Source organism: Rana temporaria, chromosome 3 (assembly GCF_905171775.1).
Source record: "Rana temporaria chromosome 3, aRanTem1.1, whole genome shotgun sequence".
NCBI lineage: Eukaryota > Metazoa > Chordata > Amphibia > Anura > Ranidae > Rana > Rana temporaria.
Window position 1 is genome coordinate 238,390,163 of NC_053491.1, and position 144,179 is coordinate 238,534,341.

The following is a 144,179-nucleotide window of genomic DNA, read 5'->3' on the forward strand; positions in this document are numbered from 1 at the left end:
CACAATATTTTATATAAAACAAAACCTGACAGGACTTTTAACTATCCCCTCCTCTATCTAAATGGAAAACAAAAGTGCTGGCTTCAGATATGCTTTAACATTAAACACTATGGCCCGGATTCACAGACACTGGCGCATATTTATGCCGCCGTAGCGTATCTCCTTTACGCTACGCCGACGTAGCGCAGAGAGGCAAGCACTGGATTCACAAAGCATTTCCTCCCAAATCTGCGCTGGGTGATGATGGGCCGAGCGCCAGACATATACGTATCGCCAACTGCGCATGCGCCGTCCCGTGGGCGCATCTCAGTGCGCATGCTCACAATCACGTCGGAACAACTGCCTAAGATACGACGGATCACTGCCTACGGCGTGAACGTAACCTACGCCCAGCCATATTCACGTCCAACGTAAACGACGTAAAATACGACGGCTTGAGTTCCCTGGTGCAGACCTTTGCATGTCTGCTGCTGAGTTACACCTCCTTTATGGGGAATAAATTTATGCCGGACGTATGACTTACGCAAACCGCATATAGCATGCGCCGGGCGCACGTATGTTCGTGAATCGGTGTATCTCCCTCATTTCCATATTTGAATAGAAAATCAATGGGAGCGCCAAATACGTCCAGCGTAAATATGCGCCCACTCTACCCCGGTGTAGGCTGATGAAGCCTATTTTCAGGCGTATCTAGTTTTGTGGGCACGGCGCACATATACGACGGCACATATTTGCACTTACACGGCGTATCTCGAGATAAGCCGCGTAAGTGCAAATATGCGCCGTCGTAGCTGTGCACCGTGCCCACAAAAACTAGATACGCCTGAAAATAGGCTTCATCCGACTGGATTCACTTGCTGCCTCCTTTTCTGGCCTTTGGCCTGGTTCCTGGATCTTCTTATCATCTCTGCCAGCTTCAGCTTTACCAGTCCTCCTGCTCTTCTTTTGTATCCACTTGCACGGCTTACTCGCAATACTTTGAGCAACGTAAACCTAGATATCTCAATTTAACTGTGCATCAGACTTTTGCAGTTCCTGTACAAAAATAACTCAGAAAGGAGATGGCAAAGCAGCACAAGATGTCAATCAGTTGTTCCAGAATGCAGGAGCATGCTGATAGGAGGAAAGAGCAGTGTTTTGCCAGGATGGGCAGGCAAAGAAAAAACTATTTGGGAGGTAATCTGGTATGAAGGAATATCTGGATGGCTGCACTCCAATAAAATAACCTTTTATTGAGTCAAAAACATATGAAACTCAATACAGAAAATGAGGGAAGGGGATACAGCATACAATACAGCTTACGCGTTTCACACCATACTCAGTGCTTAATCATAGCTAAAATTATAATCGAACCCACAGCTATATATACATGCATACATACAAGATCTCTCGTATATTTACTTTCATCTGGGTATTTAGCTGTTTGCCTAGAATTTAGCTTTAGGCTGCATTCACACCTAGGCGTTTTTACGCCCGACGCTATTGCAGCCTGCAATACGCTGGAGGGGTGATTTAACATTGTCGACTTTGGAGATGGTTCACATCTCCACCCTGAACGCAGAAACGCCGTACGCCTGAAGCTCAAAACAAGTCCCGGACCCTTTTTTTCAGGTGGCTTTCGGCGTTCGGCATAGCCGACAATGTTAATCACCCCTCCGGCGTATGTTAGGCTTAAAAAACGCCGTAAAATACGCCGCGTTCAGGTGTGAATGAAGCCTAAAACTGAAATATCAGTGTTTTATTTGTATTTCATATAGAACAGGGTTATGACTAAAAATACATTGCTGAAGTTCAGCACAGTTGACTTCAGCAGCTGTTGCTTGCTGTGCTTTATAGGAAGGTGATGGATACCAAGTCAGTACTATTTATTTTGCCTTTTCTTCAATAAAACTGTGGGCAGACTAGTCCTGGGAGAATCGAGATAGAGTGATAAATGTACAGGAGCAATGCACTTCGTTCTGATCCTGACATGACTTTCTGACATTCCAAATGATGCTGAATGGTTACAGAGGCGACACTGAATACATTTGTCTGCACTTCAACAACAAAAATAAATCAATGCACAGAAATTGAGTATTTGACTCCTGCGCTCCCAGTTGGGAATTTCTGGGTCTAAAACAACAGAAATCATGACACCAGAATAGAAAAACCAAAGACTTGTAATATGCTAGCTACATTCATTTTTGTATGTGCAGCCATTCATGCATCTTCAAATACGTTACAAGAATATCTAACATAGGAAAGAGAAAGGGTGTTCATGTAAGCAAACATTGTAATTCATCATTTTATGTGTATAAATTATTTCTGACAGGTCTGTTAATAGAATAAAGTCAAATGTGATCAATTTACTAACTTAGTTAATAAAGAGTCAGCTGCTAGAGTTGTCTAACAATGCAAGAACAGAGTGTGTAGAGTTCTAACTAATTAATGCTGGCTTGAACCGTAAAGTTAGCCTAAAATGCTAATTTAAAGTAACCACAGTTTACAGCTGTAGATGATAGAAGGAACATTTAAGATCTCCCTGCATATATTCGAGGTTCACACGTTATGTTAACTCAAGCACTTATATTATATTATTAATATGTTATTCAAATATTCTGTATTTTTCCCTCTTATTCTTATGATCTGAGTTTGACTTGGAATGTGTTTACTTGCTAGAAATGTTTAGGCTAAGAGCCGGTTCACACTCCCACGACACGACATCGGGGGCAACTCTGCAAGTCGTCCTGAGGACAACTTGAGAGGCGACCAGCAAAACGACTTCTGTATAGCAGTCAATGCAGGTCGCCCCGAGCCACCCCCAAAGTCATGTAGGAACCTTTTTCTAAGTCGGAGCGACTTGCGTCGCTCCTATTAGAACGGTTCCATTGCATTGAATGGGAAGCGACTCGTCAGGCGGCTGAGCGAGTCGCCCCAGTGTGAACCGGTGATGTGAAATTTCCTCAAACCTGTGAAAAAATCGGACCCGCGTCACTTCCGGTGCTCGTACGTCAGAGCACAGCTGATCGCGGGTCCACGGCGCATGCGCAGCGCATGCGCAGATGGGTTTTTTGAGTCTGAAAATATCCTTGACTGGGGTAGGCGGGCAGAGGCGGATCAAGCTCAATTCAGAGACTCGGGTGGGCGGGGCGGAGGCGGTGCAAGAGTTTTAATGACATTATCGGCAGCACCGCCTCCAGCCCCGTCCCTAAGCAGAGCTTCTTGAGGTCCGTGAAAAATATAGATTTGGGTGGGCGGGGCGGAGGCGGAGCAACATTCTCAATTACATTGCAGCCAGCACCGCCTCCAGCCCCGTCCCTTTACACACAGTAGCCTGCTTGTTCCCATACTATTTTGGTCCGAGAATTTCACAGACTCGGGTAGGCGGGACGGAGGCGGAGCAACAGTTTAATGCCCAATATTAAAGTCTGTCAAGAAAATGTCTATTTAGGTGAAGATCTTCTGAATACCCGACCAACAAACACATTTCCAATTTATTACTCATTTCAATGGGACAGTTTAAAGTGCCAAAAAGTAAAGTTCCGCTCTTCTGTATTTTTTTAGGCTCCATGTACACGGGACCATCCTCCCCACCGGCTGCAGGGATCAACCCCCCCCCCAACATCCTCCCAGCTGTACGAATCACCCCCCCCCCACCGCCATCCTCCCAGCTGTACGAATCACCCCCCCCACCGCCATCCTCCCAGCTGTACGAATCACCCCCCCCCCCGCCATCCTCCCAGCTATACGAATCCCCCCCCCCCACCGCCATCCTCCCAGCTGTACGAATCACCCCCCCCACCGCCATCCTCCCGGCTGTACGAATCACCCCCCCCCCCCCACCGCCATCCTCCCAGCTGTACGAATCACCCCCCCCCACCGCCATCCTCCCAGCTGTACGAATCACCCCCCCCCCACCGCCATCCTCCCAGCTGTACGAATCACCCCCCCCCCACCGCCATCCTCCCAGCTGTACGAATCACCCCCCCCCCACCGCCATCCTCCCGGCTGTACGAATCACCCCCCCCCCCACCGCCATCCTCCCAGCTGTACGAATCACCCCCCCCCCCACCGCCATCCTCCCAGCTGTACGAATCACCCCCCCTCCCCACCGCCATCCTCCCAGCTGTACGAATCACCCCCCCCCCCCACCGCCATCCTCCCAGCTGTACGAATCACCCCCCCCCACCGCCATCCGCCCAGCTGTACGAATCACCCCCCCTCCCCACCGCCATCCTCCCAGCTGTACGAATCACCCCCCCTCCCCACCACCATCCTCCCAGCTGTACGAATCACCCCCCCCCCCCCCCACCGCCATCCTCCCAGCTGTACGAATCACCCCCCCCCCCACCGCCATCCTCCCAGCTGTACGAATCACCCCCCCCCCACCGCCATCCTCCCAGCTGCAGGGATCAACCCCCCCCCCCAACATCCTCCCGGCTGTACGAATCACCCCCCCCACCGCCATCCTCCCAGCTGCAGGGATCAACCCCCCCCCAACATCCTCCCGGCTGTACGAATCACCCCCCCCCCACCGCCATCCTCCCAGCTGTACAAATCACCCCCCCCCCACCGCCATCCTCCCAGCTGTACGAATCACCCCCCCACCGCCATCCTCCCAGCTGTACGAATCACCCCCACCGCCATCCTCCCAGCTGTACGAATCACCCCCTCCCCACCGCCATCCTCCCAGCTGTACGAATCACCCCCCCCCCCCACCGCCATCCTCCCAGCTGTACGAATCACCCCCCCCACCGCCATCCTCCCAGCTGTATGAATCACCCCCCCCCCACCGCCACCCTCCCAGCTGTTCGAATCACCCCCCCCCCACCGCCATCCTCCCAGCTGTACGAATCACCCCCCCCCCAACATCCTCCCGGCTGCAGGGATCAACCCCCCCCCCCAACATCCTCCCGGCTGCAGGGATCACCCCCCCCCCAGCTGTAGGGATCACCCCCCCCACCATCCTCCGAGCTGCAGGGATCACCCCCCCCCCAGCTGTAGGGATCACCCCCCCACCATCATCCGAGCTGCAGGGATCACCCCCCCCCCAGCTGTAGGGATCACCCCACCCCACCGCCATCCGCCCAGCTGTACGAATAACCCCCCCCACCACCGCCATCCTCCCAGCTGTACGAATCATGCCCCCCCCCCACCGCCATCCTCCCAGCTGTACGAATCACCACCCCCCCCACCGCCATCCTCCCAGCTGTACGAATCACCCCCCCCCCCCACCACCATCCTCGGACCTGTGAAAAAATCGGACCGCGTCACTTCCGGTGCTCGTACGTCAGGAGCACAGCTGATCGCTGGTCCAAGGCGCATGCGCAGATGCTTTTTTTTGGTCCGTGAATATCCTAGACTGGGGTAGGTCACTTGTGCCCGTCATACGCAGCCAGTGTGCCCACTATTTGCAGCCACTTGTGCCCGTCATACGCGGCACTTCCTTCTTATTCTGTAGTGGCGGCTGTGGCTCCTGTGTCTGCTTTGCTCCTCAGGCTTCCTCCGTCATGTCTCCTTTTCCGCCAAAGCGTTAGGCATCCGATAGGATCGCCTAAAGCTTTGGCCAATCGGGAGACAGGTTTTACTGACCTGCCTGCTGATTGGCAAGGAGGAACTTTGGTGTGAAAATAGCTTCTGGCTCTTATCACGTGCTTAAAGATACACACCCCGCCTATCCCCGCCATAGTATTTCATGCATCCGGCATCCTGAAAGGGGCCACGCACATGAATAGGGAGGGCGGCAGAGGTGACGGGGGCGGTGCCCATGCGGGGACACCATTCTCTCCCCCGGAGGACGAGGACACCATTCTCTCCCCTGGAGGACGGGGACACCATTCTCTCCCCCAGAGGACGGGGACACCATTCTCTCCCCCGAAGGACGAGGACACCATTCTCTCCCCTGGAGGACGGGGACACCATTCTCTCCCCCAGAGGACGGGGACACCATTCTCTCCCCCAGAGGACGAGGACACCATTCTCTCCCCCGAGGACGAGTACACCCTTCTCTCCCCAGAGGTAGGGAACACCATTCTCTCCCCCGGAGGACGAGGACACCCTTCTCTCCCCCGGAGGACGAGGACACCCTTCTCTCCCCCGGAGGACGAGGACACCCTTCTCTCCCCCGGAGGACGGGAACACCCTTCTCTCCCCTGGAGGACGAGGACACCATTCTCTCCCCCCGGAGGACACCATTCTCTCCCCCGAGGACGAGGACACCCTTCTCTCCCCAGAGATAGGGGACACCCTTCTCTCCCCCGGAGGACGGGGACACCATTCTCTCCCTCGAGGACGGGGACACCCTTCTCTCCCCCGGAGGACGGGGACACCCTTCTCTCCCCCGGAGGACGGGGACACCTTTCTCTCCCCCGGAGGACGGGGACACCCTTCTCTCCCCCGGAGGACGGGGACACCCTTCTCTGCCCCGGAGGACAGGGACACCAGGGCTGGACTGGGACAAAAATATTGCCCTGGACTTCATACACTTTGACAAGTCTCTCCCATGGCGGCCGGCCCCCATGCGCCTCTGTCCCCCTCTCTGCTCCTCTGGTTCTCCCCCTGCTTCTCTGTTCCCCCACATGCTTCTCTATCCCCCCCCCCCCATGCTCCTCTTACCCTCATGCTTCTCTGGTCCCCCCTGTGCTCCACTGATACCCCCCCCTGCTTCTCTGTTCCCACACATGCTTCTCTGTTCCTCTCCTACTCCTCTATACCCCCCCCCGCCCATGATGCTCTGGTCCCCCATGTGCCTCTATCCCCTGTCCCTCATGATGCTCTGGTTCCCCACAGCGCTCACCTCCTCTCCCTGTCCAGCCCTGGTGTCCTCATTCTCCGGGGGAGAGAATGGTGTGCTCGTCCTCCAGGGGAGAGAATGGTGTCCTCGTCCTCCAGGGGAGAGAATGGTGTCCCCTACATCTGGGGAGAGAAGGGTGTCCTCGTCCTCCGGGGAGAGAATGGTGTCCTCAGGGGAGAGAATGGTGTCCCAGTCCTCTGGGGGAGAGAATGGTGTCCTCCTCCTCCGGGGAGAGAATGGTGTCCTTGGGGGAGAGAATGGTGTCCCAGTCCTCTGGGGGAGAGAATGGTGTCCCCGTCCTCTGGGGGAGAGAATGGTGTCCCCGTCCTCCGAGGGAGAGAATGGTGTCCCCGTCCTCCGGGGGAGAGAATGGTGTCCTCATCCTCCGGGGGAGAGAATGGTGTCCCCTACCTCTGGGGAGAGAAGGGTGTCCCCGTCCTCGGGGGAGAGAATGGTGTCCCCTACCTCTGGGGAGAGAAGGGTGTCCCCGTCCTCGGGGGAGAGAATGGTGTCTCCGTCATCCGGGGGAGAGAATGGTGTCCCTGTCCTCCAGGGGAGAGAATGGTGTCCCCTACCTCTCGGGAGAGAAGGATGTCTGTCCCCGTCCTAAGGGGAGAAGGGTGGCACCCTCTCCTCCTCCAACCACCCAAGGATCAGCTCTTCCAGTTTGGCCCACACTGTGGCCCATCTCCTTCTCCTTCAAACAGCCAGGGGCCCACTCCTTCTCTGCCAACCACCCAGGGGCCTTCTCCCCTTCTCCCCCAGGCCACCCAGGGGCCCTCTTCTTCACTAAATGGCCACCAAGGGGCCCTCTCCTCCTCCAAACACCCAGGTGCCCTCTCCTTCTCCCACGGATACCCAGGGGCCCTCTCCTCCTCCAAACACCCAGGTGCCATCTCCTTCTCCCTAAGCCACCAGTGACCCCAAAGCGGGACACACATGCGCTCTGCCTTCCCGTGACCTGATACCCACCGTCCTGGGATGCCATGATGATGGTGTGCAAGTCTCCAGTGTGAGGGCTATAGGTAAACTCGCACTCAGCTTCTTTGGCCCGATTGGAGGAAAAGCAGCGGCGGTGATCCAGACCCCAGCACTTGACAGAGATCAAAGACCAGTGGTGGCCCCTGCATGGTGGGCCCACAATGCATGGGCACCGCCCCTGTCACCTCTGCCGCCCTCCCTATTCATGTGCGTGGCCCCTTTCAGGATGCCGGATGCATGAAATACTATGGCGGGGATAGGCGGGGTGTGTATTTTGAAGCACGTGATAAGAGCCAGAAGCTATTTTCACACTAAAGTTCCTCCTTGCCAATCAGCAGGCAGGTTAGTAAAACCTGTCTCCCGATTGGCCAAAGCTTTAGGCGATCCTATTGGATGCCTAACGCTTTGGCGGAAAAGGAGACATGACGGAGGAAGCCTGAGGAGCCAAGCGGACACAGGAGCCACAGCCGCCGCTACAGAAGAAGAAGAAGAAAAAGGAAGTGCCGCGTATGACGGGTACAAGTGACTGCATATGGAGGGCACAACTGCTGCGTATGACGGGCACAAGTGGCTGCAAATAGTGGGCACACTGGCTGCGTATGACGGGCACAAGTGACCTACCCCAGTCTAGGATATTCACGGACCAAAAAAAAAGCATCTGCGCATGCGCCTTGGACCCGCGATCAGCTGTGCTCCTGACGTACGAGCACCGGAAGTGACGCGGTCCGATTTTTTCACAGGTCCGAGGATGGTGGTGGGGGGGGGGGTGATTCGTACAGCTGGGAGGATGGGGGTGGGGGGGGGTGGGGGCTGATTCGTACACCTGGGAGGATGGCGGTGGGGGGGGGGGTGATTCGTACAGCTGGGAGGATGGCGGTGGGGGGGGTGATTCGTACAGCTGGGAGGATGGCGTGGGGGGGTGATTCGTACAGCTGGGAGGATGGCGGTGGGGGGGGTGATTCATACAGCTGGGAGGATGGCGGTGGGGGGGGGTGATTCGTACAGCTGGGAGGGTGGCGGTGGGGGGGGGGTGATTCGTACAGCTGGGAGGATGGTGGTGGGGAGGGGGGGTGATTCGTACAGCTGGGAGGATGGCGGTGGGGAGGGGGGGTGATTCGTACAGCTGGGCGGATGGCGGTGGGGGGGGGTGATTCGTACAGCTGGGGGGATGGCGGTGGGGGGGGGGGTGATTCGTACAGCTGGGAGGATGGCGGTGGGGAGGGGGGGTGATTCGTACAGCTGGGAGGATGGCGGTGGGGGGGGGGGTGATTCGTACAGCTGGGAGGATGGCGGTGGGGGGGGGGGTGATTCGTACAGCCGGGAGGATGGCGGTGGGGGGGGGGGGGATTCGTACAGCTGGGAGGATGGCGGTGGGGGGGGGGGTGATTCGTACAGCTGGGAGGATGGCGGTGGGGGGGGGGTGATTCGTACAGCTGGGAGGATGGCGGTGGGGGGGGGTGATTCGTACAGCTGGGAGGATGGCGGTGGGGGGGGGGGGGGTGATTCGCACAGCCGGGAGGATGGCGGGGGGGGGGGTGATTCGTACAGCTGGGAGGATGGCGGTGGGGGGGGGGGATTCGTATAGCTGGGAGGATGGCGGTGGGGGGGGTGATTCGTACAGCTGGGAGGATGGCGGTGGGGGGGGTGATTCGTACAGCTGGGAGGATGGCGGTGGGGGGGGGGGTGATTCGTACAGCTGGGAGGATGTTGGGGGGGGGGTTGATCCCTGCAGCCGGTGGGGAGGATGGTCCCGTGTACATGGAGCCTAAAAAAATACAGAAGAGCGGAACTTTACTTTTTGGCACTTTAAACTGTCCCATTGAAATGAGTAATAAATTGGAAATGTGTTTGTTGGTCGGGTATTCAGAAGATCTTCACCTAAATAGACATTTTCTTGACAGACTTTAATATTGGGCATTAAACTGTTGCTCCGCCTCCGTCCCGCCTACCCGAGTCTGTGAAATTCTCGGACCAAAATAGTATGGGAACAAGCAGGCTACTGTGTGTAAAGGGACGGGGCTGGAGGCGGTGCTGGCTGCAATGTAATTGAGAATGTTGCTCCGCCTCCGCCCCGCCCACCCAAATCTATATTTTTCACGGACCTCAAGAAGCTCTGCTTAGGGACGGGGCTGGAGGCGGTGCTGCCGATAATGTCATTAAAACTCTTGCACCGCCTCCGCCCCGCCCACCCGAGTCTCTGAATTGAGCTTGATCCGCCTCTGCCCGCCTACCCCAGTCAAGGATATTTTCAGACTCAAAAAACCCATCTGCGCATGCGCTGCGCATGCGCCGTGGACCCGCGATCAGCTGTGCTCTGACGTACGAGCACCGGAAGTGACGCGGGTCCGATTTTTTCACAGGTTTGAGGAAATTTCACATCACCGGCTCTAATAGATTAATGTGGCTGTTTTATTATGGGAAACATTCTGACCCGTATCTTTTACCAAAAATATTATGAGACTACACATCTTATGGAGGTAAACAAATTTTCTTAGAATTGCCATCCTTTTTCTCTGTAACCAAACCCTAATGTATTGAAATCCATCCTACCTTTTATTTTGTATAAAGCCAAGGGACATTATCCTTAATAAACAAACATATGTTTGACCTCATCTTGTTTGTGGAATCGTTATTTGTTCCCGGGGCCCTGAATGGGGGCTAGCCAGCTGTCCGGTTCAAGTCCCCATGTAAGCTTGTTATACTCACCGTTAATCCTCCAAAATGTGTAAAAAAAGGCTTTTTGATTCTGTCTTCTCTGTCTTCTCCGATCCTCCCCTTCTTTTACTGCCCCAATCAATCTCCTGATAGAACAGAGCCTTGGGGGCACTCTGCACATATTCTTTGGCAGGTTGCATGTTATCAGCACAGGGCCAATCAGCACTGCCTAGACAGAAGGTCAGGAGTTATCCAGCCTCATAGGACAGTCAGAGGAGAATGAAAACTCCTCCTACAAGCTTTAACCAGTGCTCAGCAGGACACTGATAGAAGTCACAAGATTGCTATATACTGCTGACGAGAAAAAGTATTTAGCAGTTTATATTTACAAAAATAATTGCATTTCCATGTTCTGTGTACTGTGGGAGACCAGATACAGCGAATTCATGGTCATGGTCATAACACTTTAAGCATTGTTAAGCAATGAGCGTTAAAAGAAGCCCTCACTAACCTCTGTGGCTGCAGGCACTGAGGAATAATTCATTCCTAAAATCACAAACTAGGTTGCAGTCCATTTCTGAACAGCATACAGCACCTACTGCTAGAGAAAATAAAGGGATAGGGGAGCTGCCATTTGAGCACTTCTGTTGGAATTTTTTTTAGGATAAATCACTCCACAGTGACTGCAGAAATAGAGAATGATAGTGAGGGCTTTTGAGGGATATATGCACATTTTATAGTCATTAGTGTTATATCCTCTGTGTTGTGAGGGAGACAAGACTCTGGTCTGGTACAATGGATGTTTATTCAGTACAGGAGGTACACTGCAACATGCATCTCAGGACATTACATATCTCTGCTTCCTACATGTGGTCTCTCTAAGATGGCTACTATGCCCCTTGACCCTTGTCATCACTGCTGGGTGGAGCCAGCCTTAAAGTGCCAGTACATGTGGAACCCTTCAGGTATAACACCTTCCATCCATCCCTAAAAAAAAACAAAAAAAAACAAAACAAAACAATAACAGGCACAAAACATTAACTGATAACTGTCCAATAACAGTCCTCCAAACACAGGAGAATTACGGAACTTCAAGCTTGCGGGGTTAATATGTCATCGGATCACTTCCGTCGGCCCCGTCGAAAGTCTCGTAACCGCTCTTGCAACTGAAACCGGTCAGGAGGGCGACAGTGTCGTTGAGGCCGGGCATCCAGCGATTCGGGACCGGAGGATACAGGGCTGGCCGGAATGGGTACCGGCGGGGCCAAGAAGGGATCCCCCAGCTCAGAGGGTAAACAGACCTCCGGACCAGAGCTGGAGGGCTCTGTTGGAGCTGAGTTCAAAAGTTCAGAGTCCCGACAATCATCAGTCTCTGTGCATCCTGATTCGCTGGGAGCAGATCCTTGAGACACTGGTGGTTCAGCCGGCATCAGGGATTCGGGCAGTTGAGAACGAGGACGCAGTTGGTCCGCATGACGTCTGCAAATGGAACCATCTTCCAGGCGGACCTTGTACATCTTGGGTCCCAGGGTCTCTGCAATGACAGCAGGAAGCCAACGGGTGTTGGAAGCCCCATAAGATCGGGCCCATACCTTTTGTTGGGCTGTGAATCGGGGGAGCTCATTGTGTTTGACCATCTTGTCTTGGGACTGTAGTACATGTTCCTGGACTGTTTGAGGGCGGAGCATATCCAAAACAGTCCATGGCTGCCGCCCCAGAAGAAGTTCTGCTGGAGTTTTCCCAGTGGTTGCATGTGGTGTGTTTCTGTAAGCAGAAAGGAAGGAGTCCAGCTGCTGGGGTGACAGGGACTGTTGTTTACTTGCAGCCACTGTAGCTTTGAAGTAGCGTTTAAAAGTCTGCACAAACCGCTCTGCTTGACCATTTGTAGCCGGGTGGTAAGGTGCGGTCAACTTGTGCTTGATGTTGTGGGCAGTCAGGAAACGCTGACTGGTGAATTGTGCACCGTTGTCTGTGACGATTTCTCTGGGGTATCCAAACGTAGCAGCGAGATGTAACAGTATGGAAACCGTTGCCTTAGTCGTTGGCTGAGTAACAGGAATGACCTCAGGCCACTTTGAATGGGCGTCCACTATGATCAAGAAGGTGTGTCCTCTGATCGGGCCTGCAAAGTCCAAGTGTAGGCGAAACCAAGGAACCGTGGGCCAAGTCCAGGGCTGGACGCACCCTCGAGGAGGGTCTCTTGCCGTTTGTGCACATCCAGCACAAGCATTCACATATGTTGTGATATCTGAGTCTAGGTTTGGCCACCACACATAGCCTCTGGCCTTTTGTTTCATACGTGTGCTCCCGGGATGACCAGTATGTAGCAAGTCCAGAATGTGTCTCCGGAGGGTCTGTGGAATGATCACTCGGTCTCCCCATAAAACACAGTTGCCAGCCACAGTTAATTCCATACGCCTACGGAAAAAAGGTTCATACTCCTGTGTGACAGTTGCAGGCCAACCGGACCGTACCCAGGAGAGTATGGTTTTCAGAAAGGTATCCTTGTTTGTATGGGCTGCTATCTCCCCAGAAGACAAGAAGGACAGGCTGGTGTAACGACAACTCTTGACCGGTGGAGAAGAGTCCATGGACCTCCCTGTCAGTCGGGACATAGCGTCCGCATTAGCATTGGCATCATGACCACGATACTGAATTTTGTAGCTGTATGCCCCCAAGAATAGGGCATAGCGTTGGAGGCGGGCCGCAGTAGTCTGGGAGATGCCTTTGTCAGGGCTAAAGATCTGAAGGAGTGGTTTATGGTCCGTCAGTATGGTGAATTCCCTACCATACAGGTAAAGATGAAACTTCTTAATTGCCCATATCAGCGCAAGAGCCTCTTTGTCAATGTGTGAGTAATTGCTTTCTGCTTTTGTCAAAGACCTGGAGGCAAATGCCACTGGTTTTTCTGACCCATCTGGTAAGATGTGGGATAGTACCGCCCCCAGACCATAGGGTGAGGCATCACAAGCCAAGGTGAGAGGCTTCTGGAGGTCATAGTGCACGAGCATGCGTGACGCCAACAGCTTCCGCTTAGAAACTTCAAAAGCACGTTGGCATGCAGCCGACCAGTCCCATCTGGAGTGTTTCTCCAAAAGCTTGTTCAACGGAAACAAGGTGTGTGCCAGATCTGGCAGGAATTTGTGGTAATAGTTCAGCAAGCCAAGGTATGATCGCAGCTGCTGGACGTTGGTTGGGGCTGGAGCTTTGACTAAAGCATCAACCTTGGCTTCCGTGGTGTGTATACCTTCTGCATCCACAAGGTGGCCACAAAACTCCAATTTAGGCACCATGAATTGGCATTTTGCTAAGTTCACTTTCAGACCCTGTTCTTGGAGTCTCGCCAACACAAGCTCCACATTCTGCTTGTGTTCCTGGTCGGTCCGTCCTGTAATGAGCATGTCATCTAGCAGGCACTGAGTGAAAGGAATGTCCGCCAAAATCTCGTCCATTTTTCGTTGCCAAATGGCTGGGGCAGAGGCTACCCCAAACACCATCCGATTATATTGATACAGTCCCTTGTGGGTGTTGATGGTCAGAAACTTGCGGGAAGAAGGATGGACCTCAAACTGTAAATATGCTTGTTTGAGATCAAGCTTGGTGAACTTTTGACCTCCTGCAAGAGAGGCAAAAATGTCATCTACTCTGGGTAGGGGATACTGGTCTATTTCCAGTTGAGAGTTCAGTGCCATGCGGAAATCGCCACAAATGCGCAAGTCCCCATTCGATTTCTTTACCGGTACAACTGGTGATGCCCACTCGCTGTGCTCTACCTTTGAGATGACACCTTGTTCCTCCAGCCGACATAGTTCTGCTTCCACACCTGCTCGGAGTGCGAAAGGTACTGTCCGAGCTTTGAAGAACTTAGGCTGAGCGTTGGGTTTCAGCTTGAGTCTCACACAGTCATGCTTTATTTTTCCCAACTGGTCATCAAAAATCTTTGGGAACCGCTGCTTCAGGGACACCACCCATCCCTCATTATCTCCTAATGGAATGGTAACGGTGTTACAGGGACTTATGGCGATGTCTGGCATCCCAAAGTGAGCAATCCAGTCTCTCCCAAAGAGAGGGGGTCCCCCATTTTCTAGGATATATAATGGCAGTCTCTTTGTCTGACCCTTGTACAATACCTGTACTTTTGCGTAACCCAGTGGGTGGAGTATCTGCTTTGAGTATGTCTGCAGTTTGATTGGTGTTGGGCGGACAGTTTTTCGGGTCTGAAGTTGTCTCCATTGTTTCTGGGTGATAACTGAAACTGCTGCTCCTGTGTCTACATCCATCCTGAGTTTCTTTCCCTCAATGGTTACATCTACAGTCATTGCGGAGGGTGCTGAATGCATATGATGTATGTCTAACCTGTGGAGCACAGCCTCATCCTCTGACTCAGATGATGATGTATATCTTCCCACCATATATGTCTTTGTCTTGGGGTTCAGAGGTTGTTTATCTCGCACCCTTTTGCTACGGCAAACTCGTTTCAGATGGCCGGTCCTACCGCAATTATGACAGGTCTGATCCTTAAACCGGCAGACTTTGTAATCATGGTCTGTATTCCCACAACGGTGGCAAGCTGACTCCCGGCTTGGCGGGGGTCTGTATTTCCAGTTTGCAGCAGTTGGTTTGACTGCTGTTCTGAAAACTTCCTGCTTCACCTCTTCCCTTCTGCTCTGGGGGTTCAATTCCTCTGTATCTTTCACAGCCATTTCCATCACTGAAGCTATCTCAATTGCCTTTGTAAGAGTAAGGTCTTTCTCTGATAACAGTCTGTTTTGTGTTGACTCACAATTCAGTCCCATGACAAACTTATCTCTCAGTGCAGTAGGTAGGTAGTCCCCAAAAGAACAGGTCGAGGCTAGTCTGCGAAGGGCGAGCACATAAACTTTAATCTCTTCACCTGTCTGTTGCTGTCTCTGATAGAAGCGAAATCTTTCTGCAATTTCTAATGGTTTAGGCTGGAAGTGACCCTCTAGCAGTGTCAGCAGCTCTGCCAATGTCTTAGCTGCTGGTTTTACAGGGGAAAGCAGATCCCTCAGAGTGTCATATGTCTTGGCCCCAACCACTGTCAGAAACACTGCTACTTGCCTGTTGTCTGGGATGGCATTTGCACTGAAATACTGTTCCAGTCTCTCAACCCAGGAACTCCAGGATGTCTGTTCTCCAAACTCACTTAATGTCCCGATTAATGACATTTTCCTGCTGGGATCTGTGATTGCTTTTATCCAGGTGACAATCCACAATGTCTTTGTCTCTATCTCAGACTGATAGACACTTTGTAAATCCCATCCTCGTCGCCACTGTTATATCCTCTGTGTTGTGAGGGAGACAAGACTCTGGTCTGGTACAATGGATGTTTATTCAGTACAGGAGGTACACTGCAACATGCATCTCAGGACATTACATATCTCTGCTTCCTACATGTGGTCTCTCTAAGATGGCTACTATGCCCCTTGACCCTTGTCATCACTGCTGGGTGGAGCCAGCCTTAAAGTGCCAGTACATGTGGAACCCTTCAGGTATAACAATTAGCCTGGCCACACTCAAATCATTTATCATGGTACTCAAAGTGGAATTCAAACTGGTCTGGTTATGTGACTCTTCAGGTCTAGCTCCACTGTGTCAGTGAGCATTGACTGCAGAGAAGAGGAGGTAGTACCAACAACAGCTGGGTCATGCCAGCCTATGGGTGACATCCCAGTTCTCAGAATTCCCAGATGCTGTTGAGCATTACATGACATATTTAGTTAGTGCTAGACTTGAATTCCACTTTAAGCTGAAAAATTGTTATCCTAATGTAGTGATTACCCCCCAAAGAAGTCACGTTTTTTTTCAGGTCCCCTGTTCCCATGATTGTAAGCAGCACCACAGTCTCCAACACACCCGGACTGATGAGGGGATGTTTAGTGCAATAATATATTTGATACTACAATAACTAAAGAAAGGGAAATGCCAATAGCACTTTAAACGAATAAGTAAAACAAAAGCAAAATAAGATACGGTATATATCATTGATATAAGGCCAATGGTCCTGAGTATGACCCCTGATGTTTTATAATAGGGATGGACTTGCCTAAGAGGCAATGCTAATATTACAACTTGCTAGTCTGTATTATCCCCTTTCCCTGCTAGTCAGTATATGATGCATAGGCTCAGTCTGCTCTGGGACTACATCTCTCACAAGTCTCAGTTCTTCCCAGTAGGTTCTTGTCACTACCAAGATGCAAAATAGTCCATAACCCCTTCCTCTGTGCCCTCCTTTGGCCAATCACAATCCATCCAGCTTGCATATTTACTCATCCAAAATGGCAAACCCCAGGGTTGAAGACACTCCATAGCTGAGCATGGTTCATAGTCTTCTCCAAAAATGGTCACTGCAGCTCAGCACTGAAAGCAATTCATTTAGCCCTTATTGTGTCACAGGTTGGGAAGGAAGTTTCAAACAGGGAATATTTTTTTAACCACTAGCCAACCAAATTAAGACGTAAACAGTCCTTACAGTTCCAAATAGTTCCCTTTCAAGAACAGAAAGACCTAAAATTCTGCTGCTTTAAATGTGTGGATTGCAGAACTCAACTACTGCTAGTAGAAATACAAATGAATGATAACAGTCACAAATGCTTGTACTCTGAACTGAGCTGTCTGGCTAACAAATGTCTGGTATCATAACTGATCACATGTACAACACCATGCCAATTGCAAATAAATCCCATCGTTCTGGGAAATGTTGTTCTTTCTAACATCTCAATTTTTAGTATTTTTTTAGATTAAGCTGAAGCTATTTTTTTTTTGTTGCTTTTCAATACTGTGGCATCTTCCATCTATTCTGTAATCGATTTGGTCCTACTTTGAAACCTATGAAAATTGTTTCACCTGCTCTATAATCTGCTGTATTTTGAGACTTCTTTCAGGATATCTGAGCTGCCATAATTTTATCATTCTGAAGGAGGAAAACTAGAAAAGGATCTTTTATTTCACTGCTATAATCACCCTTTCCTGACTTGCTCCATGGCAGCATACGTGTGGGTTGGCCCCGCCTCCATAACTACCTAATAGGACCCCTCCCTATAAATTTCAGCTGTGGGCTCTCAGCTGTGTTCCTTTTTTGTCCTCCTCCGTAGGACCATGCATTTTTGGTTCTCCTACCTGATGACGATTGTTCCTACAATTAAGATCGGCCGATGATATGGTGTCTCATCCCTCCGATAAGCCTTGACCGTTAAGCAGGGTATGGAGTGTATTGCAGAGTAGCGCTGAAGAGCTGGATTATGTCTTCCACTGGAGAGACGAGCGCCCACAGGCCTGAATACCTAGAAATGTGCAGGTGGCCATTTTCTGCTGAAAGCCTGGTATGTGTATGGATGCGGTGTCCCTGGCCGAATCGATCGTAGGTGGTGGTAAGCGGTATCGCCTTCATGGCAGCAGTGTTTATGTTTGTTGTATTGTTTTTTCTCTGTTTTCCATGCCCAGTGAGCGGCTGGTTCCCTGTGCGTTCCAGCCGCCGCTCCCTCTTACTTCCGGGTTTCCGTCTGTGTTCTACGAACGGACGGTTCTGGGAATGAATGCGAGACTTGGTTCGCGCATGCGCGTGAGGATCGCTTTCTGGCACAGTCGCGTCGTCACGCACGCCAGTTTTAAAAAGCTGGGGGAAATCTGTGAAGTTCGGGATCGATCGTTCGAAACAACGGGTTCCCGGTGCATTCGCAGAGACGTCCCCAGGTAAGTGCTCGTTCAGAACGGTCGGATTTTAGCATGTGTTTAGTCGTTGAGATCTGATGTTTGACTCTCCCACCTACAGTGTGTCTGTTCTATGATGGATGCTTCACTGCCTCTAAGGCCGGGTACTCACGACCAAACATGTATGGTGAAAGCGGTCCGTCGGACCGTTTTCACCATACATGTCTGCCAGAGGGCTTCTGTACGATGGTTGTACACACCATCGTACAGAAGTCCGTGCGTAAACAATACGCGGGGCGTGTCCGCGGTGTCGCCGCGTCGATGACGCGGTGTCGCCGCGACAATGACGCGGCGACGTGGGCGGCCCGCCTTTAAAATGCTTCCACGCATGCGTCGAAGTCATTCGACGCATGCGAGGGACGGCGGGCGCCTGGACATGTACGGTAGGTCTGTACTGACGACCGTACATGTCCGAGCGGGCAGAATTCCAGCGGACTGTTTTAAAACAAGTCCAGGAATATTTGTCTGCTGGGAAAAGGCCCGGCGGGCAAATGTTTGCTGGAATTCGGCCCGCTCGCGCCCACACACGACCAAACATGTCTGCTGAAACTGGCCTGCGGGCCAGTTTCAGCAGACATGTTTGCTCGTGAGTATGGGGCCTTAGTGGCCAGCCCTCTATCAGCAGGTAAGTTTGAAAAACTATGTTTTTCTTTGCCTGTTGGGGGGGATGAGAGTGGAGTATAGGGCATTGTCTTGACTATGCTTGTCTCTCTCTATTTTTCTTTCTCAGCCCTTCTAGGTCTGACCAACGTCACAACGAGTCCCGCGGTCACAGCGGGTCCTCTAAATCACACCACCGGCACTCACCTTCCAGACATTATAGTTCTTCTAAATATGGACGTTCCAGTAGAGACACTCCTCACCCCCCCTCATCTCACAGTGAGAGGTCAGAGAGATTTTGTTGGGGGTGCAAGGCTCCGGTTCCTGCTAGCAAGTCCCTTTGCGACCGTTGTTTCTCAAAGGCAGCCAATGAAAGGGAAGGTGCAGATAAACACCTAGAAGCATTGGTTAAGCGGGTCGTGGACATTTCGCTACAGGAGAGAGATGCTAGAGTGCAGCATGATTCTCCTCCAGACCCAATGATTCCCTTGTTGGATCAGGGACAAATGCATGAGACTTTTGAAGTCGCTCAAACCAGCCATCCCTCAGCTCCCCCCTCAGAGAGTGGTTCAGAAGTGGATGATACAGGGATAGGCTTTGATTATGCCTTAGTTCCTGCTTTAGTGAAAGCAGTCAAGGAAGTTTTGAATTTGGAAGATCCAATTATCTCTCCTCCCAAACAAAGGAAACTCTTTAAACAGCTCAATAAGGAGCGACATTATTTTCCGTTTGTCACAGAAATAGGTGCCATTATCTCAGAAGAATGGGGTAAACCTGATAAAAAAAGCTCTATGCAGTCAAAAATTGCAAAATGATATCCTTTTAACCACTTCCATACCGGGCACATATACCCCCCTCCTGACCAGGTGAAATTTCAGCTTCCGGCACTGCGTCGCTTTAACTGACAATTGCGCGGTCGTGCGACGTGGCTCCCAAACAAAATTGGCGTCCTTTTTTCCCCACAAATAGAGCTTTCTTTTGGTGGTATTTGATCACCTCTGCGTTTTTTTTTTTTTTTGCGCTATAAAACAAAAAAAGCAACAATGTTGAAAAAAAATTCAATATTTTTTACTTGTTGCTATAATAAATAGCCCAAATTTTTTTTTCCAACAATTTTTTTCTCAGTTTAGGTCGATACGTATTCTTCTACATATTTTTGGTAAAAAAAAAAAAATAATAAAAAAAAAAAAAAAATCGCAATAAGCGCTTACAAAATATGGGACAGAATTATTATTATTTTTTTTATTTTTATTTTTTTTACTAGTAATGGCGGCGATCTGCGATTTTTTTATTGGGACTGCGACGTTATGGCGGACACATCGGACACTTTTGACACATTTTTGGCGCCATTCACATTTATACTGCGATCAGTGCTATAAATATGCACTAATTACTGTATAAATGTGACTGGCATTGAAGGGGTTAACACTAGGGGGTGAGGCAGGGGTTAAATGTGTAGCCTTGGTGTGTTCTAACTGTGGGGGAAGGGGGGTGACTGGGGGAGGTGACCGATCTGTGTCCCTATGTACACAGATCGGTCTCCTCTGTCCCCTGACAGGACGTGGAGCTCTGTGTTTACACACAGAGCTCCACGTCACTGCTCTGTCACTGCTGATCGTGGGTGCCTGGCGGACATCGCGACCGCCAGGCACGCGCATCGGCATCTCGGGGACGCGCCGGGCGCACGCGCGCCCCCCAGTGGCCGGAGGAATCCAGGACGCCAATTGACGTCCTGTTGAGTTTCCAGAGCCACTGTGAAGCCGTCATTTTACATGCGGCTGGTATTCAAGTGGTTAAAGAGGAAGACGTGAAACATCTTGACTCTGCTACATTGGTTGATGCAGCTTTGATGCATTTGGTGAGATATGTAACCCTTCCCTTGGAAGATACAGTTTCTTTCAAAGATCCTCTAGAGAGACGGATTGATTCAGACCTGAAGAGAATCTACCTGACAACAGGATCAGTCTGTAAACCAATTCTGGCTTTAGCAGCTGTCTCAAAAGCCTTAGAGGCATGGTCAGACAATATGAATGATTCCCTCAGAAGTATCTCTAAAGAAATGGCCAAGAGCTCTCCTATTCAGGAAATCAGGCTAGCATCGGCCTTTCTGGGGGAGGCCTCTATTGATGTTATTCGCCTAGAGGCTCGAGTAATGTTGTCAGTGGTTACTGCCCTCCGTGCTCTATGGCTCCGTCCCTGGTCGGCGGATCCAGCTTCAAAGCAAGCGTGGTGCCGCATTCCCTTTGAGGGTTCTTCTCTCTTTGGCAATAAACTTGATAGTGCCATTTCACGGGCCACAGGTGGTAAGCCGGGGTTCCTCCCTCAGGACAGGCATTTACAAAATCAGAAACGCACTTTTTTCAGAGCACAGAATACAGACCGTGCAAGGGAAGCACGCAGCTACAGGCCTGGTCGTGAATTTTCAAGGTCCTGGAAATCCAGACAGTCTTCTTTCAAGAAGCAAACTAAGAGTACTCCTTCTTCTAGCAATCAGGAGTCTACCAAGTCTTTTTGAAATTGGGCCCGCCCAAGCGTATCATGTGGGGGCTCACCTCCTCCACTTTTGGCATGTTTGGGCGGCCTCAATTCGACATTTTTGGACCATCAAGACGGTCTCTTCAGGCCACACCTGGGTCTTCAACAGCAACCCCAGGCTCAGATTCATGCCTACAAATCTTCCACGTACAGAAGAGAAGAAACAAATCCTTTTAGCTTACGTAAGCTCTTTATTAACCCAAGGCGCAGCTATTACTGTTCCAGAGGGCGAACGAGGTGAAGGCATGTACTCCCCTTTGTTCATGGTACAGAAAAAGAACGGTACCTGGAGACCAGTAATAGACCTGACTTATCTCAACCGATTCATTTGGAAAGAAAAATTCAAAATGGAGTCACTATTGACAATCCAGCAGTCAGTCCATCCAGGAGATTGGTTAGTGTCAATAGACCTGAAAGATGCATACTTCCACGTTCCAGTGGCGGCAGACTATCAAAAGTACCTCCGATTTGCGGTAAGCAATCAACACTTACAGTTCACCTGTCTACCATTTGGTCTCACAACGTCACCTCGGGTGTTCTCCAAGGTTCTGTTAGCCATTGTGGCTCTCCTTCGGGTGAAAGGAGTTCGTCTTCATCACTACCTAGACAATCTTACTTCTAGCTCAAGACAGAAGCCAACTCCTGGAACACAGAGACCTAGTAATTGCCACTCTCCAAGAATTCAGGTGGCTATTGAATTTAGAGAAGAGTCATCTTGTTCCAACACAATCTCTGGTGTTTCTAGGTGCCCTCTTCAACACAATAGAAGGCACCATTTCATTGCCCGAAGAGAAGATTACTACAGTCCGGGATAGGATCTGCAAAACACTCGCTGCTTCTCACCTATCTGCTCTTCAATGTTTGAAGATAATCGTCACCATGGCAGCCACCATTCCGATGGTGAAGTGGGCTCAGTGGCACACTCGCCCATTCCAAAAAGGGTTTCTCCAGCAATGGGACTCCCCCAGCAATAGTCAACGCATCATGCTCACTCAACCCATGAGAGAATCTCTTCTGTGGTGGCTTCAGGGGAGGAATCTCCGCAACTGTCATTCGATCCATCCAATCACTTGGGTTACAATAACCTCAGATGCCAGCAATCAGGGCTGGGGCACTCATTGCCTGACAGAAATAGCCCAAAGCAGGTGGAGCACACCTTCTCAAGGAACTGTATCCAACATACTGGAGCTGCGAGCTGCCTTTCAGGCGCTCAAATCCTTCCGCCATCTATTAACAGACTCCTCTGTGATGCTCAGGCTAGACAACACAACCGCTGTTGCTTACATAAGGAAGCAGGGTGGGACCCGCAGCTGGTCCTTACTCCGAGAGGTGGAGCCAATTATGAATTGGGCCCAGAAGAACCTAGCCAACATCTCGGCAGTGTACATTCCGGGGGTCCAGAATGTTCAAGCGGACTTTCTATCACAAGTCCAATTGAACAACAACAAATGGTCTCTGCACATAGAAGTGTTCAATTGGCTTCTAACTCTGGGAGTGTCCCCAGAAGTGGATCTGTTTGCGTCCCCATGCAACCACAAGTTGACGAAGTATTATGCGAGGTTCCGGGATCCCCAAGCCTATGGGATAGACGCTCTCACAGATCGATGGAAATTCAGCAAAGCATATGCCTTTCCATCAGTACCTGTGATCTTTCAATTTCTTCGCCGTCTCAGATCAGAGGATGTAGAAATCTTGGCAGTGATTCCATTTTGGCCCAACAGGCCATGGTTTTCCCTCCTAACGCTTCTCAGTAACCAGGACTCGATCCCTCTTTCTCTCAGACTGGATCTCCTCTCTCAGGGCACAACGTTGCACCCATGTCCATCTCATCTGCACCTCAGGGTGTGGTTCTTGAGAGGGGAAGGCTTGAAGCATTAGGATGTCCAGAAGAAGCCATTTCAGCTCTTCTTAACGCTAGCAGAAATAGTACTAACAAAGTTTATGAGCGTATCTGGTCAAAATTTACAGATCACATGTCTTTCAGAACTAACCCCTGCAGTTCCCCAGAGGTCCAAGATATACTCAGTTTTTCACAAACAGGTTTGGACTTACCTTTAGCAGTCAGTTCACTCCGAGTGCAAATCTCAGCCATCTCTGCATTTACTGGAATCTCTTGGGCCAATCATCCTTTGGTTCGCCAGTTCTTCAAGGGTGCCATCCGGCTTAGACCCCAGAGAAAACCGAGGTTCCCCAAATGGGATCTGCCTCCTGTTCTGGACTATCTTACCATGATCAGCTCTGATCCGGATAAACCACTATCAGCTAAGGATCTTACTCTCAAAATCGTCTTTCTAGTAGCGGTCACTTCAGCTAAAAGAGTCTCTGACATCAGAAATCTGGGTTCAAAAGAACCATTCTTGACCTTCTTTTCAGATAGAGCAGTATTAATTCCTATGCTGGGCTCAAATCCTAAAGTTACATCCATTTTTCATGAAAATCAGGAAATTGTACTGCCCACTTTTGGATTATCTGAAGATCAAAGTGTTCATCCCCTTGATGTGGGTCACACATTAAGTTTATATCTGGAAATTACAGAATCTTTCAGACAAACAGATTTTCTTTTCATTCTTCTTCATGGAAAGAAAAAAGGAAAACGGGCTTCAGTCAGATCCATTGCAGCTTGGATAGTTCAGACCATCCAGAGGGCATACAAAGCCAAGGGCTTGGCTCCTCCAGAGGCAGTAACTGCACACTCAACCCAGAGCATTTCGACTTCTTGGGCAGCCTCACGTCATGTGTCGCACCTAAAGTTATATGCAGAGCGTTTTCGTTCCAACCCACACGTATGCTGCCATGGAGCCTATCAGGAAAGGAGAATTACGGTAAGTATTTGATAATAAATTTTCCTTTTTCTGCCAATGTTACCGAATTGTCACCTATTGTTCCTTTTTTTTCTTTTTTATTATTTTTTGCCTCTTTTATGCCATTCTTTGCCATTTGATATACTGTACTTTTCTTGCAGAATTTTCTGTTTCAGGCTCTAACTAAAGGCGGCAGTTTACTCAAAAAAAACAAAAATGTCACAGGTAGCATACACAGTAAGCATTTTAATCACTTAAGGACTGGACCTGGCCACTTTTTGCGATTCGGCACTGCGTCGATTTAACTAACAATTGCGCGGTCGTGTGACGTGTCTTCCAAACCAAATTGCCGTCCTTATTCCCACAAATAGAGCTTTCTTTTGGTGGTATTTGATCACCTCTGCATTTTTTATTTTTTTTTGCGCTATAAACAAAAATAGAGCGAATTTTGAAAACAAAATGCAATATTTTTTTTTTTTTTGCTATAATAAATATCCCCGGAATATATATATATATATAAAAAAAAAATTCCCTCAGTTTAGGTCGATATGTATTCTTCTACATATTTTTGGTAAAAAGGGAATAAGTGTTTATTGATTGGTTTGCGCAAAATTTATAGCGTCTACCAAATAGGGCATAGTTTTATTGCATTTTTATTAATATTTTTTTTTTCTAGTAATGGCAGCGATCAGTGATTTTTATCATGACTGCGACATTATGGCTGACACATCAGACACTTTTGACATTATTTTGGGAACAGTGCTATAAAAATGCACTGGTTACTGTAAAAATGACACTGGCAGTGAAGGTGTTAACCAGGAGGGGGCGCTGTAGGGCTTAAGTGTGCCCTAATGTGTGCTTCTTACTGTGGGGGGCGTGGCTTAGCGTGTGACGTCACTGATCGTCGTTCCCTATGACAGGGAACAGACGATCAGAGAAAGCCACACTAGGAAGCACGGGGAGAGGTTTGTTTCACTTACCTCTCCCCGTTCTTCCTCTCTGTGATCCGATCGCGGGACACCAGTGGCGATCAGGTACGCTGTTCCTGTGGGGACAGTCACGGAGAAGAGGACCGGGTCACGGTGTGCCGCGCGACCCACGTCTGGGCTCTTAAAGGAGACTTATATGTACGCCCTTGTGCCCAGCCGTGCCATTCTGCAGACGTATATCTGTGTGTGGTGGTCCTCAAGTGGTTAAAGAATTTAATGATTAGAGATCAACAGCATTACAATGTATTTTACTGAAATTCAAATGCAACAGTCTAATTCTTCTTACCATGCACCATCCCTGTGCAATCTAATTAAATACTGTAAATTAGGTGTTAACAGCAGACAGTTTGATAAATAGTATTAGAATACTCCAATAGATGTAAATAGTGGTAAAAAGGATGAAGATAATGTGAAAAAAACATACCACATGTTTATCGTCAGCTCCTATAAATGACTAGAGAACCAGAGTTTCAATCAACAGTATTCACCCTATTGATTCAATTAAAACAAGCATTTTCTTCTCTAGAGTAATTACATTGCATTATACAAATAGCATGAATGTGAAGACACATCTTCTGCCTACTAACAGCAGGGCCGTCTAAATAGCATCATGGGCCCCTGGGCAAAGTAATGCTCTGGGGCCCCTACAATGATGACAGTGCAGGTAAACAGACATCGAGTAGGTAGGAGGCAGACTGTCTCCCCTGTGTATCAGTGGCATCATGGGGCCCCCAATTTCAGGGCAGCGTGGGCTCAAGAACCAGCTGCTTTGGGGAAAGTGCAGGGGCCCCCCATGCAGCTGGGCCCCTGGGCAGTGCCCCTGACCGTAAAAAAAATCCTAATGCCGCATACACACGATCGGTCAAACCGATGAAGCTGACTGATAGTCAGTCGTGCCTACACACCATCGGTTAAAAAACCGATCGTGTCAGAATGCGGTAACGTAAAACACAACGACGTGCTGAAAAAAACGAAGTTCAATGCTTCCAAGCATGCGTCGACTTGATTCTGAGCATGCTTGGATTTTTAACCGATGGACGTGCCTACAAACAATCGGTTTTGTTCTATCGGTTAGGTATCCATAGGTTGAATTTAAAACAAGATTGCTTTTTTTTTAACCTATGGATAAATAACCGATGGGGCCCACACACGATCGGTTTGGTCAGATGAAAACGGTCCATCAGACCGTTCTCATCGGTTTGACCGATCACGTGTATGCGGCATTAGCCTTGGTTCCTTACATACCATCTGATCTCTGTACGACACATAATGGATTGAGTATTTTATTTAGGGTGACAGAACAGCTGAGTAGAGGTGATAGGTTTGTATGTTTTGCCTGTGTGTGGTCTGTCATTTTCCTCAAAGGAAACCAGAGATGAGCCCATAGGGGAGCTTTTGGCATATCTAAGACGCCACCATCCCTCCCATTCCTTATTGTTCAGGGTGCTCAATAAAGTAGGCCCTAGAACCTTGTCTGGAATCACATGCTTACACAATCAAGAGAGGCTCCTCTGATGCCAAAGCTTCCTGGCCTATGCTGTAGGTATCCTACTGGACACCTGAGGCCCATTAGACATGAGCGTCCAGGTTACCAGGTGCATGCACCCAAGGAAATCTTCCAATCGTGACCATGTAGGTGGATCTTCCTTAAATAGGCTATAACTAATTTCTGACAGAAACCTATTGCAATGTCCCCACTCCACAGATATTGGCTGTACTGTAAATGCATGACATGAATATCTAACCAGTCCAGCACTTACAACGGCAGCCTAAACTGTTACCTTAGTGCTGCATATTGATTCCTGCCAAGTTGAGCATGGCTTACCCATGCCATAAATATTCACCACGCACATAACAAAGGCACCATTGAGTTAAAATATTTACTGAACATCTTTGCATAGATTTACACATTTTACTTTTTGTAATATAGTGTATATTCATACATAATACATAATACAGGATACTTTATTAATCCCAAGGGAAACTGGGAATTTGTTACGACACAGACACACTTAACAAAGACAACACAAGATCACAACAATAGACTGAACAAGATGCAAAAACACAACAAAATTACCAATACCAGCCTAATGGCACAACACGCGTCACCAGATTTCCGGGAATAGCCGAGCTGCGAGTCGGCACTATACGGCGCCTGCGCAGTCAGCTCTACACGGCGGGCGCAGGCGCCGTATAGTGCCGACTCGCAGCTCGGCTATTTCCGGAAATCTGGTGACGCGCGTTGTGCGACAGGGGAACTGTTTCACAAGCCGTCAATCATCTAACCAAAGGATAGGAACGCCCAGTCCCGCAGTCATCAGAACCCTGAGGCAGGGATAGGAACGCACAGTCCCGCAGTCATCAGAACGCGGAAGCCCTGTACAAAATCAGAATATAAAGGTATGTACGGAGTAAAAAAAAATGACCTGCAGAAAGTAAATGTCCTTAGTATGCTGGCTCTAAGGTTAGAAATTAGTTTTTAGGGTGAATCCCCGCTTTAAGGAAACTTTCCAGGAATATAAGTTGTTTGTTTATTTTTTAATTGATAACTGTCTTAGGGCTTGATCACAACACAATGGGGGTTATCTACTAAAGGCAAATGCACTTTGCACAACAAGTGCACCGAAAGTGCACTTGGAAGTGCAGTCTCTGTAAATCTGAGGGGGAAGATCTGAAATGAGTAGAAGCTCTGCTGATTTTATCATCCAATCATGTGCAAGCTAAAATGCTGTTTTTTTATGTACCGTATTTATTGGGGTATAGCGCGCTCCCGCGTATAGCGCGCACCACTAGAGTTGCCCAGAAATTCCTGTGAAAAAAAGATTTTTGTACTTACAGTTTGGTGTCTTGCACAGCGTCCATCGGCGGCCTCATCGGGTCCGGCGTCCATCTGCGGCTTCGAGTGTCCTCTTTGTCGGGTCCGGCGTCCTTCTGCGCCGTCCTTCTCACTCGTTTCCCGCTTTCCCACGCCGAGTTTGAATACTGCACCGGCATATACCGAGCGCAGTACACTCGCGTATAGTCGGCAATGATTTTCAGGGCAAAATAGTGCGCGGTATACGCTGATAAATACGGTATGTTCTAATGCTCATAGTTCTGCACTGTATGTGTTGCCATACACTGCTATTCATTGTTAATTGCACCAAACCTAAACTATGCTATAGTGTTACAGTGTGTGCTGCCTTTGAAAAAATAGAGCAAGATCAATTTTTTTCTTGCATACATTCACAGCCCATTTCAAATTAATGGGTTACCTAAAGCAACTAATTTCAACTAACTTAAATACTGGGTAGATTCAGTAACATTTGAGCATTTTTTACGTAGGCGCAGGGCACCGTTTTTGCCCTGCGCCCCCGCAAATTTTCTGCGCTACCCGCGATTCACGGAGCAGTAGCTCCGTAAATTGCGTGGGCGCTCCGGCAAAATGCCCGGCGTAAGCGTGCGCAATTTAAATGATCCCGTAGGGGGCGGGAATCATTTAAATTAGGCGCGTTCCCGCGCCGAGCATAGGGCGCATGCTCCGTCAGGAAACTTTCCCAACGTGCATTGCGGCAAATGACATCGCAAGGACGTCATTTGCTTCAAAGTGAACGTGAATGGCGTCCAGCGCCATTCACGATTCACTTACACAAACAACGTAAAATTTAAACCTCGCGACGCGGGAACGACGGGTATCCTTAGCATTGGCTGCCCCTCCTTTTAGAATGTGCAGCCTTACGCGAAACCCGACGTATGTAAACTACGTAAACTGCATACGCAGGGCTCGCGTAACGTTGTGAATCGGCGTTAGTATGCAATTTGCATACTATACGCTGACCACAACGGGAACGCCACCTAGCGGCCTGCGTAAGAATGCAGCCTAAGATATGAGGGCATAAGAGCCTTATGCCACGCATATCTTAGGCTGCAGTCGGCGTAATGAGCTCTCTGAATCAGGAGAAGTCGTTACGCCTGCGCAAGTAAGCAATTGCGCTGCGTAACTATGGTTACGCAGGCGCAATTGCTTTTTGAATCTGGGCCTGTATTTGCTCTTTCCCTTACACTGTGTAAATGGGGTGAATGTGCCCTTGAGCTATGGAGTTATTTTACTAATAAAAAAAAATCTAGATATTCAAAGCAAAACACAGCTTCACTGTGTTCACTAATGCCGCGTACACACCATCACTTTATGTGATGAAAAAAAATGACATTTTTTGTAAAGTAAAAAAACGACGTTTTTGAAACACACCTACACACCATCGTTTTTTCACAATGCTCTAGCAAAGCGAGGTTACGTTCAGCACTTTTTTCCATTGAAGCTCGCTTCATAACTAGCTTCTGGGCATGCGCGGGTTTAAAAACGTTGTTTTAAACGTCGTTTTTGCTACACACGGTCAATTTTTGTGAAACAAAAAACGACGTTTTGAAAAACGACACAAAAAATTGAAGCATGCTTCAATTTTTTTTTGTCGTTTTTCACAAGACATAAAACAACGTTTTCCCCACACACGGTCATTTTAATTGACGTTTTTAAAAACGTCATTTTTTTTTCATCACATAAAGTGATGGTGTGTACGCGGCATAACACTCACTCAAAGTGAACATATATATTCTAATGTGCTACTTTGCTAGGTGAACAGTCTACTCCTAAATGGAGTAAATCAACCCCTGTTGTTTATTGGCCTGCAGTCTAAATAATTAAACTGCCTTATACATTGCCAACAGTAATTTTGTTCAGATAAACCTTTACTGCATGACTTTCATTTGTCGTCTTTTTATTGTGGTAGTCAGTGAAAATGTTATCTGACGGTAACATTATCTGGGGTACATGTGCTTTTAGTGGAGCTTGTGTGCTCTCTAGTGGTTGAAATAAGCTTTTGAAAGCCTCAGAATAATTCCATACAAAGTTTATTGGCCAACTGTCTTTTTGGTAAATATGGATAAAGAGAAGTACAGTGCTTGTAAAACATGTATCAATATTCCTGTATCGATAAAGTGTACATGTGCAGAGAAATGCAACTACATAAAATGAAATATGCATATATCAATTGATATGGCAAAACCATTTGCCATATACAGTCCTGATCAAAAGTTTAAGACCACTTGAAAAATGGCAAAAAATCATATTTTACATTGTTGGATCTTAACAAGGTTCTAAGTAGAGCTTCAACATGCAACAAGAAGAAATGAGAGTGAGACAAAACATTTTTTGAGCATTCAATTTAATGATCAATTAGCGCTTCATCATGACCTCCCTGAGCAAGGGGGGTCGCTGGAGTTCCGGTAAGCCTTTCATCTCAGTGGGGTGACGGTTCTCATGAGGTCAAGCATTTGTACCAAGTCACTTTATTTCCACAAGGATTTTTAGTCACTTGTATGGACTTTTTATCACATATGTCACTTTTTATTATTGTACTTTATTGTCGCATCTTATTATATGGCACATGGTTTTATGTACACATTAATTGATATATGCATATTTAATTTTATGTAGTTGCATTTCTCTGCACATCTGCACTTTATCGATACAGGAATAGCGATCCATGTTTTACAAGCGCTGCACTTCTCTTTATCCATTTTGACTTTTTGTCTAGTTTTCATGTTATAGTGTTCAGCTACTGCTTGATATATTTTAACCTGAGCGCGGTTATTTCACCCATCTACATTTTTGGTAAATATGTCCCTTATTTATACCCCCTGCTCCCATGAGGGCAGCTATCCTGTCAAAATACTTGCTTGTTGATTTGGCAGTAACTTTGCCATGACTTATGTAATACCAATGTGATAGGTATATATATATTTTGTTTTTATCATGCCAGCCATGAGAAAGATTGTCCCAGACATTAAGCCCATGTGCATAAACGTTCACATGTTTGTGGGTGTAGGAGCCTAAACAGGGCCAGCGCTACCACTAGGCGAAGTAGGCAGCCTACTCCCGAGAGCAGCCTAGAGCGCACTATCACCTAGGGTGCAACCACAGCCCCTGTTCTGTGTGAGCTCGGCTCTCCTCTCCTGATCGCTCGTTGTGTGCCACCACTAATCCCTCATGTGTCCCGCTGAGCGCCCCGCTGCACTGTTACATCTTCTTAGACAGGTCACACAGCGCTGCTCCGGGACTCCTTTGCTCTAGCCTGTCCCTCTGGTGCAGCGCTGTGTGTCTGTGTGTGCAGCGGAGGGGCGGGGCTCAATGGAGATGGGAGCCGGAGCATTGAGAGGAGCAGCTGACCTCCGTGGAGCGGGAGGATGGCGCTGGCCTGGTCTCGGCGGGGACACTGTGGAGCGGGAGGATGGCGCTAGCCTGGCCCCTGAGCAGAGCCCGGATAATGGTCGATGACGATGAAGCCACAAACAGCCGAGGTAGGAGGAGGACGGATCCCATCCGAACTACATTACGCTGTATGTGGAGTGCCGAGTGGGGGTGCTGTCTGTGTGGTGTGTGTGTGTGAGAGAGTCAGGTGGGCCAGTCACAGTGTATGTGTCAGGTAAGGGGGGTCAGTGTGTCAGGTAAGGGGGGTCAGTGTATGTGTCAGGTAAGGGTGGGGTCAGGTAAGGGGGGTCAGTGTATGTGTCAGGTAAGGGGGTGTCAGTGTGTCAGGTAAGGGGGGTCAGTGTGTCAGGTAAGGGGGGTCAGTGTGTCAGGTAAGGGATGTCAGTGTGTCAGGTAAGGGGGGGTCAGTGTATGTGTCAGGTAAGGGGGGTCAGTGTGTCAGGTAAGGGGGGTCAGTGTGTCAGGTAAGGGGGGGTCAGTGTGTCAGGTAAGGGGTGTCAGTGTGTCAGGTAAGGGGGGGTCAGTGTATGTGTCAGGTAAGGGGGGTCAGTGTGTCAGGTAAGGGGAGTCAGTGTGTCAGGTAAGGGGGGTCAGTGTGTCAGGTAAGGGGTGTCGGTAAGGGGGGTCAGTGTATGTGTCAGCTAAGGGGGGGTCAGTGTATGTGTCAGGTAAGGGGGTGTCAGTGTGTCAGGTAAGGGGGGGTCAGTGTGTCAGGTAAGGGGTGTCAGTGTGTCAGGTAAGGGGGGGTCAGTGTATGTGTCAGGTAAGGGGGGTCAGTGTGTCAGGTAAGGGGAGTCAGTGTGTCAGGTAAGGGGGGGTCAGTGTGTCAGGTAAGGGGTGTCGGTAAGGGGGGTCAGTGTATGTGTCAGCTAAGGGGGGGTCAGTGTATGTGTCAGGTAAGGGGTGTCAGGTAAGGGGGGTCAGTGTATGTGTCAGGTAAGGGGGTGTCAGTGTGTCAGGTAAGGGGGGTCAGTGTGTCAGGTAAGGGGGGTCAGTGTGTCAGGTAAGGGGGGGGTCAGTGTGTCAGATAAGGGGTGTCAGGTAAGGGGGGTCAGTGTATGTGTCAGGTAAGGGGTGTCAGTGTGTCAGGTAAGGGGGGGTCAGTGTATGTGTCAGGTAAGGGGTGTCAGTGTGTCAGGTAAGGGGTGTCAGGTAAGGGGGGTCAGTGTATGAGTCAGGTAAGGGGGGTCAGTGTATGTGTCAGATAAGGGGGGTCAGTGTGTCAGGTAAGGGGGGTCAGTGCATGTGTCAGATAAGGGGGGTGTCAGATAGGTCACATGTGTTGCAAGGGCAGAGTAAAGTGATGTCAGGGGCGCAGCGGGGAGGGGGCGCAAAATTAGGATTCGCCTAGGGTGTCAAAGATCCTTGCACCAGCCCTGAGCCTAAATGACCTTACAACATAGTTTAAGCACATCCATCATAGATACTGGTTCCTAGCGGACTATGTAAACATATATTCTGTTTTGCATAGGACCATTGCTGAATGGTTTATCACTCGGAGTTACTTCAGTTCCTGATCCTGAACCTGATCTTGACCTTTTCGTTGACCCAGCTTTTTTCTAATATGCTTCTGGATTATCCTTGTCTGCGTTTGCTGCTCATCTCTGTTAATGACCTCAGCCTGGACTCCTGACTAAGATTTTGCCTAACGACTCATTGTACCTCACTGCCTGCCAACTTCTGCTTGTTCCAGATCTTGATTCTGCCTATGATTTTGTACCTTGCTGCTTGACTGTTACAGAACTCAGCTAGTGACCCAACTTTGCTCATATCTGAACTTGAACTCATAACTGAACTTGGCATATTCTGGGTGCCCTGACCACTGCACTTCTGCTTGTCTGATACCAGTGCTTCTAAGGCCTCGTACACATGACCGAGAAACTCGACGGGCGAAACACATCGTTTTGCTCGTCGAGTTCCTTGTGAAGCCGTTGAGAAACTCGACAAGCCAATTTTCTCCATTCCCGTCAAGTAAATAGAGAACATGCTTTATTTTTGGCTCGTCGAGTTTCTCGACAGTTTCCTTGACGAAAATGTACACGCGACCGGCTTCCTCGGCAAAAAAATATCCCCCAGCATGAAACGAGGCCTTAGTTTCAGTCTTCAGTTCCAGCTCCATGGAACTTGTGTTCTTTCATCAGCCTTGCAGACCCTGCCTCAAATTCCAGGGGGGCTTAGGCTGGATTCACACCTATGCATTTTTAGTGCTTTTGCATTTTGCACGTTTGCACTACAATCCATTTAACATGGTTTTCTTTGGAACATGTTCTGTACAGCAAATCTGCAAAATGAAAAAAGCACTAAAAATGCATAGGTGTGAATCCAGCCTTAGACAGGAATTTTGAGGTCACCCTTGTCATCACAAGCTCATACAGGTATGTGACGGGACAAACAAAAGATGCCATACCAAATGATTTTGGTGGTATTTAATCACAACTGGGTTTTTTACTTTTTGATAAAAAAAAACTGAGAATTTAAAAAAAAAATGTCTTAGTTTCTGTCAGAAAAATGTGTAAATAAGTAATTTTTGCACTAATGAGGCTGCACTGATGGGCACTGACTATCTTTACAAGTCTCCCCTGTTAAGAAATGCCTGTCAACGCCTCACACTCTTTCAGTGTGAGGCGAGGAGAGACGATAACCGGCATTTCCTTGTTTAATCTCGTTATCAGCTGTAATTGGACACAGATGATCACATGGTTAAAGAGCCGCGTCATCGGCTTTTTATTGAGATTGGGGTCACGCCATGCCCCAGTGACACAGGGCGCCCATGATCGCCCCACAGAGCACCCCGCCCACCATCATTTGTCTATATGGCGGGTGGAAGGTAGTTAGTATGTCTGGGAATCCATCAATATAGCAGGTTTGGTTGTAATTTTATAGGCTTTAAAATGAGTTGCTTATGGCAAGAAACTGACAAATGATTTTTCAGAATTCCCATACAAACGTTTTTTTCCTTAAGCTGATCATACATGGTTCTATTTGTTTGTAGATGAATAGTAAAGCTGAAATGTATACAGTCTAACTTTTGGACTTCTATTTGTATATATTGTATATGACTGGTTGGGACAGCCTAGTTGTAATGCACCAGTGATCTTGTTTACTTTTTGTTCCCCTTTCTGCTTTATTTTATCATCTTTGGTTTGATATTTTACATGTTGCTGGTAATCACCCAGAAATATATCGCTATAGCTGTGATCTGCTGCTGTAGAGAGAAGCTGGACAGAGCTGCAACAGTGTCTGTTTGCTGAAGTATCCTGTTTGCATTGGCTTCTACATCACTCTCCTATGGAGCAATTTGTAGAAGTATAGGAAGGGCTGATTGTTTCAGCTTCAGGGCATAGTTGTAGACCGCAGCTAGTGCCGTGGAAGGGAAGGGCACCATTTTAAAAAGGTGCCGGGAAAAAAAAAACATTATCCCAGCGCCAAATTCAAAATTACTCTCAGATCTCAAGTGTTTAAGGATACCAGTGTTAGAGACCTTGATGAAATGCGCATGTAGAGGTGTACCCTCACAGCCATAGGCCTCACCATCAAACACAAGAGGCCTCATGTTATACATGTGTAGCAGCCTGCTACATTTTAGCCGGTGCTGCTTTAAATTTAGAAGGTAGTCTGAGAGTTAGTTGACTCAGACTGTATGATTTTTCACTAAATTTGGGCCTCTGTTCCAGCCATAGCTGTACTGTGAGTGACCACTATTGTTGTCTGGGGTGCCGTTACCACTGCAGGCCAAGGGTGGCAGCAGTCAGGTCAAGGTGTTTTGGGTGTTCCCTTCGGCAACCGATAAGTGGGAGTTGATCGTCCTTCTGTGCATGCTGGGGAGGAGTGTTATCAGGAAGCCATTTGGGACTGCCTTAAAGTGCCAAAGCCCTCCCTTAATGTTGACTTTTCATTCATAATGGTGTCTCATCGGTTTGAAGGTTGACGGCAGTCCTGGAGCTTTGGCCGGCACATCTAAGACGATCGGTTGGTTATTCAATGGCCTGGAAAGGATGACCAGATGTACTTGTTTACCACCCTAACTAGGGAAAAACCCTTACCTTGCCTGATCCCAGGTTCTATTCGTGAGGAGAACCGGCAAAACTTGCTCGCACGCACGCTTTTTATAGAATATTTGTATTCACATATATAGCTATCAATTGAAGTCAGGGGGGTAACTCACCTATATATATGTTTATTTTTTACACTTACGTTCATGGGTGTACGTTTTGAGTGAGAGTATATATTTCTTAGGTTACCTCTTTGTGCACAGGTGATAACCTCTATTGATTCACTTATGGGAGTTCCTTTTATTAATTGGTTCTCACCTGTAGGTGGTCAGTATTGGTCACATGCCTCTTGTAGGAATCACATATATTTGAAGTGTGTTTTATTTGCATGTTAGCCATGACTAAGCACTGATCTATAATGTGAAACGCGTAGGCTACTATCCCCATTTTTTTTGCTGTATTTTGTAGTGCATTTTTTCATCCGTTTTACAATAAAGACAACCAGAAGGTTTTTTGGAGTGCAGCTGTCCATTTTCAAGGTGTTTTGGGTGTTCCCTTCGGCAACCAATAAGTAGGAGTTGATCGTCCTGTTGTGCATGCTGGGGAGGAGTACTTAAGGGACAGACGCTATTGGTCTGGGGGCGTTGATCCTGAGTCTGTCGTCCCACCACCCTCCGTGTGTAGCCCTCCTGGTGGGGGGGTGCATGTTCAAGTGTTCCTGGCTCCGAGACCATGTTGGTCCAGAGTTGTGATCTAATAAGTAGGCCCTATAGTTCGACTGGTGTTGAGAGGATTTTGGACCGAACTTATGTCCATTTTGAGAAGGTCTGTGGCAGAGACTTTACCAAAGTTTCTGCGCGTCATCTCGGCTGCTAGGCTAGTGAGAGAGGCCTATCTGGGTGTGCAATACCCACTCTGGCTAGAGTGGCGATGAAAGCTGTGTTGCTGGGAGCAGGAGTGTTTCCGGACAAAAGTTGTACACCTGAACCTATTACCTATTACCCTTCCACCTCTTCAACTACTTATTTTATTCTTTTGCCAAGTTCAGCAAATAAATCAAAGAAAAATAAGTATAAGTGTGGACATTGAACTTGTTCTCAGCTCTCATCTGATAACCTAGACGGCCAGGAGGTAACATGCCACCCAAAACAATCCAGCAGCTTGTCCGGTGGTAGTGCTACACATGTGTCTGTGAAGATTTGGAATGTACAGGGTGATTTTGTCACTTTAAGTTTCCCCTTTCAGGTAAAAAAAAATAATAAAAAATTTAAATAATGAGGCATTATCGTACAAAATTGCACCCTACAAAAAAAAAAAAAAAAAACCTTCCCATTGACTCCAATGCATCTCACTAAAACAGCAGAACAACAATGTTTCAGAACTATTAGCACTTTCTGTTTCAGTTATTCCTAGTGATAAGCATTTGATGATATACAGTATGTATGAATATCTTTTCATTATTAAACTATATGAATTTCAGTATATCTGTTACTAAACTGTCAGTACATTTTCTTAATGTCTGCAGCAGTAAAAAAGGTATAGTGAAAAAAAATGAAAATAAAGAGTACTACATAAAAAGACAGCATAAATACAATCTTTATTGTATAAATAAAGGTTTAAAAATATTCAAAAGAGAAATAGAAAAAAGCTAATTCCATATTGTCTATATTGCATAATGTCTGCAGCAGTAATACAAGGTATAGTTAAAGTGGGAGTTCACCCATAAAACTGTTTTTTTCAAACAATCCCCTTAGCTTCATGCTCATTTTGTCTAGGGGAATTGGCTAGTTGTTTTAAAATATGAGCTGTACTTACCGTTTTCGAGATGCATCTTCTCCGTCTGGGTCTTCGGGAGCGGGCGTTCCTTCTTGATTGACAGTCTTCCGAGAGGCTTCCGACGGTCGCATCCATATCGTCAGTAGTAGCCGAAAGAAGCCGAACGTCGGTGCGGCTCTATACTGCGCCTGCGCACCGACGTTCGGCTTCTTTCGGAAAATCGTGACGCGATGGATGCGACCGTCGGAAGCCTCTCGGAAGACTGTCAATCAAAATAGGAACGCCCAGTCCCGCAGCCCATACCCGGAAGCGGCGGAGAAGATGCATCTCGTAAACGGTAAGTACAGCTCATATTTTAAAACAACTAGCCGATTCCCCTAGACAAAACGAGCATGAAGCTAAGGGTAAAAAGTGTCATGTGCGGGTGAACCCCCGCTTTAAAAGAAAGAAAAGAAAGAGTAACACATAAAATGCCAACATAAATACAATCTTTAGAGCCCATTCACACAGGGACGACTTTGGATCCGACTTCAAGTCGCCCCAAGTCGCCCCTAGTCGCCTCAAGTCACGCTGCATGAGAAAATCAATGTAAGTGAATGGAGCCGTCTTAATGTACGCTACTGCAGTTGCTCCGACTTTAAACAAGGTTCCTGTACTACTTCAATCCTACTTCTAGGCGACTTGTACCCATTGATTTCAATGGGAGTCGCCTCAGAAGTCGGATCACTGTCTTAACTGAAGCAACAATACAGGAAGAGAACATACATTTCTCAGACAAACCCCTCCCTCCAGCAGAGCTGATTGTTGTTTGATTGGCCACTGGAAAGCCTCCTGTCCTGGAGGCAACTTCAAGTTGCCTTGTACTGTCCTGGAGGCAACTTGAAGTTGCCTTGTAAGTTGCCTGATGATTCATACTCAAGTCGTGTCCAAGTTGCCTCCCACAGTCGTGCTGGAGGTCGTGTTGCCCCTGTGTGAATGGGCTATTATTGTATACATAAAGGTTTAAAAATATTCAAAAAATAAAAAAGAAAAATCCCATATTGTCTGTCCATACTGCATTTCCAACCCTTTATTAATTTGGAGAAATTTAACAGAAGGGTTTTATCCTCATGCTTATCTAAACAAGCCTGTCAAAATACAGATATAATGAACTGCTATCACAAAACATGACTTAAGGCACCTTGGTACTAATGTATGACATTAAATATGCTAATAAACATTATCAATACTGTTTTTTGTTCTGCATGGAATGTGTTTCTTAAGTACCACCATCTTAATTTAAATGTATTATTTCAATTAGTACAAGGTCGGTTTACTCGTTAGTCTGGTGCTAAACCTTCATCTCCATCTCTAGCTGGTTCCCTTAGGCCTCGTACACACGACCGAGGAACTCGACAGGCGAAACACATCGTTTTGCTCGTCAAGTTCCTTGTTAGGCTGTCGAGGAACTCGACAAGCCAATTTTCTCCATTCCCGTCAAGGAAATAGAGAACATGCTCTCTTTTTGGCTCGACGAGTTCCTCGACAGTTTCCACGTCGAAAAATGTACACACGACCGTTTCCTCGGCAAAAAAAAAAAAAAAAACATCAAGTTTCTTGCTGGTTTTTGCAGAGAAACTTGTGTTGTGTGTAGGAGGCCTATGTCATTCTTGAGATCCAGTAAACTCTCTAATTGCCTTATCTTCTCCAAGAACACACAGGCAAATTATTTGTAATATTTTCCAACCAAGCTGAGCAGAAAGGGGGGATTCGGACAAAAACGAATGCACATGTCTAATATATATCAGTGAGGTCACCCATCGCCTTAAAGCATTTGTTACCCCGACACTTCATATTCCATATTTGCTGTATCATGTACTTGTATGAGAAAGTATCATGTTCTCTTTGTATTGCTTCCTTTATGCAAAATCCCTGGTGTTCCTGCCAGTTTCCTATTAAAAACTGAACACACTAAGCAGGAGAACACACTGTGGCCAGCTCTCTAACTATGCTGGGAACTCAATGTGCACTCCTCCAATGATCAGAGTCGTCCTGACACCCCCCCCCCCCATTCACTGGGAAGCTCAGTGTGCTGCTGCTTCACCTCTTATGCACTTATGCAGCTGAGAACAGAGGGAATGTGATCACTTAAAAAAAGGGACAACAAGCATTTATAATGTATTTTTATATCTATACAAAAAATGTTGACTTTCATTTCTATTTTAAATTGAATGGGTTGTTTTACAATGAGATTGTTTACAATACCTTTCAAGCACCAATAGGGAGGCTCAGGAAAGCAACTTTATTAACAAAGTTGTTATTGCATTACATCATCTGATTCTGAGACTGGGAGGGAAGATGCACTTTTTTCATGACTTAACTTCATCTTTCTTCTAAACTTTCTTTCAGCAAATGTGACGGCATCATGCACACTATAGAATACATGCAAACCATCATTGCTTTTGCAGCTACCAAAAAAGTTTCCATTATGGATTAAATAGCGTACTGATGGATTACAGTTGGCAAGAAATACCCACACGCCGATCTCTTCATAATCATTGTAAACCTCTTTCAGAACACTGAAACCCACTGAATCTATAAACTGCATGGCACCACAATCAATTATTAGCGAGTGCATAGTGATTGTTGGAGTGGCAGTATCATGAGACCTCTGGGGATTACAAAGTGTTTTTATTGCATTTAGCTTTGAGAAAAACTTAAACTTGCTTTCTGCTTGTGAAACCTCTTTTTTGGCTTTTCTTTGTAATGCCAACACAAATGATGGGTTAACTCCAGTTTTGTTAAATAGGGCTGATTTGAAATAATCCTTGTTTGCATAGTACAGACAGCTATCAAATTTATAAATTTTTATATTAGGTACATTGTCAAGCTCTTTATATTTGAATTGATCTTCATAAATCTCTGTGCCACTGACATGACCTAGAAGTGTGGCCCTCGGCCTTTGGGTACGGAATATCACACAGAGCATCGAGAAACAAACACCCACCAGCAAACCAATCTCTGTTGAAATTACTGCAGAAGCCAGCATACTGACCCACCAGACCAATGTGTCTATCCTGTTAACCCGCCACATCTGGGGTGTATCTTGAAATTTCATAACAGCGCCTTTAAGGCTAACTATTGTAATAACACCTAAAATGCAGGTTTGTAGAGCATAAAAAAGGGGGGCAATAGCAAGCAATACTAGTAACAACACTATGGAGGAAACAATTCCATTTAGCTGTGTATTGGCACCTGTGGATTCCTTAAGCATGGTTTTGGCAAGAGCAGCACAACTTGCAAAACAATAGAAGAAAGATGGAATCAGATTACACATGCCAATAGCTATCATTTCCTGATTGGTGCTGACTGTGTACCCATGTTTTTTGGCAAATATTTCAGCAAGGGAAACAGTCATGGCAAATCCTATGATTGCAATTGGTATTGCATCTATTGCAATACGTGGAATCAGACTCCACTCTGGTGCTCTTGGTGGTTTAAATCCAGTAGGAATCATGCCACAGATTGATGACGCATATTTGTCATTGAAATTAAAGTAATAGGAAACCAATGTAGCCACAACGATAACAAATAATTCTATTGGAATTGGGACTTTCATCTTAGTCTTGTACAAATCATTAATACTTTTCACTGGCACCAAGACAGCAATCGCTACAATGCTGGTCAGTAAATCGCATATATTAGTATGCTGCAAGTCCTTAAATATGTCAATCCAGGTGAGTATCAAAGATCCAACACCATCACGACGAGGAATCTTCAAACCTAGAAGATACTTCATTTGGGATGTTATTATAGTAAGTGACGATCCAGTGACAAAGCCACTTAGCAAGGGCTCGGATAAGTACATAGATATAAATCCCAAGCGGAATAGTCCCATAAGGATCTGCAAAACAGAAAAAAAAATTGTAGGCTTTTTAAAAAACACACATTTGTATTTAAACTTTAAAATGTTAATTGAAGGATTTGTACAGTCATGACTTAAATTTACCACCACTCTTTCCTCTCCCCCTCTCAAGTACATCACTGCATTCATTTTTATTTTCTATATTTTGCTTGAAGCGAGAAAAACCCTGTATCGCCAGGCTCTATAAATTATTGCAGGGGAAGGTGCTGGATGGCCAGCTCCTAATGATGTAAACATGCCACACCTCCCTCCAGAACTACATCTCTCAAGATCTCTTTTACTAAACACAGCATGCAATAAGATAAGGCAGCAAAGATTTTCTTAATAAAAAAATAATAATAGATGCAGGTGGAGAGCGACAGAGGGGGTTGAGGAAAATGATGAGTTCTGTAGACCAGAAAAGGAGAAATCAGGCAGAGCTGACAACACGGTTTGGCATTTCAATGAGTCAGCATTGCCAACCAATAGCAGAATGTTATGAGGGCACTGGATTTGTTGCTGGATCACCATGTAAGTTTTGTTCTTGCAGCATTTTTAAATGAATAATGCTTAGGGAAATATACGTAAATTGCAGAGATGTTCTGCATACGTTTATTTTTATGTTTCCCCAAAATGAATATAAAGACTTATTTTTGTGTGAGTGTAAAAAAAATTCACAAAGCTAACAGCAGTATAAGGACCATTACTTTTTAGAAATATATACTAAGTAAGGGAGCTATTTATATTGCAGGGGAAAGGACCCTGGCTACCTTACTTGATCTAAAAACAAGACAATGAGGGCAATGATTTGGGGAAGGGATATGCAATTAGCGGACCTCCAGCTGTTGCAAAACTACAAGTCCCATCATGCCTCCGCCTCTGGGTGTCATTCTTGTGGCTGTCAGAGTCTTGCTATGCCTCATGGCACTTGTAGTTCTGCAACAGCTGGAGGTTCACTAATTGCATATCCCTGGTTTAGGGAATAGAGCGGCAGTAATAGATGGAAGCAGCTTTTTCGTTGTTTCAATTTACGTCAGATAAAACTAATGGCAGCAAAAAACGGAGTCACTTCTTTTAGTAAACTTTGACTTTTAAGGAAGTCTACCATAAAATGGATTACCTCTGTGATGGAGGTTGCTATGATATGGTTCAAAACTGCATGCTTATTACTTGGCAGTTAAGTGACTGTTCAGCATCATCCTAAATGGGGTCACTACTTTGAATCTGGTTTGTGGTTTTACCCTTTAAATTTCCAAGGATGTAAGGCTTACATGAGAAGAGGAAGGCTTCCAGCTGGCTAGCTCAGTAAGCCTATTATCCTCTACCTTTTCTTCTGCTATAAAATCATTGCTGCTTCAGTGTCTATGAAGTTATAACAATTGTCCAGACCAGTGGCGGTTCGTCCATAGAGGGCGCTGGAGCGCCGCCCCCTCTGGCTCTCACCGCCACTGAGTCTAATAACATAGATTCATGCATTGCACGAATCTATGTTTTTGTCCCGCTGCCACCCACTATTCAGCTGGCCGGATGTTGAGCGCCAGCCAGCTGAATAACGGCAGCTGGTTGGCTGTACGGAAGTGCCTATCAGAGCCAGCGGCTCTGATAGGCTTTCCGAGTACAGCCCGCGGGTCCCCGGAATCTTATCCTCGGATATGTGCGCTCCTTGGATAAGACTGACAGGCGTCTTAGCCAATCAGGTTGGCCGGTTCTGGCTACCGGTAACCTGATTGGCTGAAGCGTCATCGAGGGTGGGAGAAGACATCGAGGCGAGGGTCGAGGACGTGGATGGCTGACTCCAGTAAAGGTAAGTGCCGGGTGGGGGGGGGTCTGATGACAATAGGCACAGTGGGGACAATGGGCACAGTGGCGACAATTAATGGCACAGCGGCATGAATGGGCACAGTGGTGACAATTAAAGGGCACAGCGACATCAATGGGCACAGTGGCGACAATTAAAGGGCACAGTGGTGACAATTGGCACAGTGGCGACAATTAATGGCACAGTGGCTGTGTTTGATGGCATGGCACAGTGGCTGCGCTTGATGGCATGGCACAGTGGCTGCGTTTAATGGCATGGCACAGTGGTGACAATTGATGGCACAGTGGCTGCGTTTGATGGCATGGCATAGTGACTGCATTTGATGGCATGGAACAGTGGTGACAATTCATGGCACAGTGGCTGTGTTTGATGGCATGGCATAGTGACTGCATTTGATGGCATGGAACAGTGGTGACAATTCATGGCACAGTGGCTGCGTTCGATGGCATGGCATAGTGACTGCATTTGATGGTATGGCACAGTGGTGCGAATTGATGGCACAGTGGCTGCATTTGATGGCATGGAACAGTGGTGACAATTGATGGCACAGTGGCTGCGTTTGATGGCATGGTAGAGTGGTGACAATTGATGGCACAGTGGCTGCATTTGATGGGCACAGTGAGGCTGCAATTTTTTTTCCGTTTGCACCCCCCCAAAAATTTTGAGCACCAGCCGCCACTGGTCCAGACTCTTCTTATTAAATGAATAGCTGTGATTGCAGCCATTTATTCAAAATATATCACGTGCTTACCGTTCCTTTTGTGAATGAACACAGAAGCAATCTGTACTGAGAATTTTGTTACAGCAGTGTGGGGCTGCAAAGAAAAACGGAGATTGAGGACTCTCTGCCCTCAATATCTCTCTCTATCTCATAACATAATTATCCGGGACTGTTTAGATCGCTGATATTTCTAAAAAGTCCGCATACAGTACTTAAAAATATTAAAGAATATAAAATATAATACAAAACACCCCCACACATTGTGGGAATACATGTTGTAGATTTTGGTGTACCAACACACTAAAGGACACTTTACTCCAAATCCCGAAAACAAGATACAAGTCCAAAGGAGAAAGGAGATTTGCGGTCCAAGGCCCTCGACTTTGGAACACTTTACCAACCTCTATTCGGTTGGAGGAGAATCACTTGGCCTTTAGGAGAAAGATCAAAACCCATCTCTTCTGAGATCAATGGAGAAATGGTCAAACAAGCGCCCAGAGGCGATTCAGTTCGCATGTGCAGCGCTATATAAGTTTATCACTCACTCACTCACTTCCTGGTGTGTACTACGAACATGCAATAAAGTGCTTGATTTTGTTTTGTTTTTTCAAATTTCATTTATTCAACAACTGTATATGTGCAGCAGCACTTTCCTCCACATTGCAACACTCTGTGTTAAAATAATGTGTATGTCCACATAATTTTATCACAAAGCACACCATCAGAATGCACAATGTATATTATCCAAATGCATGAGTGTAAGCCCAACCTCCAGATTTTTGGTGTAAGTCATTTATTTACAGTTTTGCTTATCTCCAGCTTTCACTGTTTCGCATTAACGCACAATTTAAAATGTACAAATATTTGTTATTTATTAGCTTGATACAGTTGTATGCTTTACATTTAGAAGGGATTTTGTAAGGTATGTTGTGTTTGTGTGTATGTGAATAATGATTTTAGTGTTTTTTTTATCAAAAATATTGTTTAAAAAACCATCAATATAACTAAAATGCAACTATTACTAAACCTAAAAAATCAATAGCACCATCTTTTTATTATATCGGTACGGTGCTTTCAGAAAATGTATGGCTAGGAGGGTCTTTTACAAACTCAGAATACTTTTACTGAAAAATTAGTAAGTAAAAAATTGGAAAAAATTACCTGGACACCTGAAGTTAAAAGTGGAGAGGAAAGCTTGGCTTTGAAAAGTATAAGGCCCCGTACACACGAGAGGATATCCGCTGGAAACGGTCCGCCGGACCGTTTCCAGCGGATAAATCCTCTGGCGGATTTGGATCTGATGGCTGTACACACCATCAGATCGAAATCCGCGCGGAATACATCCGCGGTGACGTGTTGCGCCGTCGCCGCGACCATGATGCAGCGACGTGCGCGACGCTGGAAGGTAAATACTTCCACGCATGCGTCTAATCATTATGACGCATGCAAGGGAGGGGAGTGGACGGACTGATCCGGTGAGTCTGTACAGACGACCGGATCAGTCCGCTGGACTGGATTCCAGCGGATAGATTTTGTAGCATGCTACAAAATTTTTATCCGCTGGGAATCCGTCGGCTGGATTTTTATCCGCCGGGAAATGTCCGCTCGGACGTACAGACAACCGGATCTATCTGCTGGAACTGATCCACGGATCAATCCCAGCGGATAGATCCGGTCGTCTGTACGAGGCCTAACAGTCAGAAAGTAGAAGCACCCAGTAGAAAGGTGTCAAGCAGGTTCTTTATAATATTTTACATAATTGATATGCAACATAACATTACCTGGTAAATTCCAGCCATAAAGGTTAAAGATGTGGCCACCATAATGGCATAGCAGCCTCTTCCACATACAGTTCCATCAGTCATTGTTAAGTTAAATCTGGTATCTTCTTCTGTGAAACCTGCAGCTTTCAAATGCTTGTTCACAGACTCTCCTACCATAAGACACAGCACCCCAAATGTTCCAACACAGTTATGGCGAGAGGATGCCATGAAGAAGTAGATTATGCAGCAGAAGAAGTTGGTGTAAAGGCCATAGATAGGATCCTGGCTTGCTAAGAGTGAATAAGCTATTGCCTGAGGAATAGTCACAATGCCAACTATGATTCCAGACATAAGGTCTCCCAGCAGATATTCTCTAACTTTGTAGCGAGGAAGCCATGTTAGTACTGGGAATAGTTCAAAACAAGACCTGCCCAAATTTCTTGGACAACTTCTACAACATTCTTTGGTTGTCTCACAAATGACATCTTTTAGTTTGAATGGTGGCTTGATTTGTTCTTCAAGTTCCACAGAAATGTAGGGTAGAGAAGGTGAGTGCTCTCTCCGGTTTGAGAACTCATTCTTTATAGAATCTTCAGAATCCACACACTGCTGATTAAACAAGTTAAGAAAATATGAAAACATGTTAGTGGACAGTAACTTAAAGTATCTAAACCTTAATTGGATGATACTTACCTTTGTAAAGTACATAATAAACAATTGAATGCTTTTTTGAATAAAAAATTCAGTTTTTATCTTATCTTTTATCTTATTTTACTCCCATTGTCCATCTCAGTGCTGCTGATATTCTCCAGCCTCTTTCAGCCATGTCTTGCCTGTCTTACATTCCCTCACTCTTGTATCAGTTGTACATCATTTCTCAGGATTGACTTCATTATAGTAACAGTAAACAAGGCCCATGCAATGTGTGATGGCTTGGTCGTTTGTAACGTCCACCAAGGGACATGTGAAAGTGGCAACATAGGAGTACAACAGGGAAATAGGCATGACCCTCAACAGAAAATGGTTAAATAAAGACCTTCATAATAGAATCATCAATTATTGTTTTAATAAGGTTAGATTACAGAGATAAAAAAAAAAAGTATATCTGAAACTAGTCTGAATTTAGTGACACCCACAAGACTTTTGTTATTTCTTCTCCAAATCATCACTGACTATGCAAACTTCACACTGGGACTCATGCAATTTGGAATCTGTGCTTCTCCACTCTACCTCCAGATTCTGAGACCTTGATTTACAAATAAAATGCAATATTTTCCACAGTCCATGATTATTTGGGGAGCCATGTCATCTGCTGGTGTTGGTCTGCTGTGTTTTATCAAGTCCAAAGTCAGTGCAGCCCTCAACCAGGAAATTCTAGAGAACTTTATGCTTCCCTCTGCTGATCAGCTTTATGAAGAAGCGGATTTTATTTTCCAGCAAGACTTGCCACCTGCCCACACTGCCAAAAGTACCAATACCTGGTTTATTAATAATCATGGTATCACTGTGCTTGATTGGCCAGCAAACTTGCCTGACCCAAACCCCATAGAGAATCTGTGAGGTATTGTCAAGAAGAAAATGAGACACAAGACCCAACAATGCAGATGAGCTGAAAGCCACTATCAAAGAAACCTGGGCTTACTAAATTACTAAAATAAATAAACTTTTTGATGATATTCAAATTTTATGAGATGCATTCGTGTGTGTGTATATATATATATATATATATATATATATATATATATATGTAGCGCCCCCCTTACTTTCAGTGCGGGCGCTACACTAAAGTTAGTAGGGAATGGAAGGGGAGTATTTCTGGGGCAGTCGCTTTTGGCGGGTTGTGCTATTCGGGGCCCGAGTTCCAGGTGCGGTACCCACCTTCAGGGTACACGCATCCATGTGCCCGCCATCGTGGCCTGCTTCGCTGAGGTTGTGCACCATGCAGAGCCTTATCCTGACATTGAGAGGGGCCCCAGCAACTTGCTGGGTCCCAACCTTCTGTTGAGAGGATCCTAAGCTGGAGGCTGTGCGATGGGGGATCGGCTCGGGGGAACCTAGAACTAGAGGTTGTCCAGGAGGCCAAGACGAACCATCGGGGATCCGGTCACCACACCATATGACAGGTATGTTCAAGCTGTCAGTGGGTGACACTGATTGAACAAACTGGGAGGATTTGCTCAAATTGATCTCACAAATCCCAAATTGTCCAGCCTGTGGCAGAGTCCCTGAGTCAGGCCTGTGGCAGAGGTCTGTATCCTCCCAGTGATCCGCAAGTGACGCTCCGGCTGCCAGGCCTGAGATAACCGCTTGTCCGGGGGCACTTTACCCACCCTGATTGGGGTGGCGACGAATTGAGCTATATCATTGCTGAGAGCAGGCTTGCTCTCTCTTCATATCCAAGGCCTGATACTAAAGTTTCCCTACGCTCATCAACCTTTTTCTGTCGTGTGCCATGTTGATGTTGGCCGTGTTGGGCCTTGGAATAAAGCATTGAAAACTGAATTGATGTCTGGACACTTGCTCTTTATTCACACTCACAGAAATCACCCCTAGACCAAGTCAAGAAGGTAACTCAGTAAGCCGATTCAAACTAATCAGCGGCTCCTTCGGGGGGTGAGCGCTACATATATATATATATATATATATATATATATATAAAAATATATACTGTCCTATATGGGCCAATTGAAGGAATAAAGTGTATCTGTTACTCAGGCTGTGGGGGTTTTTGAACTTGTGCCCTAGGAGTGTTATGATGAACGATCTATGCATGAGTCACGGCTCCAATGTAAAGAGCTTCTTAATCCTGCAATGTAGCAGGGTTCACCATCACCACATCTGGGGCTTAATCATGAAAATAATCCTATGACAATAGGCATACTGAACTTTATACATGTCATGAGTGCACAGCTTGATTCTTTGGATTCATGTATGAAAATATTCAGCTTTTTTTTTTGGTCGCTGGAGCCTATTCAGTAAGAGTGAAGAGGGGCTCCTTAGTCACCACTCCAGGCTGGATTTTTTTGGTGGGGATGGAAAATCCACAAGCAGCTTTAAGGAACAAATAGAGTGAGTGTCCCTGGTTGCTGGAAGAGTTTGCTTTTTGTTCTATGTGTTTGGTATACATACCCCTGCAAAGGTAGAGCCTTATTTGTGTTACTCCTAGTAGCTGAATAAAAGTAGGCTGAAAAGGGCCACACTGTATAGCTACATATATACCGTAGCTTGGAAACTTGGTTCATCTGTACTGTGTCACCTTTTAACCATATTATCGCTACAAAATGTTTTATTCCTATCTCCTCTTCAAGAAGAAACATGGTATAAACTGATGTTTCCCTTCAAAGGCTGTCCCACTGTGGAGGTCTGTGTCTTCCTAAATGGCTAACATTGCAGAATACGTATTCCTTTTATTGCAATTAATATACTGTATGTGCAATTAACTCTGTACTGTATTTATAAGGTAAAACTATCCCTAATTAATACCAAATATATATTTTTTACCCATGTATTCATAGTACTAGACATCAAAGAATGTCCATGTTATTTTACTTAATTATAAGTTGTTTCTTGTTACTGTATAATATATACTTGTGGTGAAGCTTGAATACACTAGCAAAAAGGCTCAAGGCTGGGCGTCCCTCTTTGTTCTCACTGAAGAAGAGTGTGTATGTAGCATTACCCCCGTAGGACCTGCTGGTTAGTTTTGGGCCTTGCATGTTACCTCGTTCCTCGTCATCTAGGGGTTGAGAGTCAGCAAAAAAGTTCAATGTCCACAAGTTATAGTTATTTTTCTCTTGCTTTTATTTTCAAACAACTTGTAGAAGTAGAGGGGTAAAGGATCAGGGGAAAGTTCAGGCGCACAAAGCAGATCACTGGGGAATTGCTAAACTTCAAAGTCACACTCACCACTTTCTCTTAAGTGGGTATTGCTCACCCGGATAGGCCCCTCTCACCTGGCCTAGCAGCCGGGATGACGCACGGACAAGAATAATCTCAGTCTCTGCCACAGACTGGTTGCAAGTTCAGATGAGGGATTTCGGAATCCTCTGCCACAGGATTTGATACCCGGAGATCCAGCCTTACAGTTCTAGAGCCTTTAAGCCAACCCGGCACACTGTAAGGTATTGTAGGCTACGGTGCATCCTTCAATAGGTTACCAGGCCTCTTCCAAAGTACCAGCCTTCCGCTCGGTCCTTTCCGGGACAGGTCCTCCCCTGGCTTTCTCCATTGAGTGGCTTCCTCCTGCAGGACAGACAGCACAGGATCTCCTCCATGGCGTAGGCCCCATTCAGGGTAACTTGGCCTACTAGGCCAAAATGAAGCCTCGGGCCAGTATGGTCCCGAGGCTAAAAAATCACACGACACATACCTCGCGCCAGGAGGGCCACGAGGCGAAGAGCCATGATAAATGGCGTCTGCCCCTCAAGTATCCTTCCCCAGCATGCCCAGTGGGGAGACCACTCCAACTGGGCTGTTCCCGAGGAAAGACACCCAATACACCATGACCTGCCTTAGTTCCAACAGTGGCCTGTGGTGGTACCGCCACCTACAGGCAAACAAAGGGAAATCCCTCCAGGCACAGGCATAGCCGGAACAGAGGCTGTTTTAACAAAGTTTGAGCTAAACTACCAGCTCAGACACCCTCTACATTTGACATAGCGCCTGGTCATTGGGAGCAGGGTACTACATGTATAATTAGTATTAATTTTAGTTTGTTTTAATTTGGGTTTATTGAATCTGCCAGGATCCCTCTACCAAGAGACAATTTGGAACCTACTGCTTGTGAGCAGCCACAACCCCAGTCACTAGGGTACTCCAGGTGACTGAAGAAGACTTTTTCATCCACCCCTAATTTGTTTTTGTTGTATACTTTTCCTGCACCATATCATTGAATATTTCCTACATGTGTCATAGTAAAAGCTGTACCACATTTGAACTAATTAAAGGCATTTTGCACTTTCAAATGTTTTTGTTGTTTTAACTAGGTATTACGTTAGTTATATTCCCCGTGTTGTTTGTTTCCTTTAACTTTTAATGATGGGCTCACATATTGAAGCTGCAGTTTATAGTGTCAAACAAAACTTATAAAGTAGGCACTATTTTTTGTTTGATTTCTTAGTGTGATTCACACTTAAAGGGGCAGCTGTCACACGCATCTACAAAGGGCCGTATTTAATATGGTTTAGGCCCTGGGCAAACATTTTTTTGCCCCCCCCCCTCAGCTTATTTTGGGCCTGGCTGGTTCACATGTATTTTTTTTGGTGGCCCTCATTTGCGCCGGAATAGCAGCCCATTCATTTGAATGGCCATGCCATGCCTTCGTTTCCTGCAGAAAAAAAGGTGCATGCAGCATTTTAAAAATGCAGTTGCCTTGAAATCCATTCTGCTTTTGCACCATGCAACTAACCTGCAGTTCCTGCACACACAAACGCGCACTATGTTTTTAAAAGCGTGACCTAAACATCTAAAAATGCAGCAAGTTTGCCGGTGCAGGAACTGCAGATAAACAGCTTGCTTCCTCACAACAGTTAAAGGTATATAGACAGGCTAGGGTGGTATATAGACAGGCTAGGGTGGTATATAGACAGGCCAGGGTGGTATATAGACAGGGTGGTATATAGACAGGGTGATATATACACAGGCCAGGGTGGTATATAGACAGGGTGGTGTATACGCAGGCCAAGGTGGTATATGGGCAGGCCAAGGTTGTATGTGGACAGGCCGGGGTGGTATATGGACAGGCCAGGGTTGGTATATGGACAGGCCGGGGTGGTATATGGACAGGCCAGGGTAGTATATGGACAGGCCAGGGTAGTATATGGACAGGCCAGTGTGGTATATGGGCAGGCCAGGGTGGTATATGGACAGGCCAGGGTAGTATATGGACAGGCCAAGGTGGTATATGGACAGGCCAGGGTGGTATATGGACAGGCCAGGGTGGTATAAGGAAAGGCCAGGGTGGTATATGGACAGGCTAGGGTGGTATATGGACAGGCCAGGGTAGTATATGGACAGGCCAGGGTGGTATAGGGAAAGGCCAGGGTGGTATATGGACAGGCTAGGGTGGTATATGGACAGGCCAGGGTGGTATATGGGCAGGCCAGGGTGGTATAGGGAAAGGCCATGGTGGTATATGGACAGGCTAGGGTGGTATATGGACAGGCTAGGTCCTAGACTAGTTTGGGAGAGGCGGAGAGAATGAGGGGAGAGAGAAGAGTGGGAACAGAGAGGGGAGTTGTTCTGGGGATGGAAGTCACACTCACCAATTATGTCTCCCCCTTTTAGTCTGGTGTCCCTCAGGGCTGTAGCTGCTATTGTTTGAAAAGTGTCACAGAACTCCTCTTGCAGCACAAAGAAAGTGCATGGTATGCATGTGGATGGAGTGTGGGTGGGGGTTGGGCCGGCAAAAAATGGGAGGCGGAGTATCAGATTGGAGAAGCAGCAGCGTGAGAGTGGGGTTAGGAGGACAGTGTAGACAGGACACAGCCCGACTCCTGTGTAAGCTGGCTTTCCCCCTGTGTTGCTGAGACAGGACGCCAGAGGCTGTGGAGCGCCGGAGATAGAGCGGTATAGCTGCTCACGATCTCCACACTACAAGTCATGGTGCCTGGGGGAGAAGACGCTCCTCCCACAACTGCCCACACAGACTCCGCCCCCCCTCCCCCACTCTTGTTTATCCTTATCCCCGCCCGGCTCATCCTCTGGAGCTCTATTGCGGGATGTGGGGTGAAAAGCCAATCTGCTCAATGGATTTTCAGCACCGATTTGTGAGCAGCATGCACGCTTAACGGACGGCTCTGCTTTGGGCCCCTAACAATGACAGGGCCCTGGGCAGCTTCCCCGTTTGCCCTGCGGTAAAGATGGCCCTGCATCTACATAGGGTTGGCACCTTTTATATTTTGAAAGAAGCAGTTTATAGTGTGTTGGCTGATCGATTTCCCCTATGTCCATGTACTCATTTACCTATCTTATCCCTTTTCGCTAAAGGGACAGGCAACTTCTTATAGAATAACTGAATACAATACCCAAACTGTACTGCTGGTGATCCTATCCAAGGCTGAAAACCGGTGCTAGTAGCTGGGCTGTTAGCCCCTTAGTACTTTTAACGTTGATAGATATAAACCAGAAACTCACTGGACTCAATTATATAGCAATGCTATGAGTAAGGCCACAAGTGCCAAAATGTGTTAGCATTGTTTTACTGGATGTTCTTGTGTAGCCAATAAAGATTTTCAATGTTTGAATCCACCAAATTGCTGGCTTATATCTATCAGCAGGCAACTTTTGGGTTACACAATGCCCAGTCAAAGCCTTACCATTTCCTCTCTAGTGCACCACAAATGTGGGAGTGCTAATATGTTGAAAACATATCTCTGTCAGCATGGTGGTCTCCCAGTGAAAGCCCTGCTTGCCGAGGCAGGTCTAATTACTGCACCTGCAGGGCACTAGAGTGAGAGACCAAGGGATTGTATGAAATATAGCTTCTTCACATGAAGTGTCAGTTTTCAGACTACAGACCAAGGTCATTCCTTAACATGTGCAGTGCCATCCCACATGCCGATTGAAAATTCTTACCTCGAAAGATTTAAGCTACTATAGACTCTACAGGCCAACAAGTGACCCAATGAAACAACATGATCAACGCACATATTATGCAGGTGAAAAACACAGCGTGCAGGTAGAAAGGTTTATAATGGCTTTAAAGAGGCTTTCCCCACACAGAAATAAATCACTGCTGAATGGTTTGCCATGGTGGAGGATTTGCCTCTACTAAAGCAAGAGGTGATGTTTTCAGGGAGATCTGCTTATTACATCTAGGTCAGTGTGACAAGGTAGACAGACCATTCTCCTGTTATTCTGCCTGGACATTTAAATTCTCAGATAGGTATCTATCGTTTAACTTAACCGCTTCAATACAGGGCATTTTCACCCCCTTCCTGCCCAAATGCAGGAAGGGGGTGTACCCGAATGAAATCTTTATGTTTTTTTCCCCACAAATAGAGTTTTCGTTTGGTATTTGCTCACCACTGCGGTTTTTATTTTTTATGTTATAAACAAAAGAAGAGCAACAATTTTAAAAAAAACACAATATTTTTTACTTTTTGATTTAATAAATATCACAATTAAAAAAAAAAAACGTTTCTTTTCCTCAGTTTATACCAATACGTATTCTACATGTTTTTGGTAAAAAAAATCGCAATAAGCGTTTATTGATTGGTTTGCGCAAATGTTATAGCATCTACAAAATAAGGGATAGATTTATGGCATTTTTTTTTTATTTTTTTTACTAGTAATGGTGGCGATCTGCAATTTTTATTGTGACCGTGACATTGCGACAGACACATCGAACACTTTTGACACGTTTTTTTTCGACCATTTACATTTATACAGCGATTAGTGCTATAAAACTGCACTGTTTACTGTGTAAATGTGACTGGCAGGGAAGGGGTTAACACTAGGGGGCGATCAAGGGGTTAATATGTTCACTAGTGAGTAATTCTAACTGTAGGGGAAGAGGACTCACAAGGGGAGGAGACCGATTTGTGTGTTCCTCTGTACTGGGAACGCACATCGGTCTCCTCTCCTCTGACAGGACATGGATCGGTATATTTACACACACAGATCCATGGTCCTGCCGTGATCATGGGCAATCGCGGGTGCCCGGCAGACATCGCAGCCGCTGGGCATGCGCACCGGGTCCCGAGAGATGCGCTGGCGGCGCGCACGCCCCCTAGCCACCCGGGAAGCCCAGGATGTCATATGACATCCACCCGGAGGGAGGGTTCCCGCCGACGTAATTTTACAAAGACTCAGTAGGGAAAGGGTTAAAGACATTATACTGTTTCAAAAAGATAGTTCTCCAAGACTGCATTGACTCATTCCTATTATTATTATTATTATTATTATGGGTTTATTGGAGCTTTTTACAGTACTAAAGGGTAAATTGGCCAGGAAACAAACAATAGACACACTATTACAACCTGATGCCCCACCAAACCTGAATACTGAAATGACTGATCGCAGAGAGAGAATAATATATATTGAGTAATAGCAATAGAAGTAGAAAACCTACCAGACAAAAATTGTCAGTCATAGTAGCTAGAAAGCTGAGTACACTGTGATCTGTGTTATCTAAACCTGCTACTTTTAAATTAGAAAATGTTTCTTGGGTAGATAACCAGTGGCTGGTATCTCATGAAAACTTAGAGTATTTTTAAATATAGTGAAAGGTTAACCTCTTACTAAGGAAATGGTAACAAATAAGTGCATATATTGTTGGCACTGAATTTGTGTTCTTTTGGAACTACTATGGGGTGTTTAGAAGATTTCCCCTTAGACCAAGTTGGGAAGTAAAGGAAAGGCAGAATGTTTAAAGATTAAAAAAAGAAATGTAGATGGATATAGAGAGGTGCTCACTATTACTAGAGTGTGTCTAAAGCCCCATACACACTATGGGCTAGATTCATCAAGCCTGCCGTAAGTTTGTGCGGGCGTAGCGTATCCTATTTACGCTACGCCTCCGCAACTTAGACAGGCAAGTGCAGTATTCACAAAGCACTTGCTCCGTAAGTTGCGGCGGCGTAGTGTAAATCTGCCGGTGTAAGCGCGCCAAATTCAAATTCTGAAGAGGTGGGTGTGTTTTATGTAAATAAAATATGACCCCACGTACATGACGTCTTTAACAAACGGCGCATGCGCCGTTCCTGAAAGAATCCCAGTGCGCATGCTCGAATTTCCGCCGCAAATCGTCAATGCTTTGGACGTGGACGTAATTTACGCAAAGCCCTATTCGCGAACGACTTACGCAAACGACGTAAACAACGCAAAATTTGACGCTGGCCCGACGTCCATACTTAACATTGGTTGCTCCTCATATAGCAGGAGCAACGTTACGCCGGAAAAAGCCTTACGCAAACGACAAAAAAAATTCCGCCGGGCGCACGTACGTTTCTGAATCGGCGTAGCCAGCTCATTTGCATATTCGACGCTGAAATCGACGGAAGCGACACCTAGCGGCCAGCGTAAATATGCAACTAAGATACGACGGCGTAAGAGACTTACGCCAGTCGGATCTTAGGCAAATTTTGGTGTATCTTGCTTTCTGAATACAGAAAGAAGATACGCTGGCGCAGATTTGCATTTACGCGGCGTATCAATAGATACGCCGGAAAAATTCTCTCTGAATCTAGCCCTATCAGTTTTCCTTCAGGTTTTTCTCTTCAGATTTACCAAAACCATGTAGTGCAAGGGCCTGCCTGATTGCATACAAATTGAAACTCTAAGGTTTGACCTCATATTAGAACCCGAAGAGAAAAACCTGCAGGAAAACTGATAGTGTGTATGGGGCTTAAGGCATGGGTCTTCAAACTACGGCCTTCCAGTTGTTCAGGAACTACAATTCCCATCATGCCTGTGAATGCCAGTGTGTTACAATGCCTCATGGGATGTGTAGTTCTACAACAGCTGGAGGGCCTTGGTTTGAGGATCCCTGGCTTAAGGTACCTGGGCTCCTCTCACTTGAGAAGGTAATAAAACACCAGACACCCAAGAAAGTTGAAGACCCTTGCCATGATGAGGTGAATCTGGATTTGTCTTATATCAAGTCTTATTTTTGGTTAGTATTTTTTTTAAAGGTCAATTAGAACCCATGAAAGATTTGAAGCTACAGAAGACCACCAGGTAGCTGGTTGGTGAGCAAGAACCCCAGTCTATGAGCTGATGGGTTCAACAGAAAAATAAATTCTGGAGTCCTTCCAGACAATCAATGCAAGAAAGTACTTGAACTTGACTCAGTCCTTCCAATGGTGCAATTTGTCACCCTTGCCAAGGAAGCCCAGCTCATAAGAAAAGTAATGTTTGACAGCTTAAAAGGTGCAATGAAAAATGTAATTCTGCTTTATAGGTTGGTGTTAAAATGTTTATGTTTGCTTCCTCAAAGAAACAATGAATGATTGTGAAGTAAATCCCTTCTTTTTCTCTCCTATTACTGCCTCTCATCTCTGTCCCTGCTAGATACCTGTTTTGTAGACATTCCCATTGTAAAGCCCAGGCAAATCTCATATGCTTCTTTCCTCTTTTCTGTGAGCACATCTGAGGATGTTTTCCAGGCAGTCAATCTGAAACGCCCCCCTCTGCATGTGCTGTGGAGGCACCTGGTGTCAGGGACAAGTACTATCCGATATCCCCAAATAGTTATTTATTACTATCTGATTGCCTGAGAAAGTCTAATGTAATGCACAGGGCGGAGTGAAGGTGATATTGTTACACCAACAGTAAATAGGATATACAATACTTTCTACTATAAAACACAGCCATTAAAAAAAAGGTAAAAAAATAATAATAATATTTCTTCATTAATTTAGGCCAATATGTTTTCTGCTACATGTTTTTGGTTAAAAATTCCAATAAGCATATATTGATTGATTTGCGCAAACGTTATAGCATCCACAAAATATGCGGTATTTTCATGGAATTTTTTAATTTTTCATTAGTAATGATGTCGATCAGCAACTTACAGCAGAACTGCAACGTTGTGGTAGACAAAATAAACACTGAGTGACACTTTTGATACTTTTTATGGGGACCATTGACACCAATACAGTGATCAGTGCTAAAAAATATGCACTGTCACTGTACTAATGACACTGGCAGGGAAGGTGTTAACACCAGGGGTGATCAAAGGAGTAAATGTGTTCATAGGGAGTGCTTGCTTACTGTGTAGGGGGTGCTTTAACTATTGGGAAAACAGAGATCCATGTTCCTGCTTAGCAGAAACTCGTGATCTCTGTCTTCCCTACTAACAGCACAGTGATCTGCCTTGTTCACATAGGCAGATCGCCGTTCTGCCTCTGTCGGGTCACGGCAGACATTGTGTCCAATCACAGCAGAAGCGGGTTGCGGCGTAGCACGTTTGTGCTGCAGACCCGGAAGTGAAGAATCACGTTCCTGTACCTGTACGTGATTCTGTGCAGAGGAGCCACTGGCCCGCAGTAAATGTATGTAGGGCGGTCGGCAACAGGTTAAACCTCATAGCTACCTAAAAAAGCTAACCAAATAATTAAGCTTTCTATCTCTAGGTTTATGAAGGGCTTAATGCCCTATACACATGATCAGAAAATCGGACTGCAGATCTTTTTTTGCATACTAGTCATATATTGAACCTGAAGAGATTACCAAAGTTACGAAAATTCTCGTACAACAGAATAAAAAGTGATGTCATGTGTTGTAGTGTATTTGTATTGTATTTTCGGACAACAACTGTACTGATTAAATGAAAATCGTACGATCTGGTATCGTGCATGTCTGATAAAATAATATTGGATGAACTGTCATGATCGGCTTTCGAAAGCTCTGTATTAACGATCCGATTATCGTATGATCGCGTCGAAAGCAGTATTTTTCATCCGATTTTCGGATTGTGTGTACGGGCCATTAACCACTTAAGCCCTGGACCATTTCTCTGGCCATTTTTTGCGATTCGGCATTGCGTCGCTTTAACTGACAATCGCTCGGTTGTGCGACGTGGCTCCCAAACAAAATTGACGTCCTTTTTTTTTCACAAATAGAGCTTTCTTTTGGTTGTATTTGATCACCTCTGCGGTTTTTATTTTTTGTGCTATAAACAAAAATATAACGACAATTTTGAAAAAAAAAACAATATTTTTTACTATGTGCAATAATAAATAGCCCCCAAAAATATATAAAAAAATAATAATTTTCCTCAGTTTAGGCCGATACGTATTCTTCTACATATTTTTGGTAAAAAAAATCGCAAATAGCGTTTATTGATTGGTTTCCACAAAAGTTATAGCGTGTACAAAATGAGGGATAGTTTTTTTTACTAGTAATGGCGGTGATCAGTGATTTTTATCGTGACTGCGACTTTATGGCGGACACATCGGACACTTTTGACACCATTTTGGTCAGGGCTACTCTGTGCAAACCCATTGCAGGAGCATGTAAGTATAACATGTTTGTTATTAAACATAAATAAAAAAAGGTTTAGAATCAGTTTCAAATTACCTGGATAAATAATACAGCTATCTCTGTAAACAGAAAACCAAGTGTCTTTGCCTCATTCTCCCATCTCTTAGACAAAAGCTTTGGAGATAGGAGACTGGATTTATTACTAGTGTTGAGCAGAATACGCCATATTCGATTTCGCGATATATCTCGAATATATAGTCGAATATTCGAGATATATTCGCTAAATTCGAATATTCGTGATATTTTATCGAAATGAAATGATTGCGAATTTTCGCTATTGCGAATGCGAAAATAATTGCGAATTTTCGATAACTGCGGTAGGAGCACTCTGATTGGCTCAGAATATTCTTGATATTTTTTCGAAATTTCGCAAAATGCGAATGCGATATTTACTGCGCAATTTCGACAAATGCTGTAGGAGCACTCTGATTGGCTCAGAATATTCGTGATATTTTACAATACAAAATAATTGCGAATATTCGGCAAATGCGGAAGGAGCACTCTGATTGGCTCAGAATATTCTTGATATTTTACAATACAAAATAATTGCGAATATTCGGCAAATGCGGAAGGAGCACTCTGATTGGCTCAGAATATTCTTGATATTTTACAATACAAAATAATTGCGAATATTCGGCAAATGCGAAAGGAGCACTCTGATTGGCTCAGAATATTCGTGATATTTTACAATAGAAAATAAAGAGTGTTTTGCATTGGTGGTGATTCTTTACTCTATCCATCTGTCACAGCCGTTTGTCAATCAAACACCTTGAAGATTGAACACGTTCATGCTGCATGCTTTGGACTTTTTTTCACTTCACATATCAAAGACATTTTTATGAAAGATTATTTTTCTATTATTGGGACTATATTTCTTTATATATTTGTTTCACTGTGTATTTCACAAGTTATTTGCGCTTGCTTATTTTATAATTTGCCCACATGTCTTGTCACTAGACATATTTTTTATTCTTGTAGAGCGACTCCATTTCTGTCTTGTATTAATTTATGTTGTATAACATTTTTGAGTTGCTGCAGTATTCTCCCCTTTTTTTAAGGTATGCGCAATTTTTTCCTTCTTACAAAAAAAAATAATATCAAACATACAAATATTCATAACAGAAACATACACAAAGCCCCCCCCCCTTTTGCATCAGAGACAATCAGAGTTCTCCTACCACAGTTATCGAAAATTCGCAATCATTTTTGCATTTGCATTAGCGAAAATTCGCAATTTTTTTTTTTTTTAATTCGGCAACATAAAAGGATCGCCTCAGCTTAGCTACTCGGCCCAGGGTCTCTAATCATACCAGCAATGCTTTTAGACGTCGATAGGATGTGATCTGTTTTAAAAATAAAATTGAAAAAATGCGAATATTCGGAATTGCGAATATTCACCGCGAAATTCGAAATATATTGCGAATACTCGAATATGCCATATTCGAGCCGAATATTCGCAATACGAATATTCGTGAGCAACACTATTTATTACCGTTTTATGTTATTATGTAAAGAGTTGCAGACATCTGCGCTCCATTGACCCATCATAAGGGCAAGTTAAATAATAAAAATTCACCATCTGAGGTTAAGCTGTTTACCCCATTTCTCTCTTATAAGATGCTATGTCCTTGAAGTTGTAATAAAAAATGGGTCCATAAAAACATTGGGGCAGATCCACAAAAGAATTACGCCGGCGTATCTATTGATCGTATCTTTGTTTTGTATCTACAAAACAAGATACGACTGCATCTGGGATCGATCCGACAGGTGTACGTCTTAGTACGCCGTCGGATCTTAGGTGCATTTTTCTGCCGGCCGCTAGGTGGCGTTTCCGTTGAATTCCGCGTTGAGTATGCGTTGCGTTGCGTTGAGTATGCAGCTAGTTACGGCGATCCACAAACGTACGTCCGGCCGGCGAATTTTTTTACTTTGTTTGCGTTCGGCTTTTTCCGGCGTATAGTTACCCCTGCTATTATGAGGCGTACTCAATGTTAAGTATGGTCATCGTTTCCACGTCGAATTTTGAATTTTTTACTTAGTTTGCGTAAGTCGTTCGTGAATAGGGATTTGCATAGAATGACGTCACCGTTGTAAACATTGGCTTGTTCTGGTTTAATTTCGAGCATGCGCACTGGGATACCCCCACGGACGGCGCATGCGCCGTTAAAAAAAACGTTGTCGGGTCACGACGTATTTACATAAAACACGCCCCCATCACATCCATTTGAATTACGCGCCATTACGCCGCCAAAGATACACTACGCCGACGTAACTTACGGCGCAAATTCTTTGAGGATTAAAAAAAAAAAAAAGTTACGGTGGCGTAGTGTATCTTAGATACGCTACGCCCGACGCAAAAATGCGCCGATGTACGTGGATCTGCCCCATTCTGTCTTGTGCAGACGTCAAACTCAAATTAATATTATATTGGGGAAAAGACAATAACGCTTCTAAGCCACTTTTCTGGCGTTAATTCCTTTTGTTAATGTATAGCACCAAATTCATGAAGCATCTGAGACACTTTTGGTTCTGACAGGGACTTGTGCACCAAATTCAGGTAGTACTAAAATGTGCCACTTTTATGTTGTGGTGCAATGAATGTGCCAAATTCAAAATAAAATACAGACAGTTCATATGTTATGAAAGTGGAACTAATTAAGACTAACTCTCTTTTGGCTTGTACACAAAAAAAATAGCGCATACAGATTTTGCAAAAGTGTATCAGAACACTTGTCTCCCTATCTGCTTGCTACAGTTAGAAAGTTTGACAACTTCATCTTCAACAGCAGATATCCCCCTAGACCGAATTTCACTTACGGTGTCACCTTTAAAGTGAGGTGAGAACATATAGCAATACAACAACCCAACATGTTTCTCAATATACTGTTTTAGTAAAAGTTTAAATAACAAGCAACAGATAATAGCTGATCTATTCAATTTGAAAGAAGCTTCAATTGAAGCTTTAGGTCCTCACATGGAAAGGATCATAATCCTTCATTTTGATGAAAACAAAATCAGTAAGGTCCCAAATTTTCAACCAGAAAAATAGAAAAATATACTTAAAAAATTTAAAATGCATGAAATCATTGAAATCGCTGTTAACATTTACATTGTTGGTAATTATTGTGGATACACATAAAATAAAACATTGATTTTCAAACCTGAGTCATGGTTGTTGAAGTCTTCTCAGCTTCTGAAAATAAAGATTAATGAAGCGGTAGCAGTTTTAACAAATATATATATACTAAGATGATGTCATGAGCATAAAATAAACTACAATTCACCTGACATCATATAATCTTTGCCAGGTTTCCAAAACACAATAGGCAGCATGCATTATAATTAGAATAATCATTTTTGCAAGACAATATTGCCAGTAGATAGTTTTTCAAAACAAAAAAGGGGCATGCAATATGATTGGAATAATACTTTTTGCAATACATTATATTGCCAAAAGATAATTTAATCATAACAAAGGGGAAGGATGCAGTATAATAGGAGTGGGATAAATCAAAACTTAGTTTTTCTATAAACCTTGTTGCCCCAATACAGGGGGTAGAATATCTTTTATTTTATTTGAATACATAGTAATTACTACACATGGGCAATCAGAGCAGTAATTGATGAATACTGTACACAACTCCTTGTATTACATCACATCAGGGATAACTGGCTTGGCCGCCACAAGCCAGTTATCCCTGTGGTAACTCTTTTGACATCTCCTGCTTAAAACCCAAAAAGTCAGGAGTCGGATTGCCGCCAAAGACATGGCGGTCAGCTTGGGTTAGTCTGCGGTGGGTCCTGGGTGCCGTCTGTAGCCGGATTGCCCCCAAAGACCTCGCCGGCCAGCTTGGACCAAAGAAGATTTTCACCGCTCCAGGTGAGCCCTATAGACAATCAGGGACGGTTGGATTACCAAGGTGCTGGCAATGCACGTAGCAGTAGCAATAGGAGGAAGGAGATGGACAGCCGCACTCCGAAATAACTTTTCAAAAAAGTTGTCTTTTATTTTCAAGCAGGAACATGCATAATCACCACAACCATAAACCAGGACAGCCGACTAGTTTCGCACTCTTGCTAGTGCTTAATCATGGCTCAGCCGGCCAGCTTTTGTCTTATGACATAAATGAATTATTTTGTATTATTTTGTTGATGAAATAGTTAATGACATTTACTGCAATACAACAAAAACTTGGAATGTTTAAGAATTTACTCATAATTACATTGTTTTAAACAAAGCCTGCAAAATACACTGTAATGGAAAGTTTTATTATAGTGCTGTAAGTGTTTGCAAACACTGGTAAGGAAAGAAGACTGCACTGACCTGGTTTTCTCCCATCTATGCACTCCATGCAACCTCTCCAACTATCCTTTCCCTCTCTCTGATCACTACCTTATAACTTTCACTCTCTCCCTCTCCTCCACCTCCTCTCCCTCCAACTGCCTAACAGTTATCTGTAGAAACCTTCACCATCTCAAGAGAAGAGAACTTCTCTACTCTGCTACTGACCACTTCTATCACAAATCTCACCCCTGTCCTGCCCCAACCTTGCTACTTCTGTCTACAACGCTTCCCTGTCATCCTCCCTGGACACACTGGCCTCCCTCACTACACACAGAATCAGGCCGCAACCCCTACAACCTTGGCAAACAGATGACACCAGAAGTCTGAAAAAACATAGCTGTGCTCTTGAGCACCTTTGGCATAAGTCTCAGAAAGATTTCAACGAATATAAATCTGCCCTCTAAAAACACAATTTCTCCCTCCCCACTGCCAAGCAGACCTTTTTTAACACTCTCATCTCTCATTAACAATTTATAATCCCATCCCCATCAATTCGTCTCTACCTTTTACTCTCTACTTCGTCCTCCACTGCCTCCACCCACTAACTCACTCACTGCCCAGGAGATCACCAATCGCTTCAAACATAAGATACAATTGGTGGGGAGATATCCACTGTACAGATACCTTCTTCACTTAACACTCCATGCCCACAGGCACAATCATTACTTCCCTCGTTCAACCCCACTACTATAGACGAGAATGCTAAACTTCTTGCTAACGTCCAGCCAACCACCTGCCCTCTGGATTCTGTTGCCTTGCAAATGTTACGTTCACCCTCTGGCTCTATTCTACACTCTCTAACTCACATCTTCAATCTCTCCCTCTCTTCTGGCATCTTCCATAGCTTAAACATGCACTAGTCACCCTATAAGCATTTATTGGATTCCAACAATCTTAACAAATTAAGCCCCATCTAGGTGCTTCCATTTTTATCCAAACTTCTTAAATGTCTGGTCTACAAATGACTGAGCAACCAACTGATTGAGATCAACCTTCTTGATCCCCTGCAGTCTTCATTTCACACTCAACACTCCACAGAAACTGCCCTCCAAAACTAACAAATGATCTACTAACTGCCAAAACCAATGGACACTATTCTGTACTCCTACTTCTGGACCATTTTGCTGCCTTTGATACAGATATGTGATTGTACTCTTCCCTGGTTCTCTTCCTACTTATTCAACTGCACCTTTAGCATTACTTACAATTCTACTTCCTCCTCCCTTCCTGCTTTCTCTGTTGGGGACCCCGAAGGTTCTGTTCTTGGATCTCCTATTCTCGATCTAGACCTCCCCGTTAGGTCAGCCTCCCATGGCTTCCAATACCATCTCTATGCCAACAACACCCAGATTTCTCTCTCTATCCCCTCAGCTCACTCCCTTAGTTTTTCCTCACGTATCACATATTTACTAACAGACATATCACACCACTTCCTCAAAGTCAATCTATCCCAAACCAAGCTCATAATTTTTTATCCCCCACGTGCCCCTTCCCCTGATTTCTCTGTCAAAGGTTCTAGGTGTTATACTGGACGCTGATTTATCCTTTAGGCCACATGTTCAATCACTGTCCACATCTTGTCGCCTCGACCACTGAAATAACCATCTCTTTGTGTACTTTTTAAACAAACAATTAGATATACAACCACTTTCGCATTCCACATCCATTGGCCATTTCATTCAATCTCCATTTAGAAATGTTTCCCTAGTGCATAGGATTACACAACCTTAAAGCGGTGGTTCACCCTCATTACCAACATTTTAGCATTAAATTAGGCATAGTAGCGCGAGCTACAGTATGCCTGTATTTATTTTTTTAGCCCCGTACTCACTGTGCAATCGTATAGATAAGATTCCGACTCCCCGCGGGGAATGGGCGTTCCTATCCAGAGGGAGCATGATTGACGGCCGGCTATGGCACGTCACACTCCTCGAAGATAGCCGGAGTAGGTCTCGGCTCTTCACGGCGCTTGCGCACAGACTATGCGCAGGCGCCGTGAAGCGCCAAGTCCTATTTCGGCTATTTCCGGAGAAGCGTGACGCGCCATAGCCGGCCGTCAATCATGCTCCCTCTGGATAGGACTGCCCATTCCCCGTGGGGAGTCGGAATCTTATCTATACGATTGCACAGTGAGTACGGGGCTAAAAAAATAAATACAGGCATACTGTAGCTCGCGCTACTATGCCTAATTTAATGCTATAAAAAAAAATTGTTTTATTAGGGTGAACCCCCTCTTTAAGTTACTCCCGTTTTCTTTCTTAACCACAATTCCTCTGGCGTAGCCTCTGAAATACATAACTTCCTCTTATTTATTTTCATAGCGTGGATTTCAACTACTTCTTAATTATAATATTCTTAAACTTGTATTAATGAAAAAGGATAAAAATCAAACATTAGAAATCCCCAATCATAGTTACACAGCTTAAACATAATTAAAACCATTTTCACAAATAACCATTCCCTTGTTTTATAACAGGCAATGTCCTTATACTGTATAATGCAAAGTTCCCACTTCAACATCAACAAATGTGCCCATCGGCCCAACTACCCCTCAAACATACAATCTATTTTTTTCCTACATTAAACAACACTCTGGGTTCTTCTATAACACTATAATACCATTTATAGAACACCTCAAAGCAATTATATCAATTTGAAATATAGCACATTAGTTGATACCGAAAAAATACCTTTTAACTTCAGTAATGTAAGGATAGGCAATTACACAATTGAAACAGTCCTTAAAGTCAGACTCTAACGGAAATAATCAAAATATCCCATATATAAATTGAAATGTTACTCTTAAAAATTAGCATCTTGCAATTATTTTAAACCTTTTTTAACCTAAGTATCTAGGATCAGATTCCTAAAAAAAAACATCTGGTACCAGCGCATACATATAATTTAATATTGATGTGTCACATTCCCCTTTTAATGTTTCCAATTAACTATGCATTGGGCATGGGCTTAATATGTGCCCAACACATTTCATGAATAGACTGACAATAGCTGCAACATTTTAACAATAAACATGTAATAACATATTTTAAATCTGTATAGATAACTTTTCTGAATTAAAGCCTTCTTAACATTCACTCTTTAGTCCAGCAAGTCTCTTGGACTTGCTGAATATGGAATGCAACTAGAAAATGCATTTCCTGAGGAAAATGCGAGTGGGAATGCTGAATAGCTGAGCCCGCACCAAAGCCATTCACCATAACCACTAAACTATCTTTAGGACACACAGCTCCTTTCTCTATCTGCAAAGTAGAGAGTATGCTGACTTCCTGGTCGCCCCTCCCCCCTCAAGAGGTTTCCCCTCCCCCCAGGTCAGTGAGGAGGAATATTGCCCTGAGGTAAGGAAAGCTATTTATGGAAAGAAATTCCATTACAAACGCCTTTTAATTCACAGACCAATACATGAATTACGCCTTCAAACAAAACGTAATAAATCCACAACTGTACATGCGATCGATACAGCGACTTCACCGTTTGAAAGACACGGCCCTTGTGAACGCATTGATATGAAATTTATGTTGATAAACTTAAAAATGTGGCCATGTCAGCGATTTAGAAAAGAGCGTCTTTGTGTGTTTTGCAGGAATTTTTTTTAGACTTTTTAACATGACGGTCAATGGGAGGGCGTTTGAGGCACTTGTCCTTTAGAAGCTCCTGGAACTAAAAGTCAAATGCCTATCGCAAAACTGATCACATTGCCTGAAACCAGACAAGCATACCTACGTTTTGATATATAAATTGTGTATGACAAGTAGATCTTGTGGGCGTGAGAGCAATTTGTTCGCCCTTTTTTTAAAGATAATTTTTGTTTTCAAAGATCTCCACTCTAAAGGTCACATGACACACTCTAAACCTGCTCCATAGGATTACATTATAACCGATAAAAAAATCACTAAACGTAAATTGCGTTTTCACAAAAACCGTAAAAGATATCAATCTAAAAAGTCATGTTTGGATAGCTGAATATTTTGTGACCGCTTTAAAGTTTGTTTGGTGTCTGTAAGTGAAAGTATGAAGGAGCTGAAACTTTTGGCAGAACGTGTGTTTTGAAGCAGGAAAAAGGATGTTCTCATTGACTTCAATGTTAAAAAAAAGTGTCTAAAAGCTTAATATTTTAAAAAGTATAAATAGTACAAAAAAACTTGAAGAAGTCCCATCGTTAGCTGAATGAGATGAACATTTTAAAAGTTAAATGGTCTCAATAGCTGAAAGTATGCAGAAGTTACGCAGAGCCAAAAAACGTACGGAATAAAATTAAAATTAAGAACTAGACAATGCATTTCCTGAGGAAAATGCGAGTGGGAATGCTGAATAGCTGAATTGCTGAGCCCGCACAAAAGCCATTCACCATAACCACTACACTATCTTTAGGACATACAAGCAGTGTTCCTTCAGTACTTATAAAGCCTAATATCACACAGCTCCTTTCTCTATCTGCAATATAGAGAGTGTCCTGACTTGACTGGTCGCCCCTCCCCCCTCAAGAGGCTTTCTCCACATGAGGTGGGGGAGGAGGACTGCACTGAGGTAAAGAAAGCTATTTAGGGAATCAAAATACCATTAGAAACGCTTTCATCCACACACAAAATCAGTTATCGAAGCCTTCAAACAAAACGTAATAAATCCACAACCGTACATGCGATCGATACAGCGACTTCACCGTTTGAAAGACACGGCCCTTGTGAACGCATCGATATGAAATTTATGTTGATAAACTTAAAAATGTGGCCATGTCAGCGATTTAGAAAAGAGCGTCTTTGTGTGTTTTGCAGAAACATTTTTTAGACTTTTTAACATGACTCTTGTCCTTTAGAAGCTCCTGGAACTAAAACTAAAATACGTATCACAAAACTGATCACATTGCCTGAAACCAGACAAGCATACCTACGTTTTGATATATAAATTGTGTATGACAAGTAGATCTTGTGGGCGTGAGAGCAATTTGTTCCCCCTTTTTTTAAAGATAATATTTTTTGTGGATGATCTCCACTCTAAAGGTCACATGACACACTCTAAACCTGCTCCATAGGATTACATTATAACCGATAAAAAAATCACTAAACGTAAATTGCGTTTTCACAAAAACCGTAAAAGATATCAATCTAAAAAGTCATGTTTGGATAGCTGAATATTTTGTGACCGCTTTAAAGTTTGTTTGGTGTCTGTAAGTGAAAGTATGAAGGAGCTGAAACTTTTGGCAGAACGTGTGTTTTGAAGCAGGAAAAAGGATGTTCTCATTGACTTCAATGTTAAAAAAAAGTGTCTAAAAGCTTAATATTTTAAAAAGTATAAATAGTACAAAAAAACTTGAAGAAGTCCCATCGTTAGCTGAACGAGACGAACATTTTAAAAGTTGAATGGTCTCAATAGCTGAAAGTATGCAGAAGTTACGCAGAGCCAAAAAACGTACGGAATAAAATTAAAATTAAAACTAGACAATGCATTTCCTGAGGAAAATGCGAGTGGGAATGCTGAATTGCTGAGCCCGCACCAAAGCCATTCACCATAACCACTACACTATCTTTAGGACATACAAGCAGTGTTCCTTCAGTACTTATAAAGCCTAATATCACACAGCTCCTTTCTCTATCTGCAATATAGAGAGTGTCCTGACTTGACTGGTCGCCCCTCCCCCCTCAAGAGGCTTTCTCCACATGAGGTGGGGGAGGAGGACTGCACTGAGGTAAGGAAAGCTATTTAGGGAATCAAAATACCATTAGAAACGCTTTCATCCACACACAAAATCAGTTATCGAAGCCTTCAAACAAAACGTAATAAATCCACAACCGTACATGCGATCGATACAGCGACTTCACCGTTTGAAAGACACGGCCCTTGTGAACGCATCGATATGAAATTTATGTTGATAAACTTAAAAATGTGGCCATGTCAGCGATTTAGAAAAGAGCGTCTTTGTGTGTTTTGCAGAAACATTTTTTAGACTTTTTAACATGACTCTTGTCCTTTAGAAGCTCCTGGAACTAAAACTAAAATACGTATCACAAAACTGATCACATTGCCTGAAACCAGACAAGCATACCTACGTTTTGATATATAAATTGTGTATGACAAGTAGATCTTGTGGGCGTGAGAGCAATTTGTTCCCCCTTTTTTTAAAGATAATATTTTTTGTGGATGATCTCCACTCTAAAGGTCACATGACACACTCTAAACCTGCTCCATAGGATTACATTATAACCGATAAAAAAATCACTAAACGTAAATTGCGTTTTCACAAAAACCGTAAAAGATATCAATCTAAAAAGTCATGTTTGGATAGCTGAATATTTTGTGACCGCTTTAAAGTTTGTTTGGTGTCTGTAAGTGAAAGTATGAAGGAGCTGAAACTTTTGGCAGAACGTGTGTTTTGAAGCAGGAAAAAGGATGTTCTCATTGACTTCAATGTTAAAAAAAAGTGTCTAAAAGCTTAATATTTTAAAAAGTATAAATAGTACAAAAAAACTTGAAGAAGTCCCATCGTTAGCTGAACGAGATGAACATTTTAATAGTTGAATGGTCTCAATAGCTCAAAGTATGCAGGAGTTACGCAGAGCCAAAAAACGTACGGAATAATAAAATTAAAATTAAAATTAAGAACTAGACAATGCATTTCCTGAGGAAAATGCGAGTGGGAATGCTGAATAGCTGAATTGCTGAGCCCGCACAAAAGCCATTCACCATAACCACTACACTATCTTTAGGACATACAAGCAGTGTTCCTTCAGTACTTATAAAGCCTAATATCACACAGCTCCTTTCTCTATCTGCAATATAGAGAGTGTCCTGACTTGACTGGTCGCCCCTCCCCCCTCAAGAGGCTTTCTCCACATGAGGTGGGGGAGGAGGACTGCACTGAGGTAAAGAAAGCTATTTAGGGAATCAAAATACCATTAGAAACGCTTTCATCCACACACAAAATCAGTTATCGAAGCCTTCAAACAAAACGTAATAAATCCACAACCGTACATGCGATCGATACAGCGACTTCACCGTTTGAAAGACACGGCCCTTGTGAACGCATCGATATGAAATTTATGTTGATAAACTTAAAAATGTGGCCATGTCAGCGATTTAGAAAAGAGCGTCTTTGTGTGTTTTGCAGAAACATTTTTTTGACTTTTTAACATGACTCTTGTCCTTTAGAAGCTCCTGGAACTAAAACTAAAATACGTATCACAAAACTGATCACATTGCCTGAAACCAGACAAGCATACCTACGTTTTAATATATAAATTGTGTATGACAAGTAGATCTTGTGGGCGTGAGAGCAATTTGTTCCCCCTTTTTTTAAAGATAATATTTTTTGTGGATGATCTGCACTCTAAAGGTCACATGACACACTCTAAACCTGCTCCATAGGATTACATTATAACCGATAAAATATCACTAAACGTAAATTGCGTTTTCACAAAAACCGTAAAAGATATCAATCTAAAAAGTCATGTTTGGATAGCTGAATATTTTGTGACCGCTTTAAAGTTTGTTTGGTGTCTGTAAGTGAAAGTATGAAGGAGCTGAAACTTTTGGCAGAACGTGTGTTTTGAAGCGGTAAAAAGCATGTTCTCATTGACTTCAATGTTAAAAAAAGTGTCTAAAAGCTTAATATTTTAAAAAGTATAAATAGTACAAAAAAACTTGAAGAAGTCCCATCGTTAGCTGAACAAGACGAACATTTTAATAGTTGAATGGTCTCAATAGCTCAAAGTATGCAGAAGTTACGCAGAGCCAAAAAACGTACGGAACTAGAAAATGCATTCCCTGAGGAAAATGCGAGTGGGAATGCTGAATTGCTGAGCCCGCACCAAAGCCATTCACCATAACCACTACACTATCTTTAGGACACACAGCTCCTTTCTCTATCTGCAAAGTAGAGAGTATGCTGACTTCCTGGTCGCCCCTCCCCCCTCAAGAGGTTTCCCCTCCCCCCAGGTCAGTGAGGAGGAATATTGCACTGAGGTAGAAAGCTATTTATGGAAAGAAATTCCATTACAAACGCCTTTTAATTCACAGACCAATACATTAATTACGCCTCCAAACAAAACGTAATAAATCCACAACCGTACATGCGATCGATACAGCGACTTCACCGTTTGAAAGACACGGCCCTTGTGAACGCATCGATATGAAATTTATGTTGATAAACTTAAAATTGTGGCCATGCCAGCGATTTAGAAAAGAGCGTCTTTGTGTGTTTTGCAGGAAAAATTTTTAAATTTTTAACATGGACTGTCAATGAGAGTGGTTTTGTCACTCTTGTCCTTTAGAAGCTCCTGGAACTAAAACTAAAATACGTATCACAAAACTGATCACATTGCCTGAAACCAGACAAGCATACCTACGTTTTGATATATAAATTGTGTATGACAAGTAGATCTTGTGGGCGTGAGAGCAATTTGTTCGCCCTTTTTTTAAAGATAATTTTTGTTTTCAAAGATCTCCACTCTAAAGGTCACATGACACACTCTAAACCTGCTCCATAGGATTACATTATAACCGATAAAAAAATCACTAAACGTAAATTGCGTTTTCACAAAAACCGTAAAAGATATCAATCTGAAAAGTCATGTTTGGATAGCTGAATATTTTGTGACCGCTTTAAAGTTTGTTTGGTGTCTGTAAGTGAAAGTATGAAGGAGCTGAAACTTTTGGCAGAACGTGTGTTTTGAAGCAGGAAAAAGGATGTTCTCATTGACTTCAATGTTAAAAAAAAGTGTCTAAAAGCTTAATATTTTAAAAAGTATAAATAGTACAAAAAAACTTGAAGAAGTCCCATCGTTAGCTGAATGAGACGAACATTTTAAAAGTTAAATGGTCTCAATAGCTCAAAGTATGCAGAAGTTACGCAGAGCCAAAAAACGTACGGAATAAAATTAAAATTAAAATTAAGAAGAACTAGAAAATGCATTCCCTGAGGAAAATGCGAGTGGGAATGCTGAATTGCTGAGCCCGCACCAAAGCCATTCACCATAACCACTACACTATCTTTAGGACACACAGCTCCTTTCTCTATCTGCAAAGTAGAGAGTATGCTGACTTCCTGGTCGCCCCTCCCCCCTCAAGAGGTTTCCCCTCCCCCCAGGTCAGTGAGGAGGAATATTGCACTGAGGTAGAAAGCTATTTATGGAAAGAAATTCCATTACAAACGCCTTTTAATTCACAGACCAATACATTAATTACGCCTCCAAACAAAACGTAATAAATCCACAACCGTACATGCGATCGATACAGCGACTTCACCGTTTGAAAGACACGGCCCTTGTGAACGCATCGATATGAAATTTATGTTGATAAACTTAAAATTGTGGCCATGCCAGCGATTTAGAAAAGAGCGTCTTTGTGTGTTTTGCAGGAAAATTTTTTAAATTTTTAACATGGACGGTCAATGAGAGTGGTTTTGTCACTCTTGTCCTTTAGAAGCTCCTGGAACGAAAACTAAAATACGTATCACAAAACTGATCACATTGCCTGAAACCAGACAAGCATACCTACGTTTTGATATATAAATTGTGTATGACAAGTAGATCTTGTGGGCGTGAGAGCAATTTGTTCGCCCTTTTTTTAAAGATAATTTTTGTTTTCAAAGATCTCCACTCTAAAGGTCACATGACACACTCTAAACCTGCTCCATAGGATTACATTATAACCGATAAAAAAATCACTAAACGTAAATTGCGTTTTCACAAAAACCGTAAAAGATATCAATCTGAAAAGTCATGTTTGGATAGCTGAATATTTTGTGACCGCTTTAAAGTTTGTTTGGTGTCTGTAAGTGAAAGTATGAAGGAGCTGAAACTTTTGGCAGAACGTGTGTTTTGAAGCAGGAAAAAGGATGTTCTCATTGACTTCAATGTTAAAAAAAAGTGTCTAAAAGCTTAATATTTTAAAAAGTATAAATAGTACAAAAAAACTTGAAGAAGTCCCATCGTTAGCTGAATGAGACGAACATTTTAAAAGTTAAATGGTCTCAATAGCTCAAAGTATGCAGAAGTTACGCAGAGCCAAAAAACGTACGGAATAAAATTAAAATTAAAACTAGAAAATGCATTCCCTGAGGAAAATGCGAGTGGGAATGCTGAATTGCTGAGCCCGCACCAAAGCCATTCACCATAACCACTACACTATCTTTAGGACACACAGCTCCTTTCTCTATCTGCAAAGTAGAGAGTATCCTGACTTCCTGGTCGCCCCTCCCCCCTCAGGAGGTTTCCCCTCCCCCCAGGTCAGTGAGGAGGAATATTGCACTGAGGTAGAAAGCTATTTATGGAAAGAAATTCCATTACAAACGCCTTTTAATTCACAGACCAATACATTAATTATGCCTCCAAACAAAACGTAATAAATCCACAACCGTACATGCGATCGATACAGCGACTTCACCGTTTGAAAGACACGGCCCTTGTGAACGCATCGATATGAAATTTATGTTGATAAACTTAAAATTGTGGCCATGCCAGCGATTTAGAAAAGAGCGTCTTTGTGTGTTTTGCAGGAAAATTTTAAATTTTTTTAACATGGACGGTCAATGAGAGTGGTTTTGTCACTCTTGTCCTTTAGAAGCTCCTGGAACTAAAACTAAAATACGTATCACAAAACTGATCACATTGCCTGAAACCAGACAAGCATACCTACGTTTTGATATATAAATTGTGTATGACAAGTAGATCTTGTGGGCGTGAGAGCAATTTGTTCGCCCTTTTTTTAAAGATAATTTTTGTTTTCAAAGATCTCCACTCTAAAGGTCACATGACACACTCTAAATCCCTTCCATAGGGTTACATTATAACCGATTCCATTTTCTGAAAAAATCGCTAAACGTAAATTGCGTTTTCACAAAAACCGTAAAAGATATCAATCTGAAAAGTCATGTTTGGATAGCTGAATATTTTGTGACCGCTTTAAAGTTTGTTTGGTGTCTGTAAGTGAAAGTATGAAGGAGCTGAAACTTTTGGCAGAACGTGTGTTTTGAAGCAGGAAAAAGGATGTTCTCATTGACTTCAATGTTAAAAAAAAGTGTCTAAAAGCTTAATATTTTAAAAAGTATAAATAGTACAAAAAAACTTGAAGAAGTCCCATCGTTAGCTGAATGAGACGAACATTTTAAAAGTTAAATGGTCTCAATAGCTGAAAGTATGCAGAAGTTACGCAGAGCCAAAAAACGTACGGAATAAAATTAAGAAGAAGAATAATAAAAAACGAATATCAATACTGGGAATGCTTATTAAAGCATTCCCACTAATTAAGAAGAACTAGAAAATGCATTCCCTGAGGAAAATGCGAGTGGGAATGCTGAATTGCTGAGCCCGCACCAAAGCCATTCACCATAACCACTACACTATCTTTAGGACACACAGCTCCTTTCTCTATCTGCAAAGTAGAGAGTATGCTGACTTCCTGGTCGCCCCTCCCCCCTCAAGAGGTTTCCCCTCCCCCCAGGTCAGTGAGGAGGAATATTGCACTGAGGTAGAAAGCTATTTATGGAAAGAAATTCCATTACAAACGCCTTTTAATTCACAGACCAATACATTAATTACGCCTCCAAACAAAACGTAATAAATCCACAACCGTACATGCGATCGATACAGCGACTTCACCGTTTGAAAGACACGGCCCTTGTGAACGCATCGATATGAAATTTATGTTGATAAACTTAAAATTGTGGCCATGCCAGCGATTTAGAAAAGAGCGTCTTTGTGTGTTTTGCAGGAAAAATTTTTAAATTTTTAACATGGACGGTCAATGAGAGTGGTTTTGTCACTCTTGTCCTTTAGAAGCTCCTGGAACGAAAACTAAAATACGTATCACAAAACTGATCACATTGCCTGAAACCAGACAAGCATACCTACGTTTTGATATATAAATTGTGTATGACAAGTAGATCTTGTGGGCGTGAGAGCAATTTGTTCGCCCTTTTTTTAAAGATAATTTTTGTTTTCAAAGATCTCCACTCTAAAGGTCACATGACACACTCTAAACCTGCTCCATAGGATTACATTATAACCGATAAAAAAATCACTAAACGTAAATTGCGTTTTCACAAAAACCGTAAAAGATATCAATCTGAAAAGTCATGTTTGGATAGCTGAATATTTTGTGACCGCTTTAAAGTTTGTTTGGTGTCTGTAAGTGAAAGTATGAAGGAGCTGAAACTTTTGGCAGAACGTGTGTTTTGAAGCAGGAAAAAGGATGTTCTCATTGACTTCAATGTTAAAAAAAAGTGTCTAAAAGCTTAATATTTTAAAAAGTATAAATAGTACAAAAAAACTTGAAGAAGTCCCATCGTTAGCTGAATGAGACGAACATTTTAAAAGTTAAATGGTCTCAATAGCTCAAAGTATGCAGAAGTTACGCAGAGCCAAAAAACGTACGGAATAAAATTAAAATTAAAATTAAGAAGAATAATAAAAAACGAATATCAATACTGGGAATGCTTATTAAAGCATTCCCACTAATAATAAAAAACGAATATCAATACTGGGAATGCTTATTAAAGCATTCCCACTAATAAAGGATAAGAATAAAAAGAATAACTAGAAAATGCATTCCCTGAGGAAAATGCAAGTGGGAATGCTGAATTGCTGAGCCCGCACCAAAGCCATTCACCATAACCACTACACTATCTTTAGGACACACAGCTCCTTTCTCTATCTGCAAAGTAGAGAGTATGCTGACTTCCTGGTCGCCCCTCCCCCCTCAAGAGGTTTCCCCTCCCCCCAGGTCAGTGAGGAGGAATATTGCACTGAGGTAGAAAGCTATTTATGGAAAGAAATTCCATTACAAACGCCTTTTAATTCACAGACCAATACATTAATTACGCCTCCAAACAAAACGTAATAAATCCACAACCGTACATGCGATCGATACAGCGACTTCACCGTTTGAAAGACACGGCCCTTGTGAACGCATCGATATGAAATTTATGTTGATAAACTTAAAATTGTGGCCATGCCAGCGATTTAGAAAAGAGCGTCTTTGTGTGTTTTGCAGGAAAATTTTTAAAATTTTTAACATGGACGGTCAATGAGAGTGGTTTTGTCACTCTTGTCCTTTAGAAGCTCCTGGAACTAAAACTAAAATACGTATCACAAAACTGATCACATTGCCTGAAACCAGACAAGCATACCTACGTTTTGATATATAAATTGTGTATGACAAGTAGATCTTGTGGGCGTGAGAGCAATTTGTTCGCCCTTTTTTTAAAGATAATTTTTGTTTTCAAAGATCTCCACTCTAAAGGTCACATGACACACTCTAAACCTGCTCCATAGGATTACATTATAACCGATAAAAAAATCACTAAACGTAAATTGCGTTTTCACAAAAACCGTATAAGATATCAATCTAAAAAGTCATGTTTGGATAGCTGAATATTTTGTGACCGCTTTAAAGTTTGTTTGGTGTCTGTAAGTGAAAGTATGAAGGAGCTGAAACTTTTGGCAGAACGTGTGTTTTGAAGCAGGAAAAAGGATGTTCTCATTGACTTCAATGTTAAAAAAAAGTGTCTAAAAGCTTAATATTTTAAAAAGTATAAATAGTACAAAAAAACTTGAAGAAGTCCCATCGTTAGCTGAACGAGATGAACATTTTAAAAGTTGAATGGTCTCAATAGCTCAAAGTATGCAGAAGTTACGCAGAGCCAAAAAACGTACGGAATAATAAAATTAAAATTAAAATTAAAACTAGAAAATGCATTCCCTGAGGAAAATGCGAGTGGGAATGCTGAATTGCTGAGCCCGCACCAAAGCCATTCACCATAACCACTACACTATCTTTAGGACACACAGCTCCTTTCTCTATCTGCAAAGTAGAGAGTATGCTGACTTCCTGGTCGCCCCTCCCCCCTCAAGAGGTTTCCCCTCCCCCCAGGTCAGTGAGGAGGAATATTGCACTGAGGTAGAAAGCCATTTATCGAAAGAAATTCCATTACAAACGCCTTTTAATTCACAGACCAATACATTAATTACGCCTCCAAACAAAACGTAATAAATCCACAACCGTACATGCGATCGATACAGCGACTTCACCGTTTGAAAGACACGGCCCTTGTGAACTCATCGATATGAAATTTATGTTGATAAACTTAAAATTGTGGCCATGCCAGCGATTTAGAAAAGAGCGTCTTTGTGTGTTTTGCAGGAAAATTTTTTACATTTTTAACATGGACGGTCAATGAGAGTGGTTTTGTCACTCTTGTCCTTTAGAAGCTCCTGGAACTAAAACTAAAATACGTATCACAAAACTGATCACATTGCCTGAAACCAGACAAGCATACCTACGTTTTGATATATAAATTGTGTATGACAAGTAGATCTTGTGGGCGTGAGAGCAATTTGTTCGCCCTTTTTTTAAAGATAATTTTTGTTTTCAAAGATCTCCACTCTAAAGGTCACATGACACACTCTAAACCTGCTCCATAGGATTACATTATAACCGATAAAAAAATCACTAAACGTAAATTGCGTTTTCACAAAAACCGTATAAGATATCAATCTAAAAAGTCATGTTTGGATAGCTGAATATTTTGTGACCGCTTTAAAGTTTGTTTGGTGTCTGTAAGTGAAAGTATGAAGGAGCTGAAACTTTTGGCAGAACGTGTGTTTTGAAGCAGGAAAAAGGATGTTCTCATTGACTTCAATGTTAAAAAAAAGTGTCTAAAAGCTTAATATTTTAAAAAGTATAAATAGTACAAAAAAACTTGAAGAAGTCCCATCGTTAGCTGAACGAGATGAACATTTTAAAAGTTGAATGGTCTCAATAGCTCAAAGTATGCAGAAGTTACGCAGAGCCAAAAAACGTACGGAATAATAAAATTAAAATTAAAATTAAAACTAGAAAATGCATTCCCTGAGGAAAATGCGAGTGGGAATGCTGAATTGCTGAGCCCGCACCAAAGCCATTCACCATAACCACTACACTATCTTTAGGACACACAGCTCCTTTCTCTATCTGCAAAGTAGAGAGTATGCTGACTTCCTGGTCGCCCCTCCCCCCTCAAGAGGTTTCCCCTCCCCCCAGGTCAGTGAGGAGGAATATTGCACTGAGGTAGAAAGCTATTTATCGAAAGAAATTCCATTACAAACGCCTTTTAATTCACAGACCAATACATTAATTACGCCTCCAAACAAAACGTAATAAATCCACAACCGTACATGCGATCGATACAGCGACTTCACCGTTTGAAAGACACGGCCCTTGTGAACTCATCGATATGAAATTTATGTTGATAAACTTAAAATTGTGGCCATGCCAGCGATTTAGAAAAGAGCGTCTTTGTGTGTTTTGCAGGAAAATTTTTTACATTTTTAACATGGACGGTCAATGAGAGTGGTTTTGTCACTCTTGTCCTTTAGAAGCTCCTGGAACTAAAACTAAAATACGTATCACAAAACTGATCACATTGCCTGAAACCAGACAAGCATACCTACGTTTTGATATATAAATTGTGTATGACAAGTAGATCTTGTGGGCGTGAGAGCAATTTGTTCGCCCTTTTTTTAAAGATAATTTTTGTTTTCAAAGATCTCCACTCTAAAGGTCACATGACACACTCTAAACCTGCTCCATAGGATTACATTATAACCGATAAAAAAATCACTAAACGTAAATTGCGTTTTCACAAAAACCGTATAAGATATCAATCTAAAAAGTCATGTTTGGATAGCTGAATATTTTGTGACCGCTTTAAAGTTTGTTTGGTGTCTGTAAGTGAAAGTATGAAGGAGCTGAAACTTTTGGCAGAACGTGTGTTTTGAAGCAGGAAAAAGGATGTTCTCATTGACTTCAATGTTAAAAAAAAGTGTCTAAAAGCTTAATATTTTAAAAAGTATAAATAGTACAAAAAAACTTGAAGAAGTCCCATCGTTAGCTGAATGAGACGAACATTTTAAAAGTTAAATGGTCTCAATAGCTGAAAGTATGCAGAAGTTACGCAGAGCCAAAAAACGTACGGAATAAAATTAAGAAGAAGAATAATAAAAAACGAATATCAATACTGGGAATGCTTATTAAAGCATTCCCACTAACTAGAAAATGCATTCCCTGAGGAAAATGCGAGTGGGAATGCTGAATTGCTGAGCCCGCACCAAAGCCATTCACCATAACCACTACACTATCTTTAGGACACACAGCTCCTTTCTCTATCTGCAAAGTAGAGAGTATGCTGACTTCCTGGTCGCCCCTCCCCCCTCAAGAGGTTTCCCCTCCCCCCAGGTCAGTGAGGAGGAATATTGCACTGAGGTAGAAAGCTATTTATGGAAAGAAATTCCATTACAAACGCCTTTTAATTCACAGACCAATACATTAATTACGCCTCCAAACAAAACGTAATAAATCCACAACCGTACATGCGATCGATACAGCGACTTCACCGTTTGAAAGACACGGCCCTTGTGAACGCATCGATATGAAATTTATGTTGATAAACTTAAAATTGTGGCCATGCCAGCGATTTAGAAAAGAGCGTCTTTGTGTGTTTTGCAGGAAAATTTTTTAAATTTTTAACATGGACTGTCAATGAGAGTGGTTTTGTCACTCTTGTCCTTTAGAAGCTCCTGGAACTAAAACTAAAATACGTATCACAAAACTGATCACATTGCCTGAAACCAGACAAGCATACCTACGTTTTGATATATAAATTGTGTATGACAAGTAGATCTTGTGGGCGTGAGAGCAATTTGTTCGCCCTTTTTTTAAAGATAATTTTTGTTTTCAAAGATCTCCACTCTAAAGGTCACATGACACACTCTAAACCTGCTCCATAGGATTACATTATAACCGATAAAAAAATCACTAAACGTAAATTGCGTTTTCACAAAAACCGTAAAAGATATCAATCTGAAAAGTCATGTTTGGATAGCTGAATATTTTGTGACCGCTTTAAAGTTTGTTTGGTGTCTGTAAGTGAAAGTATGAAGGAGCTGAAACTTTTGGCAGAACGTGTGTTTTGAAGCAGGAAAAAGGATGTTCTCATTGACTTCAATGTTAAAAAAAAGTGTCTAAAAGCTTAATATTTTAAAAAGTATAAATAGTACAAAAAAACTTGAAGAAGTCCCATCGTTAGCTGAATGAGACGAACATTTTAAAAGTTAAATGGTCTCAATAGCTGAAAGTATGCAGAAGTTACGCAGAGCCAAAAAACGTACGGAATAAAATTAAAATTAAAATTAAGAAGAACTAGAAAATGCATTCCCTGAGGAAAATGCGAGTGGGAATGCTGAATTGCTGAGCCCGCACCAAAGCCATTCACCATAACCACTACACTATCTTTAGGACACACAGCTCCTTTCTCTATCTGCAAAGTAGAGAGTATCCTGACTTCCTGGTCGCCCCTCCCCCCTCAAGAGGTTTCCCCTCCCCCCAGGTCAGTGAGGAGGAATATTGCACTGAGGTAGAAAGCTATTTATGGAAAGAAATTCCATTACAAACGCCTTTTAATTCACAGACCAATACATTAATTACGCCTCCAAACAAAACGTAATAAATCCACAACCGTACATGCGATCGATACAGCGACTTCACCGTTTGAAAGACACGGCCCTTGTGAACGCATCGATATGAAATTTATGTTGATAAACTTAAAATTGTGGCCATGCCAGCGATTTAGAAAAGAGCGTCTTTGTGTGTTTTGCAGGAAAATTTTTAAAATTTTTAACATGGACGGTCAATGAGAGTGGTTTTGTCACTCTTGTCCTTTAGAAGCTCCTGGAACTAAAACTAAAATACGTATCACAAAACTGATCACATTGCCTGAAACCAGACAAGCATACCTACGTTTTGATATATAAATTGTGTATGACAAGTAGATCTTGTGGGCGTGAGAGCAATTTGTTCGCCCTTTTTTTAAAGATAATTTTTGTTTTCAAAGATCTCCACTCTAAAGGTCACATGACACACTCTAAACCTGCTCCATAGGATTACATTATAACCGATAAAAAAATCACTAAACGTAAATTGCGTTTTCACAAAAACCGTATAAGATATCAATCTAAAAAGTCATGTTTGGATAGCTGAATATTTTGTGACCGCTTTAAAGTTTGTTTGGTGTCTGTAAGTGAAAGTATGAAGGAGCTGAAACTTTTGGCAGAACGTGTGTTTTGAAGCAGGAAAAAGGATGTTCTCATTGACTTCAATGTTAAAAAAAAGTGTCTAAAAGCTTAATATTTTAAAAAGTATAAATAGTACAAAAAAACTTGAAGAAGTCCCATCGTTAGCTGAATGAGACGAACATTTTAAAAGTTAAATGGTCTCAATAGCTCAAAGTATGCAGAAGTTACGCAGAGCCAAAAAACGTACGGAATAAAATTAAAATTAAAATTAAGAAGAACTAGAAAATGCATTCCCTGAGGAAAATGCGAGTGGGAATGCTGAATTGCTGAGCCCGCACCAAAGCCATTCAGCATAACCACTACACTATCTTTAGGACACACAGCTCCTTTCTCTATCTGCAAAGTAGAGAGTATGCTGACTTCCTGGTCGCCCCTCCCCCCTCAAGAGGTTTCCCCTCCCCCCAGGTCAGTGAGGAGGAATATTGCACTGAGGTAGAAAGCTATTTATGGAAAGAAATTCCATTACAAACGCCTTTTAATTCACAGACCAATACATTAATTACGCCTCCAAACAAAACGTAATAAATCCACAACCGTACATGCGATCGATACAGCGACTTCACCGTTTGAAAGACACGGCCCTTGTGAACGCATCGATATGAAATTTATGTTGATAAACTTAAAATTGTGGCCATGCCAGCGATTTAGAAAAGAGCGTCTTTGTGTGTTTTGCAGGAAAATTTTTAAAATTTTTAACATGGACGGTCAATGAGAGTGGTTTTGTCACTCTTGTCCTTTAGAAGCTCCTGGAACTAAAACTAAAATACGTATCACAAAACTGATCACATTGCCTGAAACCAGACAAGCATACCTACGTTTTGATATATAAATTGTGTATGACAAGTAGATCTTGTGGGCGTGAGAGCAATTTGTTCGCCCTTTTTTTAAAGATAATTTTTGTTTTCAAAGATCTCCACTCTAAAGGTCACATGACACACTCTAAACCTGCTCCATAGGATTACATTATAACCGATAAAAAAATCACTAAACGTAAATTGCGTTTTCACAAAAACCGTATAAGATATCAATCTAAAAAGTCATGTTTGGATAGCTGAATATTTTGTGACCGCTTTAAAGTTTGTTTGGTGTCTGTAAGTGAAAGTATGAAGGAGCTGAAACTTTTGGCAGAACGTGTGTTTTGAAGCAGGAAAAAGGATGTTCTCATTGACTTCAATGTTAAAAAAAAGTGTCTAAAAGCTTAATATTTTAAAAAGTATAAATAGTACAAAAAAACTTGAAGAAGTCCCATCGTTAGCTGAATGAGACGAACATTTTAAAAGTTAAATGGTCTCAATAGCTGAAAGTATGCAGAAGTTACGCAGAGCCAAAAAACGTACGGAATAAAATTAAAATTAAAATTAAGAACTAGAAAATGCATTCCCTGAGGAAAATGCGAGTGGGAATGCTGAATTGCTGAGCCCGCACCAAAGCCATTCACCATAACCACTACACTATCTTTAGGACACACAGCTCCTTTCTCTATCTGCAAAGTAGAGAGTATGCTGACTTCCTGGTCGCCCCTCCCCCCTCAAGAGGTTTCCCCTCCCCCCAGGTCAGTGAGGAGGAATATTGCACTGAGGTAGAAAGCTATTTATGGAAAGAAATTCCATTACAAACGCCTTTTAATTCACAGACCAATACATTAATTACGCCTCCAAACAAAACGTAATAAATCCACAACCGTACATGCGATCGATACAGCGACTTCACCGTTTGAAAGACACGGCCCTTGTGAACGCATCGATATGAAATTTATGTTGATAAACTTAAAATTGTGGCCATGCCAGCGATTTAGAAAAGAGCGTCTTTGTGTGTTTTGCAGGAAAATTTTTAAAATTTTTAACATGGACGGTCAATGAGAGTGGTTTTGTCACTCTTGTCCTTTAGAAGCTCCTGGAACTAAAACTAAAATACGTATCACAAAACTGATCACATTGCCTGAAACCAGACAAGCATACCTACGTTTTGATATATAAATTGTGTATGACAAGTAGATCTTGTGGGCGTGAGAGCAATTTGTTCGCCCTTTTTTTAAAGATAATTTTTGTTTTCAAAGATCTCCACTCTAAAGGTCACATGACACACTCTAAACCTGCTCCATAGGATTACATTATAACCGATAAAAAAATCACTAAACGTAAATTGCGTTTTCACAAAAACCGTATAAGATATCAATCTAAAAAGTCATGTTTGGATAGCTGAATATTTTGTGACCGCTTTAAAGTTTGTTTGGTGTCTGTAAGTGAAAGTATGAAGGAGCTGAAACTTTTGGCAGAACGTGTGTTTTGAAGCAGGAAAAAGGATGTTCTCATTGACTTCAATGTTAAAAAAAAGTGTCTAAAAGCTTAATATTTTAAAAAGTATAAATAGTACAAAAAAACTTGAAGAAGTCCCATCGTTAGCTGAATGAGACGAACATTTTAAAAGTTAAATGGTCTCAATAGCTGAAAGTATGCAGAAGTTACGCAGAGCCAAAAAACGTACGGAATAAAATTAAAATTAAAATTAAGAACTAGAAAATGCATTCCCTGAGGAAAATGCGAGTGGGAATGCTGAATTGCTGAGCCCGCACCAAAGCCATTCACCATAACCACTACACTATCTTTAGGACACACAGCTCCTTTCTCTATCTGCAAAGTAGAGAGTATCCTGACTTCCTGGTCGCCCCTCCCCCCTCAAGAGGTTTCCCCTCCCCCCAGGTCAGTGAGGAGGAATATTGCCCTGAGGTAAGGAAAGCTATTTATGGAAAGAAATTCCATTACAAACGCCTTTTAATTCACAGACCAATACATTAATTACGCCTCCAAACAAAACGTAATAAATCCACAACCGTACATGCGATCGATACAGCGACTTCACCGTTTGAAAGACACGGCCCTTGTGAACGCATCGATATGAAATTTATGTTGATAAACTTAAAATTGTGGCCATGCCAGCGATTTAGAAAAGAGCGTCTTTGTGTGTTTTGCAGGAAAATTTTTAAAATTTTTAACATGGACGGTCAATGAGAGTGGTTTTGTCACTCTTGTCCTTTAGAAGCTCCTGGAACTAAAACTAAAATACGTATCACAAAACTGATCACATTGCCTGAAACCAGACAAGCATACCTACGTTTTGATATATAAATTGTGTATGACAAGTAGATCTTGTGGGCGTGAGAGCAATTTGTTCGCCCTTTTTTTAAAGATAATTTTTGTTTTCAAAGATCTCCACTCTAAAGGTCACATGACACACTCTAAACCTGCTCCATAGGATTACATTATAACCGATAAAAAAATCACTAAACGTAAATTGCGTTTTCACAAAAACCGTATAAGATATCAATCTAAAAAGTCATGTTTGGATAGCTGAATATTTTGTGACCGCTTTAAAGTTTGTTTGGTGTCTGTAAGTGAAAGTATGAAGGAGCTGAAACTTTTGGCAGAACGTGTGTTTTGAAGCAGGAAAAAGGATGTTCTCATTGACTTCAATGTTAAAAAAAAGTGTCTAAAAGCTTAATATTTTAAAAAGTATAAATAGTACAAAAAAACTTGAAGAAGTCCCATCGTTAGCTGAATGAGACGAACATTTTAAAAGTTAAATGGTCTCAATAGCTGAAAGTATGCAGAAGTTACGCAGAGCCAAAAAACGTACGGAATAAAATTAAGAAGAAGAATAATAAAAAACGAATATCAATACTGGGAATGCTTATTAAAGCATTCCCACTAATAATAAAAAACGAATATCAATACTGGGAATGCTTATTAAAGCATTCCCACTAATAATAAAAAACGAATATCAATACTGGGAATGCTTATTAATGCATTCCCACTAATTAAAATTAAGAAGAAGAATAATAAAAAACGAATATCAATACTGGGAATGCTTATTAAAGCATTCCCACTAACTAGAAAATGCATTCCCTGAGGAAAATGCGAGTGGGAATGCTGAATTGCTGAGCCCGCACCAAAGCCATTCACCATAACCACTACACTATCTTTAGGACACACAGCTCCTTTCTCTATCTGCAAAGTAGAGAGTATGCTGACTTCCTGGTCGCCCCTCCCCCCTCAAGAGGTTTCCCCTCCCCCCCAGGTCAGTGAGGAGGAATATTGCACTGAGGTAGAAAGCTATTTATGGAAAGAAATACCATTACAAACGCCTTTTAATTCACAGACCAATACATTAATTACGCCTCCAAACAAAACGTAATAAATCCACAACCGTACATGCGATCGATACAGCGACTTCACCGTTTGAAAGACACGGCCCTTGTGAACGCATCGATATGAAATTTATGTTGATAAACTTAAAATTGTGGCCATGCCAGCGATTTAGAAAAGAGCGTCTTTGTGTGTTTTGCAGGAAAATTTTTAAAATTTTTTTTTTTTTTTTTCAATTAGGTTTTTATTGGAAAATTTTTCAGTTTACAAACATATAAACAAATGTGTCAAAAAGACATGAGACACCGGACTACAGTGAGAATAGGGACGCAATAAAGGCAAATATCACAATCATAGGAGCACATTTCCAGTACAGTACAAGCAGGAACTGTTACATCTGAGAGACATATTATGCAAATTGGGGAAGTGCTACCACTCACAGCAGTCAGCCCCGCATACTCCCTCCCCTCGAGGTCATAAAAGGGACCAATGTCAAACGACCACCCGTTGGAGGGGGAGAGGAAGGACCCAGTACCGGAATGGAATGTAGTCGAGAAAGGTGAGTATGATTATATCAATAGTAAACATAAGCATAAAAAAAAACATAACATAAAATGAACTGAGACAAAATGAAATGGGGGGAGGACAAGAACAGGGGTGAGATGGATCACAAGGTCTGGTTACGATAAGGAAAAGTAGTCGTACCAGGACGTGACAAGAGCCACCGCTCGCTTTACATTGTCATCAAGAAGGCCGTGTACCAGAGGTGAGTTCACTCACCAAACACTTCTCTCCAGATCTGCCATTTTTTGTCAAAGCTTCTCCTCTGGCCCATTCTAGAGGCTATTTGAGATTCGTATATATAGTTGTTACGAGTGAAGTTGATGACATCTGAGAGATTTGGGACTGTGGAAGACTTCCAGTTCCGGGTAATCAACGATCTCGCAGCTAGTAACAGGTGTGTCACTACTGTACGGAACTGAGGGGGGAAGGAATCAATGTTCAGTCCAAGTAGGGCCAGCGCAGGCCCTGGTCGGGTGAGAATCCCGGTAATAGATGATATGCATTTAAACAGACTCCTCCAGAAGCTTGTTAAATATTTACATTTCCAAAAGACATGTATAATATTACCCACCTCTCCACAATCTCTCCAGCACAGGGGGGAGTTGTCTTGGGAGAACTTAGACATTCTGTATGGCGTAAGGTACCACCTTAGGGCAATTTTTTGGGCAAGTTCCCAGTGGTTAGTGCATTTGGATGCTTTATACACCGAATTGAGGGCCACTCGCCATTGAAGGTCTGTGAAGACAGTGCCCAAGTCTTCCTCCCATTTCAGGAATGGGGGGGACTTGACAAAGGAGTGCCTGTGCTGGAGAAGACCGTAGAAGAGGGGAATCCCCTTGGTGGAGGGGGATGTGGATACGTAGAACTTCCATATCTGATCTGGGAGGAGTATTCTGTGTTCACTGAGAGAGCTAAGGAAATGTGATACTTGGCGAAACCTGTACAGATCTGATTGGGTAAGGTGGTATGTTGCCTGAAGGGACTGAAATGTGGAAATGCGGTTAGCACTGAAGAGGTGAGAAATCTGCGTGATACCCTTGTCTTTCCACCCTCTAAGACTAACATTGGGGATTGCGCTTTCTAAGACGTCAATAGGGACCGGAACCTCCACCAACGCGTCGCGGGGATCGGTCCTGTTCCCAAGGTCCCTCCAGGCCTCCAGTGAGGCCCGAAGAGACAAGGGCAACCTATGTAGAGGAAAAGGTTTCCACCTGTCCAGATACAGCAAGGAGACCAAGTCCTTGGTGGGACTCAAGGATCTCTCAATACTGCACCAGGGGGTCGCCTGGGGGTTTGTGAACCACACCTTGAGCTGGTTTAGAAGGGAGGCACGGTAGTAGTCTCTTATGTCCGTTAGGCCCATACCCCCGACTGACCTGTGTCTGGTTAAGAGTGTCTTAGAGCATCTGGGCTTATGTGAACCCCAGACATGGGACCTAAGGATAGAGTTTAATGAACGGAGATGGTGGGCTTTTAAGGGAATAGGGAGTGTGCGAAAAATGTACAGGATCTGGGGAAGTAGCAACATCTTAAAGGAGGCAAGACGCCCAACCCAGGAGAGTTCTATTTTGGAAAGGCGCATCGACTCCCTATTGAGTTTCGCTATTAGCGCTGGGTAGTTAGCATCTGCCAGTCCGTAGGGGTCTGCTGTGATCTGAAGACCTAGGTATGATATGCTCTTCTTGGCCCACGAGTAGGGGAAGGTTTTTTCCAGATACGCTTGGGTGGGGGTTGGTAGGTGCATAGGTAAGATAGTTGATTTGGAGGCGTTCACCTTATAGTAAGAAATATTGCTGAAGGAGTGCAAAACCTCCTGAACATGGGGGAGTGATGATGACGGAGATGTTATGGACAGGATGATATCATCAGCAAACAAATTAATTTTATGGGACATACCTTGGATAGAGAACCCAGTGATATGGGGATGGGCCCTAATTTTTTCTGCTAAAGGTTCGATTAGGAGGTTAAAAATGGAGGGAGAAAGAGGGCATCCCTGTCGCGTCCCGTTGGATATGTGGAAGGGTCTTGAGAGGCAATTGGATGTGAAAACCTGGGCTGAAGGGTGTGAGTAGAGGGCCAGAATAGCAGACATAATGGGTCCTTGGAACCCGAATTTAGTTAGGGTATGGGACATATAGTTCCAATGGACCCTGTCGAACGCCTTCTCCGCATCCAGAGAGAGGAGCAGAGAAGGCGTCCGAGAGGTCCAAGCACACTGTACAACCCCTATGATCCTGCGGGTGGCATCTGAAGCCTGTCTTCCCGCAGTAAAGCCAGACTGGTCAGGATTAACTAGGGAAGGGATGACAGTCAGAAGTCTCTGGGCTAGAATTTTGGCATATAGCTTAACGTCTGTGTTCAATAATGAAATGGGGCGGAAGTTTGAGGGAACATCGGGAGGCTTACCAGGTTTGGGGATTGTGACAATATAAGCGGAAAGCATCTCAGGAGGGAGACTAGCAGAAACCATGGCTTGTGAAAAAACTGAACACAGTGAGGGTGCCAGGATCTCACCAAACGTTCTATAGTAGTCATTAGATAGGCCATCAGGGCCAGGGGATTTACCTAGGGGCATCTTGGATATGATTTTCTGGATCTCTGCAGATGTGATGGGAGCATTAAGTGCATTGAGTTGTGTAGGTGACAGGGCGGGGAGGGATATGTCAGCTAGAAAGTTCTGTATGTCTTGATCTGAGGGTTGTGGGGTGGAGCTATCCTCTTTAATGTTATACAGGGCGGAGTAGTAGTCTGCGAAAGAGTTGGCAATATCTCTCGGGTCATACAGTTTGCTATTGTTAAGTGGGCTGTGGATGTAAGGAATTTTCGTACGAGTTCTCTGGTCCTTCAGGCGACGTGCCAGAAATTTGCCAGCCTTATTCCCAGAGGAGTAGCACGTAAGTTTCAGGGAGTTAACAAATTTGTTATGAGATTCTAGGAGTGATCGCCGAAGGTCGCACCTAAGGCCGACCAGTTTGTTTGACAGGGCTAGAGTTGGCGAGGCCCTATTTTGCACCTCCAAAGATCTGATTTCCTTCAAAAGAAGGTCTATCTTCAGATTTCTCTGGCGTTTTAGTCTAGCGCTAATTTGGAGGAGAATCCCTCTGATGAAGGCCTTGTGGGCGCACCACAAGACTGACGGGTCAGATACTGACCCCTCATTCACCTCAAAGAATTCTTTCAGTTGCTTGGTGATAGCGTTCACCTGGGCCTGAGTTTGGAATACCCCTGCGTTTGCTCTCCAGATGTAAGCAGGACTAGGGGTCATCCCCTCCGCCAGCGAAATGGAGACAGGTGCGTGGTCAGACCACGAGATGTCGTGGATGGCGGAGGAGGTGACCGCCCTGAGAAGAGTTTTGTCGACGAGGACCATGTCAATACGGGAGTAGGTATTGTGTCTGGTCGAGTGGAAGGAATAGTCCCGTTCACTAGAGTGCTGACACCTCCAAACATCGTAGTAGTCTTCTCTGAGAAGAGCAGGGTGTAGGGAGGGAAGAGGGCGTTTGGATTTAGATGTGGTGTCAACACTGTAGTCAACCGTCATATTATAGTCACCACATACAATAACATTACCTTTTTTAACATCACTTATTTTCTTAAAGACCTTGTCGACAAACCTGACCTGATTGGCATTGGGGGCGTAAAGGTTAGCAATAGTGTACATGTGGTTGTTAAACTCCCCCACAAGAATCACAAACCGGCCCGCTGGGTCGGAGACCACCTCTTCTAGTTTAAACAAAACAGAGTCCCTTATGGCCGTGACGACTCCTCTATGCTTCTTATTGGGGGCTGAGGCGCAAAACACATGGGGAAAGTTTTTGTGTTTGAGGCAAGGGGGGTTGGAGGATAAAAAGTGGGATTCCTGTATGCACAAGATGTCCGCCTGTAATTTCTGAGCCTCTTTCCACAGAGCAGTTCTTTTAGCAGGGTGGTTCAGCCCATGCACATTAAAGGATATTACGTTAAGAACCATAGCAACGTGGGGTGAAGATGTAACAGTACCTCTGGTTGAAGAAGCTGGTGTAGCAGGGATGAAAGCCAAGGTGTTGTTTTCGGAGGCGAGGATCTCGACAAGTCCTGGTCCATGGGGTGAAGTCCATCTCTAGGTAGGGGGTGGGGAAGAACAAAAAAGAAAAGAGAAAAGAAAAACAAAACAATGCCACATGGGTTAGTGGTCTTTAAACAGCAAAGAAGTTCGATCAGAACCAAGTCAAACGGTAAAAAGGGAGATTCTTTTGAGAATCTGAGAGCAGGGGGTCTGCTCATTTAACACGGGGGGGAAAATAACAAAGTTAGTAGGGAAGCATGTAGTATCAAACTGTTGAAGTAACCGAGGCACTTAAGAGAGACGTTTCTTGTTCTTCTTCTTGTGGGTCACCTTGTGCCATGAGTCCTGGGTAGAAACCTTTGAGGCAGAGGGCTGGTCTCCATCAACCTGCGCCGGCACGATATCCCAAGAGCGTAGGAGGGCCAAGCCCTCTGTGAGGTTGTTGACCACAGATGAGTGGTTGTCTCTCGTGACGGTGAGTTTGGCTGGATAGCCCCATCTGTAGACGATGTCATGGTTGCGTAGAGCTTTGGTGACCGGAAGAAGAGCCCTGCGTCTTTGCATTGTGTATTGTGAGAGGTCGGCGAACAATTGAACAGAATCATATTGGGGAAGCGGGTTTTTGTTCTTCCTGAAGGACATCATGAAGCGCTCCTTTATTTGGAAAAAATGTACCCGCATTAAGACGTCTCTGGGTATGTTCTCGGGGAGGTAGGACGGCTTAGGCAAGCGGTGTATTCTGTCAATAGCCAGATCAGCGTCTGACAGGTCGGGGACCAGCAACCTCATAAGGTCCTGTGCATACTGTTGCAGTTGGTGGGGGAGGACAGATTCAGGGACACCACGGATCTTAACATTGTTCCTCCTGGATCTGTCCTCCAGGTCCGAGACCTTTGTTTTGAGCCAAGCCAGTTCATCCTCCTGGTCGTTATGGGCATCCACCAGTGAGTTGAAAGATGAGGCAAATTCCCCCATCTTCTGTTCCACATGATCCACTCTGCCCCCCAACTCCTGCACATCAGCTTTAAAACCCCTCATGCACTCCATCATGTCCGCATGGAGGGAGCTGCGGAGGGACACCAGCATGTCTTTCAACATGGTGTCTGAGAGCGGCTTGTCAGCAGTGGGGAAAGAGTTAATGGGTGCCGCCAGCTCCCTGGTGTCATTCAATGAGTCCTGCAGTATGTCCGCCCTCCCACCGGAGCTTTCAGGGGAAAGCCGCGGCTTGGATTTCGCTGGGCTGCGCACCAGGGGTGAGGAGATCTCGGGGGACCTATGTGCCCCACCTGGAAGTGGGTTAGGACTCGTTGGGGCCGAACCGGAGCCGCTGGAGGAGGACGGCGAGGCGCCGCCGGCGCCATCTTGGACTAGGCCGCGGGACGCCGGGGAGAAGAAGTGGGACAGCTTCTGTACCTGCGGAGCTGTTTTCCTCTTGCGAGCCATCCCGGGATGCTGGGCGATCTGGTGGAGCGATCTGGAGGGGATAGAGCCGTAGACGGAGCCTCGGTAAGTTGATTTCCCTACGATTGGCGCGGAGCTCTCTGCCTACACGTCCATGCAGAAAGCCCGGTAGCCACGCCCCACCAATTTTTAAAATTTTTAACATGGACGGTCAATGAGAGTGGTTTTGTCGCTCTTGTCCTTTAGAAGCTCCTGGAACTAAAACTAAAATACGTATCACAAAACTGATCACATTGCCTGAAACCAGACAAGCATACCTACGTTTTGATATATAAATTGTGTATGACAAGTAGATCTTGTGGGCGTGAGAGCAATTTGTTCGCCCTTTTTTTAAAGATAATTTTTGTTTTCAAAGATCTCCACTCTAAAGGTCACATGACACACTCTAAACCTGCTCCATAGGATTACATTATAACCGATAAAAAAATCACTAAACGTAAATTGCGTTTTCACAAAAACCGTATAAGATATCAATCTAAAAAGTCATGTTTGGATAGCTGAATATTTTGTGACCGCTTTAAAGTTTGTTTGGTGTCTGTAAGTGAAAGTATGAAGGAGCTGAAACTTTTGGCAGAACGTGTGTTTTGAAGCAGGAAAAAGGATGTTCTCATTGACTTCAATGTTAAAAAAAAGTGTCTAAAAGCTTAATATTTTAAAAAGTATAAATAGTACAAAAAAACTTGAAGAAGTCCCATCGTTAGCTGAACGAGATGAACATTTTAAAAGTTGAATGGTCTCAATAGCTCAAAGTATGCAGAAGTTACGCAGAGCCAAAAAACGTACGGAATAATAAAATTAAAATTAAAATTAAAACTAGAAAATGCATTCCCTGAGGAAAATGCGAGTGGGAATGCTGAATTGCTGAGCCCGCACCAAAGCCATTCACCATAACCACTACACTATCTTTAGGACACACAGCTCCTTTCTCTATCTGCAAAGTAGAGAGTATGCTGACTTCCTGGTCGCCCCTCCCCCCTCAAGAGGTTTCCCCTCCCCCCAGGTCAGTGAGGAGGAATATTGCACTGAGGTAGAAAGCTATTTATGGAAAGAAATTCCATTACAAACGCCTTTTAATTCACAGACCAATACATTAATTACGCCTCCAAACAAAACGTAATAAATCCACAACCGTACATGCGATCGATACAGCGACTTCACCGTTTGAAAGACACGGCCCTTGTGAACGCATCGATATGAAATTTATGTTGATAAACTTAAAATTGTGGCCATGCCAGCGATTTAGAAAAGAGCGTCTTTGTGTGTTTTGCAGGAAAATTTTTTAAATTTTTAACATGGACTGTCAATGAGAGTGGTTTTGTCACTCTTGTCCTTTAGAAGCTCCTGGAACTAAAACTAAAATACGTATCACAAAACTGATCACATTGCCTGAAACCAGACAAGCATACCTACGTTTTGATATATAAATTGTGTATGACAAGTAGATCTTGTGGGCGTGAGAGCAATTTGTTCGCCCTTTTTTTAAAGATAATTTTTGTTTTCAAAGATCTCCACTCTAAAGGTCACATGACACACTCTAAACCTGCTCCATAGGATTACATTATAACCGATAAAAAAATCACTAAACGTAAATTGCGTTTTCACAAAAACCGTAAAAGATATCAATCTGAAAAGTCATGTTTGGATAGCTGAATATTTTGTGACCGCTTTAAAGTTTGTTTGGTGTCTGTAAGTGAAAGTATGAAGGAGCTGAAACTTTTGGCAGAACGTGTGTTTTGAAGCAGGAAAAAGGATGTTCTCATTGACTTCAATGTTAAAAAAAAGTGTCTAAAAGCTTAATATTTTAAAAAGTATAAATAGTACAAAAAAACTTGAAGAAGTCCCATCGTTAGCTGAATGAGACGAACATTTTAAAAGTTAAATGGTCTCAATAGCTCAAAGTATGCAGAAGTTACGCAGAGCCAAAAAACGTACGGAATAAAATTAAAATTAAAATTAAGAAGAACTAGAAAATGCATTCCCTGAGGAAAATGCGAGTGGGAATGCTGAATTGCTGAGCCCGCACCAAAGCCATTCACCATAACCACTACACTATCTTTAGGACACACAGCTCCTTTCTCTATCTGCAAAGTAGAGAGTATGCTGACTTCCTGGTCGCCCCTCCCCCCTCAAGAGGTTTCCCCTCCCCCCAGGTCAGTGAGGAGGAATATTGCACTGAGGTAGAAAGCTATTTATGGAAAGAAATTCCATTACAAACGCCTTTTAATTCACAGACCAATACATTAATTACGCCTCCAAACAAAACGTAATAAATCCACAACCGTACATGCGATCGATACAGCGACTTCACCGTTTGAAAGACACGGCCCTTGTGAACGCATCGATATGAAATTTATGTTGATAAACTTAAAATTGTGGCCATGCCAGCGATTTAGAAAAGAGCGTCTTTGTGTGTTTTGCAGGAAAATTTTTAAAATTTTTAACATGGACGGTCAATGAGAGTGGTTTTGTCACTCTTGTCCTTTAGAAGCTCCTGGAACTAAAACTAAAATACGTATCACAAAACTGATCACATTGCCTGAAACCAGACAAGCATACCTACGTTTTGATATATAAATTGTGTATGACAAGTAGATCTTGTGGGCGTGAGAGCAATTTGTTCGCCCTTTTTTTAAAGATAATTTTTGTTTTCAAAGATCTCCACTCTAAAGGTCACATGACACACTCTAAACCTGCTCCATAGGATTACATTATAACCGATAAAAAAATCACTAAACGTAAATTGCGTTTTCACAAAAACCGTATAAGATATCAATCTAAAAAGTCATGTTTGGATAGCTGAATATTTTGTGACCGCTTTAAAGTTTGTTTGGTGTCTGTAAGTGAAAGTATGAAGGAGCTGAAACTTTTGGCAGAACGTGTGTTTTGAAGCAGGAAAAAGGATGTTCTCATTGACTTCAATGTTAAAAAAAAGTGTCTAAAAGCTTAATATTTTAAAAAGTATAAATAGTACAAAAAAACTTGAAGAAGTCCCATCGTTAGCTGAATGAGACGAACATTTTAAAAGTTAAATGGTCTCAATAGCTCAAAGTATGCAGAAGTTACGCAGAGCCAAAAAACGTACGGAATAAAATTAAAATTAAAACTAGAAAATGCATTCCCTGAGGAAAATGCGAGTGGGAATGCTGAATTGCTGAGCCCGCACCAAAGCCATTCACCATAACCACTACACTATCTTTAGGACACACAGCTCCTTTCTCTATCTGCAAAGTAGAGAGTATCCTGACTTCCTGGTCGCCCCTCCCCCTCAAGAGGTTTCCCCTCCCCCAGGTCAGTGAGGAGGAATATTGCACTGAGGTAGAAAGCTATTTATGGAAAGAAATTCCATTACAAACGCCTTTTAATTCACAGACCAATACATTAATTATGCCTCCAAACAAAACGTAATAAATCCACAACCGTACATGCGATCGATACAGCGACTTCACCGTTTGAAAGACACGGCCCTTGTGAACGCATCGATATGAAATTTATGTTGATAAACTTAAAATTGTGGCCATGCCAGCGATTTAGAAAAGAGCGTCTTTGTGTGTTTTGCAGGAAAATTTTAAATTTTTTTAACATGGACGGTCAATGAGAGTGGTTTTGTCGCTCTTGTCCTTTAGAAGCTCCTGGAACTAAAACTAAAATACGTATCACAAAACTGATCACATTGCCTGAAACCAGACAAGCATACCTACGTTTTGATATATAAATTGTGTATGACAAGTAGATCTTGTGGGCGTGAGAGCAATTTGTTCGCCCTTTTTTTAAAGATAATTTTTGTTTTCAAAGATCTCCACTCTAAAGGTCACATGACACACTCTAAATCCCTTCCATAGGGTTACATTATAACCGATTCCATTTTCTGAAAAAATCGCTAAACGTAAATTGCGTTTTCACAAAAACCGTAAAAGATATCAATCTGAAAAGTCATGTTTGGATAGCTGAATATTTTGTGACCGCTTTAAAGTTTGTTTGGTGTCTGTAAGTGAAAGTATGAAGGAGCTGAAACTTTTGGCAGAACGTGTGTTTTGAAGCAGGAAAAAGGATGTTCTCATTGACTTCAATGTTAAAAAAAAGTGTCTAAAAGCTTAATATTTTAAAAAGTATAAATAGTACAAAAAAACTTGAAGAAGTCCCATCGTTAGCTGAATGAGACGAACATTTTAAAAGTTAAATGGTCTCAATAGCTGAAAGTATGCAGAAGTTACGCAGAGCCAAAAAACGTACGGAATAAAATTAAAATTAAAATTAAGAATAACTAGAAAATGCATTCCCTGAGGAAAATGCGAGTGGGAATGCTGAATTGCTGAGCCCGCACCAAAGCCATTCACCATAACCACTACACTATCTTTAGGACACACAGCTCCTTTCTCTATCTGCAAAGTAGAGAGTATCCTGACTTCCTGGTCGCCCCTCCCCCCTCAAGAGGTTTCCCCTCCCCCCAGGTCAGTGAGGAGGAATATTGCCCTGAGGTAAGGAAAGCTATTTATGGAAAGAAATTCCATTACAAACGCCTTTTAATTCACAGACCAATACATTAATTACGCCTCCAAACAAAACGTAATAAATCCACAACCGTACATGCGATCGATACAGCGACTTCACCGTTTGAAAGACACGGCCCTTGTGAACGCATCGATATGAAATTTATGTTGATAAACTTAAAATTGTGGCCATGCCAGCGATTTAGAAAAGAGCGTCTTTGTGTGTTTTGCAGGAAAATTTTTAAAATTTTTAACATGGACGGTCAATGAGAGTGGTTTTGTCACTCTTGTCCTTTAGAAGCTCCTGGAACTAAAACTAAAATACGTATCACAAAACTGATCACATTGCCTGAAACCAGACAAGCATACCTACGTTTTGATATATAAATTGTGTATGACAAGTAGATCTTGTGGGCGTGAGAGCAATTTGTTCGCCCTTTTTTTAAAGATAATTTTTGTTTTCAAAGATCTCCACTCTAAAGGTCACATGACACACTCTAAACCTGCTCCATAGGATTACATTATAACCGATAAAAAAATCACTAAACGTAAATTGCGTTTTCACAAAAACCGTATAAGATATCAATCTAAAAAGTCATGTTTGGATAGCTGAATATTTTGTGACCGCTTTAAAGTTTGTTTGGTGTCTGTAAGTGAAAGTATGAAGGAGCTGAAACTTTTGGCAGAACGTGTGTTTTGAAGCAGGAAAAAGGATGTTCTCATTGACTTCAATGTTAAAAAAAAGTGTCTAAAAGCTTAATATTTTAAAAAGTATAAATAGTACAAAAAAACTTGAAGAAGTCCCATCGTTAGCTGAATGAGACGAACATTTTAAAAGTTAAATGGTCTCAATAGCTGAAAGTATGCAGAAGTTACGCAGAGCCAAAAAACGTACGGAATAAAATTAAGAAGAAGAATAATAAAAAACGAATATCAATACTGGGAATGCTTATTAAAGCATTCCCACTAATAAAAAACGAATATCAATACTGGGAATGCTTATTAAAGCATTCCCACTAATAATAAAAAACGAATATCAATACTGGGAATGCTTATTAAAGCATTCCCACTAATTAAAATTAAGAAGAAGAATAATAAAAAACGAATATCAATACTGGGAATGCTTATTAAAGCATTCCCACTAACTAGAAAATGCATTCCCTGAGGAAAATGCGAGTGGGAATGCTGAATTGCTGAGCCCGCACCAAAGCCATTCACCATAACCACTACACTATCTTTAGGACACACAGCTCCTTTCTCTATCTGCAAAGTAGAGAGTATGCTGACTTCCTGGTCGCCCCTCCCCCCTCAAGAGGTTTCCCCTCCCCCCCAGGTCAGTGAGGAGGAATATTGCACTGAGGTAGAAAGCTATTTATGGAAAGAAATACCATTACAAACGCCTTTTAATTCACAGACCAATACATTAATTACGCCTCCAAACAAAACGTAATAAATCCACAACCGTACATGCGATCGATACAGCGACTTCACCGTTTGAAAGACACGGCCCTTGTGAACGCATCGATATGAAATTTATGTTGATAAACTTAAAATTGTGGCCATGCCAGCGATTTAGAAAAGAGCGTCTTTGTGTGTTTTGCAGGAAAATTTTTAAAATTTTTTTTTTTTTTTTCAATTAGGTTTTTTTTGGAAAATTTTTCAGTTTACAAACATATAAACAAATGTGTCAAAAAGACATGAGACACCGGACTACAGTGAGAATAGGGACGCAATAAAGGCAAATATCACAATCATAGGAGCACATTTCCAGTACAGTACAAGCAGGAACTGTTACATCTGAGAGACATATTATGCAAATTGGGGAAGTGCTACCACTCACAGCAGTCAGCCCCGCATACTCCCTCCCCTCGAGGTCATAAAAGGGACCAATGTCAAACGACCACCCGTTGGAGGGGGAGAGGAAGGACCCAGTACCGGAATGGAATGTAGTCGAGAAAGGTGAGTATGATTATATCAATAGTAAACATAAGCATAAAAAAAAACATAACATAAAATGAACTGAGACAAAATGAAATGGGGGGAGGACAAGAACAGGGGTGAGATGGATCACAAGGTCTGGTTACGATAAGGAAAAGTAGTCGTACCAGGACGTGACAAGAGCCACCGCTCGCTTTACATTGTCATCAAGAAGGCCGTGTACCAGAGGTGAGTTCACTCACCAAACACTTCTCTCCAGATCTGCCATTTTTTGTCAAAGCTTCTCCTCTGGCCCATTCTAGAGGCTATTTGAGATTCGTATATATAGTTGTTACGAGTGAAGTTGATGACATCTGAGAGATTTGGGACTGTGGAAGACTTCCAGTTCCGGGTAATCAACGATCTCGCAGCTAGTAACAGGTGTGTCACTACTGTACGGAACTGAGGGGGGAAGGAATCAATGTTCAGTCCAAGTAGGGCCAGCGCAGGCCCTGGTCGGGTGAGAATCCCGGTAATAGATGATATGCATTTAAACAGACTCCTCCAGAAGCTTGTTAAATATTTACATTTCCAAAAGACATGTATAATATTACCCACCTCTCCACAATCTCTCCAGCACAGGGGGGAGTTGTCTTGGGAGAACTTAGACATTCTGTATGGCGTAAGGTACCACCTTAGGGCAATTTTTTGGGCAAGTTCCCAGTGGTTAGTGCATTTGGATGCTTTATACACCGAATTGAGGGCCACTCGCCATTGAAGGTCTGTGAAGACAGTGCCCAAGTCTTCCTCCCATTTCAGGAATGGGGGGGACTTGACAAAGGAGTGCCTGTGCTGGAGAAGACCGTAGAAGAGGGGAATCCCCTTGGTGGAGGGGGATGTGGATACGTAGAACTTCCATATCTGATCTGGGAGGAGTATTCTGTGTTCACTGAGAGAGCTAAGGAAATGTGATACTTGGCGAAACCTGTACAGATCTGATTGGGTAAGGTGGTATGTTGCCTGAAGGGACTGAAATGTGGAAATGCGGTTAGCACTGAAGAGGTGAGAAATCTGCGTGATACCCTTGTCTTTCCACCCTCTAAGACTAACATTGGGGATTGCGCTTTCTAAGACGTCAATAGGGACCGGAACCTCCACCAACGCGTCGCGGGGATCGGTCCTGTTCCCAAGGTCCCTCCAGGCCTCCAGTGAGGCCCGAAGAGACAAGGGCAACCTATGTAGAGGAAAAGGTTTCCACCTGTCCAGATACAGCAAGGAGACCAAGTCCTTGGTGGGACTCAAGGATCTCTCAATACTGCACCAGGGGGTCGCCTGGGGGTTTGTGAACCACACCTTGAGCTGGTTTAGAAGGGAGGCACGGTAGTAGTCTCTTATGTCCGTTAGGCCCATACCCCCGACTGACCTGTGTCTGGTTAAGAGTGTCTTAGAGCATCTGGGCTTATGTGAACCCCAGACATGGGACCTAAGGATAGAGTTTAATGAACGGAGATGGTGGGCTTTTAAGGGAATAGGGAGTGTGCGAAAAATGTACAGGATCTGGGGAAGTAGCAACATCTTAAAGGAGGCAAGACGCCCAACCCAGGAGAGTTCTATTTTGGAAAGGCGCATCGACTCCCTATTGAGTTTCGCTATTAGCGCTGGGTAGTTAGCATCTGCCAGTCCGTAGGGGTCTGCTGTGATCTGAAGACCTAGGTATGATATGCTCTTCTTGGCCCACGAGTAGGGGAAGGTTTTTTCCAGATACGCTTGGGTGGGGGTTGGTAGGTGCATAGGTAAGATAGTTGATTTGGAGGCGTTCACCTTATAGTAAGAAATATTGCTGAAGGAGTGCAAAACCTCCTGAACATGGGGGAGTGATGATGACGGAGATGTTATGGACAGGATGATATCATCAGCAAACAAATTAATTTTATGGGACATACCTTGGATAGAGAACCCAGTGATATGGGGATGGGCCCTAATTTTTTCTGCTAAAGGTTCGATTAGGAGGTTAAAAATGGAGGGAGAAAGAGGGCATCCCTGTCGCGTCCCGTTGGATATGTGGAAGGGTCTTGAGAGGCAATTGGATGTGAAAACCTGGGCTGAAGGGTGTGAGTAGAGGGCCAGAATAGCAGACATAATGGGTCCTTGGAACCCGAATTTAGTTAGGGTATGGGACATATAGTTCCAATGGACCCTGTCGAACGCCTTCTCCGCGTCCAGAGAGAGGAGCAGAGAAGGCGTCCGAGAGGTCCAAGCACACTGTACAACCCCTATGATCCTGCGGGTGGCATCTGAAGCCTGTCTTCCCGCAGTAAAGCCAGACTGGTCAGGATTAACTAGGGAAGGGATGACAGTCAGAAGTCTCTGGGCTAGAATTTTGGCATATAGCTTAACGTCTGTGTTCAATAATGAAATGGGGCGGAAGTTTGAGGGAACATCGGGAGGCTTACCAGGTTTGGGGATTGTGACAATATAAGCGGAAAGCATCTCAGGAGGGAGACTAGCAGAAACCATGGCTTGTGAAAAAACTGAACACAGTGAGGGTGCCAGGATCTCACCAAACGTTCTATAGTAGTCATTAGATAGGCCATCAGGGCCAGGGGATTTACCTAGGGGCATCTTGGATATGATTTTCTGGATCTCTGCAGATGTGATGGGAGCATTAAGTGCATTGAGTTGTGTAGGTGACAGGGCGGGGAGGGATATGTCAGCTAGAAAGTTCTGTATGTCTTGATCTGAGGGTTGTGGGGTGGAGCTATCCTCTTTAATGTTATACAGGGCGGAGTAGTAGTCTGCGAAAGAGTTGGCAATATCTCTCGGGTCATACAGTTTGCTATTGTTAAGTGGGCTGTGGATGTAAGGAATTTTCGTACGAGTTCTCTGGTCCTTCAGGCGACGTGCCAGAAATTTGCCAGCCTTATTCCCAGAGGAGTAGCACGTAAGTTTCAGGGAGTTAACAAATTTGTTATGAGATTCTAGGAGTGATCGCCGAAGGTCGCACCTAAGGCCGACCAGTTTGTTTGACAGGGCTAGAGTTGGCGAGGCCCTATTTTGCACCTCCAAAGATCTGATTTCCTTCAAAAGAAGGTCTATCTTCAGATTTCTCTGGCGTTTTAGTCTAGCGCTAATTTGGAGGAGAATCCCTCTGATGAAGGCCTTGTGGGCGCACCACAAGACTGACGGGTCAGATACTGACCCCTCATTCACCTCAAAGAATTCTTTCAGTTGCTTGGTGATAGCGTTCACCTGGGCCTGAGTTTGGAATACCCCTGCGTTTGCTCTCCAGATGTAAGCAGGACTAGGGGTCATCCCCTCCGCCAGCGAAATGGAGACAGGTGCGTGGTCAGACCACGAGATGTCGTGGATGGCGGAGGAGGTGACCGCCCTGAGAAGAGTTTTGTCGACGAGGACCATGTCAATACGGGAGTAGGTATTGTGTCTGGTCGAGTGGAAGGAATAGTCCCGTTCACTAGAGTGCTGACACCTCCAAACATCGTAGTAGTCTTCTCTGAGAAGAGCAGGGTGTAGGGAGGGAAGAGGGCGTTTGGATTTAGATGTGGTGTCAACACTGTAGTCAACCGTCATATTATAGTCACCACATACAATAACATTACCTTTTTTAACATCACTTATTTTCTTAAAGACCTTGTCGACAAACCTGACCTGATTGGCATTGGGGGCGTAAAGGTTAGCAATAGTGTACATGTGGTTGTTAAACTCCCCCACAAGAATCACAAACCGGCCCGCTGGGTCGGAGACCACCTCTTCTAGTTTAAACAAAACAGAGTCCCTTATGGCCGTGACGACTCCTCTATGCTTCTTATTGGGGGCTGAGGCGCAAAACACATGGGGAAAGTTTTTGTGTTTGAGGCAAGGGGGGTTGGAGGATAAAAAGTGGGATTCCTGTATGCACAAGATGTCCGCCTGTAATTTCTGAGCCTCTTTCCACAGAGCAGTTCTTTTAGCAGGGTGGTTCAGCCCATGCACATTAAAGGATATTACGTTAAGAACCATAGCAACGTGGGGTGAAGATGTAACAGTACCTCTGGTTGAAGAAGCTGGTGTAGCAGGGATGAAAGCCAAGGTGTTGTTTTCGGAGGCGAGGATCTCGACAAGTCCTGGTCCATGGGGTGAAGTCCATCTCTAGGTAGGGGGTGGGGAAGAACAAAAAAGAAAAGAGAAAAGAAAAACAAAACAATGCCACATGGGTTAGTGGTCTTTAAACAGCAAAGAAGTTCGATCAGAACCAAGTCAAACGGTAAAAAGGGAGATTCTTTTGAGAATCTGAGAGCAGGGGGTCTGCTCATTTAACACGGGGGGGAAAATAACAAAGTTAGTAGGGAAGCATGTAGTATCAAACTGTTGAAGTAACCGAGGCACTTAAGAGAGACGTTTCTTGTTCTTCTTCTTGTGGGTCACCTTGTGCCATGAGTCCTGGGTAGAAACCTTTGAGGCAGAGGGCTGGTCTCCATCAACCTGCGCCGGCACGATATCCCAAGAGCGTAGGAGGGCCAAGCCCTCTGTGAGGTTGTTGACCACAGATGAGTGGTTGTCTCTCGTGACGGTGAGTTTGGCTGGATAGCCCCATCTGTAGACGATGTCATGGTTGCGTAGAGCTTTGGTGACCGGAAGAAGAGCCCTGCGTCTTTGCATTGTGTATTGTGAGAGGTCGGCGAACAATTGAACAGAATCATATTGGGGAAGCGGGTTTTTGTTCTTCCTGAAGGACATCATGAAGCGCTCCTTTATTTGGAAAAAATGTACCCGCATTAAGACGTCTCTGGGTATGTTCTCGGGGAGGTAGGACGGCTTAGGCAAGCGGTGTATTCTGTCAATAGCCAGATCAGCGTCTGACAGGTCGGGGACCAGCAACCTCATAAGGTCCTGTGCATACTGTTGCAGTTGGTGGGGGAGGACAGATTCAGGGACACCACGGATCTTAACATTGTTCCTCCTGGATCTGTCCTCCAGGTCCGAGACCTTTGTTTTGAGCCAAGCCAGTTCATCCTCCTGGTCGTTATGGGCATCCACCAGTGAGTTGAAAGATGAGGCAAATTCCCCCATCTTCTGTTCCACATGATCCACTCTGCCCCCCAACTCCTGCACATCAGCTTTAAAACCCCTCATGCACTCCATCATGTCCGCATGGAGGGAGCTGCGGAGGGACACCAGCATGTCTTTCAACATGGTGTCTGAGAGCGGCTTGTCAGCAGTGGGGAAAGAGTTAATGGGTGCCGCCAGCTCCCTGGTGTCATTCAATGAGTCCTGCAGTATGTCCGCCCTCCCACCGGAGCTTTCAGGGGAAAGCCGCGGCTTGGATTTCGCTGGGCTGCGCACCAGGGGTGAGGAGATCTCGGGGGACCTATGTGCCCCACCTGGAAGTGGGTTAGGACTCGTTGGGGCCGAACCGGAGCCGCTGGAGGAGGACGGCGAGGCGCCGCCGGCGCCATCTTGGACTAGGCCGCGGGACGCCGGGGAGAAGAAGTGGGACAGCTTCTGTACCTGCGGAGCTGTTTTCCTCTTGCGAGCCATCCCGGGATGCTGGGCGATCTGGTGGAGCGATCTGGAGGGGATAGAGCCGTAGACGGAGCCTCGGTAAGTTGATTTCCCTACGATTGGCGCGGAGCTCTCTGCCTACACGTCCATGCAGAAAGCCCGGTAGCCACGCCCCACCAATTTTTAAAATTTTTAACATGGACGGTCAATGAGAGTGGTTTTGTCGCTCTTGTCCTTTAGAAGCTCCTGGAACTAAAACTAAAATACGTATCACAAAACTGATCACATTGCCTGAAACCAGACAAGCATACCTACGTTTTGATATATAAATTGTGTATGACAAGTAGATCTTGTGGGCGTGAGAGCAATTTGTTCGCCCTTTTTTTAAAGATAATTTTTGTTTTCAAAGATCTCCACTGTAAAGGTCACATGACACACTCTAAATCCCTTCCATAGGGTTACATTATAACCGATTCCATTTTCTGAAAAAATCGCTAAACGTAAATTGCGTTTTCACAAAAAACGTAAAAGATATCAATCTGAAAAGTCATGTTTGGATAGCTGAATATTTTGTGACCGCTTTAAAGTTTGTTTGGTGTCTGTAAGTGAAAGTATGAAGGAGCTGAAACTTTTGGCAGAACGTGTGTTTTGAAGCAGGAAAAAGGATGTTCTCATTGACTTCAATGTTAAAAAAAAGTGTCTAAAAGCTTAATATTTTAAAAAGTATAAATAGTACAAAAAAACTTGAAGAAGTCCCATCGTTAGCTGAGCGAGATGAACATTTTAAAAGTTGAATGGTCTCAATAGCTGAAAGTATGCAGAAGTTACGCAGAGCCAAAAAACGTACGGAATAATAAAATTAAAATTAAAATTAAGAATAATAAAAAACGAATATCAATACTGGGAATGCTTATTAAAGCATTCCCACTAATAACTAGAAAATGCATTCCCTGAGGAAAATGCGAGTGGGAATGCTGAATTGCTGAGCCCGCACCAAAGCCATTCACCATAACCACTACACTATCTTTAGGACACACAGCTCCTTTCTCTATCTGCAAAGTAGAGAGTATCCTGACTTCCTGGTCGCCCCTCCCCCCTCAAGAGGTTTCTCCTCCCCCCAGGTCAGTGAGGAGGAATATTGCACTGAGGTAAGGAAAGCTATTTATGGAAAGAAATTCCATTACAAACGCCTTTTAATTCACAGACCAATACATTAATTACGCCTCCAAACAAAACGTAATAAATCCACAACCGTACATGCGATCGATACAGCGACTTCACCGTTTGAAAGACACGGCCCTTGTGAACGCAGCGATATGAAATTTATGTTGATAAACTTAAAATTGTGGCCATGCCAGCGATTTAGAAAAGAGCGTCTTTGTGTGTTTGCAGGAATTTTTCTTAGACTTTTTAACATGACGGTCAATGGGAGGGCGTTTGAGGCACTTGTCCTTTAGAAGCTCCTGGAACTAAAAGTCAAATGCCTATCGCAAAACTGATCACATTGCCTGAAACGAGACAAGCATACCTACGTTTTGATATATAAATTGTGTATGACAAGTAGATCTTGTGGGCGTGAGAGCAATTTGTTCGCCCTTTTTTTAAAGATAATTTTTGTTTTCAAAGATCTCCACTCTAAAGGTCACATGACACACTCTAAACCTGCTCCATAGGATTACATTATAACCGATAAAAAAATCACTAAACGTAAATTGCGTTTTCACAAAAACCGTATAAGATATCAATCTAAAAAGTCATGTTTGGATAGCTGAATATTTTGTGACCGCTTTAAAGTTTGTTTGGTGTCTGTAAGTGAAAGTATGAAGGAGCTGAAACTTTTGGCAGAACGTGTGTTTTGAAGCAGGAAAAAGGATGTTCTCATTGACTTCAATGTTAAAAAAAAGTGTCTAAAAGCTTAATATTTTAAAAAGTATAAATAGTACAAAAAAACTTGAAGAAGTCCCATCGTTAGCTGAATGAGACGAACATTTTAAAAGTTAAATGGTCTCAATAGCTGAAAGTATGCAGAAGTTACGCAGAGCCAAAAAACGTACGGAATAAAATTAAAATTAAAATTAAAATTAAAACTAGAAAATGCATTCCCTGAGGAAAATGCGAGTGGGAATGCTGAATTGCTGAGCCCGCACCAAAGCCATTCACCATAACCACTACACTATCTTTAGGACACACAGCTCCTTTCTCTATCTGCAAAGTAGAGAGTATGCTGACTTCCTGGTCGCCCCTCCCCCCTCAAGAGGTTTCCCCTCCCCCCAGGTCAGTGAGGAGGAATATTGCCCTGAGGTAAGGAAAGCTATTTATGGAAAGAAATTCCATTACAAACGCCTTTTAATTCACAGACCAATACATTAATTACGCCTCCAAACAAAACGTAATAAATCCACAACCGTACATGCGATCGATACAGCGACTTCACCGTTTGAAAGACACGGCCCTTGTGAACGCAGCGATATGAAATTTATGTTGATAAACTTAAAATTGTGGCCATGCCAGCGATTTAGAAAAGAGCGTCTTTGTGTGTTTGCAGGAATTTTTTTTAGACTTTTTAACATGACGGTCAATGGGAGGGCGTTTGAGGCACTTGTCCTTTAGAAGCTCCTGGAACTAAAAGTCAAATGCCTATCGCAAAACTGATCACATTGCCTGAAACCAGACAAGCATACCTACGTTTTGATATATAAATTGTGTATGACAAGTAGATCTTGTGGGCGTGAGAGCAATTTGTTCGCCCTTTTTTTAAAGATAATTTTTGTTTTCAAAGATCTCCACTCTAAAGGTCACATGACACACTCTAAACCTGCTCCATAGGATTACATTATAACCGATAAAAAAATCACTAAACGTAAATTGCGTTTTCACAAAAACCGTATAAGATATCAATCTAAAAAGTCATGTTTGGATAGCTGAATATTTTGTGACCGCTTTAAAGTTTGTTTGGTGTCTGTAAGTGAAAGTATGAAGGAGCTGAAACTTTTGGCAGAACGTGTGTTTTGAAGCAGGAAAAAGGATGTTCTCATTGACTTCAATGTTAAAAAAAAGTGTCTAAAAGCTTAATATTTTAAAAAGTATAAATAGTACAAAAAAACTTGAAGAAGTCCCATCGTTAGCTGAATGAGACGAACATTTTAAAAGTTAAATGGTCTCAATAGCTGAAAGTATGCAGAAGTTACGCAGAGCCAAAAAACGTACGGAATAAAATTAAAATTAAAATTAAAATTAAAACTAGAAAATGCATTCCCTGAGGAAAATGCGAGTGGGAATGCTGAATTGCTGAGCCCGCACCAAAGCCATTCACCATAACCACTACACTATCTTTAGGACACACAGCTCCTTTCTCTATCTGCAAAGTAGAGAGTATGCTGACTTCCTGGTCGCCCCTCCCCCCTCAAGAGGTTTCCCCTCCCCCCAGGTCAGTGAGGAGGAATATTGCACTGAGGTAAGGAAAGCTATTTATGGTAAGAAATTCCATTACAAACGCCTTTTAATTCACAGACCAATACATTAATTACGCCTCCAAACAAAACGTAATAAATCCACAACCGTACATGCGATCGATACAGCGACTTCACCGTTTGAAAGACACGGCCCTTGTGAACGCAGCGATATGAAATTTATGTTGATAAACTTAAAATTGTGGCCATGCCAGCGATTTAGAAAAGAGCGTCTTTGTGTGTTTGCAGGAATTTTTTTTAGACTTTTTAACATGACGGTCAATGGGAGGGCGTTTGAGGCACTTGTCCTTTAGAAGCTCCTGGAACTAAAAGTCAAATGCCTATCGCAAAACTGATCACATTGCCTGAAACCAGACAAGCATACCTACGTTTTGATATATAAATTGTGTATGACAAGTAGATCTTGTGGGCGTGAGAGCAATTTGTTCGCCCTTTTTTTAAAGATAATTTTTGTTTTCAAAGATCTCCACTCTAAAGGTCACATGACACACTCTAAACCTGCTCCATAGGATTACATTATAACCGATAAAAAAATCACTAAACGTAAATTGCGTTTTCACAAAAACCGTATAAGATATCAATCTAAAAAGTCATGTTTGGATAGCTGAATATTTTGTGACCGCTTTAAAGTTTGTTTGGTGTCTGTAAGTGAAAGTATGAAGGAGCTGAAACTTTTGGCAGAACGTGTGTTTTGAAGCGGTAAAAAGCATGTTCTCATTGACTTCAATGTTAAAAAAAAGTGTCTAAAAGCTTAATATTTTAAAAAGTATAAATAGTACAAAAAAACTTGAAGAAGTCCCATCGTTAGCTGAACGAGACGAACATTTTAATAGTTGAATGGTCTCAATAGCTCAAAGTATGCAGAAGTTACGCAGAGCCAAAAAACGTACGGAATAATAAAATTAAAATTAAAATTAAGAAGAAGAAGAACTAGAAAATGCATTCCCTGAGGAAAATGCGAGTGGGAATGCTGAATTGCTGAGCCCGCACCAAAGCCATTCACCATAACCACTACACTATCTTTAGGACACACAGCTCCTTTCTCTATCTGCAAAGTAGAGAGTATGCTGACTTCCTGGTCGCCCCTCCCCCCTCAAGAGGTTTCCCCTCCCCCCAGGTCAGTGAGGAGGAATATTGCACTGAGGTAAGGAAAGCTATTTATGGAAAGAAATTCCATTACAAACGCCTTTTAATTCACAGACCAATACATTAATTACGCCTCCAAACAAAACGTAATAAATCCACAACCGTACATGCGATCGATACAGCGACTTCACCGTTTGAAAGACACGGCCCTTGTGAACGCATCGATATGAAATTTATGTTGATAAACTTAAAATTGTGGCCATGCCAGCGATTTAGAAAAGAGCGTCTTTGTGTGTTTTGCAGGAAAATTTTTAAAATTTTTAACATGGACGGTCAATGAGAGTGGTTTTGTCACTCTTGTCCTTTAGAAGCTCCTGGAACTAAAACTAAAATACGTATCACAAAACTGATCACATTGCCTGAAACCAGACAAGCATACCTACGTTTTGATATATAAATTGTGTATGACAAGTAGATCTTGTGGGCGTGAGAGCAATTTGTTCGCCCTTTTTTTAAAGATAATTTTTGTTTTCAAAGATCTCCACTCTAAAGGTCACATGACACACTCTAAACCTGCTCCATAGGATTACATTATAACCGATAAAAAAATCACTAAACGTAAATTGCGTTTTCACAAAAACCGTATAAGATATCAATCTAAAAAGTCATGTTTGGATAGCTGAATATTTTGTGACCGCTTTAAAGTTTGTTTGGTGTCTGTAAGTGAAAGTATGAAGGAGCTGAAACTTTTGGCAGAACGTGTGTTTTGAAGCAGGAAAAAGGATGTTCTCATTGACTTCAATGTTAAAAAAAAGTGTCTAAAAGCTTAATATTTTAAAAAGTATAAATAGTACAAAAAAACTTGAAGAAGTCCCATCGTTAGCTGAATGAGACGAACATTTTAAAAGTTAAATGGTCTCAATAGCTGAAAGTATGCAGAAGTTACGCAGAGCCAAAAAACGTACGGAATAAAATTAAGAAGAAGAATAATAAAAAACGAATATCAATACTGGGAATGCTTATTAAAGCATTCCCACTAATAATAAAAAACGAATATCAATACTGGGAATGCTTATTAAAGCATTCCCACTAAAAACGAATATCAATACTGGGAATGCTTATTAAAGCATTCCCACTAATTAAAATTAAGAAGAAGAACTAGAAAATGCATTCCCTGAGGAAAATGCGAGTGGGAATGCTGAATTGCTGAGCCCGCACCAAAGCCATTCACCATAACCACTACACTATCTTTAGGACACACAGCTCCTTTCTCTATCTGCAAAGTAGAGAGTATGCTGACTTCCTGGTCGCCCCTCCCCCCTCAAGAGGTTTCCCCTCCCCCCAGGTCAGTGAGGAGGAATATTGCACTGAGGTAGAAAGCTATTTATGGAAAGAAATTCCATTACAAACGCCTTTTAATTCACAGACCAATACATTAATTACGCCTCCAAACAAAACGTAATAAATCCACAACCGTACATGCGATCGATACAGCGACTTCACCGTTTGAAAGACACGGCCCTTGTGAACGCATCGATATGAAATTTATGTTGATAAACTTAAAATTGTGGCCATGCCAGCGATTTAGAAAAGAGCGTCTTTGTGTGTTTTGCAGGAAAATTTTTTAAATTTTTAACATGGACGGTCAATGAGAGTGGTTTTGTCACTCTTGTCCTTTAGAAGCTCCTGGAACTAAAACTAAAATACGTATCACAAAACTGATCACATTGCCTGAAACCAGACAAGCATACCTACGTTTTGATATATAAATTGTGTATGACAAGTAGATCTTGTGGGCGTGAGAGCAATTTGTTCGCCCTTTTTTTAAAGATAATTTTTGTTTTCAAAGATCTCCACTCTAAAGGTCACATGACACACTCTAAACCTGCTCCATAGGATTACATTATAACCGATAAAAAAATCACTAAACGTAAATTGCGTTTTCACAAAAACCGTAAAAGATATCAATCTAAAAAGTCATGTTTGGATAGCTGAATATTTTGTGACCGCTTTAAAGTTTGTTTGGTGTCTGTAAGTGAAAGTATGAAGGAGCTGAAACTTTTGGCAGAACGTGTGTTTTGAAGCAGGAAAAAGGATGTTCTCATTGACTTCAATGTTAAAAAAAAGTGTCTAAAAGCTTAATATTTTAAAAAGTATAAATAGTACAAAAAAACTTGAAGAAGTCCCATCGTTAGCTGAATGAGACGAACATTTTAAAAGTTAAATGGTCTCAATAGCTCAAAGTATGCAGAAGTTACGCAGAGCCAAAAAACGTACGGAATAAAATTAAGAAGAAGAATAATAAAAAACGAATATCAATACTGGGAATGCTTATTAAAGCATTCCCACTAATAATAAAAAACGAATATCAATACTGGGAATGCTTATTAAAGCATTCCCACTAAATATAGCAATATGCATGCATTCTCGAGTTACACATGATAATGAAGTCTACCCATAAAATAAAAAAATGTAAGAATCAATTTTATCATATCATCATCTACCTTACTTATTATTATTATTATTATGATTATTAATTATTATTTAAAATAAGCAACAATATTATATGTTGTATGGCAAGTTCCCCTTTCCTTAGTTTCAATACTAATATAAATGCTTACACCTAGGTAAAAATTTTACTTTCTCATTTCAAACAGAAACTTTTTTTAATCCGTTAACTGCTTAAAACCTTGGCTCTTGACTGTCCTTGATGATCATTCCTGATCATCCCTTAGATCAAATATACTTCATAATCAATAAATACATGAAAATGAATTTCCACGCGTTGCTACAGTGGTCCAACGTCCCCTTTAAATCTCAAACAGCTCCATAATGTTACTTCCTGTTTTTAAAACAATTACATTTCTGCGTTTCTTATCTCTATATGGCAGACATATTGGTATCATACTAATTAAACTTCCATAATGGATTTAAAGCGGATGTTCCACCCCAAAAAAATATTAAAAGCCAGCAGCTACAAATACTGCAGCTGCTGACTTTTAATATAAGGACACTTACCTGTCCTGGAGTCCAGCGCCGTGCGCAGCAGAGCACGAGCGATCGCTCGTCACCCTGCTGCTCCCCCCTTCATCCACCCTGAGGGAACCAGGAAGTGAAGCGCTGCGGCTTCACTGCCCGGTTCCCTACGGCGCATGCGCGAGTCGCGCCGCGCCCGCCGATTGGCTCCCGCTGTGTGCTGGGAGCCGAGTGTTCCCAGCACACAACGGGGGGGGCGACAGGATGTGATGCAACGCCCGTCTTTTGCCCGTGAATGCCGGGCCGGAAGTGGGTGCAAATACCTGTCTTTAGACAGGTATCTGCACCCCCCTCCCGCCTGAAAGGTGTCAAATGTGACACCGGAGGGGGGAGGGTTCCGATCAGCGGGACTTCACTTTAGGGTGGAGAACCGCTTTAACTGCAGACACAATGGCCCGGATTCACAAAACACTTACGCCAACGTATCTCGAGATACGCCGCGTATCTATGCGCCGTGCCCACAGAACTAGATACGCCTGAAAATAGGCTTCTTCCGACTGACATAACTTTCCTATGCCGTCGTATTGTGGGCACATATATACGATGGCCGCAAGGGGCGCTCCCATTGATTTACGATTCGAATATGTAAATGAGGGAGATACGTCGATTCACAAACGTATTTGTGTCCGGCGCATAATATACGTGGTTTGCGTAAGACTTACGTCCGGCGTAAAGTTATTCCCCATATAGGAGGCGCAAGTCATGTTAAGGAATGGACCAGGGAACACAGCCGCCAGTTTTTACGTCGTTTACGTAGTACGTGAATAGGGCTGGGCGTAGGTTACGTTCACGTTGTAGGCAGTCATTCGACGTATCTTAGGCAGTTGTTTTGACGTGATTCTGAGCATGCGCACTGGGATGCGTCCACGGGGCGGCGCATGCGCCGTACGTTATTTGTATCTTTATGATGCTCATACTTCATTTACATGGGGTCACGCCTCATTAGCATGGCTCACGCCCACTTCCATCTACGCTGGCTTACGCCGAGGAAGCCTAGCGTATCTTTAATAGCAAGTGCTTTGTGAATTAAGTGCTTGCCTCTGTACGCTACGCCGGCATAAATATGCGCCGATGTATGTGAATCCGGGCCAGTGTCTCTAAGCTTCTAGATATGAGCTCCACCTGGCCCTAGGAGTGGTAAGTTCTATTAACTTTTCCACTGCAATCCCAAGACCTTAATACTCTGAGTTTTCTTTCCTGCTCTTTTTGTTCCCTAATTTAATTTTGAAACAGGAAGTACAGCACTAATAAGTTGCAATCAATATTAAATTGACACAACAATAGGTGAACAAAAATTATATATGCAATAATATGTGCAAAAATATATAAATAAAGTCCATATAAAATACGAATTCACAAAAAGTGATGAAGGTGAGTGGGTTACTCCAACAAGTAGATGCATTCACAGTTCAATACAAGACTAGTAGGTGGGTGTAGCCACATAGGGTGTATGCTTGTCTGAAGGAATCATCACAGGTATCAACTTGAAAAGGTAAACAGAATGGGTACTCTTACCAACAGGTGTGGACTCCACTAACAGCAAGTCTGAAATGCGTGGTGTCTCAACAGACCTGGATCTCTGCAAGAACGAACACTCCGGGCGGCGATGGCTGTATCAATCCGATAAGACGAATACCACCAGTACCTGGAACCAAACGGATGCGACTTGTGATGCAGGTCATGTAGAAGGCCTCAATATGTGGACAGGTCATAGATGAAAAGATATAAAAGAAAAACGAGTGCTACCAATGGTGCAGGTCAATTAAACTGTGACAGGTTTTATTGAAATTAAAAGGTCACAAAAATCATGTGAATAGGTAATAAAAGCAGTATAGGGTGCTGTAAAAGCGTTTCGGCTGAGAGAGACGTCAACAGGGGCATGTACACCTTTCCCCAGCATTCCCAGAATGCTTGAAGCCAACCTGGGCATAACATTATAGAAACCCCAAGCTGCTACCAAAAAAAAAAAAAATATGCAAGTAATCTAGCAATACCAACCAGCTATCATAAGTTACCAGTGTAGCAATACTAATTTGCATAAACTTCAAAATACTTTAGGCATTTGTTCTATAAGTGTGGACAACTAAGTGCAATTTAGGTGTTAACCAATTCTGTCACCAAGCGGCCTTCACCCCCCAACAAAAAAAAACTCAAGGGAAAAAAAAACATTCTCCTTTTAATGAAAGAATCAAACTTAAAATTCTGACACCACTGAAAGGTGCATTTTTACATTTAGACTCTAGTCCTGACTATTATCTTATGATCTAAATATAATCACCTTTCATCGGCCATTGCTTTATATCCAAGTATCTCTCTCTCTCTCTCTCTCTCTCTCTCTCTCTCTCTCTCTATATATATATATATATATATATATATATATATATATATATATATATATATATATATTAGTGCTGTCAAGCGATTAAAATTTCTAATCGCGATTAATCGCATTAATGTCATAGTTAACTCACGATTAATCGCGCGATTAAGGAGGTTCACCCTTTAAAACATTTTTTTTTTGTTTTCTTATTTATTTTTTATTTTTTTATAATATTAAATTGTGTTTTTTTTTTTTACATTTTGACCACTTTTATTGCTGTCACAAGGAATGTAAACATCCCTTGTGACAGTAATAGGTGGTGACAGGTACTCTTTATGGAGGGATCGGGGGTCTAAAAGACCTCTGAGCCCTCCTTTGCACTTCAAAGTATTCAGATCGCCGAAAACGGCGATTCTGAATACTGTGTACTTTTTTAAATCCGGCGCCATTGGCAGCCGAGAAACCCGGAAGTGACGTCATGACGCCGCTTCCGTAGTTTCAATGCGGAGACTGAATCAAAGCCGTTTACGGCTTAGTGTCAGTCTCCGCCTGGACACAGAAGGCGCCGGATGGAGGATCGGGTCTCCCGGTGGGACGGGAGGCCCGGTCAGAGTGGCGAAAGGCGGCGGGAGGGAAAAAGGCGGCGGCGGGAAATATGCAAGTAATCTAGCAATACCAACCAGCTATCATAAGTTACCAGTGTAGCAATACTAATTTGCATAAACTTCAAAATACTTTAGGCATTTGTTCTATAAGTGTGGACAACTAAGTGCAATTTAGGTGTTAACCAATTCTGTCACCAAGCGGCCTTCACCCCCCAACAAAAAAAAACTCAAGGGAAAAAAAAACATTCTCCTTTTAATGAAAGAATCAAACTTAAAATTCTGACACCACTGAAAGGTGCATTTTTACATTTAGACTCTAGTCCTGACTATTATCTTATGATCTAAATATAATCACCTTTCATCGGCCATTGCTTTATATCCAAGTATCTCTCTCTCTCTCTCTCTCTCTCTCTCTCTCTCTCTCTCTCTCTCTCTCTATATATATATATATATATATATATATATATATATATATATATATATATATTAGTGCTGTCAAGCGATTAAAATTTCTAATCGCGATTAATCGCATTAATGTCATAGTTAACTCACGATTAATCGCGCGATTAAGGAGGTTCACCCTTTAAAACATTTTTTTTTTGTTTTCTTATTTATTTTTTATTTTTTTATAATATTAAATTGTGTTTTTTTTTTTTACATTTTGACCACTTTTATTGCTGTCACAAGGAATGTAAACATCCCTTGTGACAGTAATAGGTGGTGACAGGTACTCTTTATGGAGGGATCGGGGGTCTAAAAGACCTCTGAGCCCTCCTTTGCACTTCAAAGTATTCAGATCGCCGAAAACGGCGATTCTGAATACTGTGTACTTTTTTAAATCCGGCGCCATTGGCAGCTGAGAAACCCGGAAGTGACGTCATGACGCCGCTTCCGTGGTTTCAATGCGGAGACTGAATCAAAGCCGTTTACGGCTTAGTGTCAGTCTCCGCCTGGACACAGAAGGCGCCGGATGGAGGATCGGGTCTCCCGGTGGGACGGGAGGCCCGGTCAGAGCGGCGAAAGGCGGCGGGAGGGAGGGGATGTCCCCTCCCGCTCCTCCAGCATAACAACTGAGCGGCTTTTAGCCGCATCGTTTGTTATGTTTGGATAGCCGATCGCCCGCTCTAAACAACGGTACCGGGATGATGCCTGCGGCTGCAGGCATCATCCCGGTATAACCCCCGAACGCCGCCTCGTTAATCGTGCGATAAAAAAATTGACTCCGTTAACATGGGTTTGTGTTAACGCCATTAATAATGCGTTTAACTGACAGCACTAATATATATATATATATATATATATATATATATATATATATACAGTATATATATATATATATATATATATATATATATATATATATATATATATATATATATATAGGGGACCCAATGATTGCCACAAGACAAGTTGCTCTACAATACATTGTTCCGCTTTTATTATCTTCGGCATGGTGTTAAGTAGTGGATAGAAGGTAGGCGTTACAACCACTGTCCACCAATAAGGGGTACATATTCAAATGACATATTTCCTTTTTAACATACAATCAACCAATCATAGTCGTTAACTCTTTATCTAAGCAAACCCCTCGTGTCACATTGCTATTATGTCAGATTTAAATGCAGACATCTCATGACACATAAGTTACTTCCTATGATTGGTTTAGTTTTCAACAAAAGACCCATTTTACAAAACAACACATATTTTTTACTTAACCACTTGACAACTGGGCACTTAAACACCCTTAATAACCAGACCAATTTTCAGCTTTCGGTGCTCTCACATTTTGAATGACAATAACTCAGTCATACAACACTGTAACCAAATGAAATTTTTGTCCTTTTTTTCCCACAAATAGAGCTTTCTTTTGGTGGTATTTGATCACCTCTGCGGTTTTTATTTTTTTCGCTATAAATGAAAAAAGAACGAAAATTTTGTAAAAAAATGAATTTTTCTTCATTTCTATTATAAGATTTTGCAAAAAATGAATTTTTCTTCATAAATTTGGCCTAAAATGTATACTGCTACATATCTTTGGTAAAAAAAAAAAAAAAATTGGGATATTATTTAGTCTGGGTGAAAGTTATAGGGTCTACAAGCTATGGTACCAATTACTGAAAATTGATCAATTTGATCACATCTGAAGTACTGACGGCCTATCTCATTTCTTGAGACCCTAACATGCCAGAAAAGTACAAATACCCCCTAAATGACCCCTTTTTGGAAAGAAGACATTCCAAGGTATTTAGAAAGAGGCATGGTGAGTTTTTTGAAGTTGTCATTTTTTCCCACAATTCTTTGCAAAATCAAGGTTTTTTTTTTTTTTGGTTTTTTTTCCACAAAAGTTTCATATTAGCAGGTTATTTCTCACACACAGCATATGCATACCACAAATTACACCCCAAAGCACATTCTGCTATTCCTCCCGAGTATGGCGATACCACATGTGTGAGACTTTTACACAGCGTGGCCACATACAGAGGCCCGACATGCAGGGAGCACCATCAGGCGTTCTGGAACACCCAGACCAATTCTGACATTCCTCTCCTACATGTAAAAATCATCATTTATTTGCTAGAAAATTACATAGAACCCCAAAACATTATATATGCTTTTTTAGCAAAGACCCTAGAGAATACAATGGCGGTCATTGCAACTTTTTATCGCGCATGGTATTTGCACAGCAATTTTTCGAACGCATTTTTTTGGGAAATAAAACAGTTTTGTGCTTTTTAAAAAAAAAAACATTAAAGTTAGCCCAATGTTTTTGCATAATATGAAAGACGAAGTTACGCCGAGTAAATAGATACCCAACATGTCACCCTTCAATATTGCACACGCTTGTGGAATGGCGCCAAACTTCGCTACTTAAAAATCCCCATAGGTGACGTTTTAAATGTTTTTACTGGTTACATGTTTTTAGTTACAGAGGAGGTCTGGGGCCAAAATGATTGCTCTCGCTCTAACGTTCGCAGCGATACCCCACATGTGTGGTTTGAACTCAGTTTTCATATGTGGGCGGGACTTACGTACACATTCGCTTCTGTATACGAGCACGCGGGAACAGGGGCGCTTTAAATATTTATTTTTTATTTTTATTGTTCATTTTACTTAATTTATTTTAGTTTGACACGTTTTTCCCCAAAAATAAATGTTTTGATCACTTTTATTCCAATTACAAGGAATGTAAACATCCCTTGTAATAGGAATATAGCATGACAGGTCCTCTTTACAGTGAGATATGGGGTCAATAAGACCCCACATCTCACCTCTAGGCTGGGAAGCCTGAAAAAAAACAAGAAAAAAAACGATCCTGGCTTCGATCGCAGCGGTGAGTCAGAAGAAGCACCGGAGGGCGAAGGGAGTGGGGACGTCCCTTTTTGCCTCCCGTAAGAACGATCAAGAGGCGGAACAGCCGCCATGATCGTTCTTATGGTGTAGAGAATCGCCGGCTGAAAAAAATGATATCTGAATGATGCCTGTAGCTGCAGGCATCATTTAGATATCCCTGCACAAAGTCAAGGACCTCATATGACGTGGGCGGGAAGTGGTTAAAACACATTTTTTTCCCCAGAGTATTTTCTGGGTATTGCAAAGTATTGGCCGGGGTATTGCAGAGTATTGGTGCGGGGGTATTGCAGAGTATTGGTGCGGGGGTATTGCAGAGTATTGGTGCGGGGGTATTGCAGAGTATTGGTGCGGGGGTATTGCAGAGTATTGGTGTGGGGGTATTGCAGAGTATGGTGCGGGGGTATTGCAGAGTATTGGTGCGGGGGTATTGCAGAGTATTGCGCGGGGGGTATTGCAGAGTATTGGTGCGGGGGTATTGCAGAGTATTGTGTGGGGGGTATTGCAGAGTATTGTGTGGGGGGTATTGCAGAGTATGGTGCGGGGGTATTGCAGAGTATTGTGTGGGGGGTATTGCAGAGTATTGTGCGTGGGGTATTGCAGAGTATTGTGCATGGGGTATTGCAGAGTATTGTGCGTGGGGTATTGCAGAGTATTGCGCGGGGGGTACTGCAGAGTATTGCGCGGGGGGTATTGCAGAGTATTGCGCGGGGGGTATTGCAGAGTATTGCGCGGGGGGTATTGCAGAGTATTGCGCAAGGGGTACTGCAGAGTACTGGCAGGGGGTACTGCAGAGTATTGCGCGGGGGTATTGCAGAGTATTGCGCGGGGGTATTGCAGAGTATTGCGCGGGGGTATTGCAGAGTATTGCGCGGGGGTATTGCAGAGTATTGCGCAAGGGGTACTGCAGAGTATTGCGCGGGGGTATTGCAGAGTATTGCGCGGGGGTATTGCAGTGTATTGAGCGGGGGTATTGCAGTGTATTGAGCGGGGGTATTGCAGTGTATTGCGCGGGGGTATTGCAGAGTATTGCGCGGGGGTATTGCAGAGTATTGCGCGGGTGTTTTGCAGAGTATTGCGCGGGTGTTTTGCAGAGTATTGCGCGGGTGTTTTGCAGAGTATTGCGCGGGTGTTTTGCAGAGTATTGCGCGGGTGTTTTGCAGAGTATTGCGCGGGTGTTTTGCAGAGTATTGCGCGGGTGTTTTGCAGAGTATTGCGCGGGGGTATTGCAGAGTAATTGTGCAGGGAAGGCAGAGCATTGCAGAGTATTGCGCAGGGAAGGCAGAGTATTGCAGGGGGTTAATGCAGAGTATTGCACAGGGAAGGCAGAGTATTTCAGGGGGTTAATGCAGAGTATTGCACAGGGAAGGAAGAGTATTGCAGGGGGTTAATGCAGAGTATTGCACAGGGAAGGCAGAGTATTTCAGGGGTTAATGCAGGGATGGCTGAGCAGGGATGGATGGATCTGTGACTGCAATGGTCACAGATCCATCCCACACTGCTGCTGCCATCCGCGCTCTCCTCTCACACTGTACCGATCGGTACAGCGAGAGGAGGGAGGAACCGGCGTCATCAGATGACGCCGGTTTGTTTACCTGTGATCGCGCCGTCATTGGATGGCGCGATCACATGGTAAAAGACCGGCGTTGCCGGTCAGTTACCGTGATCTGTGTAGCGCCGGGTCTCATAGACCCGGCGCGCACAGAATTTTCTGTGTGCGCGCCCGAGGCGGCGCGCATTACTGCTTCTGGTGGGCGCCGTTTCAGAACGGCGACCCCCAGTTAAGCAACCACCTTGCCGCCGTTTGTAGACGGCGGCTGGTGGTTAAGTGGTTAATCAGCAAAATGATAACCCTTAAAGGAAAAGTCGTGTATTAGATTGGAAAGCACAAGGGGGCTTTTTCATGACCTTTTCATCACCCATCCTATCAAACTCCCTACCTCAATCTGTCCGATTATCTCCTACTCGATTTGCTTTTAGACAATCCCTAAAAACCCTCCTCTTCAGAGACGCCTACCCTGCCCACACATAACAACTCTACTTTTGTTTTCTCCATCAGCTCATTCCCTACAGTTATTACCTTTTCTATCACTTCACCCTCCCTCCTAGATTGTAAGCTCTAACAAGCAGGGCCCTCGGATTCCTCCTGTATGGAATTTTATTGTAACTGTACTATCTGACCACATGTTGTAAAGCACTGCACAAACTGTTGGCGCTATATAAATCCTGTATAATAATATTAATTGGAGAGAACCATATAAAACAAAGAATGCAGATATATCTACTTTTATAGTATGTGTAGCGGATAGTTGCTACTGGTCACTTTGCCATCATAGTTTAGAGAATCATTGAATGAATCATTGAATGAATTGAACCTTGAAGAACTGATAGACTCTAACATTCACAGTCTCTTTTCCTGCATCAACTCCTGCAGGCTGTCACTCCTTCTCTGCACCAACTCCTGCAGGCTATCACTCCCAGGACTCTTCTCCTCCTGCACAAAACTTCACTGTGCAATGCTAGTTCCTCTGCCACATCATCTTCGCATTACACCAGGGATCACTCTGAATGGTCCAGGTGCTTACTGAACGTGCTGACTTGTTAATAGGCAAGGGGTCTGCAGTACTCCTTCTTGTGGCCTAGTTGTTTAGCAGTTTGAGTTAGTTGGTGGACTACTGAATCCAGATAGACAGACTTGCAAATCCTGTGCCTGCAGGCCACATCGATTTGACACAAAACCCCACAGTTTCTCCTCTAGCCTCGCATCCAGCTTCCCTGGCATGCCTCTTCCAGATATCGACTATGCCTCACTCCCCGGCCTTCTCCTACCCTGAGTCCATGGTTAAGAACTTAACCGGACATGCATACCGACTGCTTCTCTGGCTCCTCTGTTTGAGGTCACCTCCTCCATGACCGTGTAAGGATGAGGCTCCCTCCCAGCTCCCAAGCTCCTCTGCCAAGGCACGCACCCCCCCAGATGGGTATGGGCCTCCTGCTTGCAGTCTAACACTCCATTCTTATCTTCTCCCAGCCGACAAATTCCCTCCAGTGGGCTGGACCTGAGCTTAAGTAGGAGGCCTGCCCCCTGTCAATTCCAATTGGGGATTGGTCAGGGCTCCTCACATGATCTCCCTGTCACTCCAATTGCCAGCCCTGCCCCTCTTCCAGAACATTCTCCCTGGAAGCAGGGGAGGAGCCCAGAACTTATGCACAGGTGGTCACACCCACTGATACACTAACCACTCTCTGCCCCAGATCAAAACAAGCAGGCCTAGCCCGAAGCATAGGCCTGCCTAAATTTACCTGCCTGGCAGCTACCTAACCAAAAATCCTCACCTCTAGCACCTACCTATGGTAGAGGGTGCTACATATGATTGGTAATTACGATGTGGTAACATACGCTCCTAATTATCGCATTGCATGTAATTTCCTCCTTGCGTTTGAAGAACATGTCCCTCCTCCCCTTTCTATACAAGTATGGCATATATCTTTTTTTGTGGTAAGTGAATTTTGATTCTGTATGTCTATTGCTCTGTATTGTTCCGGTATTTCTTCAATAAAACTCTTATGGCACAAGAAGAAAAGAAAGACTAAGAATGCAGAGACTATAAAAACGGGTGGTATTAGTTCTGAATATAGGTAACTGTCAGCAGAATTGTAAATATATAAGCATAATAAATAAGAATATAGGACCATTTATAGATTTGCTAAAACAACAACCTGGCCAATGAATGTCATAAAGCAAGGTTGTCAAATACTTCACTGTGGTGGCCATTAAGAATACCAATACACAAATATTTATGTAATTTAATGTAAATATGCAAATACCATGATTTCAAACAAAATGGCAGAAAGGTTTTTCTAGTATGCAGGATGGTGCATTGGTTCAAGTACCCATGTGCAGTCACAGGCTGCCTTGTAGCCTCACATTAGGGATTGCCACTAGCTCCACATATGTGCTGGCTTGCCTGCTGCAAATGCTGGCACCAAACAAGATACCGTACTTAAACTGCTTAGCTGCATATAGCCAGTGCTATCTAGTCTACTGCCTCTTATTTGTGAATGTTTGATCCATGACTTTGTGCCTTCGACCAGCATCGACCTTTGAGGCCTTGTACTCACGACCGGATCTGTGCGCTGGAAACTGTCTGCCGGACAGTTTCCGGCGTACAAGGCTGATTTTTGTTTGGTTCCGCTGGCTTGTACACACCAGCGGACCAAATTACCGTCATACCGGAACGCGTGCACGTAAACTACGTACGACGTCACTATAAAGGGGAAGACCAAACTTAATGGCGCCGCCCTCTGTTCCTCTTTTGCTAGTTACGGGTTTGCTCGTGTTAGTGAAGGTTTGGTTAGAGCTGATTCGCGCTTCTCGGTCTCCAGGCTTTGACAGCGTGTATTCACGGGTTCAGTGCGTGTGCTTGCGGTAACGTAGTTGTCATTCGGCTATAGGCTAGCAGGTTGTTTCTGCTTTAGCAGTTGCATCCTGTGCGCTCGTATCTGTTTGTCGCGCGTTTGTCGCAGGTAGTGCTGGATTTGCGAGTGCTTTCTGTTTGAGTGTGTTCTTGACTGACCAGCCGGCCGGTTTGAAGCCATGATGGATCAGCAGCGTCAATTTTCGCGAGTTGGTGCTGTTTATGGGATGGCTGCTGGATATGTTAATTTTTCCAGTACTTTGGCCAGAAACAGGGGGCGGAGGCGTTTCTGGACCAAGAATTGGTTGCGCCAGCGTGACCAGTTCTCACATATGCCTCTGCTTAGGGAACTCCAGGAGAATAATCCTAATGACTTTAGGAATTTTCTCCGCATGACGGACCCCGTATTCAACAGTCTGCTGGAACTTCTGTCCCCCTATATCACGAGGCAGGACACTGTGATGCGCCAAGCCATCACGGCCGAGCAGAGGCTTATTGCCACGTTGCGGTACCTGGCGACTGGGAGGAGCCTGCAGGACCTCAAGTTCTCGACAGGCATCTCTCCGCAGGCGCTTGGGGTCATCATACCGGACACGTGTGCTGCCATCATCAAAGTTCTGCATGAGGAGTATATTAAGGTAAGTTTCCTGGCTGTAATAATGTTGCCAACTAACTTTATTTTTAATTTCCCAGATATGCTGTGTGTTTAACTAACGTTCCCTTTTCTCCCTATGCATGTTGATATAAGCTTTACATGTTTTATTCTTGACCTACCTGCATATTTGTCCCTTACCCAATATTAACCTGTCCAGCATGCTATCCTAGGGACAAACCCACCTTGCCATTTTTTAAAACAGGACTTTTTGGTTTTTGTGTCCCCCCCCCCTTCAAACTTTTATTGTTCCCATCAGAGGGCTGTGGAGTCTCTTAATGAAGTGGCCCTATATATTTCATTTCCCAAATTCTCCATGCACATTTTTCTAATGCAATTTTAATACTTTGAAGTGTCACAAGGATGCTTGTAGGATGTTTTTGTTCCAAAGTACTAAATCTCTTTTTTTGTTTGTCCCCACAGCTACCCTCCACACCACAGGAATGGCAGTCTGTGGCTTCCCAATTTGCCCAGCGGTGGGATTTTCCAAACTGCGGTGGAGCAATAGATGGGAAACACGTCCGCATTGTGCCCCCACCCCACTCGGGGTCCTACTATTATAATTACAAGGGTTATCATAGTATTGTGTTGATGGCGGTGGTGTCGGCACAGTATGAGTTTCTATATGTGGACGTGGGGAAGAATGGCCGGATGTCTGATGGGGGAGTGTTCGCACGGACTGATTTCTATGATCGTCTCCAAGCTGGTGGTCTGGCATTGCCACCAGATGAAGAGAATGTGGAAGGACTTCCGTTTGTGTTCCTAGCGGACGAGGCTTTCGGGCTTGGTCCTCACCTCATGCGGCCTTTTCCCCAGAGGACCCTCACCTCAGAGAGGAGTGTGTTTAATTTTCGGTTGGCCAGGGCTCGGAGGGTAGTCGAGAATGCCTTTGGGATACTCACCAACCGGTTCCGCCTGTTCAGGACATCGATACATCTGGCGGAATATAAATTGGACACCGTTGTATTTGCCTGCTGCATTTTGCACAACTTTTTACGCAGGCACTCCCAGACGTACCTACCCGACATCGGTTCTGAGGCAAGACTACCCTCAGATCCCCTTCCCGGGCTGGACACTGGTCGCGCTGGCTTGGCCCCCCAATCAGCTCGTGAGGTACGCGACAAATATGTTGAGTACTTCATGGGTCAGGGGGCCATTGCTATGCCAGATCATATTTCTTTTTAATTCGGCCCCCAAAGAAAGGAATATTCTCACAAATAATAAATAATTAGACCATTGGACTTTATACAGTTGTTTGTCATTAATGCTTTTTCTCTTTTTATCTGTCTTCCTGGTTCTCTAACTAACTTCTTCAATTTTACTGCATAATTGATTTCTCCACTTTTAGTAAATAACCACATTTTGCACAGTATTCACTCATCTACAAACAGGGTATTGAGTCTAGAAATAAGAAGCAACTCCATTTGTAAATTTTGAGGTCAAGTTTTTTAATTTTTGCTTGTTCATGACCCCAAAAATTATTTTATATTTTTTTCATTACTCCCTGCTTTTGTACTTAGGAGTCTATAAAAATTTTTTTTTTTTTTTTTTTTTTTTCAGGTAATTCAACAAAAAATATTATGAAGATTATACATTTTTGAACAAGTTCACAGTTTTGTTTATCAAATATAGTTCGATTTATTGTTTACATATATATATATATATATATAGAATATTTTTGGTGGGGTGTTTACCGCCTTAGTATTTTTTATTCTCGGCATATTTTTTATGCACCAAAACCAATATTTATTACATTTTTTTTTATATGTTTTTTTTTTTTTTTTGGTGTGTTTTTAAATACGAATATTTGTTGTGGAGATTTAGGAGTCAAATCTCGACTTCACTAAATTCAGTGATTAGAGAGATTTATAATTCTATATATATATCTTTATAATTTTTTTTCTGTGTTTATTCTTTATGGTCTAAACTTTATAGTATCCAAAAATGTACAACATGGTCAAAAAGTAAAAAAATTAAATTATAAAAATATAAAAACTCACAACAGCAGTCAGTCATGGTGTGCTTTCACACTGGAACACGCCAAAATTTGAAGATACACACATTCAGTGCAAATTCGCCAAATGTCATTGGTTCAACAGACAAATGGCCACATGTGCTATCTGACATCATGGGTGATCAATGTCTGTGTTTTGTGGGAGCAAACCCTTCAGCCTCGTACACACGGCCGAGGAACTCGACGTGCCAAACACATCGAGTTCCTCGGCCAGTTCAGCACTGAAGCCGCCGAGGAGCTCGGCGGGACGAGAGCTCCCATAGAACAACGAGGAAATAGAGAACATGTTCTCTATTTCCTCGTCGAGCTCCTCGTCGGCTTCCTCGGCTGAAAGTGTACACACGACCAGTTTCCTCGGCAGAATTCAGCCAGAAACTCGGTCGGAAGCTGAATTCTGCCGAGGAAACTGGTCGTGTGTACGGGGCTTTCCTCTCAACTACTTGAGGATGGAGGAGGGGGTTGGACCCACAAAGCACAGACACTAGATATTCTGTGATGGCAGATAGCACATGTTGGCACACTGTGTGTGTATCTTCAAATGTTGGCGTATTCATTATTAAAACAGTAAAAATGTTTGTGGGGGCGGGGGATGGGCGGGGGGTGTTTCAGTCTTTGACACGGCCCATCATGTCAATAATATTTTTGAAATTAGATTCGATGACCATCATTCTTTGCCGCATATTGTCCATTTCCGTGCTGCATTCCAAAAGGACATTTGTTACATTCTGTTCCATGACAACCATCCTTTCACGCATATTGTGCATTTCAGTGCTGCACTCCATTACCTGCTGAATAATTATAGCAGCACTTGCACGTGAAAATATTGACACACCATCCTCCTCCCCTAAAAAAAAAAAAAATTGTCATTTCCAAAATTAGTTTTCGATGAGGCCTATCTACATATGTTTTTTTTAATCAAGCTAGGGTGACACTGACCTGATGGGCTTCTCCTTTCCACCTCTTCGACATCTTCTATCACTCCTCCTTCTTCCACCACCTCCCCATCATCTTCTATCACTCCTCCTTCTTCCACCACCTCCCCATCATCTTGGACTCCTCCTTCATTCATCAATCCACCTTCTTTCAATTCGCCAAATTGTTCTTCCGCCACTTGCCCTTCATCTGCTATAAATTCTAAGTCCAAAATTACTTCTTCCTCCTCTCTTCCTTCCTCCTTTCTTCCTTCCTCCTCTCCTTCCACATCCTCTTCTCCTTCCACATCCTCTTCTCCTTCCACATCCTCTTCTCCTTCCACATCCTCTTCTCCTTCCACATCCTCCTCCTCCTCCACATGTTGAGATGGAAGATTTTGGCCTTGTCTGGCCCTCTCTGCCTCCTCCAAATGCTGGCGACTTCTTTCCCCTGAAATAAAAAAAAAAAATGTATACTCATCAGCACACAGATATTGGAGAGCATAAATCGCATACATTGCTTAGAAGATGCTTTCATTTAGTTACTTTTATCTTTCACCAAACCTACATTTTGGAATTACTTCTATGGCAAGCTCTGATCCTGCCCCTTTTTAGCAAAGTGACACACATGGATGTCCCCCCTAAACAGTATTTCTGGGAGACCCTACCAAAACACATTTTTGATTTGGGGAGACACAGGTGCTCTGCATTGCAGATGTGAAAACATCTGCTTTATTACCACTGTTTTTAGAATGAATCCTGTTTGCCTTTCCCATTCTCCTAATTTTATTTTTTAGAACTAGCTTTTACACAATGTTTACAAACAAAGTTTTTGGCCAGTGAGCCATGTCCAGGTGTGTTGTTCCTGGAATAACCGAGCCTTTCTGAGAAACTATGTGATGTTACGTGGTTTACTAAGAACACTATTTGTAAATATGTAGGTATTTATGTCATAAAAAATAAATGACAACATGTCTTTAAAATTACAAGCAGGCCAAGGAGGCAGATGGTGAAATATACATGGCAACACATTATTGCAGACAATCACCCACCCCCCCCCCCAACCCCAATATATATTTACTTACTTTTACGCAGAATTTTAAGTATTTTCTTCATCTGATGTGGCTCCCTCAATTTTAAGTCTGACCAGCGTTTCCTCAGCTGTTCCTTGGACCTGGTGATCCCAAACATCCTCTGCATTCTCCTCTCCACCTTGTCCATAATATGTGCCTTTCGGCGGTTAGGGGTCTTGTATGGCCCTAATTCACCATCATAGTCCTTCTTTCGCATGATGTAAACTAACTCCACCATTTCCTGGAACCGCATATTAGTGGCTTTGTATCTTCTTGGCCTTGATCGGGACGTCCCTGCCTCTGTCCCTTCACTTGTGGCATGAGAGCATCGTGCCCGCTCGTGTGACATCGCCATCTTTCCTTTCCCACAGAGATTATGGGCGTGGAAAAGATGAATTCTTACGCCATGGGCGGAGAAGAGGGCGGCGTTTAATACATACGCGGAGTGTAGAGAATGCAAACAACGTGTTTACGTAGGTTACGCGGAGAATCTTCGATCGCATCCTGAACATACACAGTTAACGCCATATTTCCTAAACTCATTGATTAGGGGCCTAGCAAAGGTGACAAGGGCGGGGTTTAATAAATACGCGGAGTGTTTAAAAGGTGCACGCCGTGATTACGCATCTTACGCGGTAATTAGGCGAGCGTGAGAAACGAGGAGCGAGAGACAGGAAGGTAAGGAAATTAAAAATGGGATCAGCAGAGGCCTGGAAAATGTAGACACATGGGATGGGGGTTTGGGCTGTTGGTTGCACCCTTTTTAAGCTATTCTGTCTATGGGGTACCACAATGTTATTTTGGTATCCAAATGCTTTTGGACAACTCACAAAATAGAGATGTGAACAATGCTGTACCACATTGACAAGTTTTTGAATGGTGTATTCAGATCAGGCAAAGTATTGTTCAAGTGTTGGTTGTACAGAGGTCATTAGGAAGTGTCTTTTATGTCATCCATTGTCAGGGGCATGAGATTTACACATGAAAGAGTGCCTAGATGAATACTGTCATTTGTAAGCATTGTTTATTTTTCTATATTAAAAATATTTACTGCAATGTTAACAATGGCTCTGCATCTAGCAAATCAATGTTTGGTACAACCAATGCGGCCGAGCTGCCAATCATTGTTTAAACAAGAGAGACTGTGTTTGTAATTAGATATAGGTAATAAATTTGAAGACACATATTATATCAAGGTCAACGCTGATCCTTTTGAATATTTATTTTTCTTTGGTTTATGTTTTGCGAATCTAGACTCAAAAAGAAATATCATTTTTCAAAAAGTGAAATGGACCTCCTACAAACAAAGGAAGCTATAGAGGCCTTACTTCAAAAATATCAGGACACGCCCATCCTGTGGAATTCCAAGCACTCTTTATATTGTAATAAAGATGTACGAGCGGCAGCACTAGAAGAGCTAGCAAACTATATGCAAACATGGGTGCCAGGATGCACTGCCAACATGGTGAAGGATAAACTTGCCAACCTCAGAAGCACATACAGGAGAGCATACAAAGCTAATAAAAGCAAAAAATCGGGAGCAGCAGCAACACAAGCAAAGGAACCCAAACTGTGGTATTATAAACAGATGGCTTTTTTGCGGGACGAAATGGAAGGCAGGAAAACGATGTCGAGTCTTTCTTCCAACCTTTCCTCCATGCTACCTTCCAGCGGACATTCCCCAGATGACCACAGCCCTGCAGAGTCGGAGGAAGAGGGCCTGGCTGACAGAGATGCAGATCTGCCACCCTTCGATGAGGAGGTATAGTAGTTTCCTCTATATTTCTGGCGTAAATAATTCTAGGTGGATTAATGATTTGATATTGTAAAAGAAAAGCCAAGCTGGGAAAAAGCAAAAAAAAAGGTGTACAGACAAATAGGTGTCAGGGATGACAACTGCAGGGGTCAGAAGTAGAGTGTATTCAAGTAATAATGAACAGAAAATACTAAACGAAAAACATGAAAATGAGTGTGGTTTTATTTAGCGAAATTGTAAAAAATGTCCTTTTTTTTCCACACAGGAAGAAGAGATCAGCCAGGAGGTGGCAGATCCTCAGGTGTCTGTCAGCCAGGAGGAGGCCGGGGTCAGTGGCAGCCAGGAGGAGGCCGGGGTCAGTGGCAGCCAGGAGGAGGCTGGGCCCAGTGGCCTGCAGCAGGTCCCCCCGGCCAGGAGAACCACCACCAGCCAGTCTTCTCCCCCCCAGGTGAGGCCATCAGGCCGAAGGAGGCAGTTGAGGCCTGTGGAGGAGGCAAGCCTCCGCATGATACAGGAGGCAAGCGCCATCATGAGGGCCCCCCTCAACCCCACAGAGGCCTTCAGTGCCTCATTGGCCCACGATTTGAATGAAGGGGAGGAGGACCAGAGAAGACTGGCAAAGGCCCTGATGAACCAGGTCCTTTGGTGGATGCAGAAGGGCCTGCTGACCCCAGACACTGGGCTATGTGACCCGGCCCGGCTTGCGGAACACCATCCTCCTGCTGCCACATCGACCCCACCTGCAAGACCCCGTGTTAGATCCGCTGGAAGGCTGCCTGGAGGGAAGGCTGGAAAGAGGAGGAAACGTTGATTCTCTGCCTTCCATTTCCTTCCACATAAAGGACATATTGTTTGGACTACCACAGTTTGGGTTCCTTTGTTTCTGTGCTGCTGCTTCATATTTTTGGGTTTGGCTCCTGAGGCTTGGAAGTTTATCCTTCACCATGTTGGAAATGCAAGTTTGCATATAGTTTGCTATCTATTCTAGTGCTGCCGTTCTGTTTATTTTTTGTGATGACATTTGCCTAAATAAAAGGCTTTTTGCTTTCATTTGAAAACATGTCTATTGTTTGTTATACTGTGGGGATTATTAGGCAGCAAACCTTTAATAAATATACAATGGGTCATTTACAAAGGACACACTCCTTGGGGGGGGGGGGGGACATTTGGTGTGCCAACATGGTTTAATATTCTCAAATGAAACACAAAAAAAAAAAAAAAAAATTAAAAAGAAAAAAACATGTTAAAAAAAATTAAACTAAATGGTGACATAACTAGAAACAACAAAAAACAAAAAAAGATGCACATTCCTTTACAAAAATGACTACTATAAATTATGGAGGACCACCAACCAAAACACACGTCTGGCATAGAAAACATTATTAAAGGATTACATCACAAGCAAGAAATGTGACATTTCAGTATGGGACAACTCTATTGAAATTGCATCAGCAAGAGAACGGGGTTATTCTAGCAAGAGAAGAATTAATAAAACGAGGCAAGAAAATGTGGTTTAGTGCGCCTTTTTAAGACATTGTTCTCTTGCTAGAATAAAAGGTTTCTAATGACGAATGTGCCATATCCCAAACAAACGCGAGTTTTACCTGAACGAGCGCTCCCGTCTCCTCATTTGGACTGAGCATGCGCAGGGTTTTTGTACGCTGCTTTTGTGTACAGACGACCAGGGCCGTCTTTAATATGGTTTGGGCCCTGGGCAAACATTTTTTTTGGGCCCCCCTCCAGCTTATTTTGGGCCTGGCTGGTTCACATGTATGTTTTGGGCGGTCCTCATTTGTGCAGGTACAGCAGCCCATTGATTTGAATGGGCTGCCATGCCTTTGTTTCCTGCCTATGGTTCCTTTGATCGCTCCATCTGTTACTTGGATGCCTTGAAATCCATTCTGCTTTTGCACCATGCTACTTACCTGCAGTTCTTGCACACACAAACGCACTGTGTTTTTAAAAGCGTGACCTAAACGTCTAAAAATGCAGCAAGTTTGACAGTGCGGGAACTGCAGATAAGTCACAGCAGACAGCAGAATGGACAGACAGTGCTGTATTTCAGTGCTTGATGGGCATAGGTGTGCCGTGTGCGCAGCCTATTACATGAGGCATGTGCTTTTCTTTGCAGGAAATGCAGGCATGGCGGCCCATTCAAATGAATGGGCTGCTGTGCCTGCGCAAATGTGGGCCGCCAAAACACATACATGTGAACCAGCCAGGCCCAAAATAAGCCCATCAAGCAGTTAAATACAGACAGTAATGCCATGTGCTCTGAGGCTTTACTCAGCCTGGACTGCAGGTCTGGTCTGTGATTTAAAGAGTTCCTCTATTTTACACATGGCATGGCATGGGGTCCCATGGTGCTAAAGCAGAATGGAGAGACGGTGCTGTGACCCCATGCCATGTGTAAAATAGAGGAACTTTTTAAAACACTGACCAGACCTGCAGTGAATCATCAAATATTATTAAGACTTTGGGCACACTCTACAGAAAACTTGTATTTACAATATAGATTAGCAAACAGTGACATACCTTGAGGAGCAGGACATGAAGAAGTCAGCCTCGGGAAAAGCAAACTGGGGATGTTATAAAATCACATTCTAATTCACTTTTATATACAAGCAGCACCCAGTGGCAGGAAGGGAGAAGTGCACGTCTAAAGGGAAGCCAGGGGTGCTGTACATTTTAAAACACTGGGAAGGGAAGCAGTACTGTCACTGGCTGCGTGCCGCTGATGATTTTCAGCCTGATTTGTGGGCAGCACAGGGGCTTAACGGGAGGCAGGGCCGCCATCAGGAATTATGGAGCCACTTACACAGCTTCAGGCATGGGCCCCCTGGAGCAGAGAACCGGGATGGGGGGGTGCTGCCGCCTGAAATTGAGAAGCAGGGGGGGGGCTGCCGCAAATTTAGAAGCGGGGGGCCCTTTACAAAAAAAGAAATAAAAAAAGAAAAGAAATAAAAAATATATAAAAAAAGGGGTGTAGCCATCCGGGGCCCTGGGGACCTCTGGGCCCTTTAATAAAAAGGAAAAAAGAAATAAAAAATATATATAAAAAATATATTTTAAAAAGGGGGTTGCCATCTGGGGCCCTGGGGACCTCTGGGCCCTTTAATAAAAAGAAAAAAAGAAAAAATATATATAAAAAATATATTTTAAAAAGGGGGTTGCCATCTGGGGCCCTGGGGACCTCTGGGCCCTTTAATAAAAAGAAAAAAAGAAAAAATATATATAAAAAATATATTTTAAAAAGGGGGTTGCCATCTGGGGCCCTGGGGACCTCTGGGCCCTTTAATATTATTTTTTTTAATAAAAATTAATTACAAAAAAAGGGGGTTGCCATCCGGGACCTCTGGGCCCTTTAATAAAAAATAAAAAATATATATATAAAAAAGAAACATTTATAAAAAAAAAAGGGGGGGTTGCCATCCAGGGCCCTGGGGACCTCTGGGCCCTTTAATAAAAAAAAAAAATATATATATATATATATATATATATAAACAAAAATAAAAAAATAAACATTTATAAAAAAAAATAAAGGGTGTTTGCCACATGGGGCCCTGGGGACCTCTGAGCCCTTTAATAATAAAATATATATATATATATATATATATATATATATATATATATATATATATAAAATAATGTATAAAAAAAACGTTTTTTATAAAAAAAAAAAGGGGGGTTGCCATCCGGGGCCCTGGGGACCTCTGGGTCCTTTAATAATAATAATAATAATAATAATAACATTTATATTATATAATAATAAATATAATATAATATAATAAATAATAATTAATATTATAATATAATAAATAATAATATAATAAATAAAGAAATATATAAAAAAATATTTTTTTTATAAAAAAAAGGGGGGTTGTCATCCGGGGCCCTGGGGAACTACAGGCCCCTGGGGACCCCCAGACCTCTAAAAAAAAAATTGGCCCTTTAATTGGCCTCCGGGCCCCTGAGGACCCCTAAAAAAAATTGTCCCTTTAATAAAAAATAAAAATATATAAAAAAAATGTTTTTTTTATTTAAAAATAAATAAAAAAGGGGGGTTGCCATCTGGGGCCCTCCGGGCCCCTGGTGGCCTCCGGACCCCTAAAAAAAAAAAAAAAAAAAAAAAAATTTTTTTTTTTTTTTTTTTTTTAAAGGGGGTTGCTTTGGGCCCCCAACAGTGACAGGGCCCAGGGCACCTGCCCCATTTGCCCTGCGGTAAAGACGGCCCTGCAGACGACCGAACATGTCTGACGGACACGATTCCAGCAGACTGTTTTAAAGCAAGACCAGGAAACAGTTGTTCGTTGGAAAACGGTCTGGCCGACGAATGTTTGCTGGAATCCTGTCCGTTACTGCCTACACACGAACGAACATGTCCGCTGAAACTGGTCCGCGGACCAGTTTCAGCAGACATGTTTGGTCGTGAGTATGGGGCCTGACATGCATTTACAAGGGGTTAAATAGGAATATAGGAATACATTTTATTTACAATAATTATTTTTTACTTCTATGGTTTCTTTGACTAATGTCATATGCAGATCAAAGGTCACACATGATCTACATATAAATAAAGCAGTAAATACAGTGTAGGGGTACATTATTACACTGTGTTACTCAATAACACGTAATTGTACACAGAAGCGGCTGCATTTTAACAGTCACTCCTGCTATGTAATACATAGCAATACCCTACTGTCATTTCAACAGCTGGTAATTGACAGTAATAGGGGTGCCTCAATGCTTGTGGTGTATTATACTGCACTGGCAAGGTCAAGGTGATACAACTAATGTTTTAACCATTGCTCCTCAGCTGCCAAATTTGAGAAACGTTTTATGTAGGGTCATTCCTGTGCTTTCAAAGTTTGCAGTGTTTTATGCAGTCCCGGCAATGTCACTGAGCCACACCTAATGTTTATACAGCTGCTTTTCAGTTGTAAAATTTATAGTGCTTGATTCAGGTTAAATCGTGCTCTCTGCCTCCTATTTTGCAGCCTTATTCTTTGCTACTTTAATCCAGAATATTTTTTGGCTAGTGTCTCTCTGAAAGAGCATAATCTAAAAGTGTTTTTTTTCCTTAACACCTGGCTGGTTACTCCCCAATAAACTGGGGTCTGGAAAAATAGCTTTGTTTTTATTAACCACTTGAGATCCGCGCTATAGACGAAATACGTCCGCAGCGCGGCTCTCAAGTGCCAAGTGGCCGTTTAAAAACGGCCTTTATGTGCATTACCCGCGCGCGCCACTGGGTGGCGCGCGGCGGGTAAAAACTGTCCCGACGCATCGCCGAAGACCCGATGCGTGTACCTGGCGGCCGCGATGTCCGCCGGGTACACGCGATCGTCGGTGACACGGCAGGTGACAGCAGGGACGTGGAGCTCTGTGTGTAAACACAGAGCTCCACGTGCTGTCAGAGGAGAGGAGACCGATCTGTGTCTCTTGTACATAGAGACACAGCATCGGTCCCCTCCCCCAGTCACCCCCCTCCCCCCACACAGTTATAACACACCCAGGCTACACATTTAACCCCTTCCTCACCCCTAGTGTTAACCCCTTCCCTGCCAGTCACATTTATACAGTAATTCGTGCATTTTTATAGCACTGCTCGCCGTATAAATGTGAATGGCGCCAAATTTGTGTCAAAAGTGTCCGATACGTCCGCCGCAATATCCCAGTCCCAATAAAAATAAATCGCAGATCGCCGCCATTACTAGTAAAAAAAAAAAAAAAAAAAAAAAATCATAATTCTGTTCCCCATTTTGTAGGCGCTATAACTTTTGCGCAAACCAGTCGCTTATTGCGATTTTTTTTTTTTTTTTTACAAAAATACGTCGAAAAATACGTATCGGCCTTAACTGAGAAAAAAAATATTTTTTTAAAAAAAAATTGGGATATTTATTATAGCAACAAGTAAAAAAAATATATATTTTTTTTAAATTGTTGCTCTTTTTTTGTTTATAGCGCAAAAAATAAAAACCGCAGAGGTGATCAAATACCACCAAAAGAAAGCTCTATTTGTGGGGAAAAAAGGACGCCAATTTTGTTTGGGAGCCACGTCGCACGACCGCGCAATTGTCAGTTAAAGCGACGCAGTGCCGGACGCTGAGATTTCGCCTGGGAACGAAGGGGGTTTATGTGCCCAGTAAGCAAGTGGTTAATGTGTCAGGGGTCAGTTCTGAGGACAAAATACACTCTAAAGTTTTTAATAAAAGCTGACTGTAGTCCCTCCTATTAAAATGCAGCCCAACTTAGTTGCTTAAATACTGTCTATCCAGTTATTTAATTATTAATTTTGTTTTTCATGCAAAATATATACAGTACATTGAATTCACACTGACGAAAAAATTTGCCGCTCCACCAGAAATGCCTGCATTTGTACACGTAACTGTCAAGATGTGTGCACAGATGTTTAACCCCTTCGCTGGGGGTGCAATAACATAAACAACCAGCGGCGTCCTCTGCGCCTGCTTACGTCACTCCAGGTGTACGTCCGTACGGATGTACACCTGGAATGAGGTAAGCAGGCGCCGAGGACGCCGCTGGTTGTTTATGTTATTGCACGATTTTTAATATTTGATGTAAGTGCAGGTTATTCTTGATTAAAATTTCCCCCTGGGTTTACTTACTACACTATCGGAGCCTTTTTTTGTTCTCTCTGTCTTCCCCCTCCTCTGGACCGGAGTGTGTATTAGGGATTGATCGAGGAGAAGCACCATTGAAGTGTGATAGGTGGTAAGACGCTGTGGCTGCAAGGAGGTGGTTGACACTAATGCCCCGTACACACCATCACTTTATGTGATGAAAAAAAAACGACATTTTCTGTGAAGTAAAAAACGACGTTTTTGAAACTTCAATTTTCAAAGACGAAGTTGCCTACACACCATCGTTTTTCTCACAATGTTCTAGCAAAGCGAGGTTACGTTCCACCACGTTTTTCCATTGAAGCTCGCTTCATAAGTAGCTTCTGGGCATGCGCGAATGAAAAAACGTAGTTTTAAACTACGTTTTTGCTACACACGGTCAATTTCTGTGAAGTAAAAGTTGACGTTTTGAAAAACGACACATAAAATTGAAGCATGCTTCAATTTTTTTTGGTAGTTTTTTAGAAGACATAAAACAACGTTTTCCCCCACACACAGTCAATTAAAGTGACGTTTTTAAAAACGTCATTTTTTTTCATCACATAAAACGACCGTGTGTACGCGGCATTACGATATCTTTGATGCCCTATACCTTTGACATTGAGGTGAGAGTTCTGGGAGCCCTTTTATGGATATGACCATTCATCTGTCAGTCATTCATCTACACCTAGCCTAGTGGACATTCAGCTGCATCTTTATCCCCATTTTGGCAGCTCGTCACTGCATTTATTCATGGGACACTTATCACCATTTTTCACCTCACTTTATTTTTAGAGTTCTTTTTATATATATATTTTTTATATTTATATATTTATGTATACAATTTTTGCACACTTTATCACTCATTTGCTTTTTGATTGAGCAACACTCATCACTGTCACTTATTTTTGATAGCGTGTAGTTTTTGCGCAAAATCCCTTTTTCAATAATGGTGATCAAATACCACCAAAAGAAAGATCTGTTTGTGGGTAAAAAGGACACAAATGTACAGTATTTTGGTACAGTGTCGCATGACCACGCAATTGTTAGTTAAAGTAACGCAGTGCCGTATTGCAAAAAATGGACTGGTCAGGAAGAGGGGCAGATTTTCTGAAGGTCATGTGGCTAAAAATATCTCTTAAGCATGTAGATTATAGATAATTGGTGTTTTTTTTGTATGTTGCCCATAAAGTTGCATAAAATGGAGGGCCTTCGCCAATGGGTTCTTATTTGCAGAATTTACAATTCATTTTTGAACATTCCCATGAAACCAGGCAGAATTGCTTATCACTATGTGTTGACACCAACAAACCAGTTTGTGGGTGACATTCCACCTACTACATTGAAGACACTTTCTAAAAGGACATCTCAGGGTGATTGTTATAAGCAAGAAGTTATATAGCCCAAAGCATGTAAGTATATGATGTCAGTAATAAAAGTGACCAGCGCTCTCAAACTTCAAGATAACAAGCTCAATAATGTCTTTGTGTAACTGAAGATCAGGCGTCATATGTCTTATGAAAGTAAACATTGTGGGCCACCCCCCCAGATCCATACCAGACCCTTATTCAAGCATGCAGCCAGGTAGTCCAGGAAAGGGGGGGATGAGGGGTGCTCTTCCCCACAACCCTGGCTGGTGGTTGTGAAGGTCTGCAGATGGGGGGCTAATCAGGATCTGAAAGCCCCCTTTTGCCAGTTAAATACCATAGATTTCTGTGTGCGTTACTGCCAGTTTAACGCCATATAGTTCTGTGTGCATTACTGCCAGTTTAACGCCATATAGTTTTGCGTATTACTGCCAGTTTAACGCCATTTACTTCTGTTTGCATTACTGCCAGTTTAACATCATATAGTTCTGTGTGAGTTACTGCCAGTTTAACGCTATATTGTTTTGTGTATTACTGCCAGTTTAATGCCATTTACTTCTGTTTGCATTACTGCCAGTTTAACGCCATATAGTTCTGTGTGCATTACTGCCAGTTTAACACCATATAGTTTTGTATATTACTGCAAGTTTAATGCCATTTACTTCTGTTTGCATTACTGCCAGTTTAACGCCATATAGTTCTGTGTGCGTTACTGCCAGTTTAACGCCATATAGTTTTGTGTATTACTGACAGTTTAACGCCATCTACTTTTGTGTGTGTTACTGCCAGTTAAACGCCATATAGTTCTGTGTGTCACTGTACGTATGGCGCATTATATTGCAGTATATTATAGTGTATTCGTGGAGTATGTCTGTGTAGTGTGAGTACTCAAATTAAAGTGCACCATACACCCCTTTAAATTGATTAAAGTGTATCTACGTACAGATTTAAACTTCTTCTTTACATTTGCTTATAAGCACTGCCTCCTCCCTCCCAATAATGTCTGGGAGGACAACAAGGAGAGGCAGATGTTTCCTTGGCACTGTAAGGGGGCCAACAACAAATGTGTCCACAGGCAAAGGTGGACGTGGTGGTCAGTCCTCTGGCATAATTTCCTCTGTTTAGTGAGTTTGCCCATGCTATCCAGCTGTTGCTTGCTTACTAAACCTTCATAATCTTCCTCATCCTCTGTCACGCAAGTAGAGACAAGTGTGCAGTCCCCTGCAGTTGCCAGAGTGGCTAAACCTGCCTCCTTGTCCACATCTATTCCTGTCATAGCACCATCAGCCATTGAGTTATTTGACCACAGCGTCAGCCACTTGCTCCTTGAAGATGCCCATTCATTACTGGCTTCAGATGTTGGTTCTGAGGATGACAGGAACATGAGTCTAGAGAGAGGGAGGAACACTGGTAGATAAATTGCTATTCATGTTCCCCAAGCCGCAGCGTGTTGCCAAGTTGTCTCCAGTGGTAATGATGAAGATAGAGGAGATGGAGATGATGATGATGAGGTCACTGATGCGACTTGTGTGCCAGATAGAAATGTGGGGGAAACAACTGCGCTAGCTAACAAACATAAAAATAAATTTAAGCAAAAAACAATGGTATAGCAGCCAGCACACAAACAAACAAAGTCAATGGCAAATGGGGAACAAGAAGTGTAGCGCTAAAAAATATATGAAGATGCTGTCATAAGCTTATGACATGCAAAGGTGTAATCCAAAAAAGGACAATACAAAAAATGTGAGGTGATGAAAAAGGAAAACTGAGACATCACATAGTATACAGATAATACTAAATGGAGTCCATCAATGCGTTTCCAAACAGGTGAGTGCAAATACTGAACAGGTGCAGTGGACAATGTGAGTAGTTCATAGGTATGGTTCCCAATGAATGGATCAAAACACTTCACACATGATGCCAGTTCAAAATGAGTAAACACAATGGCTTGTCTGTAGTAATCTTCAGAATATCAGGTAAAGGTAATAGGTACTCTTACCAGCTGTGATGGACTTACTTGTTAATACTAACAGCAAGTCAGACAAGGTGTGGTGGTCTCAGCGGACCCTGGGCTCTCTGCAGATGGTTCTGTAGAGGTGGTCACTCCGGTTAGGATGATGAAACCAATCTGATCAGATGTCTCCCCTCCGGAACAGGACCCCAAGTGGATAAGGCCGATGGTGAAATGGCCAGGCTCAAGAATCAGCTCAGCAGGTATGAGTGTATGGAAACAAAAAAGAAATGCTCCCAATGGTGCAGATCAAAAATAAACCCGTGAAGGCTTTATTGGAATTAAAAAGATAAAATCACGTGATCATTATGGTAAAAAGCAGTATGGGGTACTCAGCATGTAACCCGACGCGATTCGGCTGAAAGTCATCAACAGGGACAAGGGGGTCGGTGGGAAGGTGCCCCCTTCGGGTGTCAGTGGCGCCTTTGGGTGTCAGTGTCCTTTGGGTGTCAGTGGCGCCTTCCCACCGTAACCCTATTGAGGTACTCTTGATGAAAGCAAGAATTGGCCTTGCTGTAAAAAAATTACAATGATATGCACGTGTCAAACAGGTGCAGACAAATTACTCATCGGGGGTGGGAAGGTGCCCCCGACCCCCGAAGAGTAATTTTTCTGCACCTGTTTGACAGGTGCATATCATTGCAATTTTACACCAAGGCCAATTCTTGCTTTTATCAAGATTACCTCTATAGGGTTAAGGTGGGAAGGCTCCTCTGTACAGGGACTACATAAAACTGATATCAAGTTGAATTCAAGTAATTACGCTGCTTGCATTTGAAAAAAACTAATTTAATTAGGCATTAACGACTACATATGTAGCCAGGTGCTGGGCTACAGTAATATGGAGAAGATTTGGAAAGAGAATTACTAAAACTGCAGCAAAATATGGTGCAGCTGTGCATAGTAGCCACTCAGGTTCTTACGTCAGCTTGTTAAATTAAAGCGTAACTCCACTCTTGTTGAAAAAAAACATTGCCCTCTGGGTGATCAATGTACATTGCGAGGATTATAACAAACTTTGGTGCAGATTCCTACCTTTTGTTATCCTGAAGAAATCCCTGTGTGTTTGTCTGTGCCACTGTTCTCAGTATGTCTAATGGGAGTAGTTTCATAATTAACTGTCAGGTGTGGAGCTACAGGGCACTAATGAGGAAATCAGCTGGGCCTGCATCCCTTCAGGCTGGGTTCACACTATACTACACGACAGCAGTACGACTTTCATCCTACTTTGCTCTGCGACATCGGTCCTATATTGGTCCTACATTGGTCCTACATTGATCCTACATCCATCCGACTTTCAACAGGATACTACTTTGATCCAAATTTGTGATAGTCTGACTAGTTCTTTGACCAATCAAATCAATCCCAGAGTGAGATAAATTCCTTTTACTGCTGCTATAATCACAATGTCGGATGTCAAAAGTCGGATGGTAAGGACAAGGGGCCAGATCCTCAAAAGAGATACGCAGGCGGATCTGCTGTTCCGCCTGCGTATCCCTGTTTCTATCTTTGGAACTGATCCACAGAATCAGTTTCCAAGAGATAGACAGAAGATCCGGCAGGTGTAATAGTTTTACACTGCCGGATCTTAAGATGCAGTACCGCGACCCCCGCTGGGGGCATTCATCGTCGAAATTACGCGTCGGGTATGCTAATGAGGAGTTACGTCGATCCTCAAAGCTTTTTCGCGTTCGCTACTTCGCCGATACGTTAGTTTCCCGTCGCTTAGTTATACTTTTGTAAAGCAGCCCTACTTTTATACAGCAGGCGTACTGCTGTGTAAAGTATGGCCGTCCTTCCCGCGTCAAATTTTTAAATTTTACGTCGATTGCGTAAGCCGTACGGGAATACAGAAATACGCTACGCGCCGGTCAAAAAATGACGTCACGTCGCGCAAAGCACGTCGGGAAATTTGCGTCACAAGCATGCGCAGTACGTCCGGCGCGGGAGTGCGCCTAATTTAAATGGGACTCGCCCCATTAGATTAGGAACTCCTTGCGCCGGACGGATTTGAGTTACACCGCCGCAAATTTCCAGGTAAGTGTGTTGTGGATCGATACCTAACTTAGGAAATTTGCGGCAGTGTAACTTAAATCTGTTAAGTTACGTTGCGCTGCGGGACTGTGGATCTGGCCCAAGGATCCTACTTTGGTCCGACTTCAATGATATTCAATGGGATGAATTAGGATCAAAGTCGGACCAAAATAGTACAGGGAGCATTTTCAAAGTCCGACTGACTTGCATCGGACCAGTTAAGACGGTTTTATCTTAGGGCTCGATAATCAGCATAGGCTAGAGCCAGGTTATTGCTTCAACTAGCCACATCGTATGATAGGCTTAGAGGTCAGGTTACATGTCAGAATAAAAACTGTGATGGACAGAGAGCAGAGTAGATAGGCTGATTCTGAGTTCCAGTGCCACACCACAGTTCCTGATGGTGAGGACTGCGCTTCAGGGTGGTTGGACAACAGTTGGAGGATGCCCTCACCGTGACCACTGATCTTGTCTTTAGGTCTCCAAAATAAAGACGGTCACCACATCATCCTCAGGGGCTACTGCAACATTTACCTAGAGGTATCTGTATTTGCACAGTTCCACCAGGCATTATGGACTTTCATGGTACCACCCTAGACACTACAGCCCGGATTCACAGACACGGCGCATATTTATGCCGGCGTAGCGTATATCTTTTACGCTACGCCGGCGCAGCGCACAGAGGCAAGCACTGGATTCACAAAGCACTTGCCCCCAAATCTACGCTGGGTTTCCTCGGAGTAAGCCAGCATAGGTGGAAGTGGGCGTGAGCTATGCTAATGAGGCGTGACCCCATGTAAATGATGGACTGAGCGTCATAAAGATACGAATAACGTATGCACATGCGCAGTCCCGTGGACGCATCCCAGTGCGCATGCTCAGAATCACGTCGGAACTACTCCCTAAGATACGATGGATCACTGCCTACGACGTGAACGTAACCTACGCCTAGTCATATTCACGTACAACGTAAACGACAAAAGATACGACGGCTTGTGTTCACTGGTCCATACCTTTGCATGAGTTGCGCCTCCTATATGGGGAATAACTTTACGCCGGACGTACGACTTACGCAAACCGCGTATATAATGCGCCGGGCGCAACTACGTTCGTGAATCGGCGTATCTCCCCCATTTGCATATGTGCATAGAAAATCAATGGGAGCGGCAAATTGCCCAGCGTAAATATGCGCCTACGATACGACGGCGTAGGCAAGTTACGTCGGTCGTAGGAAGCCTATTTTTAGGCGTATCTTGGATAGTGGGCACGGCGCACAGATACGACGGCGCATAGTTACACTTACGTGGCATATCTCGAGCTACGTTGTCGTAAGTGCTTTGTGAATCCGGGCCTACAAGTTTAAAGACAGAGGCCCAGATTCACAGAGAGCGGGCGCACATTACGCCGATGTAGCGAAAATAATTTACACTACGCCAACGCAGCGCAGAGAGGCAAGCATGGAATTCACCAAGCCAGTCCTCCCAATGCTGCGCTGGGTTTTGAAGGTGTACGCCGGCGTAGGTGGAAGTGGGCGTGAGCCATGCAAATGTGGCGTGACCCTATGCAAATGATGGGCCAAGCGCCAGACAGATACGTATCACGAACTGCGCATGCGCCGAGACGTGGACGCATCCCACTGCGCATGGTCACAACCACGTCGGAACAACTGCCTAAAGTACGCCGGATCACTGCGTACGGCGTGAACGTAACCTATGCCCAGCCAGACACACGTTCAACGTAAAATACGCCGGCTTGTATTCCCTGGTGCAGACCTTTGCATGTCTGCTGCTGGGTTGCGCCTCCTTTATGGGGAATAACTTTACGCCGGACATACAACTTACGCGCACCTCGCGTAGCCTGCGTTGGGTGCACGTACGTTCGTGAATCGCCGTATTTCCCTCATTTGCATATTTGAATGGCTAATCATTGGGAGCGCCACCATGCGTCCAGCGTAAATGTGCGCCCACACTACGCCAGCGTAGGCAAGTTACATCGGCGGGGAGAAGCCTATTTTTAGGCGTATCTTAGTTTGTGGGTCTGGCGCACAGATACGACGGCGCACATTTGCACTTACCTCGGCGTAACTTGTTATACGTCGGCGTAAGTGCTTTGTGAATCCGGGCCAATATATTTATTTGGGTTAAAAAAAGTATATATAACTGTAGTATGAAGTACTAGTATGAACCTATGAGAAACTTTCCTTAGCCATGCACACATTGTGTGCCGAATGTGCCCTGGCACACCCTAATCACTTGGGGCCAGATTCACAAAGGGGATACGACGGCGTATCTCCTGATACGCCGTCGTATCTCTGTTTCTATCTATGCGACTGATTCATAGAATCAGTTACGCATAGATATCCCTAAGATCCGACAGGTGTAATTGTTTTACACTGTCGGATCTTAGGATGCAGTACCGCGGCCGCCGCTGGGGGAGTTTGCGTCGTAAACCAGCGTCGGGTATGCAAATTAGGAGTTACGGCAGATCCACAACGGATTTTCGCGTTCGCTACTTCGCCGCTAGTCTAGTTTCCCATCGCAAAGTTAGTCGTCGTTTTAGGTGCCCTAACTTTAGTCAGCAAACGTATTGCTGTCTAAAGTATGGCCGTCGTTCCCGCGTCGAAATTTAAAAATGAACGTCGTTTGCGTAACACGTCCGGGAATACGGAAGTACGCTACGCGCATCGCCGTTCAAAAAAATTACGTCACGGTGCGCAAAGCGCTGCGGGAGTTAAGAAACGGAGCATGCGCAGTAGGTCCGGCGCGGGAGCGCGCCTAATTTAAATGGCACACGCCCATTTAAATTGGCCCGCCTTGCGCCGGAGGCCGCCGGCGTAGTTTTCATCGCAAGTGCTTTGTGAATCAGGCACTTGCGATAAAAACTTGCGGCGGTGTAACGTATCTATGATACATTACGCCGCCGCAGTTCTACGTGAATCTGGCCCTTAGTGCGCATTAGCATTATCGCTCTGTGTAGCAGCAGGGAGATGGGAAAGATCTCTTATCAGCTCTTTTGCTTACGCAGTTCTCTTTCACTGTGTTGGCATGAAAATCAATGTGCCAGGGCAATATATATAGACATGTACACCCTAATGCAATAGGCTGTGTATATGGTGCCTTAAAAAAGTATTCATACCCCTTGATATTTTCCACATGTTACAAACAAAAACGGAACAGGAATTTATGTGATAGACCAACACAAAGTGGCACATAATTGTGAAGTGGAAGGAAAATGTAAAATGGTTTTCCAATTTTATTTACAAATAAATATCTGAAAAGTGTGGTGTGCATTTGTATTCAGCCCCCTTTACTCTGATACCCCTAACTAAAATCTAGTGGAAACAATTGTCTTCAGAAGTCACCTAATTAGTAAATAGAGTCTGTGCATAATTAAATCTCAGTATAAATACAGCTGTTCTGTGAAGCCCTCAGAGTTTTTTTTAGAGAACCTTAGTGAACAAACAGCATCACGAAGGCCAAGTAACACACCAGGCAGGTCAGGGATAAAGTTGTGGAAAGGTTTACAACAGGGTTAGGTTATAAAAAAATATCCCAAGCTTTGAACATCTCACAGAGCACTGTTCAATCCATCATCTGAAAATGGAAAGAGTATGGCACAACTGCAATCCTACTTAAGACATGGTTGTCCACCTTAACTGAAAGGCCAGACAAGGAGAGCATTGATCAGAGAAGCAGCCAAGAGGCCCATGGTAACTTTGGAGGAGCTTCAGAGATCCAAATGGCAAGAAGAAAGCTATTGTTGAAAGAAAGAAATAAGAGGCCCTGTTTTTAGTTTGTGAGAAGCCAACATGTGGAAGAAGGTGCTCTGGTCAGATGAGACCAAAATTGAAATTTTTGGTGGAAAACTAACACTGCATATCACCCTGAACACACCATCCCCATTGTCAAATATGGTGGTTGCAGCATCATGTTTTGGTGATGCTTTTCTTCAGCAGGGATAGGGAAGCTGGTCTTATTGTGATTGAAAAAACACAATTAGTGCTTTGGATAGAGGCATAACATACAAACATCTGCTTTCTCTGTCTTTTTACCTATTTAAAGTGTAATAACTGTATAACATTCTTAACTGTAACAGTTACCTGTGTAGTGTTAAATATCAACATAAATGGCAATTTAAAGATGCATGGTTAATTTGAGATCTGTTTCTCAGAAAAGCCAGTTTATTATCCACTGATTTGAAATATTAATGCTCTTTTAATTTTTGGATATGACAACCCTAATGCCACGTACACACGATCGGTTCATCCGATGAAAACGGACCGATGGATTTTTTCATCACATATCCGATGAAGCTGACTTTCGTCAGTCTTGCCTACACACCATCAGTTAAAAATCCTATCGTGTCAGAACGCGGTGACGTAAAACACAACGATGTGCAGAGCATGCGTCGACTTGATTCTGAGCATGCGTGGATTTTTGACCGATGAATTTCCCCACAGATGATTTTTTTTTTCTATCGGTTTTTTAACCATCGAAAAATTTTAAAACAGGTTCTAGTTTTTTTCACTGATGGGAAAAAAAACGATGGGGCCCACACACGATCGGTTCGTCCGATGAAAATGGTCCATACTGTGTTTCCCCGAAAATAAGCCCGGGTCTTATAT

The 144,179-nt window shown here is 43.4% G+C and overlaps 2 protein-coding genes across 2 annotated transcripts; both read right to left on the reverse strand.

Moving 5' to 3' along the window:
- Nucleotides 1–12,258: 12,258 nt before the first annotated feature.
- On the reverse strand, nucleotides 12,259–14,298 carry LOC120930431 (uncharacterized protein K02A2.6-like; the record flags this gene model as incomplete). Its single annotated transcript, XM_040341616.1, has 2 exons — nucleotides 12,259–12,741; nucleotides 13,060–14,298. Coding segments are annotated over 2 exons (1,722 nt in total), but the record flags the coding sequence as incomplete, so codon positions are not given.
- Nucleotides 14,299–39,267: 24,969 nt separating this feature from the next.
- Nucleotides 39,268–89,392, reverse strand: LOC120930432 (sulfate transporter-like). Its single transcript, XM_040341618.1, has 4 exons — nucleotides 87,829–89,392; nucleotides 48,874–49,001; nucleotides 45,284–45,874; nucleotides 39,268–40,962 (listed from the first exon to the last, which is right to left on the reverse strand). Exons 1-4 carry the CDS (start codon nucleotides 89,390–89,392, stop codon nucleotides 39,376–39,378), a joined length of 3,870 nt encoding a protein of 1,289 aa, XP_040197552.1. The 3' UTR covers nucleotides 39,268–39,375.
- Nucleotides 89,393–144,179: the final 54,787 nt, after the last annotated feature.

What these genes read in the sequence shown, in the direction of transcription:
- LOC120930432 (XM_040341618.1), bottom strand. Translation starts at nt 89,392, where the DNA reads ATGGTTCTTAACGTAATATCCTTTAATGTGCATGGGCTGAACCACCCT. An exon ending in TGTCACAATCCCCAAACCTG is followed by an intron (nt 49,002 to 87,828) that starts GTAAGCCTCCCG and finishes CTCAACCCCTAG; the next exon opens with ATGACGAGGAACGAGGTAAC. An exon ending in TTATGGCTGGAATTTACCAG is followed by an intron (nt 40,963 to 45,283) that starts GTAATGTTATGT and finishes TCTGTTTTGCAG; the next exon opens with ATCCTTATGGGACTATTCCG.